Source organism: Mchenga conophoros, linkage group LG7 (assembly GCF_057382185.1).
Source record: "Mchenga conophoros isolate Kocher_MC1m ecotype Shallow Benthic linkage group LG7, M_conophoros_male_GT1.1, whole genome shotgun sequence".
In the NCBI taxonomy this organism is placed as follows: Eukaryota; Metazoa; Chordata; class Actinopteri; order Cichliformes; family Cichlidae; genus Mchenga; species Mchenga conophoros.
In genome coordinates, this window is record NC_140532.1 from 46,081,207 (window position 1) to 46,197,538 (window position 116,332).

General features: G+C 42.1%; 8 protein-coding genes, 1 long non-coding RNA gene and 1 other non-coding gene across 17 annotated transcripts; 4 read left to right on the forward strand and 6 right to left on the reverse strand.

Annotated features, from left to right (window-relative positions):
- The first annotated feature begins 5,832 nt into the window (after nucleotides 1-5,832).
- LOC146570893 (uncharacterized) lies at nucleotides 5,833-7,472 on the forward strand. Its single transcript, XR_014893040.1, has 3 exons — nucleotides 5,833-5,929; nucleotides 7,162-7,234; nucleotides 7,425-7,472. It is a non-coding gene; the product is annotated as an uncharacterized LOC146570893 (long non-coding RNA).
- On the reverse strand, nucleotides 7,453-10,287 carry LOC146570894 (uncharacterized). Its single transcript, XM_085279675.1, has 3 exons — nucleotides 9,473-10,287; nucleotides 9,191-9,359; nucleotides 7,453-8,677 (listed from the first exon to the last, which is right to left on the reverse strand). Exons 1-3 carry the CDS (start codon nucleotides 10,161-10,163, stop codon nucleotides 8,551-8,553), a joined length of 987 nt encoding a protein of 328 aa, XP_085135801.1. The 5' UTR covers nucleotides 10,164-10,287; the 3' UTR covers nucleotides 7,453-8,550.
- Nucleotides 10,288-26,855: 16,568 nt separating this feature from the next.
- On the forward strand, nucleotides 26,856-34,881 carry pax8 (paired box 8). 3 transcript variants are annotated; one of them, XM_085279676.1, is made up of 11 exons: nucleotides 26,856-27,164; nucleotides 28,810-28,975; nucleotides 29,107-29,304; nucleotides 29,504-29,580; nucleotides 29,760-29,885; nucleotides 30,612-30,787; nucleotides 30,867-30,987; nucleotides 31,219-31,476; nucleotides 31,688-31,789; nucleotides 32,955-33,044; nucleotides 33,783-34,881. In XM_085279676.1, exons 1-11 carry the CDS (start codon nucleotides 27,143-27,145, stop codon nucleotides 33,851-33,853), a joined length of 1,407 nt encoding a protein of 468 aa, XP_085135802.1. In that variant the 5' UTR covers nucleotides 26,856-27,142; the 3' UTR covers nucleotides 33,854-34,881. The 3 variants fall into 3 exon arrangements, with proteins under 3 accessions (XP_085135802.1, XP_085135803.1, XP_085135804.1); XM_085279677.1 differs by having other exon boundaries at nucleotides 28,834-28,975; XM_085279678.1 differs by lacking the exon at nucleotides 31,219-31,476.
- A 10,128-nt stretch (nucleotides 34,882-45,009) lies between these two features.
- LOC146570896 (uncharacterized) lies at nucleotides 45,010-59,669 on the reverse strand. 4 transcript variants are annotated; one of them, XM_085279683.1, is made up of 18 exons: nucleotides 59,521-59,669; nucleotides 57,630-57,705; nucleotides 57,375-57,433; nucleotides 55,204-55,849; nucleotides 54,778-54,850; nucleotides 54,339-54,654; nucleotides 51,842-52,771; nucleotides 50,619-50,699; nucleotides 50,406-50,518; nucleotides 50,248-50,306; nucleotides 50,079-50,168; nucleotides 49,944-49,987; nucleotides 49,696-49,862; nucleotides 47,962-48,032; nucleotides 47,699-47,844; nucleotides 47,457-47,601; nucleotides 45,946-46,083; nucleotides 45,010-45,873 (listed from the first exon to the last, which is right to left on the reverse strand). In XM_085279683.1, the coding sequence occupies exons 4-18, from the start codon at nucleotides 55,696-55,698 to the stop codon at nucleotides 45,586-45,588; spliced, it is 3,156 nt and encodes a 1,051-aa protein (XP_085135809.1). In that variant the 5' UTR covers nucleotides 55,699-55,849; nucleotides 57,375-57,433; nucleotides 57,630-57,705; nucleotides 59,521-59,669; the 3' UTR covers nucleotides 45,010-45,585. The 4 variants fall into 4 exon arrangements, with proteins under 4 accessions (XP_085135809.1, XP_085135805.1, XP_085135807.1 ...); XM_085279679.1 differs by having other exon boundaries at nucleotides 54,339-54,669; XM_085279681.1 differs by lacking the exon at nucleotides 59,521-59,669 and adding an exon at nucleotides 59,371-59,506 and having other exon boundaries at nucleotides 54,339-54,669.
- LOC146570897 (uncharacterized) lies at nucleotides 59,422-64,487 on the forward strand. 2 transcript variants are annotated; one of them, XM_085279684.1, is made up of 2 exons: nucleotides 59,422-59,885; nucleotides 61,070-64,487. In XM_085279684.1, exons 1-2 carry the CDS (start codon nucleotides 59,687-59,689, stop codon nucleotides 62,659-62,661), a joined length of 1,791 nt encoding a protein of 596 aa, XP_085135810.1. In that variant the 5' UTR covers nucleotides 59,422-59,686; the 3' UTR covers nucleotides 62,662-64,487. The 2 variants fall into 2 exon arrangements, with proteins under 2 accessions (XP_085135810.1, XP_085135811.1); XM_085279685.1 differs by lacking the exon at nucleotides 59,422-59,885 and adding an exon at nucleotides 59,904-60,980.
- A 1,668-nt stretch (nucleotides 64,488-66,155) lies between these two features.
- On the reverse strand, nucleotides 66,156-67,357 carry hcar2 (hydroxycarboxylic acid receptor 2-). Its single transcript, XM_085281245.1, has one exon. It carries the CDS (start codon nucleotides 67,164-67,166, stop codon nucleotides 66,282-66,284), a length of 885 nt encoding a protein of 294 aa, XP_085137371.1. The 5' UTR covers nucleotides 67,167-67,357; the 3' UTR covers nucleotides 66,156-66,281.
- A 4,032-nt stretch (nucleotides 67,358-71,389) lies between these two features.
- sapcd2 (suppressor APC domain containing 2) lies at nucleotides 71,390-86,074 on the reverse strand. 2 transcript variants are annotated; one of them, XM_085279687.1, is made up of 6 exons: nucleotides 85,013-86,074; nucleotides 81,727-81,860; nucleotides 79,178-79,324; nucleotides 75,129-75,230; nucleotides 74,286-74,402; nucleotides 71,390-74,184 (listed from the first exon to the last, which is right to left on the reverse strand). In XM_085279687.1, the coding sequence occupies exons 1-6, from the start codon at nucleotides 85,818-85,820 to the stop codon at nucleotides 74,056-74,058; spliced, it is 1,437 nt and encodes a 478-aa protein (XP_085135813.1). In that variant the 5' UTR covers nucleotides 85,821-86,074; the 3' UTR covers nucleotides 71,390-74,055. The 2 variants fall into 2 exon arrangements, with proteins under 2 accessions (XP_085135813.1, XP_085135812.1); XM_085279686.1 differs by having other exon boundaries at nucleotides 74,286-74,405; nucleotides 85,013-86,073.
- A 15,025-nt stretch (nucleotides 86,075-101,099) lies between these two features.
- On the reverse strand, nucleotides 101,100-103,992 carry tmem141 (transmembrane protein 141). Its single transcript, XM_085279688.1, has 5 exons — nucleotides 103,836-103,992; nucleotides 103,614-103,680; nucleotides 102,081-102,164; nucleotides 101,846-101,956; nucleotides 101,100-101,643 (listed from the first exon to the last, which is right to left on the reverse strand). Exons 1-5 carry the CDS (start codon nucleotides 103,887-103,889, stop codon nucleotides 101,582-101,584), a joined length of 378 nt encoding a protein of 125 aa, XP_085135814.1. The 5' UTR covers nucleotides 103,890-103,992; the 3' UTR covers nucleotides 101,100-101,581.
- Nucleotides 103,993-106,397: 2,405 nt separating this feature from the next.
- trnak-uuu (transfer RNA lysine (anticodon UUU)) lies at nucleotides 106,398-106,470 on the forward strand. The gene has a single exon. It is a non-coding gene; the product is annotated as a tRNA-Lys (tRNA).
- A 4,390-nt stretch (nucleotides 106,471-110,860) lies between these two features.
- zmynd19 (zinc finger, MYND-type containing 19) lies at nucleotides 110,861-113,840 on the reverse strand. The gene is made up of 6 exons (XM_085281246.1): nucleotides 113,569-113,840; nucleotides 112,469-112,528; nucleotides 112,278-112,384; nucleotides 111,482-111,622; nucleotides 111,153-111,333; nucleotides 110,861-111,060 (listed from the first exon to the last, which is right to left on the reverse strand). Exons 1-6 carry the CDS (start codon nucleotides 113,617-113,619, stop codon nucleotides 110,917-110,919), a joined length of 684 nt encoding a protein of 227 aa, XP_085137372.1. The 5' UTR covers nucleotides 113,620-113,840; the 3' UTR covers nucleotides 110,861-110,916.
- Between the last annotated feature and the right edge of the window lie 2,492 nt (nucleotides 113,841-116,332).

Below are 116,332 nucleotides of genomic sequence, written 5' to 3' on the forward strand. Positions count from 1 at the left end.
GTATTTAGCAATAGTTCTCCAGGCTTTCTGAAGGTCCTTCAAATGTTTTCTTTGGATGTTGGCTGCATTTTCATTCATCTTCAATCTAGTCCTTGTTCTTGTTCATGTTGATGTTTTGACTGTTGAACCAATTGAAACTGACCTGTGGACCATTCAAACATAAAAAGTTACCTAACTAAGGAGAAGAACCAGCGCTCTGTCTACAAATAACAGACATTTTAGCAAAGAACCAATTTTAAATTGTGTCTTTAGGCACTTCCCTATCACAAAAGCACTTTTCACCCTCAACCTACCAAAACGACAAAGATAAAACTGTTTATCAGAAATAAAACTGTATTTTTACACCAACAAAGTGACTCCCAAAGAGCTGGTAGCTGAAAACTTGGAAGCTGGACAAGTGGAGGACAGAAGAAAAAGTGGCATGCCTGAAAAAACTACTACTGATGGATCGTATGTGAAAGTCATCTCTTTAATTAATAGGAAAATATCCAACTGATCCATCTACTGTTCACTCCGCTTCTCAGAAAAAATGCTGTTGTGATCCTGTATGAAAAAGTGAGAAGAGAGGCACAATAGTGAGTCGCTACAGAAATCTGTAAAGCAAGTGGAGGCTACGTCATGGTTTGAGCCTACGTTTCAGCTAATTTTGCTGGAGATCTTGTCGAATTAATGGAATTACAACCACAAGAAAGTACCATCAGATTTTCATCCACCATGCCACACCATCTGGAAAGCATCAGACGGTGGCTTAATTTTTTTTACCATGACAGTGATCCCAAATACACTGCCAGTGCCACAGAAGTGGATAGAAAAACATACAGTGGATCATTATCAGTCATGGACTGGCCTCGTCAGAGCCCGGACTACAACATTATTGGAGCAGTCTGGGATCGTGTTGACAGAGAACAGAACAAATGCATTGATTAGCATTTAAAGAAATTATGAGAAAGCTTGCTTAAGAGAGGTCAGTGTGTGTTGAAGATGAAAGATGTTATGATAAAATATTGATTTTTTTTTCCAGATTTCCCTTAAATACTATATTTTCTTGATGTGTTTACAGGTTTCAATAAATTGCTTCACATATTTCTCATTTCCTACTAAAATATAAAGAAACAAGAGGGGGGGGGGGGGGGGGGGTCAATACTTTATTTTCAGTTAAAAGTTGCTTTCAGTTTCCTGAAATAAATCTATCAACACTAAAAACAAAATGGAAAAACAAGTTGAAAGTCTAACATGTTAGATGATAAAAGACCTCCTTTCTCTCTGCACTGTTTAATCATTAACAGTTTTACCAAGTGATAGTTGTTCACCCTGTAAAACATATACCCAATTATACATATAAGGAATCGGACAAATCTTTCCTGATTTATCTACAAGTTGTCTCAAAATCAGATGGCAAAGGTTGTGGAGTAGCTTTAAATCCCCAAAATTAATAAAACAGAATTTAGCGAATAGGTAATTGGATTGGAGTAACCACTCCTCGTTACCTCTGGCTCTATCATCAGTGAGGTGAGAGGCAGTCAGGCCTGCAAAAGGCCATAAATCACAGGACTTTCCCAGCTTTTCAAGCCGGCACTCCAAGCCTCCCACACAGGGGAAATGAAGGGCAGAGGGTCTAACTGACTCACAGGGCCTGTGAAACCAGGACAGAGCTTCTGTGACTTAATTAAACTGTTGTGTATCTGGCAACTCATGCCCTTTTTTTTTATTCAAAGATATTGAATCCATACAAGAGAGTGACATTTAGAATGGGACGTCCTCTGAACTTATTTAAACCATTCATATTTATATTTTATCTCCATCCTTTGAGTTCTCCAACGGCACTACACTGCTATAATAGTGAAAACTTGCAGTGGTTCAGTCAGTCAATAGCCATACATTAGAAATACCACAAAGGGCAGCTTTTTCAGAAATTAGTGAGCCAATCATAAACTTTTCTGCATCCTCTGGACTTGCTGTGGCACTAAAACACAGGTAATCTATGCACTGGTTGGGTACCATATATACACGAAGTGGTCCCAAAAAAGTGAATCTTTTTGCATACATAGCGTTAAGACTTCGCTTTTACTTTGAGATCCTTTTAGGCCTTTGAACAGAGTGAGATGTAGTTGTATAACAATCAGTAAAATGTAGTAAAAGGCAAGAAAAAAGCAATTCTAGAAATAATGAGTCCGTAATAAAGAGGTGAACATCTAGTTTTATTTCCTCACATATCTGGCTTTGAGCTTTGCACCATTACAGAAAAATACAAACAAATGAACTGCCATACAACTAATAAATTGCCAAACAGCGAGGTTCATCAGGGAGTTGGTGTCCTATTCTCAACCATTCTTTATTATCTATATATATATTGATAATATATCATAATGTGTTAACTCCTTAAATAATATTCTGTAAGAAAACCTCCTGCGGCATGTGTTCCTGTTCAACTCAATAAAACAGGGATAAACTCATGTAGACTGGTCACTCAGGCGAGTCTTTACTCTGATAGCAACACTCCATACTTTTCTAGGATTTAATTTTAAACCAAATTGGTGCCTCTCGTAGTCTTTTTTTCTTCTCCTCTTCAAATAAAACTCCCATGCAAGCAGCTATAACCACTATGAATCTGGCACATCCCTCTAGTAGCAATTACTGTGTTGGGAATAGTTTGTTTGGCCAGCGCGGCGTCCATCCTGCCTCATTCCCAGGCCAATCCTTTATGATTAAGCAGATAAGTGGTGGTACTGGATGATAAAGCAAACAACAAATGCCCACATTCCTCTCATAGCTCCTTTGATGTGTGTGTGCCTCTGCAGGGCTCCTACCTCTCCGAGTCCCCTTTGCTATAATCAAACTGCAGAGTCATAAACAGCGAGGGATGAGGTCTATAAAAATCGTGAGTCTCTATCAGCCAGGGGGACAGAAGTTCACACCTCAGAGTGGGTCAGTTTCAAAGCTTGGGAGGGGGGTCAGCTCAGGGGTTAGCCTGGGAGGGGGTCCAGGGCTCTGTTTGATGCACCTGAGACAGAAAGCAGAGGGGTAGAGATTGTGTCAGGATGAACTAAGAAGTTGTGTAGTAATGCAGTGGGTGCTATCAGAAACTTTTGTTGGGCTCCTGGTCGAGATCATGCTTCTGGGCCCCGGTGCTTTTATGAAGATGAGGCATTTCCTCGGGGGGGATAAAAGCATTTTTTTATTATTATTTTTTTACGGCAGTAAAGTCACAACAAACCTCAACAAAGTGACTTTAAGAAGGTGACACTGTATGATTCCAGGAGCTTAAAGAGCTTTTCACAGTTTAAGGAATAATTAGATAAACAGATCTTTACTTGTTTTAATTCACTTTCACAGGAAATCACTAAAACCGTAAACCAGTCTAGTCCAATAGATAATAACATGGGTAAACTGCAGAGCGTGAATCAATAACCCGCTGACCGGTCTCGTTCTCGTCAGTAGTTTGAGGTCAAAGGTTATACTCTTGACCCCTCACTGACCCTTGCACTGGGAGGAAATAACACTTTCCCTCGTCTTCCCCTGATTAACTGATTGCCCTTATCATTTAACGGATCTGGTCCAATTTTCTCTCCGTGTCGTTGCCCTCCCTCCTCCCCTTGCACGCTGTCTTGTCCCTCCCTGGCGTTCATAATTTGCCTTTTTATCACCTCCTGCTGAAAGGGAGACCCGGCTCCATCCGTCATTACAGCACACGCTGACAGCTCCTCACACATGCCTGGATTTTTACATTTGACTCAATCCAGGGGCTTACTTTACTGTAACTGATTCAATATTTCTCAAATGAGCCGGCCGATCTGTATACACGCCACAGTGGATGGGATGATCTATGGCATCGCCTTAATAGATTTCCCAGGCCTCATAGCCAGGCTAGTTTAGGGGAAAAAGCCATAATCTGTGCAATAAAAACATGATTATTCATGTGAATTGCTTGATAATTTATGTTACTCGCGTGTTCCCAGACATTAAACTAAAATGTGTGTGTGTGTTTGTGTGCACACACTCATAATTGTCACTGTCTCTAATTTCTTATCCACTAACTAGTTTCATGAAGTGATTAAAACTTTTGAAGTGTATGTTATGAAATTTGCTATGAAATTTCAGCTTATTTTATTTGGATAGCCCAATATCACACTAAGGACTATACATATAGAGTTCAAAGGCACAGGCACAAAAGCATATCAGGAACTGAAGTTCCAGCAACCCATCAGACATATATAAATACACATGCACCCCTAAACACACATTCATATAGTAATAATGCAATCACAACAAAAATAAATATAAATCTTAGAAGTAAGTTATGCATATGGTCTTATCTGCCAGATTACTTAATGTGGCTGAACTCAGATAGTATGGCTGTATTATTATAATTATTAAGCCTAAGCTCTCGTTTAATGTCAGATTAAAAAGGTATGTCGCTACCAAGTTCTTGAAATTATCTGTAAAGTTTGCCTCCTTAATTTTTCAAGGAATGTTGTTCCAGAGATGTTGTTTCCACAAACTAGGAAAGTGGCATCCAAATTTTTTGATCGCTAACAATTTCACAGTGGAGGATCTAAGATAACAAGTTGGGACATAGAGTCACAGACATTCAGAGATATTAGAAGGTTCAAGACCATTAAGGATTTTATATGCAGTATAAATAAGAGTATTTTTTAAAATCGGTTCTGTATGATACTGGAGGCGAGTATAGCTCTGCTAAAACTGGACTAATGTGTTCTCTGTTATAGCATAGCTGTGCATCATCTGTGTTAATCTGGTAACAAATTTCATGCTGGCTGATAAGATTGCCAAGTGTCAGAATGTTTAAGGACAAACGTAAGAGACCCAGATAGCTTCCCTGGGAGACTCCACAGGAAAAATTATGAGTGCTTGATACCTGATCTCCACAGCTAGTGAAACATTTCCTATCTATGATATACGATCTAAACCATTCAGGAACTTTAGAATTCAACAACTATCAGAAAAGCCAACCCACTGCTTGAGAGGGAGATTAGAGAGTTTATGATCAATTGTGTCAAAAGCTGAATAAAGTTGAATAAAGTAAGGACTGCAACCTTATTAGCATTGAAAGCTGGTCCTAAAAAAGGTTTGACATTAGCCTGTATTCTGTATTTAAGTGTCCAGGCTTGGCTTCTTTAAAAGAGATTTAACTATGTTTGTTTAAAAGGAGAGGGGAAAGTAACCTTGTGCAATCAAATGAAGGGGTAAGCATCATGAAACAAATATGTTTTTGAGGACTAAGAAATAAGTTAAACAGTGGAAAAGTCCTTTCTAAATGTACGCTTTTGTCATTCTTTCACATACATATATATTTTAAAAAATTTGTTAGTGGTATTCACATAATCATCAAGTTAGGCTAACAGTGAGCTAACTGCTATTATTTGGTCAGCAAGCCTAAAGGGTTTTTGGCTAACTTTGACATAAAATTATGATATTTTAGGTATTTTCTATTCAAATTCAAGTAAGTTTTCATTTTTGGCATTTATAAACAGTAAAAGTTACATCTGGCATTTAACTGGTACTGACTAAATACAAAGATGCAGCTAATTTCATTATAGACTAATATCTTTCTTTGCTTACATGAAATAACTTGACTTAGTTATAAATCATGTGCATTTTACTACTTGTTATTATGTTATAGCTAATTGTTGATGAACAGTTTACTCATTGCTTTTGAATGACTTTGGAAGGCCAGCGATCCAGTAACAGCAAAGGAAACAAATATGTTATTCCACAAGCAGGAGGAAGCAGTGCCCTTAACTAGTCTGCTGGGTTTGAGCATGTAAAAGCTACTTCAAGTAGTTGGCTACCTTGTCAAGTGTCATAGCAAAAGACATGTTGACAGTCATTGTAGGATCATCAGAGAGACAGAGTAACTGGATTCTGAATATGTGGAAGAGGAACAATTTATTTTTTGAGGACCAGTAAGGTAAATTATAAAACTAGCAATAAGTTGTGTTTTTTTCTCACAGCAGATGACATTTTTTATTAAAGTTAGCTTGCTAGCGCTAATGGCTGTTACAGGGATAATATCATACTGGCTGATATTTGGCGGTAACGACGAGCTATCTTTACTGCTCTCTCTTCAAGTTTTTACTGCTCCCTAAAGTGAAAAGTCAACAAATTTGAAATGTAGCTTTGCTGAAGTTTACACTATGAATGCAGTTTGGCCCTCCTGGTGTCTGCAGCAGAGAAATAATTGCAAATAAAGGCAGTAGTCACAGTGATAGCTGCTGAGGTAGCTCTAAATGAAATTTGGTTATTGTAGTAACTTTGGCTGATTAATTGAAGGACGTATTTGACTTTAAGATTTGAAGCTTGAATTAAAATAGAATTCTATAGGTAAATTTTCATGGCTGGTAAGTCACTTCCTTGTTATTATATTCAACTTGCACAGAACAATTCAGCTTAAATGCTCTTGTCAAATATGTAAAGGCATAAAAAGATGTAGTCACATCTTTTGTTTTTGATTTTGTTTTTATTTCTATGTTGATATATTGACCCAAGTATTGTACAGTATTTAAGAATTAAAATTCCCATGTGTACAAGGAGGAACTAACCCATGTAAAGATTGTGTTATCATAAATCTGTGGGTTATTGACTAACTGTTTCCTGTTCTTACATACGTCATGTAGTTTAAACCTCAATTTGAGGTATTATTCTTTTATCTGTAAGACGATGTCATACTCCACCTAAACACCTTAATAAACTTTATACAAATAAATTGTTAAACCTAAATAGATCCAAGAACAGAGGTATGTTGAATTGCTGGCATTTATTATTAAAGGACAACAGGCCCTGAAAAACAAAATGGAAAATAAATAAATAAATTCATTTTGGTGCTCACGTCTGTGGAGCTAAGAAGAGACAGATGTAGTTCAATAATATTTCACTGAATTGAGGACAACACCTTATCTTAAATAAATATAACAAAAGCTTCCCAGCAAGTGTTAAACCAAATCATCCTCCTTCTTCTCTCTATCTTACATAAAAGCCCTCTGACTAACATAACAAGATATATAAAAGCAGGAGAGTAAAGGTTAACAAAATATTTGCATTTTTAAGTCATATAAACTCACTTTGACCACAGTTTGCAGTTAGTGGATTATTAACATTCCTTAGTCTTGTACTTGATTTGTGGTTTGTTGTTTTATAAACCAGATGTGACAGCAGTGTGCATCCATTTACTGCGAGGCCTCCCTGGTGATGATCCATCCTAATATCTACAACACTGGTACGTTTTTATTAAACGAGGGCACAGAGCTGTGTCGAAATTTGCTTTACGTTTAAGGACATCAACAAACCATTAGATTATGAAATTAATGCAGATTATTTATTATATACACAAAAATTTGGAATAAAGATGGACATCAGCTGGATACCAACTTTTACACATCTTTTGTTTGTTTCGTTTTTTTGTAAAGCACTTCAGGATTTCTGACAGGAGGAGAGACACCAGCACAAAGAGGAGCCGGTAAAGCACTGATTCACAGCTGACCTCGTTCATAGAGAGAAGAGTGATGTAACCGACACTGTAAAAAAAACCGTGCTGTTTTTACAGGAAAACCCTGGCAGCTGGGGTTACCAGGGACTTCCTGTAAAAACGCTTTACAGATGCAACTTGTAAATTGATTTACAGTGAATGAATCTCAGATTAAAACTGTTAAATCTACAGGAAAAAGAAGTTAATTTCACACATAGATGTGATATATAAATACACTATTTCCTGTATCTTTTACAAGTAATAAATGCTTTTTGTGGATCCATAAACTGCAAAATTAACAGGGAAATATCGTACAAAGAACTAATTTAAAATGGTAGAACTACGGTGAAACTGTGCATATTAAATGGAGCTGCTCTGTAAATTATACATAAAATCTATGCTGAATATTATATGTTTTAATGTAAAATTTTAACCATAACCCAGCAAATTTCTTACTGCTACGCCTACACCCAAACATGCAAAAATACACATGAGAAAACACAAGAGAGGAAAATATCACTTTTGGGAAATTTATTTTGCAGCCACATTAGCAAAATGACAGCAAATGGATCCATTTTTCCAACTAACACAATATGCAAGGCACACAGCAACTACACAATTCAATCAAAATATAGGCTATAAAAGCTGTGGAACATTCCTGCAAAGCAAGAACCATGTTCATGAAACAAGCATTTGTTAGACCCTCCACCAGAAAAAGTTAAATAACCTGTTAAGACTTTAAAACAAAAAACACATATTGTGCCAAAAATGATCATAATCACCGTGCAACGCGACACGCACCCTGCTGTCACCACAACCATGGCCCTGGTCAGAAAACATCAGCAAAACCACGTGGTGAAACAAACCTACACATGTGGTCTAGAAACACTGCAGTAGCAGCATGTTGTTTTTTTTCTTTTCTTATGTAAATAAAGAACATTCCTACAAAGAAAGAACATCTTCATGAATTGGCTTCATGCATTCGACCAGTAAAAGGTTCCAGTACACATTGTGGAACAAAATTAACAAAGTAAAACTAACAGTCCACAGAGAGTCAAGATTTAGGCTTAGCGCCACTCGTGGTCGGCGAGATCCTGAATCAGGGTGAGGACTCGAGGGTTCACACTGAGACGACGCTTTGAGTTTTTGTTCTCTACTTTGGTTCCTTTTTCTGGGTTTATGGAGAAGAAACACCTGTAGAATAACAATCATATAAAAGTTTATTAAGCATTTTTATAATTGATCAGTTAAAATACACATACAAAGTAAGTAAAAATTAAGTATATACATATATATACACAGTCATGGCCATGACCACGTTCAAGACAAAGTATAACCAAAATGCTGTGGGGAAGTGAACAATGCATGGTCAAAAGTATTGGCACCCTTCACGAGTGTCTTCTGCAGTGATATGTCACACTTTAGCATTGTTAAAATCCAAAGCAAAGGTTATAGGTAGTCAGACGTCAGTTGACGCTTGGTCTAGCCCTGAGTCTCGGCCAGGCTTGGACCCAGATTCAGACTGTTAATGTATTTAAAAAAACCAAACAAACAAAAAAAACAACAACAAAAAACAGAAAAAACAACTGAAACCGGCTCCAAAGCCGACCGAGACTCAGAGCCAGACCTGGACTCGAACCACATCAAAGCCAGACTCCAGATCCCAGAGTCTCAGTTATGAGAAATAACAAAGCCATATTTGTTCACCTCTGAAGAAACTCTAAAGTGGAAGCCAGCTCAGATGGATAATGGATGTTGAAATTGTAGTAGCTCCCGAACATGAGGCACAGTGCAGAAATGAAGGAGGATATGTTTGTGCTGACGAGGTGCCGATCAACACTCAGCATGTATCTTCTTGAGGAATAGCAGGACTGTCCTGTGAAGAAATTATTTAACAGGTTATATCAATAAACACGGCAGTCACATGACATTCTATAAAAAATGCACTTAAAAAAAAAAGAGAGAGAGAGAGCTATGAAACAGACTTACCACACATGATAATAGTGGGTGTCAGAGGCACTTGCTCCAGTTGTACCTCATCTGCCAGACATGTATCTTCAACACAGAGAAGCATGGACTCCTCCTTCTCTTCAAAGTAGCTGAGTAGCTGTTTAAGGTAAAAGAGACACATGTTTCTGAGATAAGAATGACTATCCTTCTCTGGCATATCACTGGCTGAACTAGCAGATGCCATGGTTTCATGTGTGTTTTCTGAATATTCTGTACTGTCATTTGGGGGCTGAGGACGAGATTCCTTGTACATGTCATCAATACCATCTGGGGAACAAGCTTTATGCTTCCTACACATGTGAGAAGTAAATGATGACTTTTTTGTAAACATATACTTACAACCACTTACTGGACATGACACAGACCTGCCCCCTGCAATATGATCATTTAAGTGAGACACTAGCTCTTTCACTGTTTGAAAATGGCGGGCACATAATGAAACTGCACATTTTAAATCTGCAACAAGAGCTTTAGGAGTAGCTTGAAGTGCAGGTGCATTGTGCACACGATAAAAATGCCCCTTGAAAGCAGAGTACGTGGTGAATGTTTGGCTGCAATTGGCGCCAACACATTTAAAAATACAACAAGGCTCATTCTTATGCACTCTGCAATGTAGTACATAGCCTCTTAATGTGACCAATACCTTTTTACAAAAGACGCAGATGATCATTTTTAGTATTTCTAAAGTTTGCCTGTGCTTTTCAGCTGAACTAGCATGCTAGCGCTAGGTTATGAGCCTTGGTCTAAATATCAACTGGTGCTTTTATCTCGAAAAAACGTCGCCAAGATATTGAACTTACCGTGCAGACTTTCTGACGAACAAACACAGATCCTCAAAAAACACTTGAAATCGTATGTTTGTAATTTGTCCTAACAACGTAGTTGCTGAAAGTTCGATGTTTTCTTCTCCCGTCTTCTCTCTCGTGCTGGCTCGTTAGCTATAGTCGTGAACTAGGCGCTCTTCTCCTCCCGCCCTCACGTCATTATCCAATCAGAGACGAGCTTCAGATGCACATTCAAAATTAGGCGCGCTCAGTGCAACTGTGAGTGGCCTGAAGTAGCTTACAGCTCTGTGGAGATGAGGCACCATAGAGATCCTATGGGAGGCACTGTAAGTTTGTTTAGCCTTTAATAATGAGACATTGCTGACCTAACCCAAAAAAGTATTCTAGTCTAAGTATCACATTGCAATTAAAAGAAACATAAAGAATACAAGCATTATGACAGAAGCATTACTTAGTCGTTAAATAATAATTTCTTATTGGTTACCCTACAATAGGCTGCAAATGATTTAAGAAAAAAACATGATGTAAACAATTTTAATTGTATATTTTTATATAGCCTATAAATGGAGAGGCAACCTCTCAGGTTCACAATGACATCTTCTGTGAAAACATTTTTATTAGTCCAATCCATGACTTTGCATCATTTCATGAATCATGTTAAAAGTAGGCCCAGTACATCCATGCAGTTGTAAAGTGACTTACATATACGTCATGTGTTTTTAAGAAAAACTGACTAAAACTGTGATTTTTACAGTATTTGCATGTCAAATTAACATGATTGTTTGGTTATGAGTATTACGGTGTTTCACTGTTTTTATTCACAGTATTTGTAGTTTTAACCAATAAATTTGATTATAATCACACATTCATGTTGTAAATATAACAGGAACATTCTGTTTAAAGGTTTACAATAATTCACTGTGATCGAAACAGGAAAGTTGTGTTTTGGGGTTTACTATACATTTCTGTAGGGGTTTTACATGGTTTTTATGTCAATTTCACTGCCCTTTTTTACAGTGTACCTCAGTTACTGGACACAGCTTGATTTATAACAACTGAAATGGTAAAGTAGTACTTAATCACAGCGTTTTCCTGGCTCCTTAATTTCTTTTTAACTTCTTTATATTTCTTTCAAGCTAATAATTGATCATGCCTAACTGCATCTCCCTGTTATGACGTTCTTGTATTTGCAGGTTTGTGACAGTGATGACACCTGGGCACAAGTATCTGATGGAGTGCTGGCTTTCATCGATTAAGCTGTGCCTTTCTGTCCCATCGCCACTTTAATCCAGTGTCTGCTGACGTTATTATCAAGGGAGGTATTTTAACGGTTTCAAGAACTTACCTCAAACTGTTTGGGCTCCTTTACACCTGATCTACCTTGAAAAACACCTTCAGCTTCATTCAGAGGACTCATTCAGACTTAAATCTGATCTCCAAACTTTTATAAATCAAAGCTTTTAGAGTTAGGTGTAACTCTAAGCACACGTGAAGCCAAAGTGTGCTTTCTGACTTTTTAAAATATCTAAACAATTACACCTCTTGCGGGCTAAAGCTGTTTTCAGTACCTTGTGCCTCATGTCTAAATTATGTTACCCCAAAATCTTTTGAAAGCAATCCGTTTGCATGCTTTGACTAAGATTGGCACATTGGAATTTACATTGCAAGATCTAGGTTATTACTGATGCACAAACGATCCCCCAGTAGGAACGCAAACGTTAGCTATAGCTAAGTTGAAATTTAGCAGCAGCCGGTGCAGCCAGTGCTCGATTAAATTTGGCAAAGCGAGAACAAATGGCTTCGTGTAGCATTTTCAAAGATACCTTATCTTTAAATAAGGTATCTTTCTGAAGCGCCTATTATAAAAACATTTCGGAAGAGCGACTAAGGAGAGGTGTGTATTTGTGCTCAGAAGTCTCCTCTGTGTGACAGAGTGAGAGAGAGTGTGTGCCGGAGAGAGGGGAAAGGGAAATATTGTTTGTGTTTTTATTCTGTTTATATCTCGCTGTATTTTTATGTCCTACACTCAAGCTTTGCAAGCAGCAGAGAGGTTGAAAAAAAAAAAACGAGGGAGAGTAAGAGAGTATTCTCAATTTCCTTCTAAAAAGAAAATTCATTTGCAGTTGCTAATGTAATGTCATCGTTGTGTTTACTGAGCGTGGATGATGTATAGGGGATGTTGCATTGAGTGAGACTGCTTAATGATGCATAGAATTAAGTCTGTGGCTTTCAGCTGAGCTCCCCTCTCTCCCTCTCTCTTTCTCTTCCTTTCATACACTCCTCTCCCTCTTCCTCCCTCCCCTTCTCTCTCACACACTCACTGACTCCCTGCTTCCTCTTTCCTTCCCTTCCTTTCACCTCTCTTTTCGTTTAATCCCCACCCCCCTCCTCCTCCTCACCAACCTCTCTCTTTCCCTCTCACGCAGGCTGTCTTGGACTGTTGGCCACACGTTGCTCTGTGTACTGTTGCCTAACTCCATCAATCACCACGAAGGGAGAGGAAGAGAGCGTGTGGAGGGAGGGTGATAAAAAGAATAAAAATAAGATATGGCTGGGGAAAAAAAAATGAGCAAGATGAAAACAGACATTGTACAGGAACAGCTTTAGGAAGCTGGAGGGGAAGTGAGTAAACGAGTGGGAAGAACACCTCGATACATTTAATGATCCACCGAGAGCGCCGACAGTCCAAATAACTGCTTGAAAACTGCGAGAATATATGGACGTAATTGTGTTATTTCTGGCTCTCGCTATGATGATCCTCTGCTGGGATCTGAGGCAATAAAGAAAATGATGATTATGATGATCTCATTTCAGCACTTATGTTATTACCTGAGCCAGATGACTACCTGAGTGGGAAGGCCTGCCGCTGTGGAGGAGTGCAAGAAACAGGAATAAAGAGGATTTTTTAGTATTTAAACTGGTGTTTTCCATCTGCTGATATTTACATCGGTTTATTACGATATAGGTGCTCGTTGTATATACAGTAGGGCAAAAAAGTATTTAGTCAGCCACCGATTGTGCAAGTTCCCCCACCTAAAATGATGACAGAGGTCAGTAATTTGCACCAGAGGTACACTTCAACTGTGAGAGACAGAATGTGGAAAACAAATCCATGAATCCACATGGTAGGATTTGTAAAGAATTTATTCGTAAATCAGGGTGGAAAATAAGTATTTGGTCAATAACAAAAATACAACTCAATACTTTGTAACATAACCTTTGTTGGCAATAACAGAGGTCAAACGTTTACTATAGGTCTTTACCAGGTTTGCACACACAGTAGCTGGTATTTTGGCCCATTCCTCCATGCAGATCTTCTCGAGAGCAGTGATGTTTTGGGGCTGTCGCCGAGCAACACGGACTTTCAACTCCCGCCACAGATTTTCTATGGGGTTGAGGTCTGGAGACTGGCTAGGCCACTCCAGGACTTTCAAATGCTTCTTACGGAGCCACTCCTTTGTTGCCCGGGCGGTGTGTTTTGGATCATTGTCATGTTGGAAGACCCAGCCTCGTTTCATCTTCAAAGTTCTCACTGATGGAAGGAAGTTTTGGCTCAAAATCTCACGATACATGGCCCCATTCATTCTGTCCTTAACACGGATCAGTCGTCCTGTCCCCTTGGCAGAAAAACAGCCCCATAGCATGATGTTTCCACCCCCATGCTTCACAGTAGGTATGGTGTTCTTGGGATGCAACTCAGTATTCTTCTTCCTCCAAACACGACGAGTTGAGTTTATACCAAAAAGTTCTACTTTGGTTTCATCTGACCACATGACATTCTCCCAATCCTCTGCTGTATCATCCATGTGCTCTCTGGCAAACTTCAGACGGGCCTGGACATGCACTGGCTTCAGCAGCGGAACACGTCTGGCACTGCGGGATTTGATTCCCTGCCGTTGTAGTGTGTTACTGATGGTGACCTTTGTTACTTTGGTCCCAGCTCTCTGCAGGTCATTCACCAGGTCCCCCCGTGTGGTTCTGGGATCTTTGCTCACCGTTCTCATGATCATTTTGACCCCACGGGATGAGATCTTGCGTGGAGCCCCAGATCGAGGGAGATTATCAGTGGTCTTGTATTTCTTCCATTTTCTGATGATTGCTCCCACAGTTGATTTTTTCACACCAAGCTGCTTGCCTATTGTAGATTCACTCTTCCCAGTCTGGTGCAGGTCTACAATACTTTTCCTGGTGTCCTTCGAAAGCTCTTTGGTCTTGGCCATGGCGGAGTTTGGAGTCTGACTGTTTGAGGCTGTGGACAGGTGTCTTTTATACAGATGATGAGTTCAAACAGGTGCCATTCATACAGGTAACGAGTGGGGGACAGAAAAGCTTCTTACAGAAGATGTTACAGGTCTGTGAGAGCCAGAGATTTTCCATGTTTGAGGTGACCAAATACTTATTTTCCACCCTGATTTACGAATAAATTCTTTACAAATCCTACCATGTGAATTCATGGATTTCTTTTTTTCACATTCTGTCTCTCACAGTTGAAGTGTACCTCTGGTGCAAATTACTGACCTCTGTCATCATTTTAAGTGGGGGAACTTGCACAATCGGTGGCTGACTAAATACTTTTTTGCTCCACTGTATGTTGGAAGTAGCTTTAGTTGAGGATTGCAAATTTAACATCTTTGTATGTTGATCCTGCAGACATCTGTGGCATTTGGAGCTTTGCTCAGATGTCTAGATAACAGGGGTCAGCAGTAGTCACCAAAGTCACCTTTAAGATAAAATGATGAACTTTTTACAAGCAAGTAGACATTTACAGTTAATTTATGAGAATTTTTATATCCTCTGTAGTTTTCAATGAAAACCCGCAAAAATTTAGATGTGTGTCTTTGGCTTGGCGGTGGAGGGGGAGGTCAGAGATTTAAAACAACAAAGCTACATGTGAGGGCGTGCAAAGCCACCGGATATAATCCAAGAGCAACATAATTTACTGTTTGCTAAGTTTAGGAGCCAAAAATTTTGTATGTGCTTAATCTAACATACAGTAGGTATCTACAAAATGTGAGGTAGTTATAGAAAAACATTTTTTCTTTGGTGGTTGCGATTAAGCTTCACTTTATTTATTAAATTATTTTGTAGTTTCTGGGAGTTATATTTCAACTTGAGTTCAGCTTTTTTCCTTTTATTTGGTTGTCAGAGAATTTATTTTACTTTTCTTTGTCACTGTGGCTTCAGTAATTACTCACCAAGCCCTGTAAAAGGGTCACTACATGTGATCAGATGAAAAGGGAGCAAGAGATAGAGATAATGTTGTTTTCATAGTTGTAGAAACAAAACCTCATGTGAGAGCATGTAGTAGAAGCGCGACAGCAGATGCAGCAGGCCCCTTTTTTGAATTACCCAGGATAAGAAAGAATAACGTCTGTGCACACTGTCTTAAAAAATAAGCATCAGCTCATTCAAACGCTGGCTGCTGTGAGTTTTACTCAGAGATGACTTAAATTGTAGTTTATGGGAAAGAATTACAATAGTTACACTAGTGACAGTGATGAGAAATGAAGTTAAAACAAATATCCAATGAAAGTTTTCAAAGTTTAAATCCTAGAAGCTGTGAAAATGCTGTTTGTAAAAGAGCTGGTGAGAAATGTTAAAACTTTAATGATGTTTTTAAGAGAAAAACGGGATTGTCAAGACTACGGACACTTTTCTGTAGTTTTCTCTGAGTTAACCAGTCATGAGATTACTGTGCAAGAACATTCAGCATGTTTTCAAAAAATATGTGATTTATTTTATTTATTTATTTATTTTTAAAAATGTAATTTTAAATTGAACTCAATTACAGTCACTGGCCACTTCATTAGGTACACCTGTTTAACTGCTTGCTATCTCAAACATTTAATCAGCCAATGGCACACCAGCTATTCCACGCAGACATGGTCAGGATGACACGCTGTAGTTCAAACTGAATGGAGAAACTCACACTTTAAGTGAATTTAAACCTTGGATCGTGGTTGATGCCAGACAAGCTGGTCTGAGTGGTTCACAAACTGTTGATCCACTGGGATTTCCCCATGCAAACATCTCCCAGGTTCAGTCTGAAAAAGAGAACATATCCAGTGAGCGGCAGTTCTCTGGGTGAAAATGCCTTGATGATACCAGAGGTCAGAGGAAAGACCAGACTGCTTCAAGCTGATAGGAAGGCACACAGCTCAAGTAACCACTCATTACAACCAAGGTATGCAGAAGAGCATCTCTGAATGCACACCACATCCAGCCTAAAGCAGATGGGCTACAGCAGCAGAAGACCACACTGACTGTTGAGCCTGTTAGTTAAGAACAGGAAACTGAGGCTGAAATTCACACAGATGCTACAGAAGATTAAAAAGACATTGCCTGGTCTGATGAGTCTGCAGTGACATTCAGGTGGTAGGAACAAAATTTAGCATATAAAACATCAAAACACGGATCCATCCTGGTTTATATGAGAAGTTCGGGCTGGGATATTTTCTAGGCACACATGGGGCCTCTTAGTACCAACTGGGGATCCGCCACAGTGTACCTGCCGACCATGTTCATCCCTTGATGACCACAGTGTACCCATCTTCTGATTGCTGCTTCCAGTGAAGATCATAGAGAAGATGTGGTGGAACAGGAGCTTCACATCATGTATGTGAAACTGGCAAATGTGCAGTAGCTGTGTTACAATATGGACCAAAATCTCAGAAAAATGTTTCCAGCAACATGTTGAATCTCTGCAATAAGAATTAAGGCAGCTCTGAAGGCAAAAGGACATCTAAGCTGAACTATTTTTATTTAGTACAACATACAATAATAATCAGAGACCTCGATGTGATATGTTGTTATCATCCAATTTTTTGGCAGCATTTTGAGAACTCCTACACTGCAAAGTCAGGTAGAGAGTCGCCCCCACCCACCTTTTCATCCAGCACCTGTGGGATGAATCAGAGCTGTGACTGAGAGACAAACTTCTCTCACAACATCAGTGAGCAGCCCCGCTAATACACTTTTGACAGAGAATGCATTTTTCTTGGGAATTGTTCCCAGGAGGAGACTGAAGCCTGTTAGCGGCACAATCCTGATATGAAGTGTCCAGTATTCAGATATGGGTGTGCTGTCTAGGTCAAATGATCTCATGTCACAAAGTTAGCTTATTACAAAACATATAAAACCTTTTCTTTTTTTGCTTGTTGATTTTGCACTTTCTTACTCACACCGTGCCACTTCATCTCTCTGTTTCTCTTCTCTCTCTCTCCCTCGCTTTCACTCACTCCATTGCTCTACTGTGATCCAGCTGTCCACCCCCATTCATCATCCCGCCACTCTCCCCCACACAGAATTATTATTTCTTTGATGTGTTACCAGTTGAAAACAAATCCATTTTTCTGGCCATCAATTTATCATTTGGAATGGGGAGTCACACTTGAGTTGTAGGGGCAGCCACATTTTCCCAATTCCAACTTGGACTGGAAAGCTATGTGTGTTTGTTTGTGTTCATGATCGAGTGTGTATATATGAACATGAAAGGCATGCATCCTGTTGTAATCAGAGCTGAGATGCAGCATGAGGGAAATCAGAGGTAAATAGAAATGATGGGATGAAATAGAGGAAGTAGCTGTTTGGATAAAAGAGAGAGATGAGAGAGAGAGAAAGAGAGAGAGAGGGGGCTTCCCTCTTCCTGTCGTCCTCCTTCACCTAACGTCTGTGATAATTTATCACTCCTCCTAGCTTGGCTGACAAACTATTTGCAGGAAAATGAGTTTTTCCGCCACGGATTTGTCCTCTGGGAATAGAAAGGGGAGCTGCTGTGGTTTTATTCCATCACACACACACACATATCCAGATGTAGGGTTTTTCATGCACGCACACACTCTCACACGTGCACTCTGAGGTCTCCAGTATTTATTGGGGGGGAGGGGGAGGTGGTTAAGATAAATGAGGTAAATTAATAGAGTCACTGAGGGAAAAGATCCGCTTCCACACCAGCAGATCCGCAACTGACACACAAAAGATAAGCTCACGCACCGCCGCTGTCCCACCCTCATATCCTTCCCTCTGTTTCCCCCACCCTCGTACACCTACCAAGCCCCCCCTCCTCCCCAAGTTCCCCCTCACTTGGCTCTCCAGTCCCCCTGATCCCTCGTTTGCCCTCCCACAGATGACAAATGTAACACTCAGACAAACAGCGATCATTGCCATACAGCATAATGTCAGCTTAGATCAACACAGGGACAAAAGCAAATATCACAGCATCAACACTGCATTACAAGCGCCGTGTATGGGTGTGCGTGCATGTGTGCACGTGCACCGTTATTACAGCAGCTGGCCCGGGTCACTGGATTCCAATCTCACTTTCAACCTCATCAACCAAGATATCGACAGTGTGCTTGACAGAGAATTACACGACAGTAAAGGCCTAATTACATTGCTATTACCCTGGGCTATTCATAATAGTCAAACACAACACATCAGTTGGACATCGCCGCTGTAAATCTACAGGCATACAGTCTGTCTCTCTTAATGCCTGTTAGTATTATGACATTCACTTTTCTTTCACTTTATTGGCAGCTGACAACAGGTAATATACCAAAATCAGAGATGCCAGGATACTGCAGGATAGATATCCCACTTTGCCCCATGTCTACAGTAATTTTTATGTCCTGCTGAACCTGTTTACCATTAAGCCATCATGCTGCGTGGGATTTCTGTCTGCCTGCACTGACAGCACACTTAAACCTCTTATTTTAGCTGCTCACGCTCTGTTCAATATGCCAAACTTATAAGGCATAATCAGCCGACCTAAAGTAGCAAAGCAGCTAAATTGCTAAATAATGTCACAAATTATATATGGATCTACTTCTTTTTAGGTGAGGTGGTTTGGTGTTATGTGTACTCTACAGTGTCCTTTGTCCTTTATCACACCCAACACAGACCAACCAGTGGGAGCCTTCTTCCTGTTAAAACAGAGTTTTTCCTTCCTACTGTTGCCAAGTGCTTGGTCACTGGGTGTCATGTGATTGTTGGGTTTCTTGCTATTACTGTAGGGTCTTTACCTTACAATATAAAGCGCCTTGTGGTGACTGTTGTTGTGAACTGGCACTATATTAATTGAATTGAATTGAATTGAATTGAATTGAATTGAATTGAATTGAATTGAATTGAATTGAATTGAATTGAATCATTCCTGTGCCACATCTCGATGGACAAAAGGGATTTAAAACATTTGTGACTCATTAAATTAGTGAGTATTTAAACGTTTCTCCAGTGATTGCTTGAGGTTGGCTACAAATCCAAGTCCCTATGGACTCCCATGCTAAATGAAAACATAATTATGTTTACAGCCTAGTTAAAAAAACATCAGTTTTCCCTTTAGGATAACAGTAGAGAGGTAAACTTTTTTTTTTTTTTAATTAAATTTGCCCATGAAATTGTATATAATAAAGGAAGTGTTTGCTTTGGTGACAGATAGGTGCAATTTTGTCCTGTTCAGCATTTTTTTTTTGTACCCTAGTAAACATTGCTTTTAGGTTTTCTTCTGAGCACATTTTGTTACTGGTGAAAATATGCACAGCCCTTAATGTCATAATTAATAAAAATGATCCTAGACGACCAAGCTGGCTATCCAGATATGTTTAAGTTCCAGTTTAACAAAACCAGGATGACTAGGCTTGTCCAGATACCCTGTGCAGCTGCTCTTACGCGCAGCATCCATGAGTCTAAGGCATGCTCACAGTATACAGCTACGATCCTGTTCACCATGTGCATCATTTTTAGTTTAGCTTGGTAACATGCTAGCATTTCCTAATCAGCCATGAACATGAAACTCAGCTGAGGCTGGAAGAATCTGAAACTGACACCGTGATGGACGGTGCTGCACGAATGTGGAGAGCAGATCGCCAAAGTTAATACAATTCATGCTGAGAGGCAACATCGTGTCTGCTTCAAATCCACACACAAATGGTAACCTTAAACGTCCCGTATAACACTCCTTTGTAATTCATTCGTGACAGGCAGGTTGTATTTGTCGAAACCTAGCAACTTAACTGGAGCTATAAAATCACTCTCCAAGGACACTTCACAGCGATACTATTGGGTTAAAAAGGAAACTAGGAAACTAACTTTTTCTCCTTGGCAGTTTTGCACAGCATAAGTTCTTCTCTTAAGTGACCCCAATGTGCTGTGTTCCTGTTGTCACGTCTCTTCAGCAAGTTCATCAGAAGCAGGAAGTAATAAGGCACTAATCCAGAGGATGACACAAAGTGCTCTGTTTTTCTTTATTTTTTCATTTGCTTCACATTCTTTGATATTTTCTGCATTATGGCTACATACCACTCCGAGGATAATGAGGCTCTTTTACTTTACGTACGATCAGCTCTGCGGTCTCACTCTTTTTTTCTTGCAAGGAGAGCACCTGAGTTCCCCTGAGGACACTCGGCGCCACACCCCTTCAACTGTTGCAGCCAATTGCAAGCTTTGTGATGCACGTCTCCTTGGTAATCTCTTCTGAGTGACAGGTATGAAGACAAGGTCCACCAGCTGCTCTGATCAAAGTCTCCTTCTTTTACCCAGAGAGTGCTGTTGTCAGTTTGTGGCCTGTATCACCCACCCTCCTGCTTTGTGTAAATTATTAAGGAAATAACTGCACGTTTTAATAAGTTCCTCCACTTTTATGTTGTTTTAGGGGGGGAAGAAAGAAAAATACTGGAGAAAAAGACTCAGAGGAAATTAAAAACTTGATGGTGATCGGTCATGAAAGTGAAAGTTCCTATCTGACCACCGGTCCAAGTTGCATGTGGGCTAAACACAGCTCAACATTACGTCCGAGCCAAGCCCCTCTGCTGCTAATGGCTATTACTGCCAGCACGCCATTGTACGTCTCACAATAGCAATCATGCTGGGATTTTGTGTGGAGCTTGCTGGCAACAGTTATTAGCCCTCCGAAAGAAACTTAAAAGGGGAATCAGTGAAGAGAAGAACAAGAAGATTTGGGGTCCCAAGTTGTGTGGGGTGATGGCGGCGGAGGTGGTGGTGATGGAGGGGGTCAGCAGGGTGGAAGGGGGTGAGGTCAGAGGGTAACAGCAAAGCGGAAATGGGGAGGAACAAGGGAGAACAATGGACAGGGATGAACTAAGACAGACAAAGCTGGAGGGAGGGTGGACAGTGCACAAAACACAGGAAGATGGGAAGAAAAAGATGAAGGGACAGAATGGAGGGGAGCTACAACAGATGGTAAAGGCTGGTTGGAGAGAGAGAGAGAGGAGGCACTGAAAAGCTGCTGGCAACACATGCATCACGAGAGTAACAGCAAGGAAGGAAGGCTTGACACCTAAACATGTCTGGATGCCATATGGTAACATATACGCTACACTGTAGATCACTAAGGTTCACATGTCTGGAGCTTTGTGGGCAAAGTGTGAATCAAACTCCCCCCAATGAATGTGTACTTCTATGAACCCTCTCATGGCCCCAGTGACACACCTGAGGAGCTTCAGCTTAACAGAATAAGCCATCAAGTCCGAATTTGAGTGAATAAACATTCATTATAACAGAAATACTTGATATGTAAGCAGCAGTTATATTTTCCTCAAGCGTTTGTCAGTGTGAGAAGCCCCTTGTAGATAAGATTAGGATAGAAAATGTATGTTTTAGAAGTTGTGCGCTAAAATCGTTGCCCTAATGGGATCATCAATACTGAGATGTTTCTCCAGCTATTATGGCCTAATTATGTGGCTCATCTCGACTCGCTGACCACAAAGAGACAAGCGCCCACAAGGCTTAGATTTATTAAAGTTGTCATTAAGTGGATGTTTTTTTTTTTTCTTCCTCTCCCATTTATCTTTACGGGAGCGCGCAGAAGCACAGAAGGCGATTTCTAGGCGCGTGCACAATGAGACGGACACCCGCACACTTCTGCTTAATCTGAGTGAGAGAGTCTGAGCTGTTAAATATTTGTGGAAACTTTGTTGTGTGTGCGCGCGCGTGCGCGTGTATTTTGACGAAATGACGAAATCGAGCTCGTGCCCAGGCGGACTGTGCGTCCTTGGCATTCGGCGGCTCCTTGCACACCTGATTTATCCCGTGCTACCCACCCACCCTCCTTTTCATGACATATTTTAGCTTTGAGACCAGGTTTATCACCTGAATAACCTGGAGATCGTTTCCAGGTCCAATTTTCTTCACAAACTCTAGGATATAAAGGAAATATAAAGAGGATAGTTGAGGATGATTTCCTATCTCTGGAGTCGGAAATGCTCGCTCTGGCTGACCTTTTACCCCCAACTTTTGTTGCCACCTGTAGCCGCAGGTCACAGGTTTCTTACAGGGACACACACTTTGCTCGGGGAAATCAGTCCGGAGATACACAACAAACACGACACACCCGGAGAAAAATAAAATAGTCCTATAAGTGGAATTTTTCTTTTGTCCTGAGTGCGCCTTTTAATTTTTAACCCAAACAGACCGAGCTGCTCTTGAGTCCCCTCCACCCCCACCCCCCCTGCGTGTGTCCCACTGAACATTTTCTGCACGTTTCAGAGACTTCCCACAGTTATCGCTCAGGGTAAATAAGTACACTTTTTCTAAATTGGCCGGCAGAGCAATCAAGAGGGAAGACGATGAGTTCCAAAGACATGAAAACTGAACGAGGAAGCAGAGAGTGGCTTAAAAGTCTGCCAACAAGCCTTTAGCGAGTCTTTATGAGGAACGATTTAACATTTGTTCACTTTGGGGATATATGAGGAGTGATGTTCATACAAGTGCACATCTTGTCTGGCGAGGATTGCATTTGGATAGCCTTGCAGTTATAACACTTATTCAAAATGAACACAGTAAATCCAGCCTAATGCGCCAGTCTGCGTGTAAATAGAGTTTTAGCAGTGATCTTGTTTTATCTTGTAAACACACTGGATTTAGTACGTTAATTACACAAATACAACCTTATGATGAGCTGTTTATAAAGTAAAGCCAAATCTTCTTCTTGTACAATAAAGTATATTCTATTTTTTCTATAATATTTTTACACCTAAATGCGCAATAATTCAAACTGAATTTATAGTTTAAGAGAAAACATTTGGATTGTAAATCTTGGACCATGGTATTCATTTCTCTCCTCTTACATCTTCCGTGCGAATTTATGTTTTTCAGTAATTTATGTTTTCAAATAAAACGCAAACCTTTTTGTGTTTTTATGCTTTTTAATGATATCTTACAGCCTCAACTTTGACATTCTCCAGCTGGGGAAAAATTAAGGTTAAGAAACTTTTGACATATTTAACAGTAACTTCTTCATGTCGGTCTTCCTGCGTTCGGAGAGGCCGGTGGATTTTGGGGCGTGTATGAATTTCGCCCCTTGGCAAATGGAGTCGTATAATTAAAGGCTATTTTAATTCAGAGTATGATCGCGATAGATACCAATCGTTGAGTTTTAATCCCTTGTTAAACTCTCGGTAACCTCTCTGTCCCTCTCTCCCTCTCTTCTCTGCCACCTCTCCCTTCAGGCACTTGTCATTTTCTCTGCGCTCCGATCACTTTACAGAGGACTGTTTCTGCTTCCAGCTAATACTACGATTCCTTTAATGTGCTGGCGTTTGTGTTTATTTTAAAACACTCGACCCTTTGTCCAGCAACGGCTCTGACCTGACCATGTGCAGTGGCAGAGCTTTTCAAAGACGACGAATGAACGATTTCCAGAGCGCAAAGTTGATTCTTTCTTTCTTTATTTCCCAGATCGTATTCTTTTAAGTCCATATGGCCGAGTAAAGCCACTTGAATTTGAGACAGACGACACGGTGCCATTGGTGTCTGTTATTAGAGGTGTTGTGTTTGTTTTACAGGCTCATGAGAACAACGTTTAACAGCGTCTTAAACTCACCGGGATCCTGACACCCTGCTGTCACATCACGCACACGCAGGGGCCTGCTGCAAGTACGGTGCAGAAAGTCAAACCAAGAACTACTTTTTTTTTCAACTACACAAAACCACTACGTGGACACACTGAAGCACGGATGCGTTCTTTACATAAAAGCTGGAAAAAGCTCAAATGCAAAAAAAATCCTTTAGTGTCTTGCAGCTTATTTCAGAAGCCCCTCTGTCTCCTGTGTGAGCCAAAAACTTTTTATTTTTTCTCGTCATATTTAGTTGTTTTTTTTGTTTTTATTCTAATGCTGTATGCAACCAGTAAAAGGTTTACCTTGTATCGTTTTTTAAAGACATGCAGGCTAATTTTTGTTGTTAAATATGAAGGAAGAGAGCAACATTTAAAAATAAGATATAGATGAAGTACAACAAAAATTATAGGACCAGAGGTTAATTTAATTTTCGTGTTTTTATTTATTATCTATTTATTTATTATTCGCGGAGTATTTTATTTTGGTAAAGACTAATTATTTGAATTGTTATTACTTTTATTTTTTGGTTAAACTATATTTATATAAATAACGTGATTCCTCATTGGTTGCGAAGATTAATTTGTTTCCCCCGATTTAATTTGGACATAAGAGTCTCTCCTGCTGACCTGAGAGTATTTTCCACCTTTCATTTTCTGCTCTTTGTTCAGTTAAAAAAAAAACGTTTTGCAAAACATTTTTCAGTGGGACTCAGTGGGATCCTCCAGAGTCGCCTGTCAGGGAGGCATCGCAGCAAATCGTGTGGAAGTCGGGCCCGGTGTCACACGCCGGTTCACCATCTAATCAAAGCGGGCTGTCGCTGGAGGTGAATAGAAACAAGCCGCCTCCTGACAAGTGTTTCCGTACAGTCACTCAGGGGGTGTGATGCCATCAGAGCCCGCGGTCAGTCATCCTGTCCCACTTTTTCCCCTCTCCTCCTCAAAAAAACCCAAAAAACCCCAAAACCAACCCAAAACACACCTCCTCCATCCTCCTCGTCCAATGGCTGCAGTGCTCCATCCTCTGCGCAGCCCTGCTGGATAAAACCTGAGTCAGTGCCGACTGCGCACACACGACGCAACACAACGCAGCACAACAGCGGTCCATCCTCCTCCAACGCGGCTCGGACGCACACCACCAGAGATCGTTTGGATAATATCAGAATATTTGCTGTGGAACATTTTTTATGATTATTGCTGTTATTTCGAGCTCCTGCGTGGAAAGGTAAGCCCTCTTCTAAAGTGAACATGTTTTCTGTGTGATCTGTCATGTCTGAATGAGAACGTTAGACAATCCTGACAACACGGAGAGAAATCACCGGGCAAAATGCTGCGAGACAGAGCTCAGGGTTAAACGCTGTTTAACAAGACGTTATCTAAAGAATTTAATTAAAGTTGAAAAATGTGCGCAGAAAAAAACAAAGAGTGTGTCTGTTTTGTGTCTTTAAGTGACATAATTCGAGTGACCTTATAGGCACGGGTCCTCGCGCAAAAACAGATGAATAATTCTTATTAATTTTCCAAAGTGCATTGATTTCTTAAAATAAATAAATAAATAGTTCCTCCTAAAATAAAAAGCACCCCCATCACAGTCAATGATACATTCATTAACGCAAACTGTCTTGTTTTTATGCTAAATTTGGAATTGTGAGCAAAACAGCGAGGCCTTCAATTTCTGCTGGAAATCACGTTTTACACTGAACATTTATAACCGTCGTTAATACAAGCGATCGAAAACAGCGGGCAGCTTATTAAATTAATAATTACACAGTTTTAGCCATGATACATTCACGTCCAAACGTAAAAGTTAGCCCGCCGTGGATCATCTGTGTACCGGCTCTTTATTTGGCCTGATCGAAGTAAATTAAATAAAACACACTTGATTTAATTTTACATTAGAGTCATGTCATATTAGTTTAAATGCTTTTAAATTTTTCTTCACCAGCTACCTCCAATTTCCATTATTAATAATCATCTAGAAGTTCGATTATTTTTTAAGACTATCACACATGTTTCAGGTTTCAAAATATTACATATTTCTAAATAAAGTCAAATAAAGTAAGTACTTACCAAAAAAAAGTAGATAACTGTCATTGGATTGTTCAGCGAGATTAAAAGTGTGTTTCAGTTAATAATAAATGAATTAGTATCAGGTAAATTAGACCTGGGCATGCGCTGTATGGATTATTAGTACCTGCGATGTTAAAGTTATTGCAGGTAAACTGAACTGAATCAGGCCGTCCAGGTGTCCTGTCCGTCATTTAAAACTGCCTCCCAGCAGGTCATGACAACATTTTGAACATTTAGAGAAACCAGCAGCGGCTTTATTGACTTTTGATCCACTTCTGCTTACCTGCTTTTTTAGGACGGGCGTCATATCGTTTCTTTTTTTCTTTCTTCCCTCGTTACTCATAAATTACCACTTGATGTTTTTGCTCATTTTCGTGAGAATTTCCCAGAGCTGAAAAGTCCTTCAGTGTACAGCAGCTGAACAGATGAAGCCTGTAGAAGACTTTAACACATCCAACGTGAAGTCCTGTCATTTCAGCTCCATGTCTCGTAGAGACTGCTGCCATGATGTTTACCTCGGCTTTCATTCGGTACTGACTGAATATACATAAATGTATCGCTATAATAAACAAATCATCGCTATAATAAGACAAATCAAATACAGTCTTTATAATGCCATAAAGATTATGGCCTAAATCTCCTGCAGACTGTTCAATCATCACACCGTAGCCCACTAGCACAAGCAGGTGGGCCACAGGTAGACCTAACGGTGTGAGATGAACGCGCAGGGAGGAAACGTTTGTTTAGTAGGAGTTCAGAGGCCGCACAGATATGACCAGCAGCCAGTTTCACAAACACCTTGATGTCCTGCAGCTCGAAGTTGGTGGGAGAACACTCATGCCAGACCAGGCAGGGGTAGGAGTATAAACACACTTTAACCGGGTCGGCGTGGAGGAGGAGAGCGTCACGTTCAGCTGGTGGAGCAACAAGCACAAACTCAGGGATATGTCCAGTAACACCGGGAGAGGTAAATACTGAGATGTGTTCTTCTATGAAGACCGTGGATTATCTATCTATCTATCTATCTATCTATCTATCTATCTATCTATCTATCTATCTATCTATCTATCTATCTATCTATCTATCTATCTATCTATCTATCTATCTATCTATCTATCTATCTATCTATCTATCTATCTATCTATCTATCTATCTATCTATTAACCCATGCTTTGTTTTTCTGTGTGTGCGTGGTGTCAGTGCGCCGTGCGCGTTCACGCACTACCCCCCTGTCCGCCTCGGGGCCGCTCCGCTTTAATATCCTGCAGGTTGATGAAGCTTGGCAGGGAGATTTTTTTCCACACTCGGCTGGCAGCGTTAATAGAGGCTGCCCTCCCTCCATGCCTCGGCCTCGTCCGGCCGCTGTTTGATGTGGAAATGAAAGCTGGGGGGGAAAAGAGAAAAGGCTGAGAGAAACGAGCGACTCAATGGGGTTAAATTAAAAGCAATGGTGTTCTTGCAGAGTCACCACCGTGCAAGCCTTTAGAGAAGACATGGAGGATATGCCGGGGCGAAGCAGGGGAGCACTTTGTGCCTAATTTGTAGTAAATGCGCGCAGAAAATCAGCTTCATGTGCATTAAAAATGAAAAAAAAAATCACGTTATTGTAGAACACCAGTCACATTTCTGTAGTGTAAAAAATACATATACATATTTTTTATATGTGCCAGAGAACAGATATTAAACTTTAATAATTCATGTGAACAGATGCTTCTCAAAAACAGGCTGGAAACGCATAAAATAATAAAAACTGAGTATAGACAATCCGATTTTTTTTCTTTTTTTTACTTGAACTTCACAGTTTAAAATGTTACCCCACCCCCACCCCCCTCCACCTCGCCCCTTCACTGAGTGACATGTTCTCCTGAAATGTAAAATAACATTAGTCACTGTCACTGAAGCCAACTGAGCCTCAAATTAGCGGCCTATAAATGGGAACTGTGAGGAGAAAAGCCTGAAGGTGTTATTTATAAGGAGGCGATTAGCCAGTGGGATCATCAAAGAACCATTAGTTTTTCCAGAATGCGCATTTCTGTTTGTTGCCAGTGTTAAACACAAAAGCAATTTCACACCCAAAATAACTGAAGTTTTGATCAATATCAGCTTTTTTCCTATTTATAAAACTTTTAAACACACAAAAAGCTTCCAGAAAAGACTGACGCTAACCACATCCAAGTATCAAAAGGTCTCACTAACCTCCACGACTCACTACCATCTTGTTTATTATCTAAATCTAAAACATCAGTCTTGCTTTAGGGATAAATTCTGTTTACTTTAGATATATTAAATATGCCCGGTTCTGCAAAATATAGCACTAATATGTAATCATTAGTATTTTTTTTATTTCTTTTAATTATTTTTATGTTATATTTTAAATAAAATATAAATAGATTAAAACACTGAGTAAAGTTCTGGTATGAATCTGTAAAATCTGTGTGTGTGAACTTTTAGATCATTTCTTTCCATGCAAACAGCTTTTATAGAGTTAACCTGGATAAATGATGTGTGAATCAGCAGGTGTGATTGAATCAACATGCATGTGTGCGTGTGTGCAGACAGGTGCACGTGAGTTCCATGACATTTATAAGTGTTCATCCCCCCTCCTCCCCCAGGTCATGGGGGTCTTAACCAACTAGGTGGAATGTTTGTTAATGGACGCCCGCTTCCGGAGGTGATCCGGCAACGCATTGTGGACATGGCCCATCAGGGGGTTCGGCCTTGTGACATCTCCCGGCAGCTTCGAGTCAGCCACGGCTGCGTCAGCAAGATCCTGGGACGGTGAGTCCTCAACTTCCTGTTAATTGTTCCTGTTAATGAGAGTCTCGAGAGCTGAGAGGTTGCTTAATCATCAGGAGCACTTTTATGTCCCGTCTAAACTTTCCACTTGCAAAATCATCTTTCCCTTCCAGCTACTATGAAACAGGCAGCATCAAGCCCGGTGTGATTGGCGGCTCCAAGCCCAAAGTGGCCACTCCTAAGGTTGTGGAGAAGATCGCTGAGTACAAGAGGCAGAATCCCACCATGTTCGCCTGGGAAATCAGAGACCGGCTGCTGGCGGAGGGAGTGTGTGACAGTGACACAGTGCCCAGCGTGAGCTCCATTAACAGGTGCCAAACTGAATTATGAATGAAATCGTGTAAGCCGGGGTTCAGGTGGTTAAGCAGCATTTAGCTGTGACTGGCTGAGTTCGGCTGAGCTGAATGGCTGAGACTGAGTGTGCTGCCTTTGTTTTGCCTTTGTGTGTGTGTGTGTGGTATAATTAGTGGGAATGCTTTAATCCATTAAAAATTGTTGTTTTTGTTCCAGAATAATCCGAACGAAGGTCCAGCAGCCGTTTAACCTTCCTCTGGATGGAAAAGGCCTGAGTCCAGGGCAAACTTTGAGTAAGTCTGCACCACTTATGAACACATGCACGACAACAAGGGATGCAGGAAAGGATTAGGATTAAATACATTGCTCTGCGAAATTAAACTCGGGCCTCTCGTCACATCAGCAGCAAAGAGCTGCGCAGTATCGTTGTCTCAGATCTGTCTTTGTTGTTCTCTCTTTCTCTCGCTCTCAGTCCCCAGTTCTGCGGTCACCCCTCCAGAATCCCCGCAGTCGGACTCTCTGGGTTCAACTTACTCCATCAGTGGCTTGCTGGGTATTCCTCAACCCAACGGCGAAGGCAAAAGGAGCCACGATGACAGTAAGAAATCAATCTAGCAAACAAAACACCGCAATCTGAAGCTTATTCATAAGAAAGACTGGGTTACTGCCCACTATCCTTAACAATACTGAGAAAACAAAGGCAAATATGGCTGGAAAAACTTGTTTCTAGGTCTTCTGCAGGCATGCACTCTAAAACTTTTAAAGATGAAAACAAGTATGGCTCTCCCAGCTGCTTTATTTAATCATTAATCTGACCTTGTTTCCTGTAAGAACACTTTCCTGTTGCAAGGGTAAAACAGGCCAAAAGTTGTCCCTCGAACGGAAATTCAGCTTTACTTTATTAAGGTTTGCAAGGTCCTGTGCACGACAGGGCACGCTTAACACCAATCACTGTGACACAGCAGCTTCTGTCCTGTTCTTCAGCATTTAGACAGATCTCAGTTTTTCCTCCAATAACTAAAAAGCTGACGTCTGTCATGTTGTGATTTCTAATAAATTCAAAGAAGTAGTAAGAGAGCGCAGACTTGGGATGGAGCTCTGAGGGACGCAGATGGCCACAAAGAACTACAAACCAGTTAATTATGATTAGAGCCACTTAGGAACTGTGCCAAAGAGACAAGCTCTTTAGCTCTTTAGTTTTCAAATAATTGAAGGGGCCAAAATCTTCTCAGAGGACATTTAAAGACCTTCAGGATAAAATTACTGTTTGCCAGTTTAACACGAAGCTTTCCTCCTCCTCTATCCTCCTCGTTGCCTCTCACAGGTGATCAGGAGAGCTGTCGGCACAGCGTGGACTCTCAGGGCAGCGGAGGCATCCCGAGGAAACAGATGAGAGTGGAACACTTCCCCCCCGCCTCGCAACATCTGGACTGCGGCTTCGATCGTCATCACTATCCTCCGGATTCATTCGGATCAGCAGCAAACAGCAAAACCGAGCAGGTACCGACTGTTTGGACTGAAAAGCCTCATTTCATTTTTTTACTTGTACACTTGTAACAGCAGCCTTTATCATCCTCAGACTCTGTACCCGCTGTCCCTCATCAACGGTAGCCTAGACGAAGCCAAGACCAGCCTCTCATCATCCAGCTCTGCCATTGGACGAAATCTGTCGGCACACCAGAGCTACACCATGGTGACTGGTGAGACTCTTAATGCTGGATTATGCTCTTTAACCTCCATTAACCACAGGGCCCAGAACCCTCCACATGCTGCCGCTCACTCTTTGTTCAGTTTTGGCATTTCACACAGTTCTTTTAGTCCTGCGTGTTTTTTCTTTTTTCACTTCCACCCATGTTCACCATTTGTTTTTGCTTTGTTTTGTTTTTTTATTTCCTTACCCACGCGCTGCACACTGGCTCTCGCCACCTCAGAGCCCGTACAGACCCTGCCACTTTGTCTAAAACAGGAAATGTCCCCAGAAGTGACCAGCACAACCCCCTCCCCAAACATGGCAGCCTGTAACCTGGCTTTTGTGGAGCTGCACGCGCTGCAGAAACCCATTTCTGTCAGCGGCAGCAGCTGCAGCGGCAGCAGCAGCAGCAGTTCCAACCATTTCCCCAACGCCTTCAACTCATTCTCCCATCATGCACCAGTGTATGGGCAATTCAGCAGTCAGTCTGTCATCTCAGGTAACGCAGCCATCCATCTCATCTCTGTTTACTTTTTGCTCATTCGTTTATTTTTCGGCATTTGAATGCTGCAGAAAGTTAAATGATAAACTGATCCTATCGTTTCAGCTTCAATTCAGTCTTTGCATCTTACACGTTTGTCCAGCACAAAACACCAATCTAAACATCCACCTCGGTGTTAAAGATGTGCGGCTTTTTTGTGTGCTTTCAGGGCGCGACATGGTGAGCTCCACCCTCCCTGGCTACCCACCTCACATCCCCTCCCCTGCTCAGACGGGATACTCTTCCTCTGCAATCACGGGAATGGTAGCAGGTAAGGAGCTGACCCGAAGGAATACGTTTTTGTTTTAAAAATGGAAAAATGGAAAGACAAGTAGAAAGAAAGAGAGAGAAAGAGGAGGAAGGAAAGGAAACAGAAAGAAGGAGCAGGGCAGGATGGCGGCTTGTAGATTAACCAGGAGACGGGCTGAGTTAATGAGTAGTCTTGCCAGGGTGAACGAGCGCAGGGGTGCACGTGAGCCCGATGGGGAGGGGTACAGGGAACTGGCTGGGGTTCCACCCTGCTGCCCACACCCCCTCACCCAGACACCTCTTACCACACATCGCCATGGGAACCAGGGGGCCCAGGAGGGAGATGCAATGGTTGTGGGTGGATGGGGCGTAAAGCTGGGAAGAGTAGAAGGTTTTTTTGTTGTTGTTTTTTACAGGGTGTGTGTGTGTGTGTGTGTGTGTGTGTGTGTGTGTGTGTGTGTGTGTGTGTGTGTGTGTGTGTGTGTGTCAAGATGCCTGCATGTGAGCATAGAGAGAGAGAGAGAGAGAGTGTGTATGTGCATGTATGTGTGTGATCTGCCTTTTTTTTTTTTTTATTTGAAGTCTGCCCTCCGAAGCGCGAAATGAGAGGGTCTGATTTATTATTTTTTCTGGTGGGCTCGCTGTGAGGAAGCGTTGATACACAATTACCGAGTAGGGGGGGGGGGCAGAAAAGGAGGAGGAGGTGGGGAGCTCAGGGATTCATTCCAGCCAACATAATTACCAATTAGATATTGGAATGTTTAAAAAAAAAAGAAGAAGAAGAAGAAAAGAAAAATGAAAGAAAGAGGAGTTGCCAGACAGGAAGTGCAGGATGGAGAGAGGAGGAGGACATTTCAGAGGGCAGAGGCTGAACGATGGAAGGGGCCTAAGCGCTGGAGAAAGAGGGCGTAAAGGCTAGCTGTGTGCACGCACCACTGGGCCGAGGGATTTTACCCTCAGCCATCCACCTGCACCACAGATTAATGGTTTACAGGCCGCACTAACTGTCGGTGAATTATGAGCTAAGGCTGAACAGATGCTGGCACTCAGACAAACAACCTGCCGAGCTCCTTGCAATGCTCCAGCTTTGCATTTTAATAAAAAACGTCTCCTCGCGTGTTTCAGCTCGGAGCGTTTGGACTGTTTGCTCAACTTTATTTTTAAAATGTTCTTTTCCTTCTCTGCAGCAGGTGCAGACTACTCGGGTCAGTCCTACAGCCACTCGCCCTACACCTCGTACAGCGAAGCCTGGAGGTTCACCAACTCCAGCTTGCTGGGTGAGTAACTGAGCACACGTAAGCCCAACCCCGTGCATATTTGTTACTAAGGCGGCGAACGTGTCCCCTGCGGAGCTTCTCCAGAATTCACAAACGGTTTACGAGAATTTTCTCTCTGACCTTATGATTCAGAAACATTTCACTCTGACTAGAATTTAATAGACGGCCTACCAGGAAGTGGCGCGCGTGACACCTAATGCACTTTTTGACCCCCCTACCTTTCTTTAACATATTCATTTATCTTGGTAAAAATTTTGCTGTATTAAAAGCCACATCTGGGCTGCAGACAAAACAATATAACATCAGACAACTGGTAAAACAACTTTTCATTAACTAATGAGCAAAAAGTCATCTAAACCTTTAACATTTCCATTTCTCGACACTGAAATGTACAGTAGCTTGAAATGTATTCATTTTTACCTCAAAGACAGCAGTGTATGCAGTATTGTTGTATTGTTACTGCAGTTTTGTGGAGTGCAGGCAGGCATCTTGTAGTCTAATTGCTGGAGAAACTCGCTTTGTATTCTCATCTCATCACCAAATTTTATTAATTGACAGAGAGGTGGAGGTTTGATGGCTGATTTTCTGCTTGAAACATACCCCAGCATCACTCATGCTTTTAGGGTTTCCGGGTCCCTCATTACGTGCAGGTCGCGATGGGCCTTCAGCCTCAAAACACTCAGAGCCAAAGCTGTGACCACCAGCATCATCCAGCTCCATCTGTGTCTCCCCCCGCAGGCTCGCCCTATTACTACAGCTCGGCCTCCCGCACGGGCCCGCCATCTGCAGCCGCCTACGACCACCTCTAGTCCTCGCTGCTCGCCTCAGTCCTGATGGGCCTCCACGCCACGGTAAAGACTGGAGACCTTACCATCAGCTGATCTGATGTGGACCGAGACACGCAGCTCTAAACTGGAAGTGAACTCGAGACTTCTACTGATGACCCAGCAACACATTTTTTCTCTCCTTCTCGTCCTCTCATGGTCATCCTAAGCCTGCTCCTGTATTTATTTGCAGTCACAGACACCGTTTCCCAGGGTAGCTGTGACTCATGCACGTTTACACATTGCTAACCACGACCTCCTCCAGGGCTTGTTTCCACAGACTCCATGGGAGCATATTTTCAGTATGAATCCATTCAGCGCTGTTTTGGCCAAAGACTGTTTTCTTTCTTCTTCTTTTCTTTTCCTGGCACATCTGCAACTTGACTCCACTGATCCAGTGAATAAGGGATATGCAACTTCTTTGTACTGAACTATGCCTGCTTTGTTTACAACCTTTATTTGTTTTTCTTTGTTTTTAAGAAGAGGGAAAAAACTGAATCCTATCCTATCACCACGAATCAATTTCTATTCTCAATCTACTTGTATGCTTGCCTGCAAATTCAGTTTGTGATTATTATTATTTTATTTTTTGTTACTGTAAATTCTGATTTTACTGTTGGGGGGGGAAAAATCACAGTTACAGAAGAAAAGCCTCCATACGCCCCTCAAAGACAATTACATATCTGTCCAGCAATATGTACATAATGTAAATGAAGAATTACTTTATGGGGGAAGTGATGCAGTTTCACTAAGAGGGGAGGGGGTGATGATGATTTGGCCACTAAAAACCAACAAGGCTTGAAATACGTTTGTTTTTGCTTCAGTTAAATTGAGTTTGTTGTCATGCTGATGTTCTGATGTTTGGTAAAAACTGTGACTATTTTTTCTTATACTGTTATTAATATTATTGCAGATGTACATAATGAATTTCTAAAGAATTATTTTAATTAAAGCATGACAAATTTATGTGCTTTTTCCCTGTTTGCTTTCTCAATTCTCCAGAGCTCAATATAGCAGGGAAATTGTGATACGTTAAATCGGTTATTATTATTATTATTATTATTATTATTATTATTATTATTGGTGACGTCATCGTTGACGCTATTTCGGTGAGCTGACCCCCCCTCCCCCCCAAAAAACAACAACAACAGAAAAAAAACCTGAAATGCTTTTTTTTTTCCACTCAGCATTTTTTAAAGGACACAGTCAATGATCCCGAAAAACACGCGCATCTGTCTAATTTCTTTTTTTATTTTCTGCATCATGTACTTTTATTTGCAATTATTTCTTTCCTCTTTGCGGCCTCATTATAGAGCCGCCGTAACGAGGCCACGGTTCGGCGGTGCCGCGGCCCACCTGGTGCCACCACCACCTCCACCTACCGCGAGATTAATGGCGAGAGGTCGGGACGATTTTTTCCTTTTTAAAAAAAATACATTTCTTTTTAAATTTTTTGATAATTTAGAAAAAACAAAACAAAAACACAATATAAAAAATAATGAGACCGATAAAATAAATACATTTTCATTTTATTATTATTATGAAAATAAATGCGATAATAATGGTTTTTTTTAATCTAACTTTTTTTTGTTGTTGTTTTATTTGTAACTTAATATCAGAGTATTTATTTGAAACCTGCACTTGAACCTGATTGAACTCCTGTGTTGGATCTTCTGAGCTGCTCTTTACTCTCATTAGACCACCGCGATCGCTGTAGTCGTTTTTTAGTTCACGAACTTCTGCACAGTTCATGGCCTAATTCATCTTTAAAGAAACCCTCAAGTCTAATTATGTAACTCCTCAATCAGACTGCATGAAGGGTTTTCTCTGAGACAATCACCTGAAGTCCTCAGTCAGAGGATCTGCTGATGAAGATCAGCCCTGACACGTTTCTGTTTACAGTATGCGCTCCTCTTTCTTTTTCTTTCCCCCCTCAAGTCTTCCATCTCCTCACATTTCACCATTTCCTGACTCACTCCTTTACACCCCCTGCTTCCTCTGGCTCCTCCAGCCAAACCACTGTAGACACACACACACGCGCACACACACACACACGCACACACACACACACACACACACACTGCTCTGTAAACTTTAAACAACACCAGAATTTCATCCCATTGTTGTCCAAGTGGCCTGGTCCACCCCAGACAGCCCATCAACCACCCAGACGCTCATTGGTTGCAAGTCCCTTGCTCAAGCATGCAGAGACATGATACACATCCATATACGCTCGTTCGTGTTCATGTGCCTCGCTGGAATGAGGAAAATCTTTTAAGTGAAACCCTTTTTTTCAGCTTCTCCAGCCAGCTGAGGACCAGCCAGAGAAATAACAGCAGCGAGCGTTAAACATTAACAGTCCTGCTGCCAAAAAACCCCACACATTACAACTGCTCCACAGACGACACAACAGAAATAACTCCTCTCTGTCTCTCCCCGGGCCTATTAGTGAGGAGGTTTCGGGCCACAGTGCTTCTGGTAATGAGCCCGGCAGCACAATACGGGCACCGGGCCGGAACAGCTGAGGGCAGACAAAGCTGGCAGGATGGGGCGACAGGGACTTACTACATTTAACAGAGAAACCGTACTAACACTGTGCCCGTGAGTGTGTGCGTGCGAGAGACGGACAGACAGAGTGAGAGTGTGTGCTTGTGTGATATAACATTGTGTGTGGCGGTGAAGGCATGTGTCCCATTATCATTACTGGGACAAAGTGAAAGGCAGAATGGAGGGGGGCCCGGCAGAAATTGCTGCCAAAAAGGCAACAGAGGAGTGTGTGGCAATCAGTGGAATGACGGGCTGGGGTTGTCCTGCTCCAGTCATCTGGAAAGTTCTCCACTTATCTCTGGGCCCGAGATACTGGCCCACCAATTCAGCCTGACGAATACGTATAATGTAGGCTGGCAGAGTTTGTCCACCCAAATGAGCTGCAGGACACGCCACTGTTTTTAACTGTGAATGGCAGCGCTGCCAGGCGGGCCCCGCCCGGGTCAACCTCTTTGTGACCCTTGATTAGACCCAGATTGTGTGAGTGAACCCATTACCTTATCACTAATTACTCTAAATGATTATTCTGAACTTCTCCTTCTTTAACAGAGTTAAAGGGGCAGAAGTGTGTTACAGGGAAATGTGCAACCCCATGGATGCATTTAAGAGAAGAACATGTGATGAGAAAATGATGAGTACGAGTGTGATGACGTTGGCAGCTGTAGTGTTGGTTCTGTGCAGCTCTGTGATACAGCAACTACTTCCCACAGTAGGGTAGCGTAAAGGCTAATGGAAGTGAGATTCATCGTACAGGTATTTAGCCTGTTTACTCAGTCCAGACCACTATCCAGCAATCTTACGTGCCAATATAACAGGAACCACAGCGGTGGTTTGGGAGGACTTATTGAACATTTAGCTGTGTTGTATGAAATGTATGATCTGCCTCAGTTCATATATTTCCATAGATTTCACAGGCTGACTCTCTAACTGTTACCCATGCAGAAGCAGGGAAACGTCACACGCCATGTCAGAAGCTTATTGCAGTCGTCACTGTGTGTCTCTGAATGAATGAACTGAGGTTGTTAAACTCACCTTTTCTATATAATCACCGGTGAAGTTGATCAGAAAATGTCCAACCAGTCTGCTGCTGCACTGCAATGGCTGACTGATACCACGGGTGTGGTGAAGGCTCTCCACTGACGCTGCATTGAAAAAAAAACCCAGTATCATGTGGATGCTATACTCGTGCCTTCTTGTTGTTATTTCCACTACTACTGATAAACTAATTATTATTATCCAGCATTTCTGAGCCCTCGCTATTCAAAACCCCAATACCAGCGATAACAATGACAAGACAAAGAAGGTAACAGATCTTCTAAGTGTACATTTTGTGGGGAGGGAGAGGAGGTTTTTTTCTACGGCCAGCTTTGAGGATCAATATCATGGGGTAGTTTCAATAGTAAAACTAATTTCATGTTCATGATGTCGTGATTTTCTTTTCAGTCCAATCCTTGCACCTGACCATTTTCAGAGGAATGTTTTTATTAATATCATCATTGTTTTGTTAAGCCACTTAACACTCATCCAAGCATAAAAAGTTCTTAACTTAAGGGATGAACCTGTGCAGTGTGTACACATAACAGAGCAACAGACAATAGCAAGTAACCCATTTTAAATTGTATCTGCCTGTTGCACAAACACATCATTTGTTCCCATTTAATTGTTTTATGCATCAACAAGGTGATTCGCAAAGAGCTATTAGCTGAAAACTTGGTATATCTATGTATAGTGTGCAGCGTGGAGGACAAAAGAAGAAGCAGCCGTTCTGAAAAACTATCCACAGCAGTATTAACAGTATCTAAAAATGATCTCCTTAAGAAGCAGGCTGAGGTATGCCATATTAGACAAAAACTGCCCATATGGAAGAGATATATATAAATCTTATAAAGTTTGTATCTGTCTTGTGTGAAACTTGTATGAAAAGCATACAAGAGTGAAAACAGATATAAGATCCCTTGAAAAATTATATAAATGAAACTTGTATGTTTTGGATACTTACTAAAACAATGTATGAAAGTAATGAGAAAGTGGCCACTTTCATGAGTAAATCATATAAGTTATTACTATTTCTTTTCCATGTGGGTGGACTGAAAATCAGTGGCAACAGGTCTGGTGGAGTAATAAAACCATCAGATTTTGATCTGCTATGCGATACCATTTGGAAAGGCTCTGATTGGCAACAGCTTTGTTGTTCAGCCTGATAATGATGAAAGCATACCTGGAACACTGTCAGCCATGGATTGGCCTCCCCAAAGCCCAGACCGCAACATTATTGAAGCAGTGTGGGATCAATTTGACCGAGAACAGATCAAAAGGCTGCCAGCATCCATTACACGTATTTCAATAACTTGCTGCACGCATTTCCCATGTTCCTCAAAAAAAAAAAAAAAGAAAAAGAAAGAAGGAGTGGCTCAAGATTTTTGCACAGTACTGTATATTGTGGTTATGACCTTTATCTAGTTCAAGGTGGAGGACCAAACCACCTACTGCAATCATCATCTAAATTTCACTGTAAGTCAATTTTCTGTCATAGGCCCGAAAAGAGGCCTCAGAACACCTGAGCAGACTTCAAATGATATCACCTCTCTCAAATTTCAAGAAGTTATCTAATCTCCTCCATCTTTAACTCTAATGCAGCTGGAACAAATGTGCCAGTCAAACAGAGCAAAGTGGCCAAACAGAGGCTGTTTCTGTGTCGGAGCAGGTAGAAGGAGGAAACACAGGTGCCCTGTGTCATACCGGCCTATTAAACAACACTCAGACCCCGAAGGCAGGAAGCTACTATTGACCAGGAGACATCAAGAAAAACGCACCTTTCAAAGCACACACACACATGCAGCACTATACACACACGACGGAGGTGGATAAAATCTTCCAGGTATCAGGTCCTGCCCCGAGGGAGAGGACTGACCTGCAGAGGCCAGTGCAGTCAAACACCCGGCCGACAAACACCTCATTCAACGTCACACAGACATGCTGATTGTGCTGATTTATCCTCCACCCGCACACAGAAGATCAAAGATTACCAAGCAAAGGAAGAACACAAATATTCCTAGAACTGCTTCGAAAACTTATTCTTGTACGGGCTAAAAGATGAAACGAGATAAAGAAGTTAAACATTCCCGATCCGCTCTGCGTGCTGCATTGACCCTCTGTTTGTCCTGCATCTAAAAAAACCACAGTCTGCGCCTGAGGAGTACTGTCAGACTCTTGAGTGTGTGTGTGTGTGTGTGTGTGTGTGTGTGTGTGTGTGTGTGTGTGTGTGTGTGTGTGTGTGTGTGTGTGTGTGTGTGGGTGGACGATGAAGGGTAAAAAGAGGTCATGCATTAAAATGCCCTCAAGCAAGGCACTTGGCTTAACTCTTTTCAACAAGAGAGGCTCCTTTGCTGCTAAAAGGAAAAGGAGCTCTACTTCTTTGGACTGGGTCTGATTGGCAAATAAAATGAGAATGTCTGGCCGCTAGAGAAGCCACACTAATGAGTGCAGTTAAAAGGGGAAAAAATGGGAGTAAAAAAGGCAGATGTCTTCCTACAGTACCTCCTGTTTCTTGTGAAACAGATTACAGCGATAAAAGACTTTTCCCAAAACGATGCAAAAAGATAAATTTGCCTCAAAAAAATATATCGAGCGTGGGACGCTGGATAAGAGCGTGAGAGGATAAGAGTGGAGTTAATGTCTCGGTGAAAGAGGCAAGTGGGGTTTGAGTGGGGAGACGAAACTCATGAGAGGACCGCAAAGAGACTTCAAGGGCCCTGGACGGTGAAAGCCACACAGCACAACAGCAGCAGTCAAGGGCGGAGGGTGAAGACAGAGGCAGTGGAGGCGGTGGGTGGGTGGAGGGGAGACAAAGAAACATTTCAATAGCTAGAGTGGGAGAAATGAAGTGTTAGTGCAGATAAAAAGTAACAAGTAGAGCGTGCAAGGCGTCAGCGGCAGATGGAGAATGTGCATCAGGAGGAGCATTGAGGGCAGAAAAAAAGGGCACAGGATTGATTGTGGTGAAGTTTATGTTTGCTGGCGGTGTTTTCAGGTGTTTTGCGGCTTATGTGCGACCCAGGGTGGAGGTTGAGCAATGTTTAAGCCACCTCGTGTACACACAAGGGGAGGAGAGAAGCACAATGAAATGAGGAAGCCTTACGAGTCATAGCGGAAAGGGGGGTCTATTCTGGATTGGCCCCTAATGATCACAACTTGAGGTCTTGCCTTTTTAATTACCCATCCAGGCCTGACTGAGACGCATCAAGCTCCAGAATGGAGAAGCGCAGATTGGACAAAAAAAACAGGCCACTTCCTTGGAAAGGATGCCCTCTGAACCCAGCAGCTAATGCAGCCCCTGCTGCTCCAGCCTGCTCGTTATTGTTCTTGGAGAGGAGGAGGAGAGAGAGGGTCACTCCAAAACAGGCCCACCACCATCACCGGCTGAAGTCATGGTCCACAGGCCATGTGAGAAGTGCTCCCGCTCCAGAGATCCTCTGCGACGCCACCGCCAAACGGGCACCTTCGGCACAGATTGCGACCCCGGAATGTAAACCATTATTAAAGCGTTTGTGTCTGAGCTGGAAAAGCAGGAGACGCTAATGGCTGCCTCTCGCTGTAACATTTCGTCACAGGCCCGAGAGCATGTAGGTTAGCCGAGATGGCGTCGGCCCCTCCCCGCCCCTCTGGAGGTGCTGTGACGGCCCCGGGCCCCCGTCACTCATGTGGCCAATCAGTCACCCTCATCTGCACAATCTGACTTTATCTTAATGAGCTGTTGTTATTTCCGTGAATGAATGGAGACAGTTTCCATTCAGAGGACAAGCTGGGCTTCATCGCCTGATGGAGAATCCCGGGTTTCTCTCATGTCTGTCCGTCCAGGAGGGGAAAAGATCTAAATATACAAAAACAGCTTCAGGTGCAATGAAACGTCCATTTGTTCAGTGCGTTCATCCGATTCTGACCCGTAGACGGGACGGTGTGTGCTTGTCTGTATTGTCTGTGCTCTTCATTGTGTTTCCTTATTGTCGCATCACATTCCTGTGTGGGGAATTTGTGTGTCTTTAGAGGTGGGGGTGGTGGTGGTTCTAGACATCCTGCTCTTTTGTTGGTCACCCCAGGTCGGCCGCTGCTCGACATGTCAGCCTGAGAGATCACAAAATAGGACCCGTGCCACCTAGAGCAGTGATCTCACTCACACACACACAAGCCCGTTCAGCTATCTTAGTGAGGACCTTCATTGATATAATGGTTTCCCTAGCCCCTTACCCTAACCCTAACTATTAAAAATGAATGCCTAACCCAGACCCTTACCCTAAACCTAACCGTAACCTAATTGTAACCCTGACACTAAAACCACATTTTGAGCCTCAAAAAGGCCTTCAAACTTGTGAGGACCGGTGAGTGTGTCCTCACAAGTCACTGTTGGTTCTCACAAGTATAGTAGAATGCAGATTTTCAGTCCTCACAAAGATAGCTAGACAGGAACACACACACACACACACACACACACACACACATATGCACAGACACACAGACAAGAACCGACGTGTACACACCTTGAGCTCTGCTGTCTGACACTGCTGGCACAGATGGGTTAAGGGTAACCATCACAGACAGACTTTATATTTTTCACTTTTTGAGGGTTTTTTTCTTCTTCGGGTGTCAGGTTTTGTTTTTTCCAGACCTTGAATAATTTTATTGGTTTATTTTAGTTGAACACTCTTTGCCTCAGTTTCAGGGAGTCCAAAAGTCTGAAGAAGGTATGATCAGGTAAATGACCAGCATAAATTACTGTTCACGGTTTACAGTTTAAAACGTGATATACAGTGGGGCAAAAAAGTATTTAGTCAGCCACCGATTGTGCAAGTTCCCCACTTAAAATGATGACAGAGGTCAGTAATTTGCACCAGAGGTACACTTCAACTGTGAGAGACAGAATGTGAAAAAAAAATCCATGAATCCACATGGTAGGATTTGTAAAGAATTTATTTGTAAATTAGGGTGGAAAATAAGTATTTGGTCACCTCAAACAAGGAAAATCTCTGGCTCTCACAGACCTGTAACGTCTTCTGTAAGACGCTTTTCTGTCCCCCACTCGTTACCTGTATGAATGGCACCTGTTTGAACTCATCATCTGTATAAAAGACACCTGTCCACAGCCTCAAACAGTCAGACTCCAAACTCCGCCATGGCCAAGACCAAAGAGCTTTCGAAGGACACCAGGAAAAGTATTGTAGACCTGCACCAGACTGGGAAGAGTGAATCTACAATAGGCAAGCAGCTTGGTGTGAAAAAATCAACTGTGGGAGCAATCATCAGAAAATGGAAGACATACAAGACCACTGATAATCTCCCTCGATCTGGGGCTCCACGCAAGATCTCATCCCGTGGGGTCAAAATGATCATGAGAACGGTGAGCAAAGATCCCAGAACCACACGGGGGGACCTGGTGAATGACCTGCAGAGAGCTGGGACCAAAGTAACAAAGGTCACCATCAGTAACACACTACAACGGCAGGGAATCAAATCCCGCAGTGCCAGACGTGTTCCGCTGCTGAAGCCAGTGCATGTCCAGGCCCGTCTGAAGTTTGCCAGAGAGCACATGGATGATACAGCAGAGGATTGGGAGAATGTCATGTGGTCAGATGAAACCAAAGTAGAACTTTTTGGTATAAACTCAACTCGTTGTGTTTGGAGGAAGAAGAATACTGAGTTGCATCCCAAGAACACCGTACCTACTGTGAAGCATGGGGGTGGAAACATCATGCTATGGGGCTGTTTTTCTGCCAAGGGGACAGGACGACTGATCCGTGTTAAGGACAGAATGAATGGGGCCATGTATCGTGAGATTTTGAGCCAAAACCTCCTTCCATCAGTGAGAACTTTGAAGATGAAACGAGGCTGGGTCTTCCAATATGACAATGATCCAAAACACACCGCCCGGGCAACAAAGGAGTGGCTCCGTAAGAAGCATTTGAAAGTCCTGGAGTGGCCTAGCCAGTCTCCAGACCTCAACCCCATAGAAAATCTGTGGCGGGAGTTGGAAGTCCGTGTTGCTCGGCGACAGCCCCAAAACATCACTGCTCTCGAGAAGATCTGCATGGAGGAATGGGCCAAAATACCAGCTACTGTGTGTGCAAACCTGGTAAAGACCTATAGTAAACGTTTGACCTCTGTTATTGCCAACAAAGGTTATGTTACAAAGTATTGAGTTGTATTTTTGTTATTGACCAAATACTTATTTTCCACCCTGATTTACGAATAAATTCTTTACAAATCCTACCATGTGGATTCATGGATTTTTTTTCACATTCTGTCTCTCACAGTTGAAGTGTACCTCTGGTGCAAATTACTGACCTCTGTCATCATTTTAGGTGGGGGAACTTGCACAATCGGTGGCTGACTAAATACTTTTTTGCCCCACTGTATACACTTCAGCCAAACAAGTTTACAAGAAACAAATTTATGTGGGCAGATGTGATCAAGACAACACGCTGAAGTTCAAACAGGAGACTCTGGATTAGAGTAGAATGGCCAGACTGTTCGAGCTGAGATGAGGGTAAAAGGTAAAAAATACAGAAGAGCATACCTGAACACACAACACACCAAACCTTGAAGCAGATGGGCTTCAGCTGCAGAAGAGCGGATTCCACTCCTGTCAGCTAAGAACAGGAAACTGAGGCTATTGGAAAACCAATTCCTGGTCTGATGAGTCTATATTTCTGCTGTTATATCTGGATGGTAGGGACGCAGGTTGGAGTACACAACATGAAAGCACTGACCCAGCAGCCTGAACCATGGATGGGTTCAGGCAGCTGATGGTAGCATAATGGGGAGGGGGGATAATTTCTAGGCATGCTTTGGACCACTTAGTACCAGCTGAGCATTGTTTAAACACCACAGCCTACCTGATTATTGCTGTTGACTATGCTGATCCCAGCTCAAACTCAAATGATCTCAAACTGGTTTCATAAACATGACAAGGAGCTCACTGTACTCAAATGGCCTCCACAGTCATCAGGTCTCAGTTCATAAAAGCACCTTTAGAATCTGGTGGAACGGGAGGTTCACATCCTGGATGTGCAGCTGACAAATCTGCAGCACCTGTGTGACGCTTTCATGTTACTATAGCCCAAAATCTCTGAGGAATCCAGCGAGGTACTGACAATGTGTGCCCAATAACATGGCTGATGAGTCCATTATGACCGAGTTTTGTAGTTAAAAACAAAAATAGAGGAGCTAAGATGCAGTGTGCATTTTGTTGTCAAACTAACAGAGTACACTGGCCAGAAATCCAACCAACAAACACACACGTTTAACCGTATTAGGGGTAACTAATAAAATCAATTAAACTTTTAGTCTTTAACGGATCAAAAATACAATTATAAGATATGTAAGACGGCACAAAACAAATAAATTACAGTCCAAAAATCGATTCAGATTCATTTTGTTGTGAAAACAAGTGCCACACAAGTATCTGTGAGCTTTATGGCGGATATTCTAATATCAGTGACGGCATTTGTGTCTATAAAAACAAGGTTGTCTTGAAAATGTGCTAAAAAGTGATGATAAATAACAGGAGCTGAAACCAAAAGTGTCTCCAGAATACTGAATAATAAATGTAAGTTATATTTTATTGTGGAAAAGGAACCTTTCATTTGAACAAAACATGTAACAGAGAGAGAAAATAAACATTTCATACATATGGTATAGAAAAACAAAAGTGCAATGAGGATTCTTTAGAAAAACCACTTCACAACAGACAGGACGGCAGGGCGATATCACAGCGCAATATCCTGTGCTACAGTACCCTCTTGTGGTGCAAAGCACGGTGAAAAACATCTGTGCCATTCTGAGTACCGAAAAACAAAAATTCAAATTCAAAAATTAAAACAATACTAAATAAATTAGGTCCAGGAATTTAAGTCACTCAAAAAATTAGGTCAGGGTCTCCCCTCGGTCCTGAGGGAGTTTGAAGGTTATGGATTACCTGAGGTTTATCTTTATTGAAAAGTGCACAAGATCAATAAGTTGCTAAGGCAGTTTTTAGATGAGACTTGGGTGTTTCTTTGTTCTCTGCTCGGTGCTTCCACAAACTAAAAAAAGAGTAACGTCAGCGCACCTCCGGCGTGCATGAATCTAAACTTTCAAAGGATATAAACTGGTCGTGTGATCTGTGAGCGAAGCAGCTTTCAGACCTCTTTGTTCCATCGGGGAATGATGGGCTTGCGATACGTCCGTCTCTCAGAGATGTTTCGTCTGACTTTGACCACTGCTGCAGGCGCCACCTCCAATTCCAGAGAAGGGCTTGAGTGGGACTTTTTAAGCATGCCATCCACATCATCTTCCTCTCCCAGAGAGTCAGCGCATACAGCTTTATCAAACGAGTTCAGGTCTGGTGCGTTTAACTCGCTGTCGCCTGTCTTTTTCACGCTCTTCCACCCCTCCAGCACCCGAATGTAGGTCTCATAGCGACATATCTGTGGGACACAGGCTGATGAGTGGCTCAATTAATAATCATATATGGATATAAAATCCTGGGTCCATCTCACCTCATGCTGCAGGTACTGCAGGTGCTCCTCCATATCCCGGGCTTTGGCCTTTTTGCTGTCCAGCGTGCTTTGCTGCTGGTTTTCGAGGTCCACCTTGAAGGACTCCAGCATTTTTGCATGAGACTGAAGCTGATGCTCCTGCACAGGGAACACATGAGAGGCTTCATGTAAATAAATGTGACACAAACACTGGTGAGGAACCAACAGAAACAACAGCAGAGAAGCACTATCGGACACACTATAGCTGGACACACTATAGCTGGACACACTATGCGTCTACTGAAATACAAAATGTATAAAATGCCTCTAATGGTTTCAATATTTACAGCCACCACAGACAGTAGGGGTGTCAAACATAGGGCTGGGGGGCCAACCTGGCCCAGTGGAAAATTATAAGGAGGGCATAGACTTCTGTACTTTACTGTATTTTCATAGATTTTACAACTTGTGCTGTTGATAAAATATCAAACAAAACAAACATTTAGTGAAGTCACGAATGAATTAGTTCCTAGAACAGATTTCCTTACCCGGGTGATTGAGCATGCATCGAGACATATCTGCTAGAACCTTTTTCTGTAATTTTACACATCTATTTCTTACAATTTAAGCCCAAAGAGTCATGCTGACAGCTTTCATCCATTTACTACAGCAGCATTTTTGTAACTGCACTTCTTTTTTTCTCCTATGACAATATCTGAGGGATTCAATGTGTAGTTAAACTTCTTTACACTGAAAAGGGGATTTTCACTGGTCTGCCCCACTTAAGGTCAAAGTGGGCGATGTAAAACGAGTTACACATCGCTGGTGTAAAACATGGACGTAGCTCCCAGGTTGGAAAAAATAAAACCCATCTGTACTGGCCTAAAACCTGCATTCTATCTGGAGGTCAAACTCTTTCCTGATGAGTCTAATTCTCTCTCATTTCAGCTCATAATGACAAAAAAAAAGAGGTTTATTTTGTATAAATTCAAAATGGAGGATTATCTGTGGTATGTTTATTTGCTGACAACTGAGTCAGTGGATTCCCAGTCTAACCAGCTCCTCCTCGTGTTATCCGTTTTTTTGAAACAAAGATCGCAGAAAAGGCTAATCTTCAAAACAGGACTTAAGAAACAAAGAAATGATATCACTGTAGCGTTTATGTTTATGCTGGCTGTGGGAGACACCAAAATACATTAAAATGTACATTTTTCTAATATTATCGAGCGAAGGAACACTTGTTTTATGAGAAGTAAAAGACAAGGGTTATCTAAATAAACCTAATTTGCTATTTTTAACTCCATTTTGTCTCAAGATGATTGAAAACCGTAAATAAATACATTAGAACATTATTCTAGACTAAAGGAAGCACAAATAGAGCCATTAAAAACAAATTAAAATATAACAGGCCTACTCTGTCACTTCTAGTGAGCAAAAAGTTCAGTCATGTGAAGGTTAATGAAGCATGTCCACAGCAAAACACAAACACAAAGTGGTGGTTTGTCTGAGTGGACAGCTCGGTGTGTGTGTACCAGAGTCTCAGCCGACTGCGATGCGGGGAGGATCGGTCTGCGGAACTTCCTCTGGGAGCCGACGGCAGCGGGGAACGGAGGCGACGAGTGAAGAGCCGAGACTAAGTTGATGCGGCTGATCCACGAATTCATCTCCGCTTTGGACCTGACAAGAAAAACAAATGGCTGTTCTGACACCGGCCGTTGGACTCTTTGGCACAAACCCGCATATGTATGCTCGGCTTGGACGTGCTGCGACTTACGAGGCCTGAAAGAGAAAAACCCTCCAGTCGGCCGTCTGCAAACGGAAGACGTGTGGCTTCTTGGTGTAATCAGCTGCTGGTTCAGCCAGAGAGTGATGCACGCTCACCACCTCCTCTATAATGTGCTGATCCCTTCGATAATCATTCTAACACATAAGAAGGAACATAAAGAAACGCACAATCACAAAACACAGGAAATGATGCTATATTCTGTATAATAGACTCTGTTACACTATTAACAAAGCAGGAATGGAGTTACTGACCTTCTGTAAGTAAAGGACCATTCCTTTAAGCACTCCATCAAAAGTCTTCCAGCTTCTCTTTCCCCATGGTGCTACCACACAGAAGCATCCAGCATTTAGTAACAAAACTCATGCAAAGGAGACGTTAACTTCTTTAAAATTCGCCAAACCTCCTCCTGCAAAGAAATACTGGTGGCTGCCAGCGTTAGCCCTCAGCCTTCAGATGCACATATGGTATAAATCTCAAAATCATAGCTGATTTCCTTCTCAAATTATCGCATTCACAAGATTTTCAAAACATTCTGAAAATCTTGTTCAAGGTCACTGAGATTCAAAACTGTTTTCTGAGATCTTTAGTAGATGCACCTATGGTGTCAATTTCAAATCCTACATCGCCTCATTCTCAACTTCTTGCATTTATAAACTGAGGTGTCCGTGCCGACCGCCCGGCAGGGAAGGCTAAGCGTTGTTTTGAACGCTTAGCCTTTTACAGCTAAGCGTTCAAAACAATATCTGACTGCATCACTAAATCACAGTTTAGTTAAATAAACCCTCGTGGGAAGTTTATTAGTTTCACTTTGCTTTTGCTTTCAGACCTGCTTTAAGTCTTCATGGCACAGATTCAACAATTTGCTGGAAACATTCCTCAGAGATTACGCTTTACGCTGACATGACAGCATCACTCAGCTGCTGCATCAATACATCTGACCTCTGGCATCAACTGCTGCTTACTGTCTCCTTTTTTCAGCCCATTTACTGTAAACCCTAGAGGTGGTTGTGTGGGGAAAATCCCAGAAGGTCAGCAGTTTCTGAAATATGAGATGATCCCGTCTGTCACGAACAACCAACCTCATCTCATTTCATTCTAATGTTTGTTTTGAACTTCATTGTGTGATCTTATTCACATGAGTTTTTGCTATGCGACTGGATGGTTAGATCTTTGTGTTACCGAGCAGTTGAACCTGTGTACTCAATAAAGTGGCCAGTGACTGTAAAATCTCGTTACACCACTGTACCATCTGCTTCATTCTCAGTTTGAGGTGTTACAAGTAAGAGTTCTGCCTCACGAGGTTAAGCGGTAACTTTGAGGCACAGACTGGAACGATAAAACGTCAAACGATTTACAAAATATTCTTGATAATTCAAAATAACTGTACTCATGCGCACATCTATACATTTATTTCCATTTTTTTAAGAGCGTTATATGTTTGAGGCAAGTAAAGAGTAAAGTTTAGGGGATTATTTTTAGTTTATTTTCAAATTAATTTAAGATTTTGTTGGTTTCCAGAGCAGATTTAGTCTTTTCAATTTCACTTTTATTGTTTAAAATCTACAGTTTCAAATTCAAATTCAAAGTTTCAGACCAGATGGGATAAAACATACCTTATTTATCTGTTCTAAAACATGGAAAACATCCTGAGGAAGGAATACTTTGTTAGGAAGTCCCTAACTCACAGATATTTCATGACTAGTTGTGGAAGTGGAATTATTGCAAAGTGGAAGCATTTAGGCATCACAGCAACTTAGCCACAAAGTGGAAGACCACGTGAAGTCACAGTGTGCTGAGGCGCTTTGTGAGCAAAAGTCAGCAACGCTCTGCTGACATAATAACTGCAGAGCTCCAAACCTCCTCTGGTGCACAGAAACAGTGCACTGGGAGCTTCGTGGCATGAGCAGCTTCTGTAGCTGTAATGTGTAGATGGTGTATCTAAAGCTGCAGCGTGAATCTCAGATGTGTATCTGTGTCGCACTCACTGCGTTTGCCATCGATGTCAGCGTGTAGCTTTCTCTGGAGAAACCCGTTTTTGACGACGGCAGCCTTTTTGTCATGAGGAATGTCCAGGAAGGGGTTAACCTTTGAGCGCAGCCGTGGATTGTCGCCCGGATCTTCATTCACCACGTTCTTCAGCTCATCCTCATCACTTTGACATAAAATGGAAGAATATGCGAGTGAGATCACGCATTAAAATCGAGGAGGACTAACGCACAATCGCTTTACTTACACAGCCCATTCCAGCGGCTCGTTCTTTATGGAGTTGTAAAGACTCTGCAAAGAGAGAAAAAGCTTCATCAATCAGGACTGAACTTTTCTCAAGGAGCTCTCCAAAGGAAAAACTGAAAATCTAGGAAAGTATTACTTTCAAGAGATCCTTGTTGAAGTTCACTCCATCATTCATTCCATCCAGGTTTGACACAAACTTAGAAGACGACATGGATTTTCCTACATGCTGTCAACACACACAACACATGTTTGATTACAGCACAAAGTTTACAATGATTGCTCTAAATGCCACAAATGTCTGCTACCTGTCCATGCAAGTCAGTGTTGAGAAGCATCAGGGCACATGTCAGAGCCAACACAGCCCCTGAGGACATTAAAAAAACAGAAAAGTGATGTTGACGCAAGAATCTGTTAAATGTAAGTTCCTATCTCTGTATCTCGCAGCACGACACAACAGGCTCACCCGAGGAGGAAAAGGAGTCAGGGTTGCACTGATGGAAGCGGCAGGAGAAATGCTGCAGCACGCGCTCTCTCTCCTGCGTCTCTCCTATCAGCACCACCACTTTGAGAAAAGACCTAAGAAAGAAAGAAAATGACTAGGAGACGCTCTCTGAACCTCTCCGTTTTAAAAGGAGATGTCGGTGGAGGCAATCCAAGCTTCTGTTTGTTTTATTACCTCAGGGAGTGATCCAGAGTTTGGCCGGTGAAGTCAAAGAATTTCAGGTATTCCTCTCCGACAGCGCGGCTGAAGTCGTTACTAAATAAAAACAATTGATAAATAAATAAAAGAGAGAAGAAGAAAAAATAAACTACGTCAGCACTGTCACCGCTTTATTTATCTGCCACATTCATCTGTAATTTTATTTCATGGGGAAGGATGTGGTGTTACGAAAAAATACTGACTTCTTCAATACAACGGCAAAGCATTAACACACTCAAACCTCCTTACCCAACCCCACTCCGCAACAGCTTCAGTGACTCAATGTTATGAGGCTTTTTCAATTTGAGGGAAGAGTGAGTTTTAATTCAGGCGGGCCTTTTAGGTCTTAAGGTTTCATATGTTTGGGGTGGCTGCAACTGAGGAGGTAGAGGAGGTCATCTGCTACTCAGAGGGTTGGTGTGCGATCCCTGGCTGCTCTTGCCTGCTCTCAGCACCTAACCCTAAGGTGCTGAGAGTAAATCAGCACCTTCGAAACAACGCAAAGTTGTTTCTTTTGGGCAAATTATGATGATTTAAGATCATAAATGAAATAATTTAAAATATACAATATATAGCAGTGGCCCACCGCCTTTGGCAGAAAACTAGATGATTAGTAACATTTTTTTACTTTTTTTTTTCATTTATATATACATCTGAAAAAATGTGAAACCCATATGCTGACTTAAAAAAAGCATATAATATGTGCGTCATAGCCTACTTCTGTCACCTGGCAGTGGTGAGAGGTGGTAGCTAGCATAGACACAAACATATGTCCTAGTATTTAGTCCAAAATTCAGAATTTTCTTTTACATTTTTAAAAGTATTCTGCACAAAAACAGATAGGACTCAATGTAGATTAAAATTATGAGATATTTACTACACGTATGCACGCTTAAATTATAATATAATCATAATAATAATGGATGCTTTTGCATTTAAAAAGGTGTGAAGATTTGTCGAAGTCTCCACTTCTGGATTTCTTTAGCATTTGAACATGGATTTAAGTAACCTGGTTATAGTTAATTTAAAGCGTTTCACAAGTTGGAAACTGTAAATGTGTCACAAAAATAAAATTTAACATAGATATAATCTGTTGTGTTTGAGCACACATTTGCAAACATACGGATCTTGGAGCTCTTCTGTGGAGCCACCACCAAAAGACTAAAATGATTCAAATCTATTAAAATATATACTCTTACTCTTTGTCTAAGTGCTTCACCACATCTCCACGTTGAATCTCGTCCAACTTGAACAGCTTTTCAGCGAGGATGCGGGCCTTCTCTCTGTCCACCTCGCCTCCATTCATAAGAGGCACCGCTGTCTCCAGGGACGTGGGCTGCTTTCCGTTTGCCACTACTGTTTCTAAATCTCCATCCTCAGTCCCCCTAACATCTTCTGTTAGATCTGAAGTCTCACCCTGTTTTTCCTCCTCATTTAACTCCTGAGTTTCGGTTGTATTTACTGGTTCCTTATCGTCTTCTGAAGGCGCTGTCTCTTCTTGCTGCCCTGCCTTTCCAGGGTCTTCAGCTTCAACACAAACAGCCTGCTCCAACTGAGGAGACTCCTCTGGCTGCTCTGCATCGTCAGGTTGGATTACCTGGTCTGTCAGTTCCATCTCTGGTGACTCTTCCAGATGCTGGGGTGGTTCTAAGTGGTCAGCGTCTTCCTCGGTTTCATGTGACCCCTCTACTGGTATCTGCTCTGGGTTTTCAGTCACCTCGAGATGCTCGGGCTCTCTGTCCTGCACCTCAAGCTGCAGTGAAGCGTCTGTGTCCTGCAAAGCTGTTTGAACACAGTCTTGTTGCTCTAAACAATTTAAATCCTCCAGTTTTTCACCCAGCTCTTGTTTGTTTTCTATCCTCTCTGCATTTTCTAAAACCTGTAACGCTGCTCCCTCGTCATTGTCCACAGCTTCTGGCTGTTCAGGCTCCACGTTCTGTTCGACATCTTCACACATTTCTGTCCGACTGGTGAGATCTTCATGTAACTGGTTCAGTATCTCTTGGTCCTCTTCAGCGCTGAACTGCAGGCTTTCCTCCAAAAGCTCTGGGGGTGGCAGATCCACTAGCTTATCTGCCTCTGTCGACACTCCAGTGTCATCAGTTGGAAGGGGCTCTGGATGTACCTCCCTAAAAAGTGCACGAAATATGCAGTGCAGTTATTGCAAAAAATACTATACAGTAAAAAAACAAAACTTGCATGACACAATGGAAGGATACGCAGTTAGCGAGGGCCAGAGATGTCACTCAACCTCTTCTGCATGATATTTACTGACTTGTTTCTCTGTGTGGCTTCTGTCAACACCACTACTTTAAATAAAGCTGCTCTTAGCGATCATGCTCGCAACTTGTTTGGTGTTAGATGACAAAATAATTTAAATGCAACATAGAAACATCAAAATGCAGCTGAGAAACTGTGTATTAGTAACCATTAAGTGTTATATCACAAAAACCCAGATGAGGAGTAGGAGGTCTTCGGTCAAAGAAGTATATTTAGCTAACAGCACGTAGGCGTTAAAGACATACCATTACATACCAACCACAATCTTCGGGTCTTTTGGAGTTGTGATAGCACTATTTGATAGGTGTCAGTGCCATCATTGTTCTATTTTTACAGTTTAACTACCTACTATTCTAATAATCATCACCTAAAATTCAACAGTGGTGGCATTTATTATTAAAAGCAGTATTGAGCTATTATTAGAAATTACCAGGAAATATATCAAAATATATCGCCACCACACTCAGTTGCACAGAAATCGTTATGTTGCATAGGAGCTGTTATGTTGCTATGCAACTCCCTCCTCATAATATCTAGATTAACATTTCTTTAAAAAATTATGCAAAGTCGTTTCCTTAGAAAATCTGCATACAGTTTAGACTACATGGTTAAATTAGGAGAAATTGTTTCTTGAGAATGGACAGCAGTCAGAATAACTTAAATTTTCTGAGTGAGCAATGTAGAATTGGGACTGGGAGGAGACCCAAACCCAGCCTCATGGGGTCAAAAGCTAGCGTGGATCCTTCTTTGTCGACCCCCTTTGAGGAAGACAGGAGTAGCTGAGAGTATGATTGTGGCAGATTTTGTTACCTGAATTTAAATAAAATGCAGAATTGACTATCAAAAGGTCAGAAAGCAGAAATTTTTGTATGGGTGTGAAAACATCCTCCTCTCGGGAGACGAGACAACATTTGCTAGTACTTTCAAGATGTTCTGGCAAAATTAAGTCTCTGGTTCTTTCAGTATGGACCTAATACCCAGTCACACTCTTGTTAAGAAAAATAATGTGATAATTATATTTGAGCTGACATTCTGCAAACATATTTTTCATTTTCATTTTTCATTAAATGCTGAACAAATCTCCTTTAAATTTACTGACATGTTGTGAACAATGTCAAGTTCTCAATCTTGTAGACTTAAAGATTTTTCTTGGTTTTATTTAGTTACTGTAATAAGTCGACCTCACCCAGAAAGCTTTTTTTGAAAAATCATTGCTGACTTGGTGTCAGAAATGATTAAACGATGTTCTGTCATGCAATCGGTGTTAAACATACCGAGTTCTTTTTGGTTTCAGAATCAAGCGATGGTATAGAATATCAACAGCGTTTTACAGATGATTTATTCACACTTTTCACTCAGTGGGTTTAATGTTAGCACATGTTTCCTGTTCCTCTTTTTCAAGCTCATGATACTCACACATTCATCAGACAAATGACACTTTCTTCACTGCAGGATGCGTTTGCCTCACTCTGCCCTTCTTCTACCTTGCCCCACTGCTCGTTCTCTTCCTCGGTTTTGTCACCATTTGCTGAAGTTCGCTTTTCCTCCGACTCTCCTGACTCCTCCTGCCCAGTCAGCAGAACACAGGAGTCTTTCTGTTCCTCTTCTAGCTTTAAATCTACAAAGCTGTCCACATATTCATCCGAGCTTCCAGTTCCCAGAGCAGTATCGATTAGTTCCTCAGTTTCAGCGGGATGTGATGTCACTGAGCGACCCTCCTCTTCTTCCGATTCTGCTCTCAATGGGACTAGAAGCGTGTGAATACGACTGCATGCAGTTAACTTATAGAAAATATTACTGAAAGGCAAGCCATCAAGGCCATGAATGTTTAACAACAACTCTGAGTGATACATACCGTTATTACTCTCTACCAGCTCGTCTTCTTTCCACCGTGTCTCCAGCTCTTGCACATCTGCAGCATCACATGGCTGAAAATTGCAAGACGAGCCACTGAACATTAGTTGCGAGAGAAAAACTTGTGATTGCCCGTGGGTTTGCGAGCAGGAAGATACATGCTGAGGCTCATCTGACTAACATTACATCCACCCTGATCCACCTAACTCTGCTCAACCTGCCACAGCAACCCAAAGACAGAGATGCTGAGTTATGCTCAGTAAAGAAAGGGTTAACGATACAGGAAACTGTAGGTAAATGTGTGAACATTCACTCAGGAAAAAGAAAATCCTAAACAACCTAACAACCTCACACACACCTTCTTTATATCCATCTATCTTTATTTATTTATCTATCTAAAAATAAATAAATAAATAAAAAACCTTACCTCAGTGTCACTTCCTGTCCACTCAGGTTCTGAATTCAGAGGTTGTGGATCGAGGCCAGCTTCTTCCTCCCTGCTCTCCGCTTTGAAAAGCTCAGCGCTGACATCCTCTTGAGACTCGTGAAGTGATGGGGAAGTGCTGCCTTCATTCGTCACAGCGCTGACATCCTCAAAGTCCAGCTCATTGGCTGAGCTGCTGTCAGTCATGAGCAGAGGCTGCTCTGCAGCGGGATCGGGCATGTCCCATTGAACTGTAGCAAAGGAAAGTGGGGGGCTGGTACAGTTGACATGACACACTGGCCACATCATTTGGCCCCACTGTTCCGCCTCCTCAGAGGCATCACAGCCCTTCTTAGGGCTGAGATTGGCCTGATCCGACAATGCTGCTGCCTCCTCTTCCCAATTGATGGACTGATGATCTATACAGTTACTCGATTCTTGCTGAAGCACTGAATCTGTAGCAACTGTCTGAGAGGTGCACAAGCTGTCCTCCTCCATAAGCGCCTCTCAGTAGTTATCAGTGTATTTGTGGGTTGTGGTGAGAGGTGTAAAATCTGCAGATGTATGGCTACAAAATGTCCTCGTTGGCCAAATGACAGACAGGAACTTTTTAAGGTGAGCCCCCTTCCGGGTGCTGCCTTTCACAGATCTGTAATAATTTTAAAAAAAGGAAAAAAATACAAAAGATCAAACTACTACCACGTTTTAAAGCTCTTTGAATCTCGCATTAAAAAGAAAATGGAGAAACACCCCCGGGGGGAGATGATTAGCTGACAGACAAAAAAGCCATTCATAAAACGCTGCTATATTTAGTTGTAAAGAAACTGCCGCCATTCAAATACAGATTATCATTATAGTTAAACTGCACTCACCACTTGTATGGCAACATAATCCAGTTTTGTCTGTAATTTTATTTTTATCCCATCATGTTCATTTGGCAAGGATCTCAAACTCTTGGTGTGTGTTTGCAGTTATGCAGTGCAACAAGCTTTAAGTAAAATGTCACAGAAGCACGCTTGTACTTCCTGACCACAGAAAATCAGCCAAGCAAGAGAGAGTCAGAGGTGTACATGGTGAGGATAGAGAATCGAGGCCTAGGGAGGGGCTGAGGGGTTGCTTCTGGTGAGCAGTTTAACTGTCTGCATTCTGCGTTTATCGTTTTATCGCCAAATCGCACTGCGAACCTGGCTTGTGGATAAAGCCGGGTCTCTGCTTTAATTACAATGCTTGTTATCGACACAAACAAAAGAGTGTCATGGATGTCTCTCCTGTCAACACAGAGGCCAAAATACCACCTGCCTTTGCACTTTGGGAGGAAATAATAATCAGTATTATTCAACTACTTTAATGTCACCTTCATCTATGCCACTCTCTCTCTGGAAAATGCCTTTTTATTGAAAAGTTTCTGTCTATCTTCATTATTTTATTCACGTCAGATAACCAACATCCGGGATAGACCACATTTCCTGTGTGGGTGCTCACTTCTCAGTTCCTGTTAGCGTGCAGCAAGTGCTACATTATGGGAGGCAACAAAGAGAGAAAACTCTAAATGAGTCAGATTGTGTTTGAAAACAAAATGCTTAAATTGTTGCTTTTCTTTTTCTTTTAATTTCTCCAGACGGTAATAAAAATGCACGGTATAAAAATTAAAAAGTAACGGGCAGCCCTCACACATTGAACATCGATGGCGCTGTCCTGATTTCAATCTCTCCTTGATAGACTTTTGTTTCATACAGCAACAGTTTTGCACCAGATTATATGCGGTAGCATTGTTGATGATAAAAACTTTACCAGTGAAAGCCAGACGGCTGTGAAGCTTTGCGGAAACATTCCTCAGACACAATAAAAGAGAGAACAAGAATAAAACTTGGTGACTTCAGCCAAAACATTTAGACATATTCTGACTGAGCTGAGTGTGGTCACGAGAAGTTGCTTAGATTGCATGGGAATATACTCACCAAAATTACATGCTAGGGGGATGGTTAACACAAATTAAAGGAGAAGTATAAATGGTAACGGAAAAAAAGATACTAGAGGGAAAAAAGGGAACACAGGCACATCGAATGAAGTAAAAGTTTTGAAATGGCTTAATAATAATAATAGTATTCAGAGAAATAAAAGTAAAACCAATCTCATTATAGGAGGAATATTTTCAAATGTGAAGCGTGACTTACCCCCTCTGGGTTCTTTAAAGCGACATCATATGATCAGCCAGCTTGTGAGTTCTTAAGTCCTGTGGAGAGAAAAGCAAACCACTGTGTTATACCGGCTTTATATCGCTGTGCACTCACAGAAACAGCCACTCAACACGCAGACACAGAGAAGCCTGCAAGTAAGCCTCAGAGCTGTGTATAGCAAACAAGTCTCATATCCACCTAGCAGCCTTTAAGTGTAGGTTACAAGCCCAAGTCTGGACCATCTTCCCTTACCTTCTTCATCATGCTTCCTGTCCATATTAACTAGACCAAACTCGTGGTTACGTCTCCCTGCGTCGTTTTTTTCACTCTGAACAGCAAGTAAAGGGAGGGAAAGGAGGAAAAGATCTGCTGAATGGCAGCAACAAGGAGGAAGGAAAGGTTCATTGTGATTGGCAGATGACTCAGGAACTAAAAGGACACCTGAGAGGCCTGGCCCCCGCCCCACTGGCCTAAAGGCATGCATGCAAACACACACACATACACACACAACCACAGAGACACCAGTGAGGTAAGGGGAGTGGCCCGACTTCATTCTTTCAGATGCCACTAGGAACAATGTGGAAAAACCAGAAGGTATCCAAACTCATTAGCAGTTACTCTTTCTGCTGGTGCCAACTGTGAGCAGAAAAGCCTGTTTGACACATACAAGACATTTTTTAAGACATTCCTCTCTCACACATCAATTCATCCTATATTTAGCATCAAATCACTCAGAGAGTTGTGCGTATGCCTTTTATTTCACTGGTGTAAAATGCAAAGAAATATCTTACAAAAAAAAAAAAAAAACTTGGGGTGAGGAACCACGTAAATTGGCCTCTCTGTATCTCACTAGTTGTAAAACCAGCAAAAAACTGCGTGTGACAAAGCGAGAATAACCGTTGAGACAGGTGTTGTTTGTGTATAATTTCTAGAGTTAATGGCCTACAAATGATAGCACCATATCCAATCATACACCTGTTTAACTAAAACTAGCACAAGCACAAGTATCTATTATAAACATAGAGCAACAATAATCAATGTAATGTCAATGTAACCTAGCTATAGACCTTTTCAAGGTATCAATAGAGAAATCATTCAACTTTGTCTGTTTTACGACCTTATAGCACTTTTATTATACTTAAATTGCATTTATTGGTTTTCTATGTCTATAATGTTTCTTGTTCAGTAGAGCTACACTTCACTGTTACTGTTTTCCTGGTAGGTTGGCTGGATACTGACTTGCAAATGTAATGTTTCCTTTAGCAGTTGTCTACTCAGCACTTTCACAGAAGCCAGTCCAACAAGTACCAAGCAAGAGGATAGCCTGTATTTGGGTGTATACAAATTCTGTGTTTATGAATGAAAAGTGTAAATGTTTAGCTATACTATCTAATTGTTATTATTGGCACCTTGCTGCAGTACCATGAAGGAGCTGTCTGTGACTGCACAGGCCTGCACTTTGACATATGTGTTACATTTGTGAAAATTGCCCATGTCAGTCATGAAAAATGCTCATAAAATAAAATGTTTCTTTACGTTAGTCTGTTTCCTGTATACATACGAAAAAATGGGAGGTGAGCAACTATCTATGGTAGTTTCATTCAATTTAATTTGCAACTAAAGATGAAGAATTTTATTGAAAGCCCTACAAATATATACATAAAAATGTCCGGTGATAGCTATATTAACATGTCAATTTTTATCTCTAAATGTCTCTAAATGGCATTAATATTATTAGCATTAGCACTCTGTTAGCTTCGTTAGCAGTTAGCGAACACATTAACTGCAGTAACTCATAGCAAGAGTTTGCTAACGAATAACTGATGTTTTACTGAAGCTTTTATTCCCTGTTACCATTTTTATACCGTTAAGTTGGTTTATATATTTAACATATAAATATGAATCCCAGGAACTGCTTTGTTACCTATACTCTAGAAATTTATTAGCATTATTAGCATCAGGATAGCCTTTGGTATCAAAATATTAGTATTACCTAACATTTTAGGTGAACATCCTTGCCGCTGGGGTAATGCGGATTATTACTGCTCCTACAAGTACGTTTGTTGCTGTTAAAGAAACTTTAACACTATTGTACAAACACAAACAGTCAATTGCCCTCCACACCAGCAGGGGCGCTACAAACCTGGGAGTCGTCTTACAAGCAGAATCGTCCTCTCCTCGCTGTCTCTGCTTTGTTTGTTCCGCACACGGCAGCAGGGTCGCACACACCCACTTTTACCCAGAGACTTTCAACCTTGCGCAAACACACATCTGGTGAAGTGTGTGCAGCTGTGTCCGCTCAGGCTACAATGGCCAAGACCGTGGATCTAAAAACGTTCCTAGAGTCTTCACTGAATGAGATTTTTAAAGCCACGGTGAGCGACATCCTGGACTCAGTCGACCGGACACTGTCCGAGTACCAGGGCACAATACAAAGGATCGAGTCTGAAAACGAGGGCCTGAAGCGGCTGCTTTTTGCACAGACAAGCACAGAGTCTGCACCTGGAGGTATGGTGACCTGCTGTCGCTCATGACATGTTAGTTAAAGCATGCCCTGGACCATCATCAGATAGACTTATGTACAAGGGAACCACGTGACACTATACCCATGAACATTTACATGCAAATAATGGAGCTGTGCATGTTTTACAGCTACAACTTCAGCTGATTACTTTACTTCTTTGACTGGAAGCTCAGGTTTAGTTTGGAGACAAAGTTAGACAAGTGAGGTTGAGATGGTTTGATGAGGGATAGTGGATATACTGGACAAAGGATGATGAAGAGCTGGGGCTACCAGGCAGGAGGAAAAGAGGAAGACCTCAAAGGAGAATCGTAGATGTAGTGAAGGAGGACATGGCAGAGGGTTGGTGTGACAGAGGAGAATGCTAGGGACAGAGAGGAAGCAGATGTTCAACTGTGGTGACACCTACAGGGAGCAGCCGGAAGAAGAAAATAAAATATGAGAAGAAAACTGAATCCTCTATCAATTATGAATATTAAACTTAACTTATTTCAACTGTTTGTTGCCAAAAGAATGACTGAATAATTGGCAAAACTGTCCAATTATTTATCAGTAAAGAACACAGCAATTAGTTTCAGTGCCAAAATGTTTATGAGGTAAAAAGCAGATTTTGTGCTAAGAGGTTTAGGCCTTCCCCCAAATAAAATGACCATAATTATAAAATAAACAAACAAACAAACAATAGTTTAAGCAGTTGGATTTATATATTTGTGCATAAAATAGATTTTTGATGCGCAAATTCACCGCACAATGCATTTATAGCCAACGCTGTAAAGGACAATTATGTCTACTGTAATATGTAGTAGTAATACTGTGTATAGTATGGATGCTAATTAGTATAGAACCAGCAAAAAATACAGTACAATGGAAACGTCTTGAGCAACCTATCATTTATTTATATTTTTTGCCAGAAAAAATTGAAAGTAGATGCAGGGATTTATTGAAACATGTGCAAACATAGCAAGAAAGTACTGTTGCCTCACAGCAAGGTCCTGAGTTCAAATCGACCATCTGGCCGGGGCTTTTCAGTGTGCAGTTTGATGTTCTCCCACAGTCCAGAGACATGCAGTCAGTGGGGTTAGGTCAGTTCTACTTACTAATGTATACTATTCATACATTTAGCTGTGTTAAAAGCTGCTGCTTTGCTCATTATTTTGCTTGAAATTCACAGATCTACATGAAGAAGAGGCCACTGAAAACTTCTCAGCTGCAGAATGGGGGAGTCATCCCAATGGTATGTTCAAGGTGTCCATATGCAGCAGTGACAAGAAGAGCGTCAAGAGGAAGAGCAAAGAAAAGATGAGGGGGGAGTTGCCACCTTCAACCCTTTTTCTGCAGACTAACCACACAGTACAGCATCTGTGTGTGAACTCAACAGGTATGGAAACTGGGATATCCATAAAGTCAGATATGGATGAAAGCCAGGCTATTGATCTCTCTCAGGCGTCAGTGCTTCTGAATATGACAATGAAGCCAATAAAAAATGAGAGCACAGAGGTCAGGTGTGACAGTCGTGATGAATACGCACATCAGCAGCCATCCCCGGGGCCCAGGCATGAGTACGGTGGTGATGAAGGCGATGTTAAAGTCACCATTGTTTCAGATCAATACATGCAGGACGGTCAGTTCATAAAGACTGAGGAAGAGGAGCAGAATGGGGACAGTTTCCACCAGCATGAACTGAAGTATGCGTCAAAAAATTACCCAGAAGCAGAGGGGGATTCAGCGGTGGGGACGAGGCATGTGTCTGAGCCAGAAGCAGTGACCCCTAAAGGAGACGATTTACCTGCTGTTCCTGTAGAGGAGTTTTTAGAAGTTTGTGACAACTTTTTGCGTTGTCCCACCTGTCCCAAAACGTTTAGTCGAGCGACCTCGCTCAACATTCACATCAAGACCCACAGCGGCGAGAAGGCTCACAGCTGCAGCTACTGCGGAAAATGCTTCAGCCGGGCCGACCTCCTCAAAGCCCACAAGCGCACTCACACGGGAGAAAGACCCTACAGCTGCAATCTGTGCAGTAAAACCTACGCTCACCCCAGCCAGCTCCGGATACACAAACGCAGCCACACCGGAGAGAAGCCATATTGTTGTTCGCATTGCGGGAAACGCTTCAACGAACACAACCAGCTGAAAGTCCACCTGCGGACCCACACCGGGGAGAGGCCATACGGCTGCCAGGAGTGTGGCAAAACATTCAGCAACGCGGGAAACCTGCGCATCCATGAGCGGATCCACACCGGTGAGAAGCCGTATTGCTGCGCCCAGTGTGGTAAGAGGTTCAATGGCCTGGGTGACCTGAAAACACATTACAGGATCCACACTGGAGAGAGGCCGTACAGCTGCGAGCTGTGCAAGAAGACCTTCAGCCAGGCAGGCCACCTCACCATCCACATGCGGATGCACACGGGGGAAAGACCGTACAGCTGCAACGAGTGCGGCAAGAAGTTTACAGTGGCCAGCAGCCTTAAATTGCACCAGAGGACTCACACGGGCGAGAAGGAGTACAGCTGCTCATACTGTAGCAAGAACTTTAGCAGGTCCGGTCACCTGAAGAGACATGAGCTAGTCCACACCAAGGAGAAGATCTTCCTCTGTAGTCAGTGCGGGAAGACCTACACTGACCAGTCCTCCCTGAAGAAGCACCTGAAGATGCACGTAACAAAAGAGCAGGAGGCTCAGAGTGAAGGAGACACGTGTCGGGCTGAAAGGAACTCGGACCGACCCGCAGCCTCAGAGATGCTTTCAGACACTCTTAGAAATTAAAACTGTAGGAGGTGAGTCATTTAAAAACTGACAATGAGTGCTGTATGTGACTGTAGTCAATGCGATAATGGTACACTTACAAGCTTTTTTAGGGCTTTTTAAGCACATCTAGCTGCCTACTTCTGCAGACGGAGTTTGAGTGTACTACATGTAAATGAGATGCATGAGCTGTCACCTTTTATATCTCAGCTTAGGGGGAATTCCAGTGAAAGGATGTGAGACAAGACGCTGAGTAAGTGGCGGATTTCTAACTTGATCAGAAAGCAGAAAAAAAACTTGCATTTACATAAGCAACAGAGCCAGTTGTGACTTCAGGTGCCAAAGTCGTCTAGAGCCACTAAGCACAAACTCCTAATGTAAATGCTGTACTGCTAGTGTCTCATAAATTCTCCATCTATTGAAAAAACAAAATCCAGTTCAGGGTTGCAAGGGCGCTGGTCACGACTCCATCACTTGGCTTATCATAATTAAAAAACTTAAAATGTAATAGAAAATAAAAGCCAAACTATCCGGCCTGCAGATTTGAACACACCGCCCTCTCTAGGATCATATATGTTGACCATATATGAATGCTTATAAAACAATAATATTGTTACATTGTCATAATATGGTTGTAATAAAGGAAAAAATGTGCATATAATAATCTTATAGTATTTCTTACTGGTGCTTGTCACATAAATATAAAGATTTTAGATGGTCTTTAAAAACTACAAACATTCTTAGTGTCGTTGCACTGAGGGATCTTCCAGGATTGTTGATCCAGTTTTCCAGAGAGTTGATTGGTCAGTGGAGTTTGATCTGAAAGATTATTCCCTCTGGAGTTACCGTAGTGATAAACCCCCAGTGATATACCCCCGTTAACCACGTGTTTCAGCATGAACCCCGTTAATGCTAAAACACAGGGTTAATCCTGAAGTTACCTTGATAAGCCCAAATCCTGCTTCATTGTATGAACCTCTAAAGCCTCATCTGCAGAAAAAAAATCTATCATTTAATTCTGGCATGAAAACAACAGACTGAAGGTTTCTTCACAGTACTGCAGTACTGTGAGCTGTGGTTAAAAGCTCTAAAAAGCCTGTGAGTGGAACTGAAGTTAACATTAATTTGTGCAACTACTGATACTGGTGTGTGTGTGTGTGTGTGTGTGTGTGTGTGTGTGTGTGTGTGCGTGTGTGTGTGTGTGTTTCAGTGCAATACACTGTTGTCCAGTCTGTGCTGTATTAATGTATTGTCAATGGAAGAAAATCTGTTTCCTTTGTAGCCCTGTCTGTCATAACACACTGTTTTTTTTAATGTACCTCTATGTTACCATTATGGTGACTTGTTTTTAAAAATGCTTTACTTTGAAAGACAAATTATTGACTTTGTTTAAGACACTAAGTCGTTGCTACAAGATTAACTTCAACAGTGGCTCTGTCTAAAATTTTTAATTTAACCAGAATAACACTATAATTATGTCACTCACAGGCACATTCACTTAATAATAAGCAGCGTGGTCAAATTAGATTAATTTAATGCTGTATATAGCTTTAACTATAGAGTTAGCACATGATCCTTTGACCTGAGAGGAATGTATCTGTGTAATAACGTCACTAAAAGAATGTTTCTATAAATATTGTAACTGTTTTGTAAGTCATGCTGATCTTAGAGGATTAGCTTAGGCTTGCTAACAGTTACATTACGGCTGGGTAAAAGCCCATCTTCATGATTGTTGTGGTACCTGCTTGTTGTATATCAGTTTATATGAACAGATTTGTCCGCCTGTGTGCTACTTAAAGCCTGTTTGTGTGATCTGTGTCTAAATTAAAGAGATGCATTAACGAAAACAGATTTTCATGTTTTATTGAGCTTTTATACGTTTAAAAAAAAGCACAAAAAACACAGAAACATTCAAACGCATTCAGTGCACGATGAAAATAAAACACACCACAGTGTGGTATTCAGATTGTGGTAAGGTGAACTGATTTTACTTTCACTGAAGTGTCTCATGCATTGATAGGTATGTAACAGTGCTAGAATCCAGGTGTGCATTGATAGGTATGTAACAGTGCTAGAATCCAGGTGTGCAATGCTTGCAGAAACATAAAGACTGGGCTGTAAGCGCAGCTAGAGTGATTTCTACTAAACAAATGTGAGAAAATTGGAGCTTCATTTTTGGATTTTAATACATTTAGAAAAAAAACCCGCCTAAGAGTTACTGAGTGTAGGTTTTACTGATAATTTAAAAAAAAAAGTTTATTTTAAAATCATAAAATAAGGAGCCTTGAATAATTAGATAATAGCTTCTGTGCAAAATGGTTACACATTCCCTGTCTTCTAGGTTCAAGTCCTTTCAGCCATTGTGGTGGCAGATTTCTTTTCTCGTGTATTAATCACATATTTAATCATATCACATTAGTTACAGTAATATCACTTTCTCACTTTACTATAGTAAGAGCACTCCATTGTAATGGGAGACGTTAAACAGATAGTGGGACTCCTTCTGCTTATCAGGGATCAAGCAGAAAACAAGGTCATAATTGGCTCTGTGAGGGAGGAGGTATAGCCCCCCCCCCCCCCCCCGTGAGAGGGCCAACATGTAAGAGTTTGTGGAATGTTCTTTGTCTGTGTCTCTGTATATAAGATGTTAGGGCGGTGGCCACAATTCAGATGGACCTAGTGTTTCACTGGGATGCTCTCTCCACATTGCAGTGCGTTTACTAAACCCACTTCAAATCAAGCTCACTGGGTGTGTTGCAGGTTATTGTTAGATTTTCCACAACACCATCAAATGTTCCACTGCTGCTACCAGTATCAAGTATTTGTGTGAATTTAAAGGGAAGATCATGGCACCGTGAATTTTAAGGGAGGCTGCATGTGAAAATTTATCATCTTTATGAAAGGGATTTATGACCTGTTGCCTCATCGCGGTCAGACTGCAGGTATCTGAGGTTTGAATATGTAAAATATTGCCAAAAGGAAGCGGCGACATCATCTCACCAACGTGTACTCATATCTGTCCACCATTGTTTTTGCCTGATTTCCAAACATGATATTTTATCGCTGGTGTTCCTCGTTGCCTTAAATGCAATTAGTCTCTGTTGTCTGCGCTCATGTGCATTAGATTCCTTGTAGTTTGCGACTCAAACTGAGGACATGGCTACACGCGAGGACGAAAAGGGCATGCATGTTTATTTAATCAGATATATAAAGAAATAGGTGTGCATGGTTTTCTTTTAAAAAATTGAATTAAAGAAAATGTTACAGTGGCAGAGTGAAATCACATAAAGTGTCACAGCACACCTACTGACAGCACCCACTGTAACTGCTGTTTGAGGGTGTCACTAACTAACCTCTAAGATACTCATTCCTTTATTAATTATCCTATGAAATCTAGTAAAATAACAATGATTTTTATAACTTCCCACAGCCCTTAAAGATGTATTATTTCAGAGCTATCTGTAGGTCTGACCTTTCTTGTTAATTAAACCAAGAACTTCAAAATTCTGGGGTCTTGTAGGGCGCTTAGATCTATTTACCTCATTGGTAAATGTTTCATTAATCATAATTTTCAACATGCAATCAAGCAGGAGCAGTACATTTGTTCGAATACATCCAACATACATGTAGCCCCGCTGGATTTAAGTGTTGCTCCTCTGGCTGCAGGTGATGCTCCATGGCAGCCCCTCCTTGGACAGATACAGCACAGGCTGAATGGTGCTGCTGAAGTCCATCAAGCCGAAGGCGATGTAGTGAATATAGCAGCGAAACACATCGGGGGAAAAGTACTCTTTGAACGGGAAGAGTGCGACAGGTGGGAAGTAGTTGAACACTATGATGGCCAGGATAATGAGGACCATCTTGAAGGCTTTCTTCTTCACGGGATGCATGGCATCTCCGCCAGGCCGCGACTGCCTCAGCACCCAGAGGATCGCTACGTTGCAGTACACCATGAAGCCGAACGCTCCGAGGATCATCACCGTGAAAACCTTGTCGAAGTTAACGATGTTTCCTGCGCATTTGGCAGCTGCGTAGACCAGAATGATCAGCCAGACCACAATGGCCAGGACTGCCCTGTGCAGACGGTCTTTGAGCTTAGTGAAGATGATGGGGTAGACCACGGCCATGTAGCGGTCCAGGCAGATGCAAGAAAGGAAGAGGGGCGAGGAGTCTTTGATGCCGTAGAAGAAGCGCAGGACGTACCAGGTGCTGGTAGTCGTGGTGAGGAAGACGAGGTTTACGAGCTCCAGGGGAGGGATGAGACAGAAGAGGACGTCCAGAACTGCCAGATGAAGGATGAAGATGTCAGAGGTGGAAGAGTCGCGTTTGTTCTTGTGGATGAGCCACAGCACCGTGACGTTGGCTGGGATGCCTAGGAACATGTTAGTGAACTGCAGGCTCAGATACCAGATAAGTACGGCAGGCATGTTTCTGCAGGACTCATACACTGTCTTCTCAACCGCAGTGGAGTTGAGCGGTCTGTGAGAGATGAAGAGCAGAGACGAATTGTTGTAGAAAACCTCCATGACCTCTCAACTAGATCAGAAAGGGAAGTATTGAGAAGATGTGCAAAGATCTGTAAGATAAGAGGCCAGCAAGGCCCGTTAGAATCAAGAGTCAAGCAGGAACACAGTATTGAAGTGTTTCAGGGTGATGGTTGGTAGAGGCGAGTTGACATAGAGCTGTTGCTATCCTACTGCTGCTTTAACATTTTACTTTACTGTGTCTCTTTAAGCTTAAGTTATGTGTGGCTAATTTTGTTGCTATATTGGGAGTTATACTGTCACAATACATGCGTTTGCATTTACAGCAGCACGGCACCTATTTTTGTATTTTTGACACTTGAGCCAGAGATAAATGAACGCGTGAAGAATAACCTCTTCAATACCCAAGTGAACATCCTGATGCTGCAAGTAAAACTGAAGTCTTATTTAATTTTTTTTTTTTTACTAATAACAGCTGGCTAATGTTAGAAATATCATAAACAGAATGAGTTACAGCTGATTAATTCAGTAATGATACACCTCTCACCCTTTATTCATATTGTTATGAACAGAAATCGTCTTACCTTTCAGCCTCTTTTGCCTTTAACTGTTCAAGTATGACACCCTCAATAGCCTCGCAACCTCATATACAAAGTTTTTACACCCCCCCACAGAGCTGTGACGAGACTGTGCATAATATTATCAAACGTTCAATAAACAGCTGCTGGAATTGTGTGTGTGGGTTTGTGCATGTTTCCATGCACCACACCATTTCTATTTGTGGCATGTAAATGTGCAGCCTAAGCTGAACAGAGCTCCATTTCATGTAGAACAAAAGTGCTCATAAAGGTTGCAGCGCTAGCCAATGAAGAAAACATGGCCACCAAGACTTATGAGCTAACACAGGATGCAGACACTTAAGCAAAACTGTTTCTACTGTAATCTAGCGATCAGGAGTTACCGGGTGCTCACCTGATTAATGTCTTCCTGAAGCGGCTGGTGCCCAAAATCTCCACGAATCATTCATGTGTCTCCTGTTTACCTCTAAATGATTAAGAAACATATGAAGGAACATGAGCCAACACTTCGGGGATCATCCAATCACAGCGTGGAGATGAGGGCGTGGAGGCTGAGGCTTTCCCTCTGGATGCCACGATGTCTTTTTGGGCCCGCGTGCACCACCTTTAAAATTAACACTGACAAAACTAACGCAAGTAATTTCTCAAATGGGTGAAAGGTAGTTGAAGCGGTTTGAAATAAACAGCTAAAGGGAAAAAAAAACAGGTTAAAACAAAGATTAAGGGAGGAGCAGATGTTGCGGCAAGTCGTCATCCATTCACAGCGATTGGCAATGATGCAACAAACTAATGGTGCCTGACGGAAAATCGGCAGTAAACAACTGATGCAACAGTCCAGAAAAATCACTTCTGATTGGTGTAACATGTGTAACAAGTTACATGAGACTGTCAGGTTTCACGGTGTGATGTCTACCGGGTGGGTTATCAAGCACGCCAAATGGGGGACGCGTCCCTATTCCTACTGAAATACTGCACGTCACCTCACGCAGTGATTCACAGTTACACCATGAATGCTTTGAGGATCTATGGAGACCTTTGATGTGGAGGATTACAGAATTACCTCTCAGGTGACCTTTGACCTTTTCGCAACTAATCACAATTAATTTAAAAGACCGCTGTGAAGTTTACAGTCTCTGAATATGTAAATGCCTGTAAATCATTCTGTCAGTCCCTTCATGGCGTCCTGCTCGTTTATAGCGTTTCATTGGTTTGGGTTGTTTGAACAGCTTTACAAGGTGCCTGCTGAGGTTTGCTTACCTTTGAGTTTGAGTGTGTGTGTGTGTGTTGTTGTCAGGTATACAGGAGGTGTTTCTCCCTCATGAAAGATGGAAGATTTCCACAGGTTTGCTCTGATACTCTATCATCAGAAAGAACAAAAGCAGATGGCAATGAAAGCAACATGTCAGCTGTTTTCTGAATCCAGACACTTTTTGTGGCTTCACATAACTTTTAAATGAATATTAGTGTTTTTCATCAAGTTCAAAGACTCTTACCTTGGTCATATTGTAGAGCATAATCCTTTATATCTATGCTGTTCCTGTGCAGATAATGATCACACTGATATCCCTCATCGGTGTCAGTTGTCGGTGTCGACGGTGACTCGAGTATAAGTTAGACTTGGCGAGCCTCCTTGTGCGCACACAGACCTGTCCAGGAACAGCGTGATTTTCCACATCTGTTGCATCGTATGACCATCTGGCTGCGAGCAGTTTGACATTAAACGTCACACTGAGTTACATTGTTTGGACCGCCAAGGTTTCGCAGTCCATGACAGTGCAGCGTCTTTATAAAGTATTTTATTTACAATTTTTTCTAGGAGAAAATAGTGTGAATTGGGAACAACTTGTTAGAAGGATCACATTCATTCTTTAACAAAGCGTGAACTCTCTTAGGCAGCTTTCCTGTATTTTGTTTAAATAGTTTTCTGGAATAGTTTTCCAGGCTTCTTCAAAGCTCTTCTTTGGATGTTGGATGCCTTTTGTTCTGTTCTCTGTCCACATGATCCCACACTGCTTCAATAATGATGAGGTCTGGGCTCTGGGGAGGCCAATCCACGAATGCTTCACTGTTTTTCTATCCAGTTATATTTGTACTGCATTTGCTATGTGTTTGGGATCATTGTCGTGCTAAAAAATGAAGCCATTGCCAATAAAACGTTTTCCAGATGGTATTGCACAGTGGATCAGAATTTGACGGCACTTTTCTGTGTTCATAATTCTGTAGATTTTCACAAGATCTCCAACACCTTTGACTGAAATGAAGCCAGAGGCAGAGCCTCCACCTGTTGTCACTGGTTTTCAGTCCAGTTTTTGTGATGTTTGGCATACCTCAGGCGTTTCTCCACCTTTCCACTGAAGCTATTTCTGAAGTGCTTTCAGTGAACAGTAGATGGATCCACTGAAGGTCTAGATAGCCTGCATTTGTATAGCGCTTTTCTAGTCCCTAAGGACCCCAAAGCGCTTCACACTACATTCAGTCATTCACCCATTCACACACACTGGCGATGGCAAGCTACATTGTAGCCACAGCTGCCCTGGGGCGCACTGATAGATGTATCGCTCAGTCCTGTGTCAGGTCTTTGTCTTATTTATTAAGGTAATGAACTTTAGATACTGTACGTTTTCAGTAGATAGGATTCATTTTATTCCTCGTGGTTCTTTTTTGTCCTCCACTTGGACAGACTGCACACCACACTGAGATATGCCAAGTTTTCAGTTAATAGCTCTTTGGGAATCAGCTTGTTGATGCACAAATACTGTTTTATGCCTGTCAAACTGTGCTATCTTTGGCATTTTTTGCAGATTGAACTAAAGACATGGAAATAAATCATGCATTTTTGCAACAGGCTGCTAGTACCAAAGTTATGTGTAGACACAACAATGGTTCCTCCCTTGGATTAGGTTCCTTTAAATGATGCTCAGTTGGTCCCAAGGGGTCCAAAGTGCGCCAAGAAAATATCTGCCACACCATTACAGCACCACAAACCTAAATATTCATGTACGGTGCAACAAATTCTGACCCTACCATCCAAATAAACACCAGAAACCAGAAAAAAAAAACACACCCCATTTAAAGTCACTTAAATCCTCTTTCTTCCCTATTCTGAAGTTCAGTTTAAACTTCAGCAGATCATCTGGATCGTGTCTACATGCATAAAGGCAGTGAGTTGTTGCCATCTGTGGGAGAAGTGCAAATGTGTTGCATTAATTACATCAGGTAATCATCACTAACAGCCAACAAGGGAAATCTCCTGGAATTATGACCAGAATTAACAGCACAATTCACAGCAGAGCTAAACGGGTCAGATTATCCTTGAATATCAGTTCTACCTGAGTTTTTCTTTTGTAAAGATATTTAACTGCTTTGTCGTGTAAATTGCAATTGCAGTTCGTGACTAGCAAACTGCATCAAAATGTGGGAGCAGAAAAAGAGAAGCAAGACCACAGAGCTGCTCATCTTTTCTGATATAGAGACTAGCTGATATTGCGTTTGCATCAGCATCCACATTTCTTTTAAATAAGCTTTGTTCACACTGAAAGATAATCGATATGAAAAGAGCTCAGATTCAAACAACTATCATTCGTTTGTGTCATATTGTGCTGTTTTTATAATGTTTATTCTTTAATTTAAGTGTTTAGCGTCAGCAAAGCTTGTGGGAAAATGCATCTCGAAGAACCACAGAACCAGTGTCATCGCTGTCATGTTTATTTCTGACATTTAACCTGAAGTCCTCTCAATAGAAAGCAGAAGGAAAAAGAGTTTCACACATCATGCAGTTTGAGCAGCAAGAAACATACAATCAAACAAGTTGGGGCTGGACACCCACACGGCACAGAAACTGTTATACGCAGACATCCCAGCAGTACCATACAGTTGCTATTAAACCATAATGTGTTTAATTATTTCTATTTCCACCCACAAACTAAACAGTACTCCTGTAAACTTGCAGACTGCTGGTAAAAGGGGAAACATAACAGGACAAAACAGGGTTTTCACATCTGTGCTAGCGTTTTAATCTCTAAGATTCAAAGTGAAATCTTTTCAGAGAATAGAGTGATTTAGTATAGTTCCCCCTCCTGGCTTCTAAATCCTAAAATCTGATCCCTCAGGTCATCGAGGCAGGTCCTCCAGGGGTGTCCTGTGGTGTCTGGCACCAGATCGTTTGAGCCTCTGTGGATCAAGTTGTCCTAGGGCTGTTCGATATAACGATACGGGGCGATCGTGGCTCAAGAGTTGGGCGTTCGCCTTGTAATCGGAAGGTTGCCGGTTCGAGCCCCGGCTTGGACAGTCTCGGTCGTTGTGTCCTTGGGCAAGACACTTCACCCGTTGCCTACTGGTGGTGGTCAGAGGGCCCGGTGGCGCCAGTGTCCGGCAGCCTCGCCTCTGTCAGTGCGCCCCAGGGTGGCTGTGGCTACAATGTAGCTTGCCATCACCAGTGTGTGAATGTGTGTGTGAATGGGTGGATGACTGGACATGTAAAGCGCTTTGGGGTCCTTAGGGACTAGTAAAGCGCTATATAAATACAGGCCATTTACCATTTACCATATATATCGGATGACGATATAAAAACATCTATCGTTTCATTTTACGCTATCGTTTGTTTCGTGGTGTCGCAAAATAAACTTTACGGCAATATTTTTTCATCATTTTGATGGTCACTGTTGTGGCTATATTAATTTCTTAAAGTTCTCTCTTTATCTTATATGTAATATAACCACACTACGGACGGACAAGCGCCTGTTTTTATGCGTTGTGGTTAACAACAACGACGGTAACAGCATCGCGTGTCCGCTTGTTTATGTTCCACATAAACCTTTCACAATAAAGCTCAATATCCTGTTGAGACTTTTCAAAATAAACTGAATCACGTGAAAGAGCAGATTATTTACGGATGAGAAATAAAAAAGAGCCGCCAGGTGCTAAAAACTAAACCGTAGACTCAAACGTTAGAACAGGCTTTTCCCCGCAGCACGCCGTGTAATAAATACTCACAAAGAAAACGGCGGCCTTTACAACTTATGTCTAAAAATGTATAGTTTCATGCATCGGTTAAAACACTCGACTCCAGCTACATGACGCGCAGCTGGAAACACTTCCCGCAAGTCGAGCCGCCCGAGATTCACAGAATTTACAGAAAATGTTACATTTTTGTGATTTATATCGTTATCGGACGATAGAATTCTTATATTGGGATATGAGATTTTGGTCATATCGCACAGCCCTAGCTTGTCCTGCATCAGCGAGGCTGGAAGCCAGATGTCTGCCATTCTCTTCAGCTGCGTTCGCAGGGTGGCAGGCTGCTGCTATCAGTTTGACCATCAGGAGTGTTTAAGCAAATGTTATAAGTCAAAGCAACACCAGCGCAAATTCTAGGGAATAATATTTCCCAACAGAACACTCCATTGTATCGAAGTGATCAGTGCTTCTTTTGTTTATCTGTATTACTGGGTTTTTTTCTGGCAGCAGCTTTTCCGAAACATTCACCATCTACTACGTTCATGCTCCGCAGCTTTCTTCCACATGCAAACTTCCAAATTTCCCTAATCCACCTCTGCCTCTCATTGGATAGTAGGCTATCCTTCCATATTTTTTTTCTCCAGTCTTTAAAAAAAGATAATAACATTCAAAAATTGAGGAACATTTAACATGCTACTATGAAATACAAACCGCTCTTTCATTAATTCATCTCTGTCAGCTTTTGAAATCAGGGAAACGTGCTATTAAGGATTCATTTACATCAAAGGGGAGAAATACTGAAAGTCGGGGACACAGTGTTTCTTATACAGATTGAAATAAAAGTACCAAACTTAAAAAAAAAAATGTATGTAGGTCACAGCAAGTGTATCCAGCTAATGATTTGTTTTCCTTGTTTAAGAGTATGGCGTTTTATTCCAAGAGAAATGTCTCCTCCCTGCCACTTCCACTGTCCAATAGCTTCTCAAACCGCTACTTAAGGAGCGATGGTGGACTCCCGGTGAATGTAAACGTTCTCGTTATTTGTTTGTTGTGCAGTAGAGATCCTCTAATCCTGCAAGAAATGGAGTGATGGGACCATGAGCCTCAAGTTTCTAACCCTACCAGGAGTGTTACTGCAGTACTCGTACAACGAGAAGTAAACGGATTTAGACAAGATCAGGGTTAGGATCAGGAGCGCTTGCATCTAGCAGCAGTGCGTGGTTTGATTTGGGTTGGAGTGCTCGCATTTATGGCTAAATGTGCATCACTGTCCTGAACGGGCAGCTGGGTAAACAGGAGTCAGTTTCAGATTACCGGCGTGCTGATATGACATCATCGTGTTGTCTCCTAGCTGACGTTTGGTGTTGGGTGGAGTTTCTTTTTTATTTCTTTTTTTTTCAGATAAAGGTGGAATCCAAGGTGCTTGTGTCTTGTGCACTGCGGGCTCGGGCCTCAAAAAGCTGCTTTATCAAAGCAGACTTCTCCTGCTCCAGCTGGGTGATCCGCTCGCTTTTCTCCGTCACCTCCTTAAAGAAAAGGTAGAAGAGAAAATAAGTGTGCAGGCTTAAAAAAAACAAACAAACAGTATGTTTGGTTGGTTATTGGTGACAGATTAAATATATAAAACCTGCGTGAGGAGGCGGTTCTGGTCCTTCAGTCTCTGAATGGCTTGTGGAGGAGCTGGAGCAGGAGGCTGGGCGTTAGCTGAGAGAGCTGCTGTCTGAGCGCCGCTGGAAGGAAATGGCTGCTAAGAAACGAACAGGAACCTGTTACACTTCAGCTCTGCCACAGTGTGTCACAGAGTAACAAAATTAACATGTTGAACATTAACCTGGCTTCCCTTTAACTGCTTTGCCTGCTTCAGGCTATTTATTATTATTTTGAGAAATATTTACTGCATTCAACATTTCCAGGTAACAAAAAGAAAAGAGATACTCTGAGTAGGACAAAATTAGGTTTTAAATACATTCCACTTATTTTTATTTAATTTCTTTCATTTGATGTCATTTAATAAAACTCTGATAATGCCGAGACCCACGTGCTTTATTACAGCTAAATGATTATAAGCATACTGTTTCTCAGGTTTTGTGACTCTCGGGGATTTTATTCTAAAAAATGCTGATTCTTAACCCCAAGTCTTTCATTAGAGTAGCAAATATTCAGGCCTGGTAGGGTTGTGGTTGGCTTATTACAAACACATACATTACAACATTACACAATTTACACAAGCTGAGATTGCACTTTATCTACAGACAACAGAGAAAGACAATATTGAAACCCCACATAAAGAGTTCCTCAGGAGCTGGGCGTGCTAAGCATGTTCTGGCTATTGGACATTTTGAAAAGGTCGAGAAAAGTTTAAATCCAAACTTAGGGGTTGTAATTAGATTACACTAATAAATCCCAAATCATTAGCAATGCCTGACTCTGCTTAAATCCTAAAACAAAGAAAAACAAAAGATAAACTCACCATTCCCGTGCAGGAAATAAGCTCATTAAGGCAGCGGTTGGCTTCTTGTAATTTGGGAATGAGAGCATTCATGCGACTCTGATTGGCTTCTGTGAAAAAATCCTGCAAACGAGAGAGCATGAAAAAACGATCAGGATGACATTCAAGCATCAAGAGAAAGAAAGATCCCATGGCAAGCTGGGATGGTGACTTGACAAAGCATTTGTAAGCTCAGGTCAAAAATTGTGTCCAATCAGGTAAAAGTGCTTGAAAAACAGTTGCAGACACATAAACCAAGCCTTGTTACATATTTTTATTTTGTCTGAGGTAACTGAATTACTCTTCTCCTGCCCTTAAATTATCAGTTTCCTGCATTTCTCGCTCACATTTACAAGCAGTGACTGGAAAGGCTATAGCAGAAAGTTGTATATAAAAGATGGAAGTAGTGCCTTAAACCTGCATTCTTTCTAATGGCCAGCAGGGGGTCACTTCTTTTTGTATGTAGCAGCCATTCCCAAACTTCACACTGCTTAATCAGCCCAACCTTAAAACTGAGACTCTGTGGAAAATAAAGCATTTCCTATGTGTCCTCATTCATTAATCCTGATGATTTTCCATCAACAGCCTTACTTTCCCATTTAAATTTCTTTCAAGCTAATAACAAAAGATAAGACAAGTTTAAGATCAAAAATTGGTCAGAAAAATGAAAAATCACTTTTAGATACTAACGTTTTTTTCCCCCCAGGATTTCAAAAGAAAAACATAATGGGGGAAAAATGTATATATGTATATATCAGCTTGTGCTACTAGTTTTTTTTAAGTTGCCATTTTTAACATTATGAATTCCTTTGTATTTATATATTTTTTTAAATCTTAAATTCTTATATAATCTTATATATTTTATTATTCATATTATTGTTGTTGTTGTTGTTGTTGTTGTTGTTGTTGTTGTTATTATTATTATATTTTTTAAAAAAAACTTTTAAATGACCCCTCACCCCACCTCCAGTACCATTACAGCCTACCACTGTGAAAGTGACTTTGATTTATTTGCTCAGTAAGCACCAGGGTTTTAATAGTTTTGCAATTTTCATTAGTTTTTATTTTTATTTAGTTTTGACTTCAGATTTTCAATTTTATATCAGTTTTAATTAGTTTTTACCAATTGTTTGCTAGTTTAGTTTAGTTTTTATTTTTTTGAAAATCCTTAGTTTCAGTTTAGTTTTGATTAGTTTCAGTTATAGTTTTAGTTGTGTTTGCAATAATTAAGTGCAACAAAATCCCAGTTTCATCATATCAGTCATGCTCTTCTGCTTATCCTTGGGTATGTTGCTATTCCAGCTACCATACCCTGCACTCTGGACAGGTCGCCTGTCTGTCGCAGGGCTAACACGCAGAGACAGACAACTCACATTCCCACCTATGGGTTCTTTAAATAAATAAATAAATAAAGGCAGATGAACAACCATTGATACCAGGCAAATATAAAATTTATATCTTGGCCCCAATGAGACTTAACTCTTGCAGCACCGGGTGTTCGTAATTTTGGTTCAAGTGAATTGATAAACCTTTTGAAGGCAATTGACTCACACAGTTATGTAGATATCCCCGTCCTGTTGTCTCGGGATGCATCACGCTGCCTGCCTGGGGTTAGCTTCTGTTTTCTGGGGATGAGGTTTGAGTGCGCTCCCTTACCTTCTCAAGGTAAGCTAGGTTAACCTTCTTGTGTGAGCTTTTCAAGTGCACTTTAAGGTTTGTGGGATTTTTTTCCCCTTTAGAAATGTCCCTCATAATTTGTCTCTTTCCACTACAAGACAGTTGCTTTATCCAAAACACAGTCATATTCAAAGTAATCCCAAATTGGACTCTGGCGCTTTCTCCCGACTTTTCCTGACATGATTCTGCGCGTGGACGGAGCAGCAACACAGACGACTCGACTAACGTACTGCCACCTGCTGGCATAATGAGACACAGCAAGAAAAAAATCTGGACACTAAACTTCATTTTCACCCTTGACTATTGTATGACACGCACACATCAATGAAAACTAAACACATTTTTGCTATAAATTCAGTTAATTTTAGTTAGTTTTGTGAACACTCATTACAGTTTTAGTTAGTTTTCCTTTTTTTGTTTTTATTTTTATTTCCGTTAACGAAAATGTTTTTTCACTTCTAGTTTTCGTTATTTCGTTAGTTTTCGTTAACGATAATAACCTTGGTAAGCACTTTCTTTTACTCTGTGACTAACAATGCACTACTAAATTAGTGACTTCAAAAAAGGATCAGATGTTAGCCACATCCATCTTTTATATACAGTCTATATAAATGACTGAAAAAATGTCATACTTCTGTGACACGAGGTGAGCAAAGTTGATTAATTAATAACTGATTTGAAGCAAAGTCAAATCATATCAAAGCTGCAGTAGGCAGAAATAAGAAAATAAAGACTCCACCATCATCCTGCAGATTACTATAAGCCCTTCAATTAAAAAAACAAATAAATACAACATTTCAAACCCAACTTTCTGACATGAAAGTCTTCTCTTTAATCAGCTCCATCACCATGTCTATTATTTATATTCACATTTTTATTCATATCATGAAATCACAGGAGTTGCCTTAAGGTGCTTTATATTGAAAGGTAAAGACTTTACAATGATAGAATACAGCCTTTTGTACTTTTTCTAATGCTTCATAATATTCAGCTGATCTTTTAAGAAATGTGATTCCCTAAAGTCGCCCATAATTAACTAGATTTTCTAAAGCCTGAAATAGTGCACGGTCGTAGATCCCTGTTGGGCAACTTGTGTTAATTTAAAAAAAATAAAATAAAACAAAACATATTGCCTACTTCAATTTTCACGAAGAGCACTCAAACGGTGCAACCTCCAGTTCACACTGAATGCAATATCACAACAAATTACTGAGACAGTCGCAGCCTCATTCTTAGTGTTTTCATTCATTTCACAGACTAACAATTTATAATTGTTTTAAACAATTACCGTATTTCCCGGACTACAAAGCGCACCTAAATATTAGCCGCACAAGCTAAAATCAGGGGAAAATCCTGTTTTGTACATACATTAGCCGCACCTGACCAAAAGCCGCAGGTGTTTCAATGTTGACTTATCATATGTAAGAGAATATGCACAAAGGGAATTGTCAGGAAAGAGATGGCTGTTTGGAGACATCACTTTTATTAATATTTTGAAAAACAAGTTATGGGTACATATTTGCACATGTAGTACATAACAGTAGCCTACAGCACACCAGAAAAATAGATTCGGACTACCTTTTAGGCTCAGGTGCAGTGACACAGCTTTAACAAGAAGAAAAGTCAGTCATTCACCATCTTTCTCTTCTTCCTGCGCACTAAAACCACCAAAGTCCTCTTCTCCAGTGTCGGATACAAACAGGCTCAGGAAGGCTTCGTCATCCACTCTTCTTCTCTCCTTCGTTGTCACTTTCAAAACCAAAGAAATCCTCATTGTCAGTGTCAGAGTCGAACACCCTCAGAAGGGCCGTGGCGGTGTCCTCCTCTCCATCATGCAGCAGTCCAGCCCTTCAAAATCCGTTGGTGATCGTGGATGTTTTCACACTTTTCCACGCTGTCAGAATCCACCGGTGGAGTTGGGCATAACTTGCAAGTTTATCGCCGCTCATCATCCACGACTCCCGCTGAACGCGTACCGCTACTTTGAAGTTTGTTTTTCGCGCTACTTCGTACGGCACTACGTTGCCTGGCAGACGGACATGTGACTAACATACCACTCTTGAACCCCGATCCTTCCGCCAGGCAACGTAGTGCCGTACAACAGCGGAACACACAAAACAAATCGTCTTACGATATGACAAAAATCACGGACAATCCATAGAAAAGCCGCACCTGACTAAAAGCCGCAGGGTTCAAAGCTTGTGCAAAAAGTTGCGGCTTATAGCCCGACAATTACGGTAGTCCTTATTCTAGATATTTCAGAAGCACCGTCTTGTGATGCAACATGGTCTATAAGTTTTATTTTAAATGCATATCACACTTTGTAGCTGTTTCACAGTAGTGTTTGAACTGACCGCACAGTGTGAGCTTTGGCCGATGTGCCGCTGTCTCTCTGTGACATTGTGGATTTGGTCCTGGTACCATTCTCGGGCCCGCTCCACCACTTCCAGGCCCGCCAGCAGGGAATCCTTCTCCTGCTCCAGCTCTTTCATTTGCTTCAACTGCGTGAGTTGAAATTGAAAAGCAGATGTAGGAGAGTGAAAAGAAAGAGGAAGAGAAAAGCTTGGTTAAGAACCTAAACCAAACTCGCCTGAAGTTAATTTCTGGATAGATTCCCCACTGAGACTCTAATGAATGAAAACATTTAAGTTTCGTGACATCACTAAGTGCGCTTTCGAATCAAGATGAAATCTAATCACTGATTTATTTTTATTTTTTTGCCAGCACTCTGCATGGTAGACAAACTCCAGTCCTTTCACAAGGGCATCCGCAGCACGCTCTTTTGTGCTGGCTGAGACAATGGCGCCACACCAATTGTGTGGGACTCTCTCCCATCATGAACAATGTTTAGAGGAGCAATCACCCCCAGCCCTATGGCAACCGCACAGCAACCTAAGAATGGGGTAAACAGCACTTCAGCTATGGCCACCCCAGTGTTTGTGAAAGAGAGACAGAGAGGAAGAGATGTGTGAGAGAAAAAGCATGTTTGTGTGTGTGTGTGTTTGCAGCCCAGCAAGGCTGCAATGAGTTGTGCTGACCAGGCTGTCCATGCAGCAAGCAGCCACAGTCAAGGCCTCACTGTTGGCATTCAGCCACCTGGTGTGTCATCTATGTCTATCTATCCACCCATGGCTCCATCCATCCAGCCAACCCTGCACAGCTCCCTACATTCCACAGATCATCGCTCATACACCAGTAAACATGCGGGAAACACTGCCTGACAACACACTAAAATCCTTCACCAAAACTCACTCTCACTCACACTAAAGTGAGAGTGTTCACAAATGAAGAGGAGAGGAGGGGGCCTCTGATAATGAAATGGTCGGAGGGGGGAGTCCATGTTTAGAATGAAGCACCAGTATCAAATCTCCCAAAGGGTGCAAAAAAGAGAAAATACTCACAGAAGAAGTAGAACAGCAAAAAGCTTAAAGGGTTATGGAAGACTTGTGCTTCCGTGCTGTCATGAATGCACACAAAAGCACAGATTTGATACCAAACTGATTCAAAGAACACAAGGTGTTTTCAAGCTAAAAGTGATAAAAACAAGGATATTTATGAAGACTTATTCTGATCATTTGATTAATTGGCAAGTCTCCTTTCCTGACATATTTAATATACCTGAATATTAAAGAAACTAAGGCAGGAAGTGCATACATTGGTGAAGAAATGGTTTAAAATGGCATGCTGTCAATCAGCTAACTCACATCATTTAGTTACATTTTCTTTAATTAATCAGACTTCTTAGAGACTTTTTAAAAAAAATCATAACCCAAAAAGTCAAACTTACACTCAAACTGTATCAAATCCTCACAATGGAGACACTGTAACCACCAAAAAAAATCTTTGTTACTTTGTAACTTTCTCACAATTTTGGGCACAAAGAAAAACCTCATAAGTACAAATCGTTAATTTCTACTGTCCATTTCAGCTCATACATCAAAAAGCTACTGGGAAATCTTTACTGACGCTGACACAATTAAATACCAATACAAAATCTTCAACAGTGTAACCTTTTCTTTACAAAACCATCTCACAGATAGTCAAAGAGGATAGAGGCTATCTCTCCCTCTCCTTCTCCATCCCTCTCAACCTACTCACCCAGAGGAAAAAGTGCAGGGCCTTGCTGCTGTAGAGGCTACTGCTGAGGGGGATGAAGACGGTAGTGTAGGCCACCCACACAGCCGTTAAAGCTGGGCCAGGCCTGCCAAGCGAGTCCTCTACTTCTACTAGGCCCCTGGGCCCAACTCGGCTCACTACCATCAGGGCAGCAGCGGGCCAAGCCGGCCTGGGGTGGGAGGGACAGAGGGGAGTGAGGGGAGGAGGAGGAAAGGGGCTGGGATAGAGGAAGAAGGAGGGGAGCCGGTCAGTAAATTTCTCCAGACACAGAGGCCAGGGGAAAAAGAAAGACACGGAGACGCTGACAAAAACACGCAAAAGGAAGAGGGAGAAGAGGTGAGCTGGAAAGAGTGGAAAACGTTGAGGCAGGGGGAGAGAGGGAGAGCGAGCGCTGGACCAGAGGGTGGGAGGGGCGGAGTCAGAGGGGGAGGCAGGGGGGCAGAGGGATGGGAGGGGAATGTGTGGGCCAATAGGAGGTGAAGCAGAATAGAGCCTGCTCTGGAAATGTTTTCTAAACTTGTCAAAATAGATATTTGTCTGTTTTTCATTAAGTTTCCACACAGGCCTCAGTCTCTCTATGAAACTCCAGCACAAATAAAACAGTGAAAAGGGCCGCCTGCTAAACTACAACGTGTATATGGCTTAAGGGTCACTGCTTAACTTATCTTTGCTTTTCCAAACAGGCTTAAACATGTAACATTTTCCAGCTGGTCTGTTTATTCCCGTTTGCATGGTAACTTCATAAAAACCTGAAACGAATGTGTTTGTCTGCTTTTCATTCACCAACCATTCCGTAATCCACTCCATTGGAAATGGTATGCCTCCTCTGCTCTTCCCGGCTCCGCCCGTGTCGCCTTGAGCCGCCGGTAAATCCTGTAGCTGATTCACTTTGAGACCTCGGCAAACCTGATTTCACAACACCTAGACAAACGTGAAACAGACAGTTTCAGCATAGCAATGCAGTCTGGCGTGCACTCGGTTATTCCTGATGACAGTGGATTAAAAACACAATACACTGCGCTGTAAAAACATTTGAAAAAGTGACAATCTTGCACAGTAAAGTAAAAATACTCCTATTCTTTGCTGCACTATGACATACTTCTATAATTATTCTTCTTTTGGCTGCTCGCTTTAAGGGTCGCCACAATGGATCATCTGCCTCCATCTCACACTATCCTCAGCATCCTCCTCTGTCACACCAACACTCTGTTCCTCTTGAGCCACTCCTCATTTCTTTCTAGGAAACTTTCTTGTAATTTTTTGTTGTCTTGAGCAATATCTCTTCAGGCTATTTGAAGGTCTTTCAAATCAAATGTTTTCTTTGGACACTGGCTGCTTTTTTCCAGTTATTTTAAAAGATTTTTTTAATTTATTTATTTAATTGTTTGTCATACTCTGATTTCCAAAGTACTTTCAGATGAAAAACGTCGCATATGAGAATGCATGTTACTCTAACAGTTCACAAAGAGTAAGAAAATGCTTGAACTGATGTATTTGGGCTGCCAGTTTTTACCACAGGAGGGAGCTGCACTCTGTAAATGTGCACTGATGTGGCAGCATTTCTATTTTCTGTTTTATTTTAAAGTGTGCATATGGTCATTGTCCCTTGTGTGAATGCTTATAGGGATGTAAAGCATCTGAGCTGTTTCCTGAGCCTTGTTGGTGCTTCTAAAGCCAGCAGTGTGCAGCACTTTAATGTTTAACAAGGGAAGGACTGACAGAAGACATCGGGTTAGGATTATTTCTTAAAAAAAAGGGACAGACTTTGATTTCAGTCCAAGCAGGTGTAGATCTGCTTCCAGTTACTCTATAGATCTAACAAGGTTTCTCTGCAGTGACAGAGAAGCGGTTCAGGTTGCAAACTGGTTCCAGATTGTCTAATCCGTCACAATCTCTTCCCTTGAGGTGTATCACATTCTTTCACCAATGCTTGAATGTTTGTCTAACAGTAGCAAATTGCAAAACAGTGATGTCAAACTTGAGGCAGTCAAGCCCTTTTTTTTAAAATACTGTTTCTACACTCCATTCAGACAGAGAGTTAATGAAACTCTTGCATCACTGACACTGAATCTGCACAGGCCTGCTTTTTTCCACATGAATAATAATCAGGAATCAGTGAGCGAATCAATAAAGAATCAAAGCTGTGAACTGATTCGACAGCAGCGCTGGTATCAGTCTAATCTAATTAAAAATCATCCTTATTCTTTTGCCCACATCTACTTTAACTCTTCTCCTGGCCTCTATACCTATGAATGTGGAGTTAAGTGAATGTTTTCCTCTTTCCAAGATCATGCTGTCACAGCTGAAGTACATGCAGGTTCACGTTAAGTGGGCACTATCTCCAAACTATTCAAAATCTATATGTACCACATCTCAGTGGTACTCTGTGGTATTTTATCATCATCAGATTTTTAGATTAGAGTGCACAGCTTTCACTAAACCAGGAGACAGAGAAAGACAGAGTGAGTGTCTGGGATATGTGATGAAGTTCACAGCGTTGAGGAGGATTTCACTGCTGCCGTGATTCAGAAAGTCCTGGCCTGTGTGCTGTAATCTGGACTAATCCAACAGGGTTTGGCTGCATGTGAGAGATTACAGCATGAACACTGCTGGTCAGTCTGTATTATGCCCCAAAGTGTGTGGACACATAAGCTGCACACTCTTGCTTTGATGCTTTAACATTTCTGCCATTAATGCGCCATTATATCAGCATGCAAACTTTTGCTGATTTTGGAATCCGGATCGTAGTCAGCACCTAATTCCAGTTCATCCCAGAGGTGGGGTCACAAAGCTGGAAGAACAATGCTGTTTAAAATGTAAGGGTTTCCCTCGATTTCATTTAATCACAGCGCCACAAAAGACAAAAAGCAGAATAGACGTATGTGAGTCTTTGCATCTGAGCATGAGTGAAAATCAGAATTCACACTGTTCTCAAATGGTATATGCAACTAAAGCCCTGTGGACTCAACAGAGAGATGGCAAGAGTGTCACTCTTATTGTAGCTCCGCACAGGCCTGAGTGTACAGATATGATGCAAACTCGAACAGACTCAAGCTGAGTGTATGTGACTATATGAAAGGGCAAAAAAGAACTGTCATTCCATATATGACAGCATGTATATATTTAAGAACTTCACCACAGTAGTGGTGTAAGACCAGAAAGCTAAATACTGAAGACTCGAATGAAACTCTAAATCTCTGTAGTTTCTAACATAATCTCTGACCTATCTTAGGGTTAACGATGGCAATTATTCAACTAAGCACTCGTGACTGCAGCAGACCCTCTGTTTAAGCCATGACATAATGCCATAACGTGCTATCAAAATCCCAGAGACTGTTACTGGACTCTCTTCAATGTTCCCTTTTTTCACATGTGAAAAACCCCAGCTGAATAACAAACAGTGACTTGCAAGAAACTCTGAAGATATTGTGCACTTGTGTGGACATCACGGTTCAGTAGCCCCAGTCAAATTATAATAGGGGAATGAAGAGCGTAGGACTGCAGTGGACATATCAGCTCAGGTTATGCATGCAATGTAAGGACTCATCACAGAAATTTAGTGTCATTACTTCTGAGCCCTGGTGTTCTTAATTAGCAGCTTCTCAGATGCAGATTAGATGCTTTAGTTTTGGAACAATAAAAATCGATTTAGTTAATGCGCCCCCCAAAATATCTGCGAGCACATTAATAAATGATTGTTAATTTTGGTTAAGAAATGCCAGAAATGTCTTTGTTTTACAGACCTCAGATCAATCTCTGCCAGTCAGACTAATTTAAAGCCATCATACTGGACTTTGATAATTATGTCTGGCATTTATTAGTAAGTTATTAACACTTTGAAAGATTCATCGCTCTGGCTAGAAATTTCAGAGGTCGCGGAATTTCATATAATTACATGAAAGCAGCATATTGTGAGTCTTTGCATCTGAGCATGAGAAACAGATCCATAACTGAGCAAATATGGATCTGTTTTCAGTGAGCAGTTATGAGTTGCTGTTATAAATGATGACATAATGAGTCCTGCATGAACTCGCTGCCCCCTCACACACTTGCAGTTTTCTAGTGGCACTTACTTGGTCTCTGGAGCTGTGGAGACTCCAATGCCAGCGACTCAATGGACCTGCCCCTGCTCTGCTGGTGCTGTGCCGGGTTGGTAACATGGCTCGGGTTGGTAACATGGCTCGTGTCGGTGCGGTAACACCCACCCTCTGGAGCGACGGGAATCCGCTCCAAACTCCGCCCGGGTCTATCGAGGCCCGCGCTGTACCGCGCCGGTCCACACGCCGGGTACCCGGACCCTTCCTCCGGCCTGGCCCGGTTGTGCTGAGGGGGTGCCCGGTGCTGCTGGGTGTTCGTTACGTTACTCGGCCCCAGCGGGCGGACCTTGTTCTCAACCCGAGTCCCGACATTGCATTTGGACAGTGGTGCGAGTTTGTGGTGCTGCTTCGGAGCCTGCTGCGGGTGCACGGCCGCCTGGGCCTTAAAGTTGGAGCTGTTCTCCGGGTTGAGCATGGAGTACCGGAGCCCGGCAACAAAGCGCTCAAAAGTGAGGCAGCCGTGCGGTGGTGTGACCCTCCTGAGGCAGCCCAGCACTCCGCCTGGCAGGTCCCGAGTGTCTGCGCCCTGCCAGCGGCTCTCGATCTCTGAGATATGGACGTAGCCCCGACCACCGTCATCCAAAATGTCAAAGAGGGTCCTCAGGCTGTGCAGAAAGGCTTTGGGCAAACCATCTGTTGAATACTCACTTTCTTTGGGCTGCATTTTGGCAGTTTTAAAGCCGTCCGCGGGTCCCCGAAACACCTCTTTCCTCGAACCAGCTCTGCCGTAAATCACTGAAGTCCCGTTCAGCTTGCAGCTCTGGTCAGTCGCGATCAGAGCCATGAAGGTATTGATAGTCCCCAGCTAATCAGTCAAAAACACACTACACGGGTTGCCTAACTGCGTGTAAACGCAAAGATGAAGATACAGAGTGTAAAATAAATTCCCGCTTACTTACTGAGCAAGAAAACATATATGTTCATTAACTTTTATCCCCCAAAACGCCTCCGCTGCATATATTTCGGGAATAACTACCTCCGCCGCTCTGAGATCCATACTTTCCTTTTTCTGCCCAGGACCGCCCTTCAAACGGTTGTGCGCGAGCATCCCGGGACCAGCCATTGGCCGCGGTGTGCACGAGCTCCGCGCTCATTGGCTCTGACCTTAGGTAGGCTCCAGTTTGAGTTGTGCTTTTGTTATTACTAAAGCTGCGCAGACGTTATTCATAAAGCCTGGATATAATTACATACAGGGCGTTTTTAAATAAAAAAGACGTGCAAACTTTCACCTTACACACGTCATATCCGATACAGAACCCCTTTGTTTAACATTAACATTTGTTTAACATCTCTTTGTCTGCATTAAACTGACTAACACATACCGACTGTGTATAAAAAATACTTCTGTGCTCCATAAAGAAGTCTAGCAGGCAAAAATAAAGGCAAGTATTCTACAAGACAGTAGAAAGTTGCTTGTTGCAGGTATTCAAGTTATCTCCTCATCATTCTGGTGCCTGCATGCATGGTCTAGATATTCATTGCAGGCAGCAGTGTCAAGTATTGCAATAAAAGTATTTGCTCTCTTCCTGGTTTCTTAATTTTTGTTTTGCATATTTGTCACATTAACATGTTTTAATCATTCAATATTTTTGATATTAGACAAAGAAAGCCAGAATAAATACAAATGCTGTTTTTAAATGATGATTTAAAAGTCTTGATATGTGTCCCCTAAACCTAATAAATGGTTGTGCCGACCTTGGCAACAAGAACTGCAGTCAAGCATTTGCAATATCTGGAAACATGTCTCTGCATCACTGTGGAGGAAATTGGCTCATACTTCTTTGCAGAATTATAGAGTTTTGGAGCATAAACAGTCTGTTTAAGGTCATGCTAAAGTATGTCAATTTGATTTAAGTCCAAATTTTCACTATGCCACCACAAAACCTTTATTTTATTTATTTATTTTATTAATTCAGAGGTGGACTTGCTAGTATCTTTTCAGATTATTGTCCCGTGATGACCAGTCATTCTATTTCAGAATTTGTTTGGTAGAGAACAGAGTTCATGTTTTCATCAAATATGCCTTTGTTTAGGTCCTGAAGCAACAATGCAGCCCCAGACCATCACACTACCACCACCATGTTGCTGCATTGCTCTTTTTATGTTTTATGAAATGCTGTTTTAGTTTTATGCCAGATGTGATGCAACACAAATCTTCCAAAATTATTATTATTATTATTATTTTTATCTCCATTCTATAGAATATTTTCCCAAAAGGCCTGGGGATCATCAGAATGGTTTTTTTTTTTTATGTGAGACGATCCTTTGTGTTCTTGACAAACAGCCATATTCTGAATTATCTGCAAACCAGAGCGAGAGAGAGTGGAATTGGGCAATCCTATAGGGAGTTCCAGTAATACACTCAAAAGGTAATAAAGGTGTGGATAACTGTTTCAAAATCTTTTGGTGTCAAAGCAGGTTTTAATTTAGTCATGGTTCTCATTTGGTAAAAGCTTCCCATAACAAAATTTCCAGATTTAATTTAAAAGACAAGGAAATCTACATTTAAAAAAAACCCAACATTTTTCACTACAGTTTGTCCACATCTGGATAAAAAACAATCCAAGCTGAATAGAAAAACTTCAGTTTTTCAGTTCATTAGCTGAAGGATTTTTTATTTTTTTTGCCATTCAGGATTTCAAACCACCCAAACAGTCAAATACACTCAACAAAAATATAAACGCAACACCTTTGTTACTGCTCCCATTCCCCATGGGATGGACGTAGAGACCTAAAATTCATTCCAGATACACAATATAACCATCCCTCCCAAACAGTGGTCACAAATCAGTCCAAATGTGTGGTAGTGGGCACATCTGCCATATTGAGATAATCCATCCCACCTCACAGGTGTGCCACATCAGGATGCTGATCTGACATCATGAGTAGTGCACAGGTGTACCTCAGACTGCCCACAACAAAAGGCCACCCTGGAATGTGCAGTTTTTTGCGCTATTGGGGGTCTGGGGACCCAGAACCGGTCAGTATCTGGTGTGACCACCATTTGCCTCATGCAGTGCAACACATCGTCGCATGGAGTCTATCAGATTGTCAATTGTGGCCTGTGGAATGTTGGTCCACTCCACTTCAATGGCTGTGCGAGGTTGTTGGATATTCGTGGGAACTGGTACACGCTGTCGTATACGCCGGTCAAGCACATCCCGAACATGCTCAATGGGTGACATGTCTGGTGAGTATGCTGGCCATGCAAGAACTGGGACATTCTCAGCTGCCATCTGCCCTGAACAATGTGAACCATGATTCATCCGTGAAGCGCACACCTCTCCAACGTGCCAGACGCCATCGAATGTGAGCATTTGCCCACACAAGTCTGTTACGGCGACGAGCTGGAGTCAGGTCAAGACCCCGATGAGGACGACGGGCATGCAGTTGAGCGTCCCTGAGACGGTTTCTGACAGTTTGTGCAGAAATTGTTTGGTTGTGCAAACCAATTGTTCCAGCAGCTGTCTGGGTGGCTGGTCTCAGACGATCTTGGAGGTGAACCTGCTGGATGTGGAGGTCCTGGGCTGGTGTGGTTACACGAGGTCTGCGGTTGTGAGGCCGGTTGGATGTGCTGCCATATTCTCTGAAACGCCTGTGGAGACGGCTTATGGTTGAGAAATGAACATTCAATGCACGGGCGACAGATCTGGTTGACATTCCTGCTGTCAGCATGCCAATTGCACGCTCCCTCATTGCTTGTGGCATCTGTGGCATTTTGCTGTGAGACAAAACTGCACATTCCAGGGTGGCCTTTTGTTGTGGGCAGTCTGAGGTACACCTGTGCACTACTCATGATGTCAGATCAGCATCCTGATGTGGCACACCTGTGAGGTGGGATGGATTATCTCAATATGGCAGATGTGCCCACTACCACACATTTGGACTGATTTGTGACCACTGTTTGGGAGGGATGGTTATATTGTGTATCTGGAATGAATTTTAGGTCTCTACGTCCATCCCATGGGGAATGGGAGCAAAAACAAAAGTGTTGCATTTATATTTTTGTTCAGTGTATGTTCCTAATGGAGTGGTCACTGTTTAGGTGTGGCAGATAGATAAAAATGTGTGTCATCTGCATAACAGTGATTGTCAATTTTGTGTTTTTGAAAGATGAAGCCAAGGAGGTAACACATATCATGAAAAAAAGAGGACCTAAAACGGATCCTTGAGGGATACCAAGGTTAACGGAAGCTGGGGATAAGGGTTTCCCACAAGAACAGAAAAGGTCTATATTTTTCAAATATGAGGAAAACCCACGTAAAACATGACCCTGTAGACTGACCACAAGCACCAAATGTTTTAAAAGAATGTTATGGTTGATTGAGGTCCATCAACACTAAAATGGCACAAGAACCGTTCTCATCAGATAAAAGATTATTGTTATACACCTTTAACAGGGGAGATTCTGTCAGTATGTAAATAGGAATTGATAGTAACCTGATTTAAAGGCTGGCCTTTAAATCAGGTTACAGGGTGTGCTATGCATCTTTACGACTTCCTTCATCATACATCAGCTTAAATATTATGTAACATGCATTATGACAAGGTTTTCTTTCAGCGAGTTGACTCAGTCTTTATATCCAATGTTTACACAGAGTCGAAACACATCTTTTCTGACACTTTTCCTCCCACTTTAGCAGTGAGTAACATGGAAAAACTGTGTGCACAGATGTATGTTTATCTCGGACCTGCCCAAGCTTGAACTTTCCTTACCATTGTCATCAACACAGGGTGAACCGGTGATTTACCTGAAACATGCCGTGTCCTAAAGAATGTCTTGTAATTACCACCTAATGCTTACTTTACAGTTATTTTTCCTGTTGGTCCAGATTTTAAATTGCACGCTTTCCTTGCCTTGTGTACCAAATGCACAGTCAGGACACATAATCAATACCACCCCCTCCAGTGCACGTCAATCACACACCAGTTCTTCTTCTTAACACATCGATTTCTGTGGATTGATCGCCACTGCAGGCCACAAAGAAGAGCCAAAAAATTAAAGAGGTTTTGATTTTTCCACTGTGGGCCCAAGATCGTTTTTAGGATTTTTTTGCATCCCTGGCTCAATTTTTATGTAACCATTGAAAGAGAGTGAAAGAAATAGGAGAGACGGATGCACTGTCCAGCTACAGCTCAGCGTAATCGCTCACAGGGTCAGACAACTGAGCGCTTACTCCTGCTCTCCCCCATCTCTCCCTCTCATGTTGTCATGCACGTGCCAGACACACAGACAGACTCGAACCAACAAACACTGGGCATTGTTAATCATGCCAGGTTTTGCTGAGGGTGCCCCGAAAGGCCAGTCCATAATGCTGTTTAAGGTTTTGGGGGGGGTTTTGTGGTCATGTACTGATCCTTTGCTTCACTGGCCAGTCAGTCCTCTCATGTAACACTCTCTCTCCTCTCATTATCTCCTGTTTGCTCTGATTCTCAAAGTCTTCCCCTTCAGCAGTATCGGTGTGCATGTGACAAAGGATTTGAGAGCTTATTCAGTACATGATGCATGATTTTTTTTTTTTTTTTTTTGGAAAGACACAAAGAGACTTCAAAACCTTCAAATGCTGGAGGTGTTAAATCAAATCTGAAATATTGTGGGAGGAAGAGAGCGAGAGGAATTAAAAGAGTGGGGGTTGACTCAAGCTGAGCAGCAGGAAAAATAAAAGGAATATTATAACGAAGCCAAAATGGTTCATTATTCAGATTTTCATTTACTATGAGAATCTCCCATATCCGCTGTCTCTCTCAAACGTGCTTTCCACATCTCTGGTTTGAGTTTGTGTTTCCAGCTCTCAGAATAATTCTCTATATTTCGAAGGCTTGAACTTTGGATTTTTCATTCACTTAAGGTATTAAAAGTATGCTTGAAAGACTCTATTGTTTCAATGGGTTGCACTGCATGGTTCAGAATTTACACTACTAATGCCTTATTGTGCAAATAAGTCAGGAGAAAACAGACTGCTCATGTTTGCGTCCACTAAATCCCATATTGATAGAATACTATCTTTGTGAATATTTATGGTCCCCATTTTCGAGGTATCCTTGTAATCTTAAAATAATGCAGTCTCAGTAATGCAGGATTTGCAGTATTTAGTTGGTTGTTATATAAATAGCTCGAGTCTATTCATATTTACATTAGATTTTGTTTTGCATCTGGCATGACAATGCAAGTCTTCTTTTTGCATGAAAGTAGCCTAATAGCCAACAGCAGTCTTCTGCTGCTGTTGTCCATCTACAATAGCTTAAAGAAGCCTGGTCATTTTCCTCTGACCTCTGGTATCAATAAGCCATTTTCTCATTTTCAGACCATTCTCTGTGAACCTTAGAGATGGCTGAGTGGGGAAATCCCAGCAGTTTCTAAAACACTCAGACGCTTCTGGCACCAACAACCACGCCACATTTAAAGTCACTTAAGTCTCCTTTCTTCCTCAATCTGATGCGTGGACGTGTGGAATGAATGCAATGTATGAAATAAATGTTTGGTTCTGGTACTGTATATTTTAAATAGTGGCCGTATAGTTTAAATACTGAAAAACAGAATACTTTGTAATTTTTACATATTATTGAAGAAAATATTACAAGGTTATTAGCAGAATAGAGTTAAAGCAAAAACTTCCAAAGGAAAAACACTGAATTCTTCTCAGTCTGTCATAATGCAGACAAAAAAAGGTAACCTAAAGACTCTATTACAGCACACCTGAACCATTAGACGTCCAGGGGCTGAAAGCTAAATGTTGTCAGGATTAATATGCTGCTACTCTGAGAAAGCAAGGATTTAAAAGGAATAACTGTCCCCACATGATTTACTCTGTGTAGTTCAGGCACATGTTTAAATAAAAGGTTAGTAACTTGCTTGTCATTTACTGGTTTGGCCCACCAGAGAGTCCAATAAGCAGCTCTACATCATTAGCTTTACAGTAACAAGTAGAAGCTGGTTTTGGAAGTGCACTGTTAATTCTGTTGCACGACAACCCAACACATCCAAATATTAATACAGGGTTCATACACCTTTTTCTGGGTGAAATTCAAGTACTTGTTAAGTACTTTCAAGGTCCCTTTTTAAGCTTTTTTCCAGCACCCCCCCCCAAAAAGTGCATGTTTCAATTCGCATCACCTCTGTAAGACCATGTGAAAATTAAAACAAATCATCCTAGGTGAACTTGAACACCTTTGATCCCCTTTTGTTAAGACAGAGAAGCACACCACACAAAAATACTGCAAAAGGACGGTCGCCTTATGTACATAGTGTATAAACTCAAAATGCACATTTCACTTAAAAATTAAGATGTGAACAAATCAACTTGTTAGGGATATTCTTCTCCTGTTGAAAAAAAAAAGCCCAAAAAGAAATAAATAAGTCTTCTCATCAGATATTGATGCTTCTTTCCTGTGTGACAGAAAATAGGAGACAGATGTTTGTTTGTTTTTTAAGTTAATTCCCAATAAAACTGTTTTATTGCTAACTACATTGCTGTCTGTATTATTGCTGAAGTCCTAAACGTCACGTTCAAAGTGTTTGTGCTAATACCATCATGTACAGTCAGACAGGCATGGAGAACAGCACTGACTGGGAGGCTTTGAACAGATCACATAGTTCAATTCAACATATAAGACTTTAAGAATGCACAAGCATCTACTTAAAATCTATTTAATTTATCATCTGTCATATTATTATGTACAATTCTAATGTATTTTGTTCATCTCACTTAAATAAACAGGCAGCCTTAAAGTATGAAATATTCATATACAAATACACATATAAATGTGTGTACTGTCTCAGTGGCTGATAGTGCCCCACAGGCCTCAGTGTGAGCTTGAAGACATTTATAATGTTTAAGTAGTTTAATGTGTAGGTGCCGACCATAAACACATTTTGAATTAAACTTTGGTAGCACAGAAACAAGTGGCTATTCTTTGTGACCATATGGATCACTCATATTACCATTATTTCACCCAAAGGCACCAAATTAATATTCAAAAAAGCTGCAGCAATACACACAAATATAAACAGTACTTGGTGGCAACTTTGCTTTTAGCCTTTAACCCTCTGGGGTCCAGGGTATAACTGGCCGTTTCTGACTACTTTTGATTTGGCCTCTATATTTCACCTTTAAAAACTGTTTATCTTGCCAATCTGTTATTTACTCATTTTGACATACTGTAAATATGTAAATATTGTGCTTAAAACATGAGTAGAAAGTGATATTTCTGACTGTAAAAACCACAAGCATGTTTAATGAATCTTTTTCATAACTTGAAATGCAAATAAAAATTGTACATTTTTAAAAAATATGCACAAGTTTAGCAAACAACAAAGTTATATGGTACTATTTACTTAAAAATGCAGCCAAGGCTCAGGCGGTTTTTATATTGTGGAGGTAAGCATCAACGACACAGAGCTCTCAGTTCTCACTCCTTCTTTATTCGTCTCCAACATCAACTGCGCATATCGCGCCACAATACACAGGAACACACTTCCTATACACTGGGTGTGAGTGGAGCCCTTTAGTGGTCCACCACACATGCGCCCCCCCCCCCCCCCGAACACCCAGCAGAACTAGTCCAGGACCCGGGGCTTAAGCAAACGGCTGAACTGGGGGGTTGGGGAACTGACAGAGGGCAACCCAGCCCGGGAGCGAGGCTGGCACTGGCGGTCAGAAAAAGCTGCAGACGACTCGGACTCCGTTGATTTTGGGTCGCTCCTGGGGGGAAAAACGGAATCCGTCAGCCCGGTGGCAGGTAGGCGGCCGCGGCGAGGGGCCTGGGCCGGGACCACCTGATCCTCCTGCATAACATGTGCAGGCTTAAGTCTGTCAACAGAGACAACCTCCTGCCAAAGTCCAAAATGAAATGTTTGTTGCCTGGTTTAAGAACCCTGTATGGCCCGTCATATGGTGGATGCAGCGGAGTCCTATGGGCATCGTGCCTGACGAAAGCGAAACGAGCAGAGTCCAACGAACTCGGAACAAAAGTGTCAGGCAGGAAGTGGTGCACAGGACCAGGAACAGGAAATGAGTCTCTTGGGGGGCGAAAAGGCAACAAAGAGGTATCGAAACATGGGGGAGGGCTCTCAGGTAAGAATTCCCCGGGGACCCGGAGAGGCTGGCCGAGGACCAGTTCAGCCGGGGAAACCCCGAGGTCTTCTTTAACCGCGCTACGCAATCCCAGAAAAACCCACGAAAGACGGTCGACCCATTCGCCACTTGTTAAGGAAGCCCGGAGCGCAGCCTTAAGTGACCGGTGAAACCGTTCGCACATCCTATTAGCTTGCGGGTGGTATGCTGTGGTGCGGTGGACCTTGACTCCCAGGCCGTCAGCCATAGCAGACCAAAGCTCAGAAACAAACTGGGGGTAATGTCAGCAGGGGGCCCGAAACGTGAAACCCATGTTGACAAAAATGCCCTGGCCACCGTCACCGCTGTCATGGACGCCAGGGGTACCGCCTCCGGCCACCTGGTTGTGCGGTCCACCACTGTCAAAAGGTGCGTGAAACCCTGTGACTGCGGCAAGGGACCAACCAGGTCCACATGTACGTGATCGAAACGCCTACCCGGGACACGGAAAGGTTCGAGGGGTGCCTGTGTGTGCCGGTGGATTTTCGAGCGTTGGCATGGGATACAAACTGCCGCCCATTCTTTCACCGTCTTGCGAAGGCCCGGCCAAACAAACCTGGCGCTGACCAGTTTGACCGAGGCCTGGACGCCGGGATTAGAGAGGGCATGCACCAAGTCAAAAACACGACGACGCCACGAAAGGGGAACCACCGCTGAAAGGTCTGGGCGACACCTTTCAGGCCAAATGGCATGCGCAAAAACTCAAACAAGCCGAAGGGGGTAATGACAGCGGTTTTAGGAACGTCTTCGGCGCGCACGGGAACCTGGTGATACCCCCGCACCAAGTCAATTTTAGAAAAAAATCGACGTTCCGGCGAGATTGGCAGAAAAATCCTGAATGTGGGGGATGGGGTAACGTTCATTCTCCGTGGCATTATTTAAACGGCGGAAATCTCCGCATGGCCGCCACCAACCGTCCGATTTGGGCACCATGTGAAGCGGAGAGGCCCATGCACTGTTCGAACGCTGTACAATGGCAAGGCGCTCCATGGTTGCAAACTCTTCCCGAGCGACGGACAGTTTCGCGGGGTCGAGGCAGCGCGCAAACACCGGGGGCCCGACCGTGGGACTATAATGCTCAACCCCATGCTTCGTTACCGTGCTAGAGAAATTAGGGACAGACAGCAATGGAAACTCTAAAAGCAAATGCTGAAAAGCATCCCCGGAGGTCACTACATTATCCCGAATCAGGGGCTCGGCTGCCCGAGTAAAACAGGGTAGCGAAGAAAACGAGAGAGCATCGATTAAACGTCTGTTAGCGACATCGACAAGTAGTCCATGAGCACACAGGAAATCAGCACCTAAAATAGGTACAGAGCTAGCGCCAACAACAAAGTTCCACTGGAAATCCCGGCCATGAAAACAAACAGTCACCAACCTTTCCCCAAACGTTTTGATGGGAGAGCCATTAGCTGCAATGAGCTGCGGCCCACAGTTCGCTGCTAGTCCGTCGGCAGCGGTAGGGGGAAGGAGGCTCTTCTGGGAGCCGGAGTCCACGAGAAAACGTCTCCCGGAGTGCGAGTCCTCTATGAAGAGCAGCCTTTCTGTATTGTCAGCGGTCGCGGCTGCTACGGCGCGCTGGCGGGTCCGTTTCCCTGGGCCGTGAAAGCGCAAGGCGGCAGGCAGCGACGCGCTCTGTCGCCAAAACGCTGATGGTGGAAGGTGCCGCCGGCGAGTCCGTAGCCAGGGCGTGAACGTCGAAAGTGCGGCTAGCCAGGAGAATGCGATCCGCTTCTTCAGCCAGAGAGCGATAATCCTTCGCAGGCAGAAGCGGGGAGTTTGCGAGGACAGCTCTCACGGCGGCCGGTAGTTGGCGGAGGAAGAGGTGGGCGAAGAGGAAACCACCGTCATCCGGCCCAAGCAACGATAGCATGTTCTCCATGAGCTCAAGCGCGGTACCGCCACTCAAGCCTGACAGGTTGAGGAGCTTTTCAGCTCGTCCAGCGTCGGAGAGGGCATAGTGCCGAAGAAGCAGCTCTTTGAGGGCGGCGTATTTCCCTTGGGCGGGTGGGTCCCGGAGGAGCGCCATCGCGCGACGGGTGGCCAGCGGGTCGAGCGAGGCCACTACATGGTGATACTTCGTGTCGTCAGCCGAGATGCTGCAAAGGGCGAACTGAGCCTCCACGTGTACAAACTAGAGATGGCACGATACCACTTTTTTATGTCCGATACCGATATCATAAATTTTGATATCTGCCGATACCGATATGAATCCGATATAGTGTTTTTTAATCAACAAAACTGTTTTTTTATATCTTGCTGCATTTTGTATAAGTTCATACTCAAGTTTAAATAAACAACAACACTAAAGCTATTCTGTTATACCTGTATGTAAAAAGTACAACAAAATATTTCATAGTAATAGCAATACTGATCAATCTAATAAACTTAAACCTACTCCATCCTCCCTATTCTGGTATTTTAAATAGTACTTAGCAGAAATATTAAGCAACCTAACTAATAGGGTTGCAAACTCCCAGCAAAAAAAAATAGGGAACCACCACCCATCCTCCACCTCATGATGCTTAATCGACGTAATCAACTTTAATTTGATGCAGTGTGGGGGAAAAATGCATAGAAATCAATTATTTTTCAAGAATAATTAAATAGATTCAACATCTTTCTTCTACAGAATTGCAGACTGCACAGATGGTACCTTCCCAAAGAAAAATGTAGTATAGCTTACTAGGGTATATTAGACTTAATAGTTAATATATACAGTAATGGACTTTTATTCATTTTACATCAGATTAAAATTTTGGGTGTAAGATTCAGATAATTATTTATTAAAAGCTAGACATTTTAAATGAGAATAAGAAAGAAAAGTATGTCTTTGTGCCCCCTTTTCCCTGTTCATGCCCTATCGCCCCCCCCTGGCTAAACTTTGCTAGATCCGCCCCTGCACAGTTACCAGCCGTCAGCTACGTAGAAAAGGATCCTGGTGTAGAAAGTAATATTAAATAAATTCTAACAACAGCTTATCAAGCTTAAACGTGCTGCTGTTGTTCAGCCGCTGGTTTCGTCTTTCTGGTGCAAAGTGGGCCAAAAACAAAGAAGAGAGACAGACTCACAACAGAAAAGCCGATCAGCTGATCATTGATCAGTTTCATGATTGAAGTAGCAGCAGGAGAGGGAGGAAGAGAGAAGAGCCAGTCGCTCCATATATCGGTTGTTAAGCTTAGCGTGGGAATGCTTTACAAACATTCAGAGATAAACTTAGACACTTGCTTTACTTCTCTCTGGGATCACTTCAGAGATGAAACGCTGGTTTGGTAGTGAGGCTACAAATACACACAGCCGCTCTATCACGTGACGCATACTGCTCCGATATGCTACGGTTATGAGCCGAGTTGCGCTGTGTTGCAAGTTTTGTGAGGTGCTTTTCTGATATTTAATGGATCGGATTACATTTTTTATTTCTCTCCGATATCCGATCCAGTAATTTAGGTCAGTATCGGACCGATACCGATACGTAATATCGGATCGGTCCATCTCTAGTACAAACCATGACGGGGGGTCATGGAGCCAAAAGTCCGGCAGTTTCAGCGCCACAGCGAACGTAGCTGCAACAGGAGGCGGAGGTCCGGCAGCCGCTGATGCATCCATAGCGGAGTCTGCGTTATCTGCGGCTCCTTGCATGCTCGAGTCAGGGGTCACCAATGTGGAGGTAAGCATCAACGACACAGAGCTCTCAGTTCTCACTCCTCCTTTATTCGTCTCCAACATCAACTGCGCATATCGCGCCACAATACACAGGAACACACTTCCTATACACTGGGTGTGAGCAAGGCTGGACTGGGACAAAAAATCGGCCCGGGCATTTTGACTAGAGACCGGCCCACCAGGATAAAGATTGAAATGTGACGTCATTCAGGGATAAAACCGCAAAGGATTCTGGGAACTTGTGGCAAGAGGTACTAGCGCACGCAGGCTTTCAATTGAACTCAGTTACACAGCGATAAAAAGAAACCCAAAAAATGGCAAGAAGCTGTTGTATTATTAACTGCAATAGCCGGTCGCATGACAGCCACGGGAAGCCGACGGGTAAAGAGATCGGTTTTTTTTATCGGATTACGTCGTTGAAGTGAAAATTTTTAAGCCATGTTTCCGAAGTAAGAGCCGACGGATGGTCTGGATATACCAAATATAACGTCTCAGAACACTCCAGCTCACATGTTAGTCTGCTCCAAGCATTCCCACAAAGGTCAGAGTTTTGTAGTAGTTAATGCGTCATTTTTCTTAACATAATTGGTGATATAGGTTACAAGCAAGTCTGGCGCTGAACAGAAATTGTCACGCTATGCTCCTTTATTTATTGTGCATAAATAGTGAATTGTTCTGACACAATATTGTGTTTCGCTTCTGTTATAACCATGGTACACTGACAAAACCATATACTTTTATTCACAAGATAAAACAGTTGTTTTGTATCACTAATTGTCCATTGCGATTACAACATACAATATTATTGTCACTGCTACATTTCTGTAATGCTACTGTAACCGGTTTCTGCTTCATCCCGCTGCAACAGTTCGGCCCAGACTCCTCGACTCTGCGTTGTGTAGTGTTTTTAAAAAGACAAGGAGTCTCTGATCGATCGTTGCCACTTTATTTCCTGAATGGAAACAACGGTGTATTATCAGTGCACAGGCTCGCCACACACCACTCCGCACAGCACACTACGGCAGAACATCTCATTAGCATTCCGCTTTAGCATGCAGTTTCACACATTAATAAACAAATGAAAAGTACATAAAACTGGTGTTGGACATGTGTCCACTAAGCACTTATTACACTCGGTGCTCGTCAGCTAATCAAACATGTTTTATGTGTCTGTACTACTTAGCTATATTGTGTGCGGAACAATACAACTCACCTCTCGTATGGCTACGGCAGACTGGCAGCGATTACTGCAGCCAGCCACACCGAGAGGGGGGGCGCTGTTTCCCCATTACACTGATATTTGTGGCAAGTGGAATAATACCACATAAACACTGTTACACTACCAGAAATTATTTCCACTACTAATTAATTACCGTTGAGCTCAAAGGTCCTATTAATAAACTGTTAATGAATGTGTATTTATGAAGACGATTTGTGAGACTGGTAAACTTATGATATGTACAATAGTCTTTCGTTCTACACGGTGCGTTTCAAGGTCCTGTCCGTCGGTAAACTGTACCTGGGCTTGTTGCAGTGACCTGAAGTTACTAAACTTCATGAGTGTATGCACTCACTCCAAGAAGCGTATAATTATAAACCTGAGCGTGGTGAAAGTTGGGCAGCACGCTGACGTCTTTTGTCCACTCTTTCACTCCTTTGATTTTTTCCTCGTATCTTTTCTTTGTCTTTTCGTCGAGTCTGTCTTTGTACGGACCGGCATTGTTCTCCTTTTGTTTTGTACATTCCTTTTTTGTGCGGCAAAGAAAAAAAAGAAGGTATTGGAACCGGAGAATGAACGTTTTGCGGTGCTGCAAATGTTTGCATTTGATGCGGTACTTGGATTGTTTTGCCACGAGTTCCCGGCATGCAATGCGCGAAAATCACGTGATTGCTAAACAAGGGGGAGGGTGCATCCAGCCTCCTCGGCTGTAATTGGTCCAGCCCAGAGTCGATCATGACCAATTGGCCAATCCAACACCTTTCATTATATATACCCTTCCTAAAAAAAAAAAAAAAAAAAAAAAAAAAAAAAAAAAAAAATCCATCGGCCCATAAAAACAAAAAATCGCCAGCGGCCCACCGGGCAAATGCCCGGTATGCCCGATGGCCAGTCCAGCTATGGGTGTGAGTGGAGCCCTCTACTGGTCCACCACAATATAACCATTTCAAACTATTTACAGAACAATCAGGTGTTCTGCATCAAAGAAGAAGGCACTTAAATTATTTATGCAACTCCAAAAAATTGTTTGTGTCCACTATAACACAGATGAGAACAGCACAGGGATAAACCTGCAGGTCTGACAGCAGGTGTGTCACTCAGTGTTTACACTACAATCTGCCTTTGGTGGCTTTAAGGCAGCAACTGTGATGTTCACTAGTAGAACTGACACACAAAACAAAACAACGACTACACCGCACACTAACTACACAAGACAACAAACTAACTTGAGACTCCAAACACCGTAAACGTCACAAATCTCTCACGTATCAAAACTCTCTGTCTCTCTTTCGCTCACTCCTAAAACTTCCCCCTCTTCCCAAACAACCAGATACCACATGTTGCCATGTGATTTTTTGATTGGTCCACACGGTACATTTTTCCACCAATAGGGAAGGAGTGTTTTTTCTTTTTCTTTTTTCACTCACAATCAAAGCGTGTTTGCTAGCGCTCTCCTTAGAAAAGGCTGTTTTTACCGTTTCTTCCCGGAGTAAACGCCAGTTCTATTCAGAGGAGAGAGAAAAACAAACAAACATCGGCTTTACGTGGCCTATCAACACAATTTAAAACCTGGTACATAGTTTGAAGTCCGCACGTTCGACCCAAGTTGAAATGGAGACTCTGGGTCCGTCGACCCCAGAGGGTTAATCAGAAAGCCTTAAGTTGGCTAGTTATGTATCGGGCTAATGTTTAAAGCTTTCACTTGAGTAAATGAACTCATATTACTGCTAAGTAATGTTAGCCAAGTTCACAGCATATTCCATAATAGCGCTGCCATACTGCATCACACTCAGTGCATTTCAATCATTTCTCCAGCGAGTTTGACAGCTGGCAAAATAATAATCATAATTAAAAAAAAAATAAAAATAGCGTGTGTAACGTACACGCACTGGAATATTATTTACTAGGACTCATCATGCGACCGGAGAGCGCAAACTCCGCCATTTGTTCCATCAAACACTCATTAAAACAGCAACCTACAGGTATATTAGCGCACTCATCCCCGACTGTCCGACGGAGGGGCGGGGTCACACGTTGAAACAGACACGAGGCAGCCCAGACGGCGAAATTTTGCTTTTACATTTTGCGACTCATTTTATTTCTCTATCTGATAATAAAACTATTCAATCAGATAGTTATGTGTGGTGAATGAAATACAGTTACACTTTCAAGCACTTTTAAGCACCACATCTGAAATTCAAGCACTTTTCAAACCTTGAGAAGACAACATTAAAATTCAAGCATTTTCAAGGTTTCAAGCACCCGTACGAACCCTGTTAATAACAACAACACCGGATTACAAGCATTACATCTAATTCCTACTAAAAACCCACAACTAATTCCTGACCTCTGAGTCAGGAAAACCCAGGGTTTGTTTTTTTTTTAATCCACACATTGATACTGTTATGAAATTTAAGAGCTCCACAACCAGAATAAATATAATACACAATCATGTGGGCCATGCAAAATGTGCAGAGCACCACTGAGCTCTTTCTCTTTGCATATTTATAATCTTTATATTGTAGATAATAAAATTTGTTTGAAACTTCTTCATTCCATCACGTCACCATATTTTGTCTTCTGTGGTGCTGTTGGTTCCTCTTGTTGGGGTACTGAAAGACAGTAAAGAGAAAGGTAGAGATGAAGCATACGGTCTTCATTTGGTGAATCATAAGTGATGAAATGATACGCGCCGATAACTTTTCTGATCATAAATCTATATACCTCAATAGGTTGACTCTTCAATCTTATATCCAAGACAACAGTTAACACAACATTAAATTCACATTTCATACAGTTCTGCACTGTGCTCACCTGGAGGTGGTGACCTGTCTGGGACTTTGCCTGTTTCTAGGAGCAACCAGAGGTCTGAGCATTTCTGCGTTTCCCAGCGAGTCACTGCGTAACTGCCCACTGATGATGCCACTGAGAGCACACAGGGGAGAGACAGTGGTTTCAGTGGCAGCACTGATGTAAGATCTACATTTGAGAGCTAAATACATTTCTTTATGTATTTTTAATAGCACAATCCAAATATTTTACTCCTCACCTATTGAAATGAGCAGGTTCCACTGAAGGGGATAAGGAAGCTTCCTCTGTAGGGCCTTCTGAATAGCAAAAAAACCTGCAACACCTGCACCAACAACACAACTCACTGTCACACATCTAAAACCAGGGAGAAACATTTACACTTGTAACTGTGCAGATTTTCTTATTGCTGCTGGTTGGTTTTTTTGTTTTGTTTTTTTCAATTAAACTAATTTCTAGGTTAAACCTAAAATGACAGATGACCTGACAGCTGAGTGGGTAGGACACAGACGGGTAAATGCCATCAGCAGTGGGCACTGGATTTGATTCCCAGCTGACTGGACATTCACTGTCATTCCCACACTTTCTTTCACTTTCTTGTCTCTTGTTGGCTCTGAATAAAACTGAAAATGCCAAACAGTCAAGCTTTTGTTTGGAGGGTGGTAGGTGTACTAGTTTCCCTTGGACAAAAAAGGCATAAATCCTCTCACTGGACACTTTATTAGTACAAGGCCTTCAAAAATGGCTTATTTCTTTGTCCTATGTCCTTGTGTTTGAAACCAGTTCAAGATGACCTGACCTTTGTGACAGCCATTAGAAGATGGTTACACTGTGGTCACAGAGGAACGGACATGGTCAGTTACTGAAGCAGTGAGTTACTCTAGACTTCCTATCAACTCAAAGCAGGCTGGCCATTCTCCTCCAACCTCTGACATCAACAAGGTATTTTCAACCAGAAAAGTGCTGATCACGGGATATTTTGTCTTTTTCACACTATCCTCTATCAATCATAGAGATGGTTGTTACAATTTTTTTTACTAGGACAGCAGCTTCACCTTTCTTCCCCACACTGATGCTCAGTTTGAACTCCAGCAGGTCGTCCTGACCATGTCTACATGCCTAAATGCACTGAGTTGCTGCCATGTGATTGGCTGATTAGATATTTGCATTAACAAACAGTTAAATCAATGTACATTACAAAGTGATCGGTGAGTATATTGTCAGAGCTATGTTTGGGTATCCTTCAGTACATTTCTGTTATCATTTCTTCATTAAATCATTTACAGTATGAACTGCTGGCATAAAAACAAAAACAGTCCAGGATGCTAAAAAGCAACATCAAAAACATAAATAGATATAATAACAACAATAGTTATTTTAACTTTAATAATACAATCATTTTCTCCCTGTGCTGAGATCAGTGTGATCATTGTGGGTGATACAGCTCCCTCTTGTGGTACATTCTGTCTGCAAATCCTGACATCTGTATTGTTTGCCTACATTCACTTTGACCTTACTTCAGTGTCTTGATTTTCATTAAAAATGTCAACACAATGCAGAAAAAAATTTATAACAACTGAGGTTCAGAATTACACATAAAAACAGCAGCACTGACTGGGTCAAAGTTAGAGCAACACAGCCAACAAGAATTTGGATGAAAGCATGAAAGCATTAAGAATGTACAAATAGGAGAAAGTCAAAGATTGTAACATGGACTGAAATATTTCTTATTTTAAGTGTGTGACTTTTAATAAATAATAAATAAAAGTATTACCCAGCACAAAGGTCCCAGACCCCTTCATGAAAGCATGAGACTGACAGGCGGCGTAGCTCTCCAAACCCTGAGAGACAACAAATAAAAACAGCTCTCACCTGTGTTACACATTTCTGTTGTATCAATGTGAGCAGCTGCTGGTTTATTCCAAGTGTGCAGAGGGACAGTGTCCTCCAGAGTGCACAGGTAATAAAAACGCATAAAAACAAACACAAAACCCACCGGATGTTTGGCCACCAACGCGTCGTCCACTTTGGTGAGCCCCAGATTAACCATGTTGAAGCTGGAGGTAACTTTTTTTTATATATAAGAAATAACCACTTTAACTCATTCCCTAACTTCTTAGTCCACAGCTTGCTGTAGATGTACTATTATGAAAGTTCCGTGTTTGAGAACAACAAACACCGAAGAAGGAAAAATAGAGCAGTCTGTCCAAAACTGTGGCGTCATCTAATGGAGGGAGAGTGGTACTGCACCCTTGCTAACTCAAGGTAGCATTTTAGAGGTTGCAAGAAAGAAAAACACAAGAAAATACATACATGAATGAAATATATACTAACTCACTAACGCAAATATCTAATCAGCCAACCACATGGTGGGCATTGTCAGGAAAGGTAGTTTAACAGATTTTGATTGTGGTGTGGTTGTTGGTGCCAGACTGGCTGGTCTCAGGATTTCATAAACTGTTCATCTACTGGGTTTGTCCCACACAGCCATCTCTGGGGAAAGAGGAAATATGTATTGGTTCTGTGTGAGAAAATGCCTGGCTGAGGAAAAACAGCCACTCTTTGAGCTGCTGATAAGAAGGCAATGGTAACTTAAATAACCACTTGTTAAAACCAACGTATGCAGAAGAACATCTCTGAATACATAACATACCGAACCTAGAAGCAGACTGCCACTCCTGTCAACTAAGAACAGGAAACTGAGGCTACAAATCATGCAAGCTCCCAGAAGATTAAAACATTTAAAAAAAAAATCCTTGCCTGGTGTTGTGAAGTTCAACAGTAAGAAAAAATATATATATAATATGAGAGACAACAAACACTCATTCTGAAAGGAGTACTTATATATTAGAGAGGGTCCATTTAAGATTTTCCCCCAGACTGAAGAAATTTAAGTGCTGTACTTACACATGATGGGGAGATTTATCTTCTGCAGTGGTAAAGGTCCACAATTTAGAGCAACAGACAATACCAGCATTAAGTCGTGCAGTAGACAAGGAACACACACACACAAAGCAAAAAATGTATTCTTATGGAAATACACTTTCCTCATTTCCATAAGAATAAGGTTTTCTCCTCTTTGTTGTGCGCATGTGCAGAACCTGACCTCTGGGTGTTTCGGATGTTATCTCGACGTTTAAAAAAGATGGTTTAGCCAGTGCTACCCAAACTTCTTTGCCTAGCAGACACATAACAAAGGGCACCTAAACCACCACATGTGGCGCTTTCAGCACAAATGCAGACTTGAACTATCAAACTTTTCATTCAGGATTGTATTTATCTCCTTTGTTGGGTACCACTGGGCTTCACTGTTGAACTACTTCACCAAAATGGTCTCTAATCTATACTCAGAAATAAAAATTCTTCTTGTTAGCACTACAAAAATGTCAGATAGATCAAATCTCAATAATCTGCAAGTGCCCAGACTCTCTGCTGATGTCTGTGACCGGTCTGTTGAACTCTGACACCACAGTGGCCTAAAAGATTTAAAGACCTGAGAGCAGTTTCTGTCCTAGAAGAGAAAGAACAGGCAGATGGAAAGAATCCAACTGCTGAGACCCAAGAAACAACACCAAGGGTAGAGTTACAGGGAGGCCACAGCAGAGCATCCGAACATCTGTTGCTTGTTACAGAGGAGAGAAAACAAAGGGCAAAGGACTGCTGGAGATACATGAAGCATAGACTGTAAGAAAACATTAGCTCTCAAGGTGGTGACTGTGATGATGCATATAATGTTTCATTTATTATTCATCATACTTTCACAATAAGAGCATAAATATTGAGAGCCTATAGGCTTAATAGGTTCAGTCAGTGCCAAAGCAACGTGATGGAAGACAGCAGCTCCATTAAAGAGCGACTTCCCCTTTAATCTTCTCAGCTTCTCTATTTTCATTCATATAACTAATAAAGAAATTTTTCACAATAAAATGTAAAATGTAACTGAAAATAAATACTGATCTGATTACTTATTTTCTTCCTTTCCCTTTGATTTATCCAGTGGCTCTATTTAAGACCCGGGTCTGTTGCCTTGAAACATAAAATAGTAATAGCTCTGCCTCAGACAGTTGGGGTAAAATAATACAGCTGGTATGTTTTTGGTCAAATTTTGGGTTTGATACTCTTAAGTGTATTTATTTTTACTTAAAGTGGACTAGCTTTGCTGATTCACAGTTCAAAATAATCTCTTTCCTTCCATTTAAAGCAACTTGCTCCTGATTGGCTGCCCCTCTCAGGCAGCACTAATGACGTCAGTCATTATTGCAAACTAGCTACATTTTATATGCATCTTTTAAGACATCATATGCATGACAGAACATAAGCTGGTTTTTGTATCTTTAGTATTAATTTTAGTGGGTTATTTACAAGACATGCATATTTGTGAAGAGTTTGGTCTAAATTAAAACAATAATAATAATAATAATAATAATAATAATGAAAAGAATATTTTACCCCAGGAGGTCTTTTGGACTGAATGGAAACATATACAGCGGACATGAAAAAAATAGCTAAATACACTACATCCTGGTAAAGTCTACATATTAGCTGAACACACGTCAGAGCCCGGATAGCTCAGTCGGTAGAGCATCAGACTTTTAATCTGAGGGTCCAGGGTTCAAGTCCCTGTTCGGGCGAGAAATTTTGACGCGGAAGAGAATGGAGCTGAGAAAACAAGTGCTGGAAGTTGAGGTAAAGATGGAGAAAGAAGTAGTAGCGAGCGGACTCTCCCGTACCTGATTTTGGTTTGTCCAAGTAACTGCAGGTTAGCCCTGACTCTTCTGTACTACTTCTGTACTTTTTATTTTATTTTATAAATGTCGTGTAATGTTTCTTTGTCGCGGGAATGTTCGTAATGACATAAAAAATATTATAAATGTTGTTCTGCTTCATTCTAACCGGCTGATTGGTTTGTTTTACACTCCTGGAAACACACAAAGGAAACCCGTTCAACCAATCACATTCATCGCACTTTGATCTGCGACAAACTGCAGCGATGTCCACAGCACGCTTTAATGTTTAAATGGATCCAGTTTAAAGTATCAGAGATCTAATGTGCTGCTGTCACCTTATAAATAATCAACAGCACTGGGAGCTCACTCAGTGACAAAATCATAAACTGTATTTAAGCTGATGAATTTGCATTTACAGCAGTGTTGGATTTTGCTGGTATATTTTTATGCTCTTTAGAGATTTTTTTATTACCCTTTGATGACATGTCTGGAGTAGGTGGCACTCACAGTGATGGTTTTCCGCGGAAGAAAAGTCATATGATCCGTGGACCTCCCTCCTCCCTTTCTGATTTGTCAAATGCTGCCAATGCCACCCTATTTGTGTGACTATTCATCTCAATCGTAAGTGAATTCAGAAAAGGGAAAGATGTCCCGGGTATGCTGAGTGAGGAAAGTTAGAGAATCGTAAAGTGCAGAGGAAGTGAGGGCAGCTATGAAGAGTGGAGAGAGAGCAGTTGCCTTTAAGACCAGATTATTTAACACCATGCTTGAAGAAATGAAGTGTTGATGGTCAAGAAGCAGGCTGATGTGCAGCGCTGTAATATCTAAAAGAGTTGTGAAAGAGTTGTTATGCTCAGTCATGAAGAGAAGTGATGAGCAGCAGTATGGCTGGTGCCAAGAGAGGAACTGTGGTACTGTATGAGGAAGTCTGGAGTGAGGGTGGTGAGACTGCGGTGAGGAGTGCAGTAGGATTGACACAGGTTTAAGATGGGGAGGTGGATTACATCACGTATTGACTTTGAGTTCATTTTCGTTTGCGATGGTGATGGACAGGTTGACAGATGAGGTCAGGCAGGAGTTTCTGTGGACTATGATGCTCACACCTGCAATGATGTATGGTTTTGAGGCAGCAGAAAGACAGCACATTTGTAAGTATAACTCGGGTGCGAACTGGTGACTGTAGATATTTTTGATCGGAGCATGACAAAGTTACACAGATGAATCCCCTCCACTCAATTAATGAATTATTCTAGTACTTGGAGGCATTTCTTTGTGATACCAAGAGTTCAGATAATCAAGACACTTTAGGAATCAACTGCTCCGTTCAGGAGTCACCACAGCGGATCATCTGCCTCCATCACCACTGTGATCTTCTTTCCCCCCCCGCCTTAAAACACTATCCCTCCTCTGCACCAAAACCATGTCCAAACCCACTCGAGCTGAGCTGTCCATCTAATGTACTCATTTGTAATCCTAACTCCCAGAGAAAGACTGAGCATCTGCACCGCAGCCTCCTGTTTGTTATCACAGCAGGTCTCATTATGCTCCTCTAAACCTCTTTCACAAATAACCCTCTGACACTCATCTCCAACCACTCCACCCTGCCTGCACTCCCTTCTTGCGCCCTGTCCATTGCGTTGATGTCAACCCCAGGTATTTAAACCTGTCCACCTTCCCTCTCATTCACCTTGTCTCGCTTTTATCACCGATCTCTGCAGTGCATACCTCTACCTGCTCCCTGCTCTCACTGTATGTGGCCCCTGTATGCACATCAAACCAAACTCCACCAAATGAGGTTCATTTTTATTTATTATCATTTAACATTGGAAAAGCAACTGTCGGTTATCCCAGTTGTACTTCCATTCACATATTGTAGCTCTTTATTTCTAGGTGATTAATGCGTATATTTTTACCCAAAAAAAAAAAAATAAAAATTTATTTTAGACACAATCTGTACACGCTGTCCAAATCCACACCACACCCCTCACCTCATCTACGACAGGTATGCCAACACGAGAGCCAAATTTTAGTGCAGTGTTCAAAAACTTTCACATTCACACACGCGCACACACAAGGAAAGCAAATAAATCACATATACACATGCTTATTAAGTGTTGGGAATTCTCACCTAAGAAACAAGAGGACACATTAAGCAGGTGTGCATTGTAGGCAACACAAGGAAGGCAGGTGATTTGTGGATAAAGTCGACAAGGACCACCATGTCTATAAAAAAAAAAATAAATAAAAAAAAAAAAGCTCCAGAGCAGGAAATGGTTCAGTTCATCAAACCACTTTCCAACATTAAAGTCACAAAAAGAGGGCCGTGGGAGGGATTCAAGTTTTACACTCCAAGACACCTCTCACGTGGAAGATTGTTTTTTTGTCACATGACTGTGTGCAGTGTTCTCATGGGATTTACAAAAAAAAAAAAAAAAAACACTGGGAAGGCAACAGCCAGAACTCATTCAATCATCCATCTAGAATCAGGAAAGTAAAATAAATCAAGTAACAGCGATGAAATGTTTCAGCCCATCTAACCTCATCACCTCACAGATATACAACAACAAAAAAAAAAAAGGTCCCACAATGAGCACTTTTTATAACGATGACTTATGCCTTCAAATATCACCAGGACAAAAGAAAGGTTCACAATCAATTTTTTAAAATAAATATAGCTCCATAGATAAGATTTTCTTCAAAAAAAAAAAAAAAACCTTACAAACACACATGCAAGAAACTGAGCACTAGCTCCTCCTCGCCAATCAATGCACACATTCAGCGTAACCCTGGAGATGTAAAAATACAGTTTGAAAAGGCAGGTGTCTGTTCGGAAGAAACAACCCCCTCCCCCCCAAAAAAACCCAGCAAACTGAGCCCAAGAGGGATTTATACCAGCTGACAGGAGTGGTAAGCTACGGAAGGTCAGAGAAGACTTTGGTAAAGATCATTCTTACAGGTTAAGCTATTGAACATCAAATAATAAATTGCTTTTATATTACGCCATCAGTGCTCACTTTTACTGGGACAAATTGTGTGTAAGAGCATCAACAACACTGGTCGTACTGAAGCTGGTTTCTGCCAAAGTAGAAAAACAAACAAACAAAAACGCCAGTTACTTTCTCAGAAGACTGAGTTCATAAGTCAAAATTTCAACATAAATGCAATAAATTTAAAAATGTTTTAGTTTTGTTTGTTTCCACCCCAAATGTATTTATTTAATTTTTTTTTTTTTTTTTTTAACAGTTGCAGAAACAAGCTTCCATAGAAACCACTTTTCTTTTTTTAAATGTTAACTGGAAATTCTTAAAAAAAACAAAAAAAAAAAAAAAAAAAAAACCCACACACACACCACCTACTTCCAGCACAAACTGAAGTCTTTAACCATTAAAATTATATATATAAAAAATAAAAAAGTGACGCCTTTATTTGGCAGCTACTTTATTACAGAACAATGATCTTACTGTCAGACCACCAATTTATAATTAAATAGGACATTTTTAAATTAAGTAATATGGCCCCCTTTAAGTAGAGCAAAGATGTCCGTTAACCTCGACTCATTAGCAATGGTGACCACCTCAAAGTCCTTTTTTGTACATGTTGGCAGCACAGGCGCTCACACTCACACACACACACACACACACAATACTGGTAGTGGGACTCCGTGAAATCTCTGATAATCTGTGTCGTGGTTTGCTGTGTGGGGAATACAGACAGGGAGGCCGCGGCGATGGCAGCTAAAGTGTCAATGACTGTGAGCGCAGCAGCCGTGTGCACGAGAGAGGTCAGAAAAGGGAGCGATACAGTGAAAAGGTCCATGTCCCATTGTACCAGCTGAATGACAGATGCTGCAGCCCCCCCAAGTCCCCTGTTTGGACAGACGAAGTGACACCCAATGGGATGACGGCGGTCTGTATTCCGACTGTGGTCCGGAGAAGCTTGTTCAGTTCATCAACAAGATGACTTTCTCCTCCTTACATACAAAACCGTAGCAGCAGGTAGTGCCCGAGGTTCTCCCTCGAGAGAAAACAAAGACCCCCCCCCCAAAAAAACAACAAAAACCAACAAACCGAAAAAAATAAATAAAAAAAAATCCCATCCCTGTCATCCACATGAAAAGCAAGCTATGGAGAATTACCAGTCCTGGGAAGTGGCAGATGTCTTTTTGCGTTACTCCGTGCCCTCGTCTTCTCAGTCCTGAACTCCTTCAATCACTCAACCAATCAACATTGTCTCTTCTCAGGAAGCCCCCCCCACCCCGCACTTAATCCCCGCTCCCCCTCCCAAGTGTAACCCCATTCCCTCCCCGATGATCATCCTCCTCCTCCCCTTCCAAGCAAGGATGAAGACGGATCACCGCTCGGGCTCAGACTCCAGGGCCAGCGCCCGCTTACGCTCGCGACACTGTTTCTTGTGGGCCGGCCAGTCCCTCTGCTGGCACTGGGACCCGCAGTAGCGCGCCACCTGGCAGCGGCCGCATATGTTGAACTCCCGCAGCTGTGGAAAGACAAGGAAGAAGATCATATTTGGCTCTGAGAGCACGGAGCTTTCGAATGGGAATGCTTTGCTACACGAGTTGGAATACATACCCTCCTCTCAATGAGCGAACAAGGAGGGTAGTGACACTCGTAGTAGGTGCAAGAACACTCCTCTTCCTCCACCAGCTCCCCATTTGCGTTGTAGTAACGTGTGCGACTCAGCTCCAGATATTGCTCTTCCACAGGGTCGGCTGGTACCTGCTGGATAGCCAGCCAGTAGAGGGACTGCTCTCTGTACAGATAACATGAGAAATGTTCGGCATGCATTACTTGTTTGGATAACCCTGGAATAAATCACAAAAGGATTTAAGACTCATTTCCCCTCAACAGCAGTGTGTCCTTTCTAGCATTTTCACATGTACCTATAAGCAATGTTTTACCTCTGCTTGCTGGAAATCTCCTCTGGTTTAGGGCTCCAGCCTACTGGAACCAGTCGAAGGTTGTCTAGTCGGTTGTCCACCGTCACAGAGTTGATGTGGATAACTTGAAAACTAGGGGCGATGCCTCCTCTGTGCTTCTCCCTGGGTAAAGACATTAAAAGTTAGCCAGTCTGCAACCAGCAGGACGAAAATCTGACCTTGGATAAGAAGAGTGTTTATTCCAAGGACTCCTCAGTAAGGAGCTGATGCTAGCTCAGAACACTTCTTATCCAATATGAAGCGTTATTGAAAGCCAAGTCCACTACAGAGCTTGAGCATGCACTAGTTTACTATACAACCTCTATTTCTCACGACTAGTGATAAAACTGAAAAGCTAGCTCGCTAAACAGTTGATGGTTTAAGTGACACCTGTGTCGCTGCGCCGAGAGAATTCGTTTTGCCATTTTAGCCCCTTCCCCTACTTTTGTTAAGCTGAAGCAATTCTCATGAGCACCCACTTATCTTATCTGACAACTTTAACACTGATTAAACTAAGATGAGCCTTACAATGGAGGGCGCTTTCACAAGAAGCATGCTCATAGATTTTCCAGCAGAGGATAAACCACAGAAGAAGCCATTTCCAGCAGGCAGTTCCACATGTTTGATTTGGCAGGTTGTCTATTTTTAAATCCCAGATGCAAGTCCACAAGCTTGCAAACCTGAGACCTGTCGCTTGTTAAAGCAGTGTGTAAACGACTACGATATGCAGTCACAGAAGAAAAAAAACAACACCTTGACACAGTTTAAACAGACTTACCAGAGCAGCTCGTGCAGCGGCCTTCCTGCCCAGCGTCCTTTGCCGACGTCAAAAGCATAAGCAAAGATCTTAGCTCCATTGCCATCTGCATCTACTTCCATGCGTGCCTGGAAACAGAAAAACACTGCTCTATATTTTTTCTCAACTGTATCCGGATATCAGAGCAGTAGTGAAAAATCAAACACGCTTACCTCAAAGGCATAGTTCTCCACCAGTGGTATGTCCTGCTCATCGATCAGCGTGTACTTTGTCTGAAATAAGAAAATTCAGGTTCATTTTCATGTTTAAACCTACAACTGCAACAACAGCATCCCCACTCTCAGGGGAGCTTTATTGTTTGTGAATTAGCACTAGCAGAGTCATAAACGGGGGCACTACTTCTAGGACAAGTTTCAACCTTCCAAACTTTTTACACTGACCACAGCAGCAACACGTTTCTGAAGCAGTCCCAGTTGTCTCACAGACACCAGAGCTCTTCTCCAGCAACACAACATGAAGCAGATGAAACCTGTGTGACACTTTCTTCTTTCTATGATTGCATGTGTGTGGCGTTTCCACGAGTGACATCATGTTTACAGCTGAGTGACCGGAGCCCTGCCACTCAGCAGGTGGGCAACCGGCTGCTCACGGTTCAAATACGGTTTATTCCCAGTGTGTCCCGTGACTTCAGCGTTAGCAGCTGGGAGCGCTTTCTGACCCACCGCTCGCCACAGTTTCTGCTTCAAGCGTTAATTAGTACGATTAAAGCCAAAGCCGACACAGGCACAGATGTTGGGCAGTGTCGTCCTACCGGTGCTTTGTCACACTGCACAAAAGAATCAGTTGATGGCAATGGCTTCCTCATTAGCCGACACTTGAGGGTAATCCTAGTAACATGGCTAGCGTGGCTCTGCTAACTGCACCGCCGAGTGTTTGGGTATGACACGACCGCCGAGGGGTTTCCAGTCCACCGACAGCGGCTGTGACAAAAACTGAGCACGTGTTTACGTTTCTGGCGCTGTTTGGTCGTTAAATGTTAGCCAGCGGCTAGCGTAACGCGCTACATGCTAATTAGCGTTAGCGGCGGAGTTTGAGAAACCAGTCTGGCTCGGCACGGCCGGCTTTTCTAATCCGCTCAAACGCCTTTAAATCGGTAAAGCCGAACTACTCCCGCATTTGCGACTGCTTCATAATAAACAACTCTGTTGGCTAGAGCTGATTGAGCATCGCTAACTATATCTTTTCTGGTGACTTTTCTCTTCCCCGCGGGCCCTCCCCCGGCCGCACATGGCAGTCCTGGGATCCAGCTCACCTTCCCGGCCACACGGCCGAGCCGTACGATCCCGAGCTTGAAATCCGACATCAGGAGGACGGGCGGAGGCGACAAGAAGAAGCGTAGGGTCCAGCCTAAACTGTATTCAGGTTCAAAACCCGCCTCTTAGCCCCGTTTGCCAGGTTGCGTTAAATGGTTGGGTATATTCTGAGTCCGGATCTCTCCGGCAGCAGCCCAGCCTCGGTGACACACCGCCGCTGGCGCAGGAAAGCCGAACGAGCTGCCGCTGCTGGGAGGGGCGGGAGGTACCTCTAACCGCAGCGTCCAATCAAGCGTGGCGTTAAGGCTTTTTAATACAACACGTCACCTCACGCTGCCAAATAGGAAGCGGCAGTTTCAAAAGACCGCCTATTTTCAGTTATAACGTCATCACACTCTCGTGACCACTTCCAGCCATTTTCGCGCGAAATGTTTGATGGCTGGGTGGGATTATTGCAGAGGGCTTTGACGTCATGATGCGCCGTTTGCTGCTAAATTTGGCGACAGGCATTGAATGTGCATTGCCTAAGCCTATAGAGGAGGCTAACAATGATTCATAAGGTAAACACTGAGCCCAGTGGAATAAGAGAAACTGGTACACATGGATAAAAGAACATCATAAGACTGGAAAAATAGAGATAAATATAATAAAGAGAAAAGGACAAAAAAAAAGAGTCAGTAGAAAGCTGGGCCACTTACTGTTCAGGATCAAGGATAAAGTACACAGTGTATTCAGTTTATAGCTCAATGCAAGAACAAAAACATAATAAAATGAGAAAATTGGCCAGTGTTCAGATGATAGTTTACTATTACTTTAGCATCTAAGGAGCAAAAAACAAATTGAAAAACCTGATATGGAGAGCTTAAAAAGGTAATTGCAGTTCTTTAGGTTTGTGAAGACGTTTCATCTTTCATTGATTAATTTGTTTTACTAACAAAAGGTGGAGAGTCCCGGTTATTTAAACCTTAGTGAGTGTTGTGTGCCATGGATATGGTCATTAACCAGTTATTGATCATGTGAGTAATCACATCATCAAGGTGTGAAAAAAGGGTGAAATCTTCACTGTCACCCGGGGTTATGGGTGAAATCACTGTGTGATCTTGGCTCAACCCATGTGAGCTACTGAAGTCACCTGAGTCAAGGCTGAGTGTGGAAGGGGGTTTAAGAGCCTGGGAAGGGATCTCAAGACTATGTTCTGGTAATGGGGTCAACGATGGTCGTTTACAGGGGATGTAGATGGGTGTCTTCACTCTTCTCTCGAACAATCTGTCATCTCGGTCCAAAATGTCAACATTTGCGTCCTCAAAAGACTGCCCATTGTCCTTTAAGTGCAGGCTTAGAGATGAGTCTTGGGCCCATGTGTTTGTGGGTTTTTTTTGCAGTTTGGTTTCTCTAATACTGAGGTATGAACACGCCTCACTGCACTGCCCAGCATACACTATGTTGTTTACCTTGTGTTTGGGAGTTTGGAGAAAATTCTTCCAAGTTTCTCTGACAAACCTGCTACACAAGGGTAAACAATATTGCTGTCCAGCTGTCTTTCTGTTTGTCCCTAGTTGGCGTCTGCCCTTCTCTTCTGTGCATTTTTGATGATTTAATGAAGGCCCAGTTGAGATAACCACATGTTTCAAGAGCTTTCTTTACATGTGTGGAATATAGCTGACCTAGCCAGACCTACCATGACCTGGACGACTGAGAACCTACACAGACGCACTGAATCTGATATAGTTCTTTGTGTATTTTGAAAGATCGGTTTCTTTTTACAATCACTTAATTCACTGACTGCATAACATTTGCTCATAGTTAATAGAAGGCATTTCTTCCTACATTGTGTAGCATTTCTTGCTACACAACCCCATTACATTTTGGCTTTTCAGCACCTTATACTGGATTCTGTGTTTGTCAGCAGTTGTGATATGGTGTAAAATAAATGCACTGGAATTTTACCCCACTCTTCTTTATGACGGACTATTCATTTACACATAGCTCTCTTAAGGTCACACCACAGCATTTCTGTCTGGACTTTGACTGAGCCACCTGACAGGTCTCGTCCATGCCGCCAGCCGCCTGCCAAGTCATCCAAGTGTGGTCAGCCATGCCCGCTTCACCACCGCCACTTTCCACGTGGCTGGCCCCCTGATCTGCTCCGTCGCCATCGCTGGACCTGTGGCTGGCCGCCTGAACTCTTCGGTCATGAACTCCTGTGTTGTCAGCCTCCGGGTCGGCCCCCTGAACTTTTCAACTACGGACTGTTGTGCCCTCGACCCCCTGGTCAGCCACCTGAACAGCTTCGCCATGAACTCCTGTTCTACCGAGATCTGGGTCGCCTTCCTGAACTATGTTCTTGAACTCCTATGCACTTGTGTTTGGACTGAGTGCTCCAGATTGTTTATTTGGTTGTTTAGTTTCTTTTAGTCTCCTTTTGCCCTTTATGTGTTTCATGCTCCGTGTCTTATGTTGTCAAGGTTATATTGTCTCATGTTTTCTGTTTTATTTTGAAGGTCTGTGTCCTATGTCAGTGTAGTCAGCTTTGCTTCCTTTGTTTTGTTATGTCAGACTAGTGTCAGCTGTTTCCCCATGTGTTTCCACTTCCCCTAATCACCCTTGTGTGTATTTAGTCTGTGTGTTTCTGTTCATTCCTGGTCAGGTCGTCTGTTGTCCACGCCATGTTTCATGTCTAGGTTTTTCTTGTTGTTTGTTTAGTTCTCCCAGTTTAGGTTAATGTTAGTTTTACTTCAGTATCCCTTGCCCTTTGTTTGTACC

Excerpts from the sequence above, each read along its gene's own strand:
- LOC146570894 (XM_085279675.1), bottom strand. The coding sequence starts at position 10,163 with ATGATCATCTGCGTCTTTTGTAAAAAGGTATTGGTCACATTAAGAGGC. Across the intron at positions 9,360-9,472 it reads ACCCACTATTATCATGTGTG|GACAGTCCTGCTATTCCTCA; the intron begins GTAAGTCTGTTT and ends ATTTCTTCACAG. Across the intron at positions 8,678-9,190 it reads ACTTTAGAGTTTCTTCAGAG|GTGTTTCTTCTCCATAAACC; the intron begins GTGAACAAATAT and ends GTTATTCTACAG.
- pax8 (XM_085279676.1), top strand. The coding sequence starts at position 27,143 with ATGTCCAGTAACACCGGGAGAG. Across the intron at positions 29,886-30,611 it reads CAAAAGGAGCCACGATGACA|GTGATCAGGAGAGCTGTCGG; the intron begins GTAAGAAATCAA and ends TGCCTCTCACAG. Across the intron at positions 30,988-31,218 it reads GAGCTACACCATGGTGACTG|AGCCCGTACAGACCCTGCCA; the intron begins GTGAGACTCTTA and ends TCGCCACCTCAG.
- LOC146570896 (XM_085279679.1), bottom strand. The coding sequence starts at position 55,698 with ATGGAGGAGGACAGCTTGTGCACCTCTCAGACAGTTGCTACAGATTCA. Across the intron at positions 54,670-54,777 it reads GCTGGTAGAGAGTAATAACG|TCCCATTGAGAGCAGAATCG; the intron begins GTATGTATCACT and ends ACACGCTTCTAG. Across the intron at positions 48,033-49,695 it reads TGACATCGATGGCAAACGCA|CACCATGGGGAAAGAGAAGC; the intron begins GTGAGTGCGACA and ends TCTGTGTGGTAG.
- LOC146570897 (XM_085279684.1), top strand. The coding sequence starts at position 59,687 with ATGGCCAAGACCGTGGATCTAAAAACGTTCCTAGAGTCTTCACTGAAT. Across the intron at positions 59,886-61,069 it reads CACAGAGTCTGCACCTGGAG|ATCTACATGAAGAAGAGGCC; the intron begins GTATGGTGACCT and ends TGAAATTCACAG.
- hcar2 (XM_085281245.1), bottom strand. The coding sequence starts at position 67,166 with ATGGAGGTTTTCTACAACAATTCGTCTCTGCTCTTCATCTCTCACAGA.
- sapcd2 (XM_085279686.1), bottom strand. The coding sequence starts at position 85,820 with ATGGCTCTGATCGCGACTGACCAGAGCTGCAAGCTGAACGGGACTTCA. Across the intron at positions 79,325-81,726 it reads ATGGAGTGGATTACGGAATG|TTGAAGCAAATGAAAGAGCT; the intron begins GTTGGTGAATGA and ends CAACTCACGCAG. Across the intron at positions 74,185-74,285 it reads AGAACCGCCTCCTCACGCAG|GAGGTGACGGAGAAAAGCGA; the intron begins GTTTTATATATT and ends CTTTTCTTTAAG.
- tmem141 (XM_085279688.1), bottom strand. The coding sequence starts at position 103,889 with ATGGTTAATCTGGGGCTCACCAAAGTGGACGACGCGTTGGTGGCCAAA. Across the intron at positions 102,165-103,613 it reads GTCTGGGACCTTTGTGCTGG|GTGTTGCAGGTTTTTTTGCT; the intron begins GTAATACTTTTA and ends TTGTTGGTGCAG. Across the intron at positions 101,644-101,845 it reads AGACAGGTCACCACCTCCAG|TACCCCAACAAGAGGAACCA; the intron begins GTGAGCACAGTG and ends ACTGTCTTTCAG.
- zmynd19 (XM_085281246.1), bottom strand. The coding sequence starts at position 113,619 with ATGTCGGATTTCAAGCTCGGGATCGTACGGCTCGGCCGTGTGGCCGGG. Across the intron at positions 112,529-113,568 it reads TCGGCCGTGTGGCCGGGAAG|ACAAAGTACACGCTGATCGA; the intron begins GTGAGCTGGATC and ends TTCTTATTTCAG. Across the intron at positions 111,334-111,481 it reads GAGATTTCCAGCAAGCAGAG|AGAGCAGTCCCTCTACTGGC; the intron begins GTAAAACATTGC and ends TTATCTGTACAG.